The following is a 125,629-nucleotide window of genomic DNA, read 5'->3' as shown; positions in this document are numbered from 1 at the left end:
GTTTTGGAAGAAGAAAAGAGAGTGCTTTATAAACTACAGACTGGTCAACTACACTTCAGTCTACCATATATGGACAGTTGAGTATGCAATCGACTATAGAGACATTAGAGAGACTGCTAGCTGGGCCAGGTCTCTTATTTAAAATAGATATTATTGAGCAAAAGGAGTTCAGGTACCTGTGGTTTTCAATCTCTCTCACTGAAATATGGCTGGATTTGGTTACTGTGTAAAACGGGTGGGCAAACTTTTTGGCCCGAGGGCCACGTTGGGGTTCCAAAACTGTATGGAGGGCTGGTGTAGTGTATTAAATTGCTCCCCGTAGGAATGTGCGACTTACGGTGTACTAATGGGTGCCAGCCCTGGTGCTCCATAAGTAACACATTCCTACGGGGAGCAATTTAATACACTAAACCCACGGATCTCGCAGCTGTGCTGCCCGGCAGGAGCTCGCAGCCCCGCCACCCAGAGTGCTGGCGGCACAGCAAGCTGAGGCTGCGGGAGAGGGGTCAGGGACTAGCCTCCCCGGCCAGGAGCTCAAGGGCCGGGCAGAGCGGTCCCATGGGCCGTAGTTTGCCCACCTCTGGTGTAAAATCATATATATCATTACTGTATACTTCTTTGTTAATTAATATACTAGATCTTATCAGGAATGTGCACAAGACTCAACGGTTGGGCAAAAGAAAACTCTGCAGTCTGGCATCTTTTAAAATAGGAGACTCCAAAATCTAGATGGAATAATTGGTTACATTTCAAGATTAGTTAAATCTGGAATATCCATTTTGAACAGGGGTAATGTGGAAAATATATTTATGTATACAGATATATACCACATTAACTACACCTCCATCCGATATAACACAACCTGTGAGTGCGGGGGACATCCCTTCCCCAACCTCCCCTTACTCATCGGCAGCGGGAAGTGGAGTGCCGTGGCTGGGAGCTGGTGGAGTGGAGCGGGCTGGGGCCACGTTGCTCTGCTTCCCGCTGCTGCCGGTGAGTGCCCGTCAGGGGGCGGGGGTGTGGATAGGGGTTGGGGCAGTCAGGGGACAGGGAGCAGGGGGGTTGGGTAGGGGGTGGGGTCCTGGGGGTGATTAGGGACAGGGGGTCTCTGGAGGGGGCGGTCAGGGGACAAGGAGCAGGTGGGCCAAAGCAAGTTCGATATAACGCAGTTTCACATATAACGCAGTAAGATTTTTTGCTCCCGAGGACCGCGTTATATCGGGATAGAGGTGTATTTTGACCACCAGGCAGCAGGAACTCTCTCTAAACCTATAATCCATCGTATTAAGGGTCTGGCTATTGAGAAACGTAACACCACTTACAACAAACGTGCCATTGCTAACTTGTTTAATCAAACACCAGTAAAAGTTAAACTAATTACAACAAACAGTATAAAGGCAAGGGAAAAACTGGGTTGGTAAAGAAATTATTTCTACTGCTTATGGGAGTTACATGATAACTACTCTAGCCATTTTAGTCCCATTCATAATTTGAGGTCAATGGCACTGCAACCTAACCGAGGGATGTTATTCAAAACAATCTGGTGCAGTTTCATGTACATTTCTTTTACGGTATCGCCATCAACATGGAATCCTGACACAGCAATATTAGATAAATAGGCAGTAACCAAGTTAATAGGTTACCTGGAAGACCCATCTACAAGAAACAACTAGATCTACTTCAACTACTGGTGTATCACACAACAATGCTAGCCTGAAGAGCACTGCACACTGCTTGTTATGCCAGGGATTTTTTTCACATGGCTACTCCAGTGGTCACAATGGTTCAGTCCAGTTCTATGTGATGGAGAGGGTAACCTCTCCTGTCTACTGCCTGGTGAAGCTTACCAGATGGTGACAACTAGCAGTAAGGGTCACCTATAATATGAATGGACAATAGCGTAGTAACTAATTACACAAAATTTAGATATGAAGGCCTCACTTGTAATGTCAGTACTCCAAAACTAATAGGAATATGCTGCTTTGTGGGTTACAAGAATAAAAGGGCTAAATTACAACAGCAGACTGGGAAAGAATTAGTTTTGACCATTAATAAAGCTGCAGTAATGGAGAAAATTTAAAAATATATAATGATAGCATTAGCAATATGCATTTATTATTCCAGATATCCTTATAGAATGCATATCATCCTTATATCTATGGGTATTGTTATCTACTATAGCAATTATATACCACTATCTCTATCCTACACACACTGACGCCAGGGCTCAATAGTCAGACTACACCTCTCAACTGAAGTCCTGGACCTAACATTCCCAGGCCCACTATATGGGACAAAGAACAATTGGAAAAAGGAAACTGTTCACAAGTCACTGGTCTGCACATTGCCTCGAATAGATGCATGGGACATGAATGTATGGATATGTAAAGTAAAATGGCCAAGAAACAGTGTTCAGCCCACTGGGTCATTTTCACTTCTGACACTATGCTTTTCCAGGATGAGAGAGACATAAAAAGACAAAGAGGAGGGGAAATGTAGGCCTTGCTGGATCCCCAGGAATGGCTAAGTTCGGCCTTGTCAGACTATCAGCTAACCAAGAAAGCACATTCCTGGCCTGAGAAGACAGTACAGGGACACACAGACCCCTCGTAAAGATCAGGAGGGGATGACAGGATAATGAATGAGGATGTTTTGTTCAAACTAGAGGGTACAAGATATAGGTGGTAGCTAACAATGTCTGGAGTGTGATACGTAACTTGTTTGTATCAATGTATAAAAGGAGAAGCCATTGGAGGGGCTACTTTGTACTGGCCTAGGGGACAACACTACGTCAAGTGAGCCACTATGTTGTCGCGGGCATATATGCGTTCACGTACCTGTAACCATTGAGCCAGGATACTAGGACTTGCCTTGACCATAAACTTGGCCAAGCGACTTTGTCACTGAACCAAACCTATGGTCTCTCTTTCTGATTAATATCCAGGTCTGCTGAATCAGCAGGCTGCACTCTCTGCTAGTGCAGCTAACACCCAAGCTCCAAGACCAGCAGCACTGGAGGTGTTGACCATGCACCTGCTAAGCCAGTCTGCCTGTTGGTTCAGATCTCCTTTCACATGGATCACTCTGAGGGCAAAGAAGAACTGTTCTGCCCTCCTCATTTCCATTGCTTCCACATGTTGCCTGATCTATTATGCATTAATTATATGATTGCTTAAAAATTCCCAGTTAACATTTTGAGATTTGATTGGTTCTCGGCCCAAGATCAGGCCCAGTATTATTAGAATTCCCGTTTAACTGGGAACCCCAATTGCAACACTCACATTTTATTAGCAAAGTAACAAACGCTCCCAGCAAGGGAGGTAGAGACTATAGACTGAGCAGAGCATCCATATAGTCTCACTATCCCTTGCAGAACAACTTGAAGAGTTAGTTTTCTGCCACCTCACTATCATCCCCATCAGCAGTGGTAGTCATCCTGGCATCTCCTAAGGGAGACAGACCTGGATACAGCTCTTACAATGTGTTATACTGATGCAGTATGCCTAATGCATCTTAGGTAGGGGTTTCAGCCCCTTTTCCTTATTTGTAGTTCCTCACCCTACTAATGTTGGGATGCTCTTCTCCGATAGGTTATTAATCCTTTTACCTCAATTTTAACATATACATCATTGGTTACCATGGCATTCTTGTGGTCAGACATCCTCTGATGTCCCTAATTTAAAATACGCCAAGCCGGTACAAACTAGCATTTTGTGGTTACCTGTCAGCAGTTTAGTCATTGCATCATTCTATCTTGTGATATCTTATGATCGAGGATTAGTTTTGGTTAGCTACTTTGCTAAGGCTTTTGGGGCTTTATGCCTTCATCGGTTTAGTTGAACTATTTCTCACAGGCCTTGAGGCCAGTAGGTTCATTGCATTACTGCTGCAACTTATACCTATGCACTTAGACCTACAGGCTACACACATGCAGTGTCAGATTTCTTATTCCTCTTGGTTGTTTAAATAGGCTTCCATAGTCATATTATGTCTGACTGAACCAGGAAGTGGTTCCCCCTTGTGGGGGAGTGGGGCTGGAACCTTCACACAGCTAAGCTGACCACTCTCAGCTGTAGGATTTTTATGAGCCTTTTCCTCCTCGCTCCTGAGGCCCTGAACTGTTTGGGCCCCCAAGAGAGTCCCTCAAACCTCCAGACTGGCGTCAGTTGTGCGGACTGAAGGCTCTTGAAGGCAGCTGGGCATGCCTTTGCAGACATTGTCATAGACTGACCAAATTTGTAAGGACTTGAATAGCTGTGTTGGAACCAGTACTTGACCTTTTCATGCATTTCAGGGAATGGTCCCTCTCCTTCAAAAAGAAGGCGTGAAGCGCTCTGATGTGCCCATGAAGTGATGCCTATGCTTGACACCGGCAGTTGGAGGTATAATGCTATGGCAGGTCTTCTGCGGCTCTGGAGCATGAGGATAAAAAATTCCTGGATTTTCTGAAGCCTAACGCTGGTTAGATCCTTGCTACCAAGGCGTCTATTTCTGCCCCCCAGAGCTAGATTATTCTCATGGACAGAACCAGGGAACTTTTCTTGGCACTGATGATGAAGCCGTGCACCTGGAGGAGACTCAAAGTCCGAAACGGGGTCCTGTACACTGTAAGAGAGCTCTGATCTGAGTGTCACCCACGAAAGGATTCCCTGCAACCTGAGTCTGTTTATTATCACTACCAACATCTTTGTAAAAACGCTGGGGTCTGAGGACAGGCCGAATGAAAGCGAAGGTTACTCAACGTGTGCAGTAACTGAGGTTCTTCGAGATGGTTGTCCCTGTGGGTGCTCCACTCTAGGTGTCTTGACGCCCTGCGTTTGTAATCAGAGATTTGTGGTAGCAGTGCCCAGTTGGGCAGCCCACGCGCCACAGCCATCTCACACTGCGCCGAGTGGCTACCTAGCAGTGTGCAGCCAACTGTCCCCCTGTTCCTTCTCTACTTCAGAGAATTGGCCTGAAACTCTGAAGGGGGGGGGTAGGGGAGCACCCACAGGGAAACCATCTCGAAGAACCTCTGTTACTGCACAAGGTGAGTAACCTTCTCTTCTTCTTTGAGGAATGTCCCTGGGGGTGCTCCACTTTAGATGACTGTTGAGCAGGGCCCCTCGGTGGAGGGCAGGGGCTTCGGAGTTGGTCTATAAATGGTGGATAGCACCGTAAGTCCAAAGTGAGCATCTGATGCTGATTGTTGTTCTAAAGCATAGAGTTTAGTGAAAGTATGGCGTGATGCCCAGGTAGCTGCTCTGCAAATGTTAGTGAAAGGCCACAGATGCTGCCAGTGCTCTGGTGAAGTGTGTGCGAACTGCCGGTGGAAGTTGTAAATCATTGGTTTGGTAGCACAAATGGATACATCCAGATATCCATTTGGATAGTCTGTTTTGAAATGGTTTGACCCATCGAGTGTTCTGTTACGGAAACAAATAGTCCAGGTGATTTTCTAAATGTTTTTGTTCCTTCAGTGTGGAAAGTTAATGCTCTGCAAACATCCAGCGTGCGGAGTGAGGCCTCTCTCCTGACCGCATATGGCTTCAGAAAAAATACAGTTAAGTAAATGAGTTGATTTAAATGAAAGGGGGAGGCGACCTTGGATATGAATTTAGGATGTGGTCACTGGGTTACTTTATATTTAAAGAATGCTGTATAAGGTGTGTGTGCCATTAGGGCACCTAATTCTCCCACTTGTCTTGCAGATGTGATGGCAATGAGGAAAGCCACTTTCATGGATAAGTGCAACAAAGGGCAAGTTGCAAGGGGTTCAAACAGTTTTTTCATGGGTCTGTGTAGAACAAAGTTGAGGTCCCACATGGGTGTAGGGTTTCTTAGTGTAGAATAAGTGTTTTCAATGCCTTTAAGGAATTGTTTAATCGTCGGGTGAACAAACATAGTGACCCCGTCCACCTTGTCGTGGAAGGAGGTAATAGCAGCCAAGCGTACTCTGAAGGAGCTTGTGGTCCTAATAAGTAGTCGAGGATCCTCCGTAGGGACGACGACTGTAGTAAGATCCATTTATCTTGGCACCAGGTGCAGAATCATTTCCACTTCTGGATATATGTCTTTCTTCTGCTTAGTCTCCGACGGTTCAGTAGTATATCTTTTACTGCCTCAGAGACCCAGTTGGCCATGGAGTAACCAGGCCTTTAGGTGGAGTACTGCGAGGTTGGGGTGACGGATGCATCCCGCATCTTGTGATAGAAGGTGAGGCACTAAGGGAAGGGTTCAAGGTGTTTTCACTGCCATCTGACGCAGGTATGGGAACCATGTTTTTCAGGGCCATGTGGGTGCAATGGGAATGACCCGGAACTTGTCCTGCCTGATCTTGTGAATGGCTTGGCTTAGGAGTGGGGTTGGAGGAAATGCATACATCAGTGGCGCCTCACATTTTATGAGGAGAGCGTCGCATAGGGAGTGGTGTCCCAATCCCGCCCTGGAGCAATATTGTGGGCACTTGGCATTCTGAGCTGTTGCAAATAGATCTATGGTAGGCAACCCCCATAGTTTAAATATGGACTTGAGAATTCCGGGATCCATCTCCCATTCGTGGGTTTGTGAAAAATACCTGCTTAGTGGATCCGCTGTTTTATTCTGACATCCCAGCAGATAAGATGCTGATATCTCTCTTGTTGGTGATGCACCAACTCCAAAGACGTATTGTCTCCCTATAGGGAGTATGATTGTGCTCCCCCTGGGCCGTTTATATAAAACATGCATGCTATATTGTCCATGAGGATCTTGATTGTATTGTTCTTGATTAAAGGGAGAAAGTGATCGCATGTATTTTGGACTGCCCTTAGCTCCAGTAAGTTTATGTGCAGGTTGGACTCCGCTGGGGACCAGGGGCCTTGAATCGTATTGTTGAATAGTTGTGCCCCCCAACCTATTAGGGAAGTGTCTGTCGTGATTGTCATGGTTGGAGTTCTTTATTGGAAAGGTACTCCTGAGCAGACATTCTTTGGTTGTGTCCACCATGTTAACAAGTCTTTCACTGTTTGTTGTGAGGCATCTGTTGTTGAGAATGTCTGTGCGGTATATATACACTGTTCGAAGCCAGGCCTGCAAACATCTCATGTGGAGTCTAGCATGTTTCACAACAAATGTTGTCGCTGGCATATGTCCCAAGAATTGTAAGCATATTCTGGTGGATGTTTGTGGGCTGCCCATCACCGTTGAAATTAGGTTGACTAGAGTGAGGAAGCGTTGTTGGGGTAACACTGCTGTTGCTGTGAAACAACTGAGGTAGGCTCCTATGAATTCCAACTTTTGGACAGGAACCAGTGTGGACTTTTGTACATTTATTCGCAATCCTAGGTCTGTGAACAGGATTATCATGCTCTGCATGGTCTTTATTACTTTTTGCTGAACTGGTGCCCTTATAAAGGCAGTCATCTGAGTATGGAAATATCATCACTCCTTGTCTGCAGAGGTGAGCTGCAATGACAGCAAGGACTTTGGAAAAAACCCTTGGGGCAGTGGAAGGGTAGTACTCTGTATTGGAAATGCTGTTTCCCTAGGGTGAATCTCAGAAATCTTCTGTGTGACGGGTGAATGGTAATATGAAAGTAAGCATCCTGAAGGTCGAGGGCCAATAGCCAATCTCCCTTCTCTAACGCCGGAATTATTGTGGTTAGAGTCACCATTTTGAAACGTTGCGTTCTCATGAATTTGAGTTTTCGTAAATCCAGGATGGGTCTCCACCCGCTGGTCTGAGGGATTTCTCCATCATGAGGTGCTTCAGTTAAGAGATCCCTGGGGGCTTTTCTTGTCCTGGCTGTTAGCTTTCTGCAGCGTGGGCACTTCTGAGTAATGTGCGCCTTGCCAAGTTAGTGGACACCTTGAGCGGTGTATGGAGAGTCTGCAAGTCAGGCATTGTTTACAACCAGGTGAGCCGGCCCCGAGAGAGCGTCGGTATCTTAGAGAAAAAACAGAGGTAAACCCTGTTTGAGACTAAGGCTGTACACCTGCCGGAGAGACAGGGGAGGGAAAAATGGAAATTTTTTTTTGATTGAAGAAATGAGAGTACGGCAAAGGGACAGGGAAGCTAACTACAACTAAGCTAATGCTACCACGCTGAATGATCTACCATAAATTTTATCTGAAGTCAGAGAGGACACTGCTGATTGCTCCCACTCAAGCCAACGGCGGCAGACGGTTGGCTGTGCACTGCCATGTAGCCACTCGGTGCCACGTGAGTCAGCTGCTTTGCGTGCACGGCCCAGCCGGGCCCTGCTGCCACAAATCTCTGATTACAAGCACAGGGTGTCAAGACACCTAACGTGCAGCACCCACAGGGATGCTCCTCGAGGAAGTAGTGTTTGGTACCAATATTGGTTCTTGCCATGAGTAACTCTCAGAACTCTGTGGTGGCACAGGCCGCTACGTCTACTGAATTCAAGAAATCCCCATCCTTCTCCCCCTTCCCCTCCTGCTGACCCCTTTCCCCCTGACAGGGATGATGCTAGAGAAGCCAGGGTCTCTATCCGAAACTTAGTTTTCTTCATCCACTTGAGTCTTTTGAGGTAATAAATGACAGACATTCCCCGTGTGTTTCTGCACAATGAAAAAGATGGAATAGAACCCAGAGAACCTTTCTTCTGAGGAAACACTCTCTCTTCCGTATCCAGAAGGTGAGATTTTTGTTCCAGATCAGATTGCACTTTATGGGGTTGCTGGAACTAGATGAGTGGATGAAGAATGGATGGGATGGAGCCCTCAGCTTGAGAGAGTATCCCTGGCTATTTCTGAAAACCATTCCTCTAGGAAATGGGAAATTCTGCCCTTTACCATCAGTTCTAGGCAGAGACCTATGTGATCTTTGTCATTAAGTGGATTTTGGTCCCTCGTGACTTTCCCCCCAGATCTCGATTCCACTGTTTTCCCTTGTAGAATCTGTTGTCACCTCTGTGAGGATGAGGCGCAAAAGGAGCGCCGTTGTCTGAAAGCTGGTCTGTACTCTCTTCTGGGGGCACTTAGTGAGGCAGGAAAAGACGGTCTGGATTTTGCTGCAGCCAGTCATCACCTTCTCCAGCTTTTCTCCAAAAGGAGGGAACCTGTAAACTTGGTCAAGAACAGAATCTGCTCCGTCCTCCTTCCAGGGATGGTTCCATAAGTGGTGCCTGGCTAGTGAGCTGGAAGCCATGGCTTGGCCTGAGAACCTCACTGCATTGCCGGAGGCATCACTTACAAATACTCTTGCTAGGGAGGGCTTTCTTTAAAATGGAACCAAAGTCAGGGTGATCTCTGTCCTTGTGAACTTTGAGAACTTCCAGCCAGGCGAGAGATGCTCTTGCAAAGCAGGTGTCTGTCAGCGATGCTCTGAGGGCAATGGAGGAGGTTTTAAAGTCCTTTTTGTAGGTGGCCTCCATCTTTCTATCCGTGGGGTCCTTAGGATAGAACTTTCCCTCTGAGGGAACAACCATAGCTGGCGAGGGACACTACAGCAGTATCTCAGCAATGGAGCCCTCTGGTTCTTGAATGTTTTAAGAGGCTGAGGTTGCTCTACTTAATGCACTTGCCTTTGTCAGGAGTGTTCCATTCACCCCTAATCACTTCCTTGAAGGAGTATCGGCCCCTCAGGGGAGGAGTGAGCGGAGAAATTTACTCTGAGGCTTACTCTCAGAAGCCTGCTCAGGTTGGATTCAAATCATGGAAACAACCTTGTTCAGCTTGAAATTTCTCAAAGGGGGGAAAGACACCCCACCTTTGCTGCATTACCCCCTCCCTCCCCCCATTACCCCTTGTTTGGCTTCAAAGCCAGAGAGCTCACCTGCCTCAGTGGAGGAGGGGGAGGCAGAGGACTCGTCTCCGAGATATTATGTGCTTTTCTCCCCCACCCCCACCCCTTCTGATTTTTTGTTGTTTTTTTTAAACTTTTTGTGCACTTTGGGAGTGTAGAAGCTCTATGGTGAGGCCTTTTGTGTATTGCCTTCCTAAGGGCCTGGAGCCCTCCAGAGAGGTCTGTCTCTGAAACCTCTCCACTGGGTCTCCTTCCCCCTCCTTGTCAGAGCCCTCCTAGGCAGCTTGGGAAGGAGGAGGGCTGATTAGAAGCCCTGCTTCTTTCCTCAGGGTGCTCAGGTTAAGATTTGAGAGAGGAGAGGATTTGTGGCCCTGCGTGCTTCCCCTCTCTGTTCTGCAGAGGTCTCCTGGGACTTACCCGAGTCGAGTGGTCAGGGTCTTCACTTTCAGAGCCTCTCCCTGCTCTGCACTGTGGTTCCTGGTCCATTTTCCCCAGCTGGAGTTGTGGCTGTGGTGGTGGCTAGGGGATGCCACCTGTCTGACTTGTAACCCTAGGATCTAACAGTGTTCGGGACGGAAGGCTAGGTGCAGGCTGGGCACAATTCATCCACTGCCAAGCCTGGGAAGGCTGCCTCAAAATAGAGCATTGCTTGGACTTAACCCTGTGCTTCCTTGGGTGCTCTTCCATGCTTGCAAGTGACAGAGGAGCTAGCAGGGAGATGCTGCAGTGGAGGCTCAGAAAGGGTTAAACCCCTAAGGGGTTAACCAACTGAGGGAGGAGGAGAACACCCGCTCCTTACTGCCCAAAAGCTGCCCAGAAACAGCTCAAATTGCTAAATAAGGGCAGGAGCAACAGAAACTGCCATGGTCTGCTGCCACAGAGGCAGAGAATCTGGTGGCAAGTTGTAACAGAACGGGCACAGCCAGAGCCTGGGAGCCAAATGATCTGCCTCTGTGAGGCTGCAATGAAATTAGAGCAGCCCACACGGCCAGAATTGTGAGACCCTAGGCTGCAGAAAGAATAACAAGAATGGCCTTACCGGGTCAGACCAATGGTCCATGTCGCCCAATATCCTGTCATCTGACAGTGGCCAATGCCAGGTTCTTCAGAGGGAGTGAGCAGAGAAGGCGATCATTAAGTGCTCCGTCCTCTGTTGTCCATTCCCAGCTTCTGGCAATCAGAGGTGCTAGGGACACCCAGAGCACGGGGTTACCTCCCTGACCATAGATGGACCTATCCTCTATGAACTTATCCAATTTCACTGAGCTTGTGTAACACCGACAGACCCTGGTTGTCGGTGGGCAGGATAAACCGGGGACCTCTGGAGCTTAGTGCATGAGCCTCTACCGCATGAGCGAAAAGCCACCTGGCTGGTAGCTAAGGCTGTAGAGCAAACTCATTAATCTCTCTTGCTCACTAAGTGGTCTCGGTGCCGCTAGATGGGACTCACCACCACACCCAGAAGGTGCGTGGGTTACACTTGCACTCCAGTGCTTCTCAAATGCTAAAGCCTAAACTATGGCAATTCATGCTGCTTTTGAGTTCCTGGATTTTTGGGTCCCTCCCAAGAAATTTTGTCAAAATTAATTTGCCTGTCCTCCTTAAGGTATTGGTAATGGTGCTCTGTCACAGATGTTAAAAATGCTTTAAGAACCTGCAGTTAGAGCTTTGGGCCCAACCATCTTAGCTGTGAGGTGCATTTAATTCAGATGGACACCAACATTCATCTTTCAAGACCCATCACCACATTCAGAGGACCTCTTCAAGCTGTGAACTTCCTCTCAAGTCTCCATCTACAGGGTAATGCTAATAGTGGGCCTTAGAGAGCTCTCTTTAGAGAGAGGTTTTCCCCTGTGGCTCAGAGACCACGGCAATCTTTATTACTAACACATGGTTGTTAGAAACTGAAAAAGTCTCGCTTGTGCAATTTTAAAGAATCCCCATTTCACTGTTACATGAAGTTGCACCCTATCACAGGGCCTAATCACATCAGCCACACTATCAGAGGCTTGTTCACCTGCACATCTACCAATGTGCGGTATGCCATCATGTGCCAGCAATGCCCCTCTGCCATGTACATTGGCCAAACTGGACAGTCTCTACGTAAAAGAATAAATCGATACAAATCAGATGTCAAGAATTATAACATTCAAAAACCAGTCGGAGAACACTTCAATCTCTTTGGTCACTCGATTACAGACCTACAAGTGGCAATTCTTCAACAAAAAAACTTCAAAAACAGACTCTGAGAGACTGCTGAATTGGAATTAATTTGCAAACTGGATACAATTAACTTAGGCTTGAATATAGACTGGGAGTGGATGGGTCATTACACAAAGTAAAACTATTTCCCCATGTTTATTCCCCGCCACCCCGCACTGTTCCTCAGATGTTCTTGTCAACTGCTGGAAATGGCCCACCTTGATTATCACTACAAAAGTTCCCCCCTCCCCCCGCTCCCCTGCTGGTAACAGCTCATCTTAAGTGATCACTCTTGTTACAGTGTGTATGGTAACACCCATTGTTTCATGTTCTCTATGTATATAAATCTCCCCACTGTATTTTCCACTGAATGCATCCGATGAAGTGAGCTGTAGCTCATGAAAGCTTATGCTCAAATAAATGTTAGTCTCTAAGGTGCCACAAGTACTCCCTATCTAAATGCGGTCCAAGGTCAGGGGGCTAATCCTTAGCAGTTTTTTCATTCCCAGAAGGAGGAAAACCTTCAGCTCCCTCTTGATCTGAAGAAACTTGATGAAATTCTAAGAAACACTGCATGGTTTCTTTAGCTACCAATATTAATTCCCTCCCTTTGCAGGAGCGGTTTGGGTCAGTCAAACAGATGGATCTTGGTCATATTTCAAGATGAAGTAATCGCAGGAGACTTTGGGTTACAGGTTTGTGTTGGACAGGGATCACTTCCAATACAAGGTCCTAGTCACTGCAAAGGGCACAGGTACATACATTGTGCTTAATCCCAGACACAGGAGGGCCTGGCCCATGTCCCAACCTGAATTAAACCAGGTCAGCACAAGTAAAGGGAGTTCACCTGTGATGCTTCTCTTACCTTCCTCAATGACACATTCCCTCCTTCTCTGCTAAGCACGGTTCATGTTAGAACAACAGGGGCATCATTTTCTCCTCTTCTTGGATGCATTGTTACAGGAAATCAAACTACCATAGGCTTAGTAGAGACCATAAAAGTGAAATTCCCATAGTAGTGTTGTTACCAAGTAATCTTGCTGTAAGTGTAGCCTACTTCAAGATATTGCGTATGAAAAGGAGTGGGTTTTGGGCTAGAGCAGAAAAATTGCTCACATATATTCCTCTACTTGATTCTGTCGTGAATCCTAAGGAACTTTAACAGTAATTATGCTATCTCCCCATATGTTGCATACCCGGGCTGTGTGTTTGTGTGCATGTGGATTTCAGCACTTGCAAAAGATGTCAGACGGATAGTCCTGGAGATTTAAATACTGTAATTAGCTGTAGCAGAGGCATCAGAGTAAGCTCTCTCCCTCCCACCACATTCCCCCAAAAGTCTGACCAAAATGCTTACATCTTTAACTAAAAAGACCACTGTAATAATTCTCAACATCCCCTTCCAGCAAGACCTGGTTTTGCAACAACCACACCCCATTTCCTTCTGGCCAAATCAGACTCCCTTCTGTCCCTTTCTGGAGCTAGAAACAGAGAGTCCAGCAAAACAATCTTCACACCTGACATAAACCAAGAGCTTCCTGGCCCCTCCTGGTCTCAGTGCTCAGCTCTTCACCCTTCTCCCAGAAAGCTGGCTCTCAGGTTTCTTCCCCTCAGAGTCCACATTTAGCCAACACACAACGAGTACCCACTGCTTCCCACCAGCCACACCCCTCCTGCTTTGAGTCTGCCCTAGCTTAGTTCCAGTCCCCCCAGAGGAGCCAGCCAGACAACCGGCCTCTCTTAGCTCCCTTTGCTGTCTGCTGCTTCTCCTGGGAACTTGACCTGAATCCACTCAAGAAGCACACCCTCCTTATGTGCAATCCACCCAGCTGAGCCTATTAATGAACCCATCTAAAACTGCAGCTGATCAATATCATGGGGCGAAGGGGGAGCTCAGCTGGCCCATGTGTGGCTGGGTTTCACCCCCCTTAAAGGGACAGTCAACCTGTAACAACCACCTAAGAAGAATGAGAGATTTTCTGTGCCTATTCAATCACTGGGTCCTGTACTGAGACTGCTAAAGAAGGTGCCAAGTGTTTAACGTAAGACCATAACCAGCCAACCAGCTGTTGGTAACTTTCACTCAAAGGCAAACTGAGCTGGATTTGAAAAGGGACCTACAGATGAAAAAAAATCTCATTAGCCACCTATTTAACAAAGCTTCTTTTATAGATGTACATCATTTTTGAGACTCTAGCTGGGTCTACACTGGCGGGGGATCAATCTAAGTTACACAACTTCAGCTATGTGACTAACATAGCTGAAATCAACGTACTTAGACCTACTCACCGCGGTGTCTTCACTGCGGTGAGTCGACTGCTGCTGCTCCCCCATTGACTCCACCTGCGCCTCTCGCGGTGGTGGAGTACAGGAGTCGACGGGAGAGCTCTCAGGGGGTCGATTTATCGCATCTAGACTAGACGCAATGAATTGACCGCCGCTGGATTGATCGCTGCCCACTGATCTGGCGGGTAGTAAGTCTCTGAATCAAATGATGGTGACTGAAGGACAGAACACACACAGCCAAATCACCACTAATATGGGGTACTCACCACCAATTACTAATATTGGTTTCTTCCCGTTTCACTTTACTTTTACATTTGGTTTGAATAGGGGTAACATTAACATTGTCATTAGTCTTCAATAAAGCCCGACTCTTACCCCAGTCTGCTCTGGGGTTTTAGTAGATTGGCCCAGAGTAGTTTTATCCTAAGAAATGGTTAGAAAATCAATTGCAGGGCAGAATCTGTATAGTAAACATGTAAACAGTATTTAGAATTCTAGCCAGTAATGGAAATTGCAAACATTTGGCTTCCCTATTAAGAATCTGAATGTTCACATATGAAAATCTTCTGCAGGACGGAGTCAAGTAAATATGTTGCATTCATGGAATTATAAAAGAATGTGTAATCCACTGGGATTTACTGCTTTAAGAGAAAGCAGATTATTAGGCAGCAGATATAATAAACAATAAGAAAAAAAATATTTCAAACAAAATGAACTAGGGACCAAAATCAAGTCTGTAGCAGTGAAAAGGTAAAATGCCGTAAAACTCAATTAGTGATTAAATGGATAACGTTAACAGCAGCTCATCAGGAATATGATATTACACAATTAGTTGTTTAAGGAGGTCTGCAAAATCAGTATCACATTTGATTATTTTTTTAATAACAATCGCAAGTATTTTATGATGTACATCAATTTCACAGAAAAATTAAAGATCTCTGTTTAGTGGTACACAAAAAAGCTTTAGAAACTTCAAGTCTAACAAGAAATGGAAGTGTAATTCAGGAAAGTGCACTTAAAGCTGTATGCCAGCAATTTAAAAATAGCTTGTATGCTGTTTACTATTAGAGGACGCCCTAGTCACACAAACAAACTTGGTACACACACAATTATTTGATTTTCCTTTTGAAAGAAGTACTATAGAAAAATAACTGGGCACCCACCACCTGGCATTTTTCTCATGTCTTCCTGGCATTTTTAATGGCTTATGTTCATATTCTCTTTTCCAGTCACATGAAAATGATTGTGGCTTGCAATGATACTTAAAAAAAAAAAAATCACTAACTCCAAGAGATATGTAATGTGTGAGTGCATGTGTATATTTATATATATAAAAACACACCGTATAGTATAAAAACCTCCAGATAAACTCTATTTGTTATTCTCACAGTAGTCAAAGTATCCATTTATTTTCACAGTGGGTATCTCATCTGACTAGCTGGAACATGTTAAAAGGTATTTCCGTAAGTGTGGGACACACTAAACTAGGTCCAGCTCTTGTATTGTGCAAGCTAGTAAAAAGCAATGCAGATCTCCCAAATCTGATGCTTTGGGGTCTGCAGAGAAGCTAGACTTATTTTCAGTGACTCTTGCCCTTAGCCATGAAGGGCTTGTTAGTACCTTCTGACAAGATGTGCAATCTTAGAAAATCCACTCAACGCTTGTTAAGACGAACAGCTAGCGCATTGCCAGCTGGGGTGTAAATCTACATCATGCTAGCGTGCTGTCCACTGATGGACTGTGTGGACTGCTATCATGGCACTACGTTCCCTAATCTGCTTGGATCTACTGCAGTTTGAAAGTAGTTGATTTGTGAAGATCTCCCCTGCTGCCTTTTATATTCTAGAGCAGGGATCGGCAATCTTTGGCCCGCAGCCCACCAGGGTAAGCCCCCTGGCAGCCCGGGCCAGTTTGTTTACCTGCTGCATCCGCAGGTTCGGCTGATCACAGCTCCCACTGGCCGCAGTTCGCCGCTCCAGGCCAATGGGGGCTGCGGGACACGGCAGCCAGCACATCCCTCGGCCCTCGCCGCTTCCCGCAGCCCCCATTGGCCGGGCACAGCAAACCGCGGCCAGTGGGAGCTGCAATCGGCCGAACCTGCAGACGCGGCAGGTAAACAAACCGGCAAGGGCCGCCAGGGGGCTCACCCTGGCGGGCCGCAAGCCAAAGGTTGCCGATCCCTGTTCCAGAGGGAAGGATCAAACCCTAAAACGATACTCCCTGCTGGGTAACCAAAAAAAAAGTGACAATTCCCTACCTTTCTATCATTGTCTTATACAACATCATGGTACTTATCATAGTATGTTTTTTCCAGTATTTGGTCATAATAATCCTTTTTAAAATATATACATGCATACACACACACACACAGTACAGGCAAAGGTATACTGTTTTCCCCAGTGACATCAGTTACTTTGGTTCCATTAACAGATCTTAATGGAAATTAAACTCAAGGTCAGTATCTCCACAGGCCAAGTCTACTGCACAGCCAACCAGGCAAAGCCAGGTTTGTAAGGCATGCAAATATGGTCTCTCTTAACCACCGCCACCAAAAAATCATTGTCACTACAGAAACATGTTAAAAATAAGTCATTTCTGAAAAGGATCTGCTAAATAAACAGAGTACATAAATCAAGGTATATTAAGGCCATTAGGAAGGAAAGGCCATAATAATGAAAGGCCAGAGAATTTTGGAATAACTTGGTTTTACAGTATTTTTGTTTCCCTTAAATGAGACTTCATTACTGAGTCTCATTTAATCTAACATATACCTTCCTTCTGCTGCGAGAAAAGAAAGATGAAAACATTTAAAACATTCTCCAACTTAAACATGTTTCAGAATAAAAGTCTTAGAAAAGAAATCCAATTGGGATGACAGTAATCTGCCTTCTATGCTCATTTTAATTGATAATCCAGGAAAGAGTTATCTTAGTACATAACCTTTTTGGGGCTCCAATGTTCCCCCCATTGAAGTCAAAGGCAAACTCCCTTTCACTTCAAAGAGCAGAGTCAAGAATCCCTTTGTGCAGACTGTTAAATTCAGAGGTATAATTCCTGTGTGTGAGATAGATCTAAGACTAAAAAATGAATTTTCCAATTTAAGACAAATGTTTTGCAGGTAGTTAAGATCATTCTACACAAATGAAAGCAATGACCAGAGTGTTCTAGACATGATTTACTATAATTTCTGAGTCCACATTACACGATTTACCCCCATGAGTAATCTGATCATCTGTTCACTTTTGGAATTAACATCTTCCAAGAACTAATTAGGTAGGTGCGTAAAATTTCAATAAAAGCAGTTTGGTGGGTTTTTTGTAAATCAGTGTTAATCTGAGAGCCAGAAAAAAACGCAAGCTCGACATTTGCTTCCTGGCACAAGAATAGGAAAGAATAACAGGGATAGAGCCTAAAAGAACTGGAATATTCAGATGCAGATAGATAGAGGTTACCCATTTTTAACTGTCTTTCCCAAAGCTAAACATTTTATCACGAGGACATCCCTAACTCAGCAAGACTCTGTATTTGAATTTCATCTGTTTTGTCAGAATAAAGGAAAAAGAGAGGAAGAGATAAAGACCCATGTATGCAGCTCTTATTTCTCATGCCTAAAACCAGAGACATGAATACTTTAGCTACAGATGGTTTCTAGTCAATCCAAAAAAGCAGTCAAATAAAATGGAATAAAGCTATCAAAGGAGAGCAGCCATTTGTTTTAAGAAGTCCCCTTTTTCTTTTTGTGCGTGAAAAGAGCCAGACTCCTCTGGAAAAAATCTATGGAGGAGTCTGCACCTAATTGTATGTGTCTTATTAATAAGACTTTCAGAAGAAATGTGTTAATCTAGATGTTTAGCTAATCCACAATGTGTGTGTGTGGGGGGGGGCGTGGACAGGTGGGTAGGAAGGGAACACTCACTGCATCTGTATATACAATTCATTTATCCATTGATTTGTCTCAAATAATTTAAAATGGGCTTTTTGTGCAAAATGTCAACATTCAGAGGAAGATATACCATGTTGAAATAAACACAGAAGACCCAATTCCTTCCATCTTGTGTCTAGTCATTTACACCTGTGAAAAATGAGTGTGAAATGGGTGTCAAATACCACCATTCTGATTTCTGTTCACTTTGCAATAGGTGTAAGTGACTAGACACAAGGCACAAGACAGTGGAGATTCAGGCCCATATATAGCTAGTATATTCTTTTGTAACAGAACAGCTAAATCATGTATTCACCAAGTGGATTAGCATCACCAGCCCATCATGACATACTGTGTAGTATACGTTTTTAGCAATCTCATGTGCACCTATTGGCTTAGAGGTACTTTGTAGCAGGAAGTGGGTCCTGTCTGTAAGGCCTTGTGGTGTGAAATGCAGTTTACTGACAGAATAGTAATCAGCATCTACAAGCTACCTGCTGCTTACTGCTGCTCTTCTGAAACTGTGGTTTCACGGTATAGCTTCTTCATAGCTCAGTGCATTTAGCAGAAACTCTTATAAATCAGACTAATTACAATAACAGAGTTGTCAGAACTGAAAAGAATATTATGCGACAATTTCATAGTTGTTGTTTAAAAACAGTTTCTAAGGTATACACAGATTTTGTTTGGAATAAAAATCCACGAGAAAGTAGTGGTATTTGCAGGTGCACACCCTAATTGAATAAAGCCACTCTGTAATCTTTACATGTTTGCACTTGCTGCCCATTGTACTGATGATCTGATATACTCCTGCTGTGCTAGACATGGGACCCAGGTAAATCAGCCCCTCTTGTCAAGTGTACTGTGTAGTCTTCAAAGTGCTGCAAACGCTGGCTGTATCCCTGCTACTTTGTTACCCAGGATTTTATCTAGCAAACCAATATATTCTCTATATCTTTAGTTTTAACTCGAGACTTTCAATTTGCTATTTTACATTAATGGCACTTACTGTAAAAACATTTATGCTCAGGCACACAAAAATTGCCTTTCACCTCTACTTGTGCACCAGTTCTCAAGCCACCACCACACTCCACAATCTTGAGACACACAATCCTTTGAGTAGGTGTCTTGGTTAGGATTAGAAAAGAGCTTTCATTTAGAAGGTGGAGACTGAAAAATTTCCAGCAGATCCTGGATACCAGTAGATACGTATTATCTCAGGTCTCAGAGTCAAAGGTTTGTATCATGGAAGGAGTCCATTCCATCAGACTTGCTGGATGCATCATGGCAGACCTTCTTCCCTGGTTTTTCCCCTGGCACTGCCTATGAGTGGAAAGGCCATGCAAAAGTGCAGAACAGTATATTTCATGGCTACAAAGTCAGTGGCTGAAATAAGAGCTCACGTCTGATTCCTCTGGAAATGTGCTGTCCTATTGAAATGCTTCCTCCTTTTTCTGGGTGTTTTGTATGATACAAAAACACATGATTTTAAATTTTTGGGGAGAGCTGGGCATGCAGTACCGAGGCTGAATAAACTGTACGAAAAATCAGTTTCCTGTCAATTCAACCAGATGGATTATTACACTATTTAAAAACAAAGTTAAATAGTGCGGAGAACGAGAAATAATCTGGTGGAAGCCTTTACTGTTTGGAAGGAAATGGAGCTGCCCCAAATGGATCTAACTCTAATGCCTGTTGCTGCTGGGCCTGCTGTGGTGTTACACTCTGCACAACCAGTTCTGTGAAGGGCACTGCACCGAAGTCATCTGTTTTTAGCCCATCACCACTGTGAACGGCCCCATGCAGGGAGCTCTGTCTAGGTCTACCAGGCACTACTATATTATGGTCCCCACGGTTGTCACCCAGTCCTTGATGTTGTGGGTTCCGCATCAAGTCTGGTGGGTGGAAAGGTTTGGCTCCAAAGGGGTCCAGCAGATTCTCGTCCGCTTGCAAAGGGTTGCCTCGATCTTTGCTGTCAGTCAATGCAACACTTATGTTTTCCTTGGAGTCTGAGATGGTTAGGAATTCGTTGCTGCTTTGGGAGTCCCTGCGGCCAGTTTTTTTGTGCCTGCGGGCTCTCTCTGGGGTGCGGTAGCTGGGTTTCAAAGCCTTCTTGGTGCTGGTTGGGGTGCCATGGTGGCGCTTCCCATTGCTTTTGGGCACCTCCTGTTTCATGCGTCTTTGCCGGGAGGAGAGTTTCTGCAGGTTCCGCTGCTGCTTCACCTTCTGTTGCTGCTGGCTCCCTGTAATCTCCTCAAAGGGGACAAGACCAAAGAGGTCCTCTCTGCTTTCACTGCTCTTTGGGGTGGGAAGAGGCTGGAAAGGGGTGCAGCCAAAAATATCCACACTTCGGGGAGAAGTAGGGGAGGTTTGGGTCTCAGCTCCTACAACCGGGCCATCTGGCTGGGCCACCTTCTTGCTGAATGGGGCTTTGGTGAAGACATCAAAGTCATCCTGCTCTTGCCTCAGGCTGAGAAAAGCAGGCTGAGGGGAGAAATCTGTGTCACTCTCTTCTCTTGGCTGAGGTTGCTGAGTCTGAAGAGCAAAGAAGGGGACAGCCCCAAACACATCAAATTCTTGGCCAGGGCTCACCTTGGCCACAGTACTTGGTAATTCAGGCAAGGAAGAGAGTGCTACATTAGGTTCTTTGTCTTCACGACTGCCACCCACCTCTCTGTATCTACCACAAGGGATCCCTTCCATGGGCTTTCCCTTGGTGTGATCAGAATCGGAATCAGAACTCTGCTTTTCTTCTTCCTCTTCCTCCGCCTCATCTTCAGAGTCCATAAGGAGAGGCCGATGGCCTAAGTTCTCAGGTTCTGTATCATTGTCATCATTAAAGTCTCCATGCTCCCCCTGTAAGACATCTTCATCCTCCTGCTCTTCATCTTCCTCACTGCTCTTGGGAGAAGGAGGATCAGATTCAAAGTCACTCTCTGATTCATCGCTTCCTTTCTGCACTTGTCCCCCTGCCGTTTTTCTTCCTGAATGGTGCTCTCGAGAGGCTTGACTTGATTTTTCAGCCTTGTTTGGGCTCCCTAAATTATTTTCTTGACTGCTGGCTGAATTGTCAATTGCCTTTCCCGGAGAACCTGCAGGGCCAAAGAAAATATAAAACATAACTTTACATTCATTTTTACAACCAACAGCTCTTATTCACATATACCACATAGACATGTAGAAGGGTGCAGGTGCATTCAGATGTGCCTCTTTTGCAGTTATTCACAGAAAAGAGATTGAAGGTCCATATAGAGTGTCAACTTTTGATCTGATGTTAATGAAATAGGTAAACTGTCAGACCTTTGTGCCCTTCGGTTACTTCTAATACACCTGGCCTGTGAGAACAACATTTTCTCTCCTTTGACAGCTCTTGGTATCAATCTTCAAAAGATAATATAAACAAGTACGGCCAGCTGTTCATTGGTGTGCGCAATGCAGCCCCTACCCTGAAAATGATGGGAACTGCTGGGTGCTGAGTGCTTTGAAAATCTTTCCATTTCTTTAAGATGCCGAAGTGGGAGCCGGTGGGGTCCTGATCTTTTGAAAAACTAGTCTGAAAAATCTTATAGCTCAACTAATGGGGGGAAGAAAATCTACCAGCGTGAGCTAGTCACACTGGATCCAATTTGTGCAGTTTCTGTACACCATGTAACAAACTACCAATCACAAATCAGAGAGCAATACAGTTGTATGACAGCATTTGAATTTGAAGACGCTTCTTTATTTTTGGAAGACAAATGTGGACACCACCTTACTTGGCTGTGTGCACTGTACAGCTGAATAGGTACCGGTCTGGGTAGCAATATTGATTTTTTTATATTGACACACTACTGCAGCATCGTACATCAGCGGACAACTTAGCTCTGCTCTGACTGTGAAACCAAATTGCAAAAAAATACAGTGCAAAGAATGGAAAGTGTATCATAGAACAATATATAATGGCAGTAATAATCGTGCTGATTACTGTTGTTGCATGAGCTCTCAAAGGGTGAAATTCACTTTTTCCTGCACATAGTCCGAGTAAGAAGGCTGTGTGTGAAGAAATACACAGGTGAAGAGGAGGTGGGGGAATTCAGCACACCAGCAAGCCACATGGCTGCAATACGGTCCCAGAAGTATTTTTTATACAGCACCACGGGCAGGGTGAACTATTGGTGAATGTGCCAACCTGGCGGTGTCTCTGGATCAGCATATGTATAAGCGTATGCAAATTCCCTATGAAAAAGCCAGCAAAAACAGATGTTTGAGCAGTACCACTTATATCTATAAAAGGACGTAGCTGTTATGAAACACCGGTCTGTTGCTTTATTTTAAAAGGTCACGTCTCTTCCCTCCTCCCTAGGAGCACATTTTAAAAGCTATGTTCTAATTTCTCACCTACAACAATACTTTGGCCCTTGTTCAGCAAAGCACTTAAGTCCCTAATTAATGTTAAGCACATGCTTAAGTGCCTTGCTGAATCAGGGGCTTACACTGCCTACAGGCTGTTCATTTTCTTGGTAAAACACTGATGCACTAGAAAGACTAAAACTACAAATACAAAATCAAGTCTTCTGAAATAGCATAAAGGGGATACGTTAAAGGATCTTTCTTCAGTCTCTATGGAACAGAGATGATGGGTCCTGTTTCAGTGGTGCAGGACTGTAGGTTTGCAGATACAGATCAGAGAATATTCTCCCCACTCCAGAATAAGGTTGTACTTGAGGTAGTAGAGTCTCAAGTCTAATTACTTGGAATACTTTTGTTAATTATGAGGCCAACATAGTGTCTATAGAGCTTGTAAACAAAAGGGGGGGCAGGGAAAATAGAAAAGGCAGCTCATCTTTATTTGGGTTCCATCTGAATAGCACAAAATGACCTCTTTCATTAAATGATTTTTTCTACACTGCAACCCCTGTTTTATGGGTGAGGCAGAGCTGCGTAGTGGATGAAGCACCAGACTGTGATATAACAGAGCTGGGTTCTATTCCTGGTTCTGTCACTGGCCTACTGGGTGGCCTTGGGAAAGTCACTTTACCTCTCTGCCTCAGTTTCACCATCTGTAAAATGGGAATGATATTGATCGGGTGGTCAGTATTTTGTAAAGCCCTTTGAAATCTATGGATGAAATGTGCTATACAAGAGCTAGATATTCAAACTCAAGTTATCTGTTATTAATCTGATGTGCTACTGAGTGTAGTTAACCATGCAGAGCTCTTAATCACCTGCAGGGGTCGAGCAGAGCCCTACTGCTGCAGGGGGTTAGATTTGCTCCAGCAGAACTTCAGAGCTCCCCTGTTGCAGAAATTACGAGTGCCATTGGAGTTTAGCTTCAGCCTTGTGGAGCTTCAGCACCCTTTTCTCCTGACTCAGCCAGCCTATAACTGAGGGAACACGGGTCACCTGAAGCCCTGATTTTACATAGGTATCACGTGTCCCTTGAGACCTTTGTAAAATTCAGAGTTCACTTATACTAATATTTTAATATCTTACAGGTGTCTTAGACGGCACCTTTCATCTTAAAGGACATCAGAAAAGTTTACTCACACACACAGTATGGAGAATATTTATACCTTTGTAGATACATTTCATTTCACCCACAGAAGATTGCTTCATGAATACGGGTCTCATGTTTACAGTATCACACCAAAGTAAATCAATTTATTTACTGAAAATGCTATACTTCCTGACTTCTCAGATCTTCACTCTTACTGAAGCACACCATTGATTGTCTTTAAAGAGTCCCACTTTTTAACTACAAAAAAGGACTGAATCTCTCCTAGCAGCAGCTGTTTTACTACTGGGTTTTGCTGTCCTAAAGGGGAAAATAGAAAGCAAAGCTCTTGTACTGGCCTTTACTTTTGACTTTATTAATTACTTACAGCAGTGCCTAGTATGAGTCAGGTGCTTTCCAAATACTGAAACAGGATAGCCCCTGATCTAAGACCTCAAATCTAAGGACAGACAAGCAAATTGAGACTGAGGAAAGGGAACAACAGGCAGTTTATATACAAGTTAACTAGAGCAGTGCTTCTCAACCAGGGGCCTGGGGCCCGGGAGCTGATTTTAGGGGGTCCACCAAGCAGGACTGGCCTTAGACTCGCTGGCGCCCAGGTCAGAAAGACAAAGCCCCATCGCATGGGGCTGAAGCCGAAGCCTGAGCAACTTAGCTTTGCACATCCCCCCGCGGCGAGGGGCCCAGGGCAACTGCCCCAGGGCAACTGCCCTGATTGCTACTCCCTAATGCTGGCCCTGGCTTTTGTGTGCATAACAACAGTTATTGTGGCACAGGTGGGCTGTGGAGTTTTATAGCCTGTTGGGGGAGGTGGTTAGAAAGAAAAAGGTTGAGACCCCCTGAACTAGAATCATTATACGCAGCATCACACAAATGTGTCTTTCAGAGGGACTTAAATGTGGATGGGGTCAAGTCTTTGCAGATGAGTTCAGAGAGCTCCTATGTAGCATAGAGGTCACATGGAAGACCGCACAGAGAGGTTTGTGCAAAAAGCTAACAAATGAGTGGACAAAGGTAAGAGCATGGGTGGAGTAGAAGGGATGAGGGGCAATGAAAAGCTTGACAAGGAAAGATTAGTAGGGAGGACCAGAATTACAGCGAGCTTTGAAGGTAGTTGATGAGAAGCTTAAGTTGGATGCAATAGTGGGTAGGCAGCCAATGGAAGGATTTGGAAAGAGGGGGATGGTTACATTGATTAAACTGACGGGCAAGGAGGAAGGGATGAGTGTCTCTTCTAACGTGAGCAATAAAGGGAAGTAGGCCACTACTGTATTCCACTCCAGATAGTAAAAAAAAGCAACTGCTAACACCTACCCACAGAGCACCGCTACACTGAAGTGCTTCATAATCAGTAGGAAGGGAGAGGGATGGGTGGCATGGAAGCAAAATTACTCGTCGGCAGAAGAGTTTAAAATACGGAAGGGCCAATTACCTCTTTTCTCTCACCTACACTCCCCCCACATGTAACTCCATTCTTACAGCATTTAACACATTTTAAAATTTAATATAAAAGACTTTAAAAGGCATGTTTATTTTTAAATTGAAATATATTTTGAATGTATAAAAAGACTTCTTACAACTGACATACAGTCACCTATTTCAAAGATGGGACAAATTTGTAATCCCCAGCCCTAGGCACTGTTTTTACAAATACAATTCTAGCATAGTAGGGGGAAAACAGCCTAAAGGCAAAAGATCTGATGCAGCTCTTCAGTTTTGGGAGTGTCAAGGGCACGATTTTGGATCTGAGTTTAACAGTGTTGAGATGAGCATGGTCAGCAGTAGGCACTAGCCAGTAGCAAGGGCTGTATAGTTATATGTCTGCTCCCAGAAGCAGCAATGTGTACTCTACCATATATCCCCTTGCTCCTCCTTCAAAGACACACAGGACAAAATCTCTACTTCTTGTCACTGCATCTGACAAGAAAACATTTAGTTGTGTGTTCCAAAGGCTGTTCATAAAATGAATGAGAGGTATACAAAATACTGAAGAGAATAAACACTTTTGTCAGTAGAAATCTGTAGTTTTGTGGATGAGGGAAACCAGCTACACATTTAAACACTTCTTTCCAATTCCAACAAAATTGGCCCAACCACATTACATCTATGCTCCATGGACTGCTTCCCAGTTCAGTTTTTAATTGATAAGGCCATATGTGGTTTGGGTCCTGTAAAACTTGAACAGCATCCCCTTCCTATGCCTCGTCATCTCAGTTGAAGCTCTTTTGCTGACCGTGCGATGGTGTTTTCGTGTAGGGAGTTGAGGCTGGTTAATTTCAGGAGAGTCCCCTAGCATGGAAGCCACTTCTTCTGGGTGTATCACAAGAGATCACTTTTATCGACCTTCAGAGCATGGAACAAAACATATTTTTGATCAAGCATTTGCTCGACTAACTGATAATTACTAGTTGATTTATGGTCAATTGAAATGGGTTGTGCTGGGGGGAGCTATTTGTACTGTCCACTGGGGGCAGTTTGAAACCGTAAGATTCAGTAATATACCCATATGCAACAGTCATGAATGCATAAAAATAAATGAATAAATCATTACATCACGGTCAACACCCAACTTAAGTTATAGGTAGAACAGCTATGTACTGTTAAAGCAACTAACAACCTCTGTAGTATGCCACTTGACCTGGAAAGTCCTCAGCTAAGCAAAATTTACATATACTTTAATGACAGTTGTGCTTGAGTAAGGACTAAAGGATTGGGCCCTCTCTTCATAAAAAAAATCAGCACTCCTGGAATATAAGCAACTGAAGATTGTTCACAGTATAGGGCAAGTTTGCATGGTTTTTTTGTTCTTTTCTTAAAGGATGAATTGGTTAGTCTGAGTAAAAAGTTTGTCATTCTACTCATTGGTTTCTAACTGGTAAAGCTTCTGCTGTTGGCTTATGATTTATTCCTTTGCCACTCAAGGAGTATGCAACTTTATCACTCCAAGCAAGGTCAATATTATCTTTTGATGGTTAATGGTCTATTTCTGGCAGGAAGTAGAAGCTTACTGGACTATCTTGTTGTATTCTATGAAAAAAAGTATAACAATAGTTTTTGGTAACCATTTTTTCACCTCTAAAACATGCCCAGAGTCATAATAAAGAATTTAGAAGTAATGTATGTTTTTTATATGGATTTAAGAACAAAATGACCAGAAACATCAGGTGATTATAGCTTTGGACTGTTTGTTTGCTTCTGGTGTTAAATTGCGTCTTATCTGTTCTTAGTTTAAATAGTACACATTTGGTTTACTGTTAAATTAAAATCTGGATTATTTGACTGGATACTTTAGATTTCCCAAAGGTATAGCCTTCATGTTGGACTTGATAACCCCATGTCTTCCAAATCCTGACATTTCCAATATTTGTTGAGACTCTGTAATTGTTAACATGAATGTGATTAGTTTGCAAAATGAAAATAACCTAAATCTATCTGATTTAGGGTAGACATTAGCAACATTAGGTTCAAGAAAGACAAACTTGTTTTTAAAATATTAGTACCAATGTAAGTGTATATTCTGCTTTTTTGTATATACCTACACAACTATTTCTGTATGAAGAGAGTTGAACACCTGTAACCGGTAAATGGTTCCATTTCTGTCTGATGAACTGAAAATTTGGTACACTGAAAATATCTAAATATCACATATTAGTCTTTAGTCTCATATTCATGCTCTCAACCTGATGATACTAGGAGACGAACCATCCCCAAACTGCATTAGCAAGACAAAGAGAAACTGTGAGGGCTGTGTTTGACCCCCTGGAGCATACACAGTGACTCCTCACTTGAAGTCATCCTACGTTGCTGATCAATTAGAGAACATGCTCGTTCAAAGTTGCGTAATGTTGCCTTATAACATTGTTTGGCAGCCGCCTGTTTGTCCATGGTTTGCAGAAAGAGAAGCCCGTAGGAGCTAGCTGGTCGGGGCTTGGAACCAGGGTAGACCGACAGCCCCCTATTTATTCCCACTCCCCTAAGTTCCCTGTGCGGTAGCCACCGAACAGGCTATCAATTGCGGGGCAGTTCAGCTGTCCCTCCCCCCACTGCCATGTGCTGCTCCTGCCCTCTGCCTTGGAGCTGCTCCCGGGAGCCTGCTGCTTGCTGTGCAGAGGGGAGGAGAGGGAGAAGAGAGGTGCTAATGTCAGGGTGTCCCCCTCACTCCTTTACCCCATCTCCACAGAGCAGGACAGAGGGAGCTTGCTGGCAGCAGCGGCTGTCTCAACTTGCTGACCTAATTTCCCCCCCCCCCCATATTAATTCTTATGGGGAAACTGGATTTGCTTAACATTGTTTCATTTAACGTAGCATTTTTCAGGAACAGAACTACAACGTTAAGTGAGGAGTTACTGTACTGCGGCAAGATTTAACCCATATAATGGTGCGTGTTTACTTTTTAAATGGGAAACGTTGCCATGACAGAACACATGTAATAAAAGACTTGGGGCTTGAGCCTGTGCACATTATAATCAGTGTCCTGAATCTGCGCTATACAGTTTAAGCGTCCTAGCACACTAAGTCAACTTCACTTTTGTTGACCTACATGAACATCCGAAAGCCTAGTTTTCCAATATATGGATAACAACTCCTGTAGAGGAAGGGGCTTGAGAATGGAGGAACGGGAGAAGAAATCAGTTGGGAAATAATTTTTTAATTTGAGCTTGCTTGCTATGTCTACTGCAAAGAGGTCTTATTTTAATTATACATTAAGTGGTTAGGTGGGTTTTTTGTTTGTTTGTTTACTGGGATGAACATTTGCTGTTTTTGGGTCTGATCACCCGAGCACCTCTTACTATCACCATAGCCTTTATCAATGTTTTTCTTTCAGCCATAATAAAGCCAAGAGAGCTTTGAGAGATTTGGGAACAGCTTAATAGCTGACATAAAATAATATTTAGTTTTCATATTTAGAGCACTCTGCAAACAGTCAGTATATGACTAACTGTTCCATTGCCAATCAGCTTTGGTGCCTCCATTCCTTGTAATGGCATAGGAACAGGCAGTCCTATTGAGGCTGATGGGACTAGTCACATGAGTAGCAGTACTCACAGGCATGTTTCCACGATCAGGTCAATAAAGGGGTTGTGTTTGTCTGGGATTGTTCAATGGAGTCCTTACACATTGTTAGCATCCATATGTCACTAATCGTAATACTGAAGAAATAGATCTAAAGATCTGCACAGAGATGCAATAAGGATAGGGGCAGAGCATGGAACAGGAAGAATAAATTGCTAGGACTAGTATTATCTGAGTGCTTTCTTATTTATTCTAAGTGTCTGATGAATTAGGATTGAAGTCTTTCACTGTTCCCACCTATCAATCGATTGAACAGAGATCATATACATATGACAGGCTATTTCAGAATAAAGATTAAGCCAGGGATCTCAAACTCAAATCACCACGAGGGCCACGTGAGGACTAGTACATTGACCTGAGGGCCGCATCACTGACACCCCTCCCCCCCGCTGCTCCGCCCCCGCCCCCACCCCTTCCATGAGGCTTCGCCCCTGCCTCGCCTCTTCCCACCCCTTCTCTGCCCCCATTCCAACCTCTTCCCCAAAGTCCCCACCCCAACTCCGCCCCCCTCCCTGCCCCTATTCCAACCCCTTCCCCAAATCCCCACTCCTCCTCTGAGTGCACAGGTCCCTGCTCCTCCCCCCCCTCCTGGAAAGCGCTAAGCTGTTTGGCAGCGGGAAGCACCTGGAGGTAGGCAGAGGAGCGGGGACACAGCATGCTGGGGGGGAGGGGAGCTTGGCGGACGCAGGAAATAACTTGGGAGCGGGGGCGCGGGGAGCTTGGCAGGCTGCAGCAAATAACTCCATGGGCTGTGTGTTTGAGACTCCTGGATTATGCTATATCAGCACTGAAGTAGGTAGATTACACAAAAATAATAATGACCTATACATTTCTAAGAGTCCATAGTTTTTCATTGTGTCCCTTACTTGTATATAGTAGAAAGTATAGCAGTTTTAACCAACTGGACCATCCCCTATCCAAGGTTTTCGAGAACATGAACCGAACTTTAAAGTCCTAAATCCATATGCAGGTACCTAAACAAGTGGCTTGGTTCTTGAAAGTGCTGAGCACTGACGAGCTCCCACGACTTCCGTGGGAGCTACTGAGCACGCAGAATTGTTGAAAATTAGGCCACTTAAATGTCTAAACAAACTTACTCTCGATACCCATTTTTGTACATTGTTTCAAAGTACAGAACAGAGTAACTGCACTCCCCAGAGCATATCATGCACAGAAATAACATCCTTTAAACTTGAACTTCCTACTACTTTGGCTCGTGACTGCAACGCAGTTACAAAAGCATCATATCTGTTGCTATGGGGTTGAAAAAAAGAGCAGCACAGTTTCTGAACAAGTGGTATCCACACTACTTATAACTCACCCAGTAGAAAAATAATTCAAAATATATTATTTCTGTGGTTACCGGCTTACTTTGAAGACAGTTGCAGGATTTTCATTTTCTGATGACTGCCAAGTCATTTTCTAGTTTGATGGTTCCTACCCTACATACTATACAGGAGTGCCCACTTAAACTCTGAAACCACAACCGTGTAAGTGTGGGGATTAGAATCAAAGCTCTGTCTCCTGAGCTCGTACTACAGCTCAAAGAGCTTTCACACAGAAGTGCACTTGAAAGACCCTTGTTCATCCCTTGTTCCCCTTTCCACCTCTCATATAAAAAGATTTTAACGAAGCAGCCGCCATGCCGACTCATTCTTAGTTCTCTCTCTGCCATGGTTTAATGTGAACCGCTGCAGGTTAAAATCGGTGACCAAAACACCCCTAAATATAGGGGACAACCCAAGAATAGAGAACAAGAAACTATGTGGGGGATTTGTTTCTTTAAACTTGCAAGATCTTTTCTAACCACAGCTCTGTGTCAGCGTTCTGTTACCATTTATTGACAGTAACTAACAGTGAGATCAAGTTTGGGTGTCTTGGATGTAAATCTGAAGCTTACAAGACATAGCTTGCAAAGAAGTGTGGGTGAGAGATACGTTCTGTTAATTCTCATCCCTAACAAAACCACCCTCAATATTACCCACTCCATCTGGAATTTTAGAATAATCAGATTTACAAAATATTTTCCCCCAGGACAGTTAATTATTTCATAGCTTTAGGATTGGGTTGTCCTTGCTCCTTATCAAGATGTGACTATTATCAATTAAAAAATTATCTCTGGTTACTATTAGACTTAGAATAACTTCAAACTTTCATTTAAGTAACACTTCTGTCCTAAACTGCTTACTTCTCATACTTTGTTTACAAGCCACAGAAGTAGGTTTTCCTTGTTTGTATACACAGGTGATTTTTGTTTAGATCTAGAAATAAGTTGCCTCCCTGCACCCTCCCCAGGGTACTTGTAAGTGCATACAACCAATGCCAGTTTATGGGGGTTAATTTGGAATATTTGTTTAATGACTCAGCAATAAGAGGCCAAAAGTCATTCCACTTCTATTAATAGCAAATCTCGATTTCTTTTTTGTTATCTGCAGGTAAAACTGTGAAAAATTATTTCCTAGAGGAAGAAGAACAGTGTTTTATTCAAAACTTGAGATTAATTTCCTGACATAGTCCCTACTGAAACTGTCAAATACTTATTAGAATCATACAAAAGCAAACCCAGGAACCCTCTTTCTCCCCCCCTAATTTCATTGACGAGATTCACATTTTGCTTCATATGATTTTCCTCAGCTTTGCTGAAGAAAATCTGATATATTATGGATGTATTAAACTTCTGCAACTTCTAAATCATATGCTGAGAAAATATAGTTATAGAGATAGTAAGCCTGGTTTTCCTCTCACTTACACTGGTTTTACAATGGGGTCTCCATTGACTTCAGTGGAATTACTCCAGATTTAAACCAGTTTAAGAAAGGGGAGAATCAGGCCCTTTTGGGGGTAAACGGAAGAGAAAGCCCATCAGAAGGTTACATCAGTTTCTGCAGAAATAAGAGTTTTCTTTACTTTTTATATACACCAAAAATACACAATGAAACATGTCCAAGAGAAAATCCTTTTTAAGCAACCATTGATTTTGAGATCAAGAGAAAATCCTTTTTAAGCAATCACTGATTTTGAGATCACCTCAAGGAATTCCCTTACATACTGAATACATTCTTGATCACTTTGAAACGTATTATTTGGACCCAGAGGACCAATAAAAATGAATTGTCCAAGGCAGTCTTTCAAACAACGTACGTTACTTCTGAACAGGAAAAGCCAAAACTCCTACGGTTCTCTCCTCGCCTCCTCACCCAAAATTCCCCCGGGGTTCTCTCCTCTGTTTCTCTTCACCCTCCACCCATGTCCCCAACAATATGCAGGAACATTGCTGATTTCTTCATGTGGAGAGAAGAACTGAATTACGAGATTTTTGTTATGAAACCAAAAAAACCCTGAATAAAAACAAAAACATTTAAAAAGATGGGCTAGGCATAATGGATAAGCTAATTAAAATCTTCAGTAAGTGGGAGCAAAAGTTGTAAGAAAAACTTGCTATTGATAACCCCTCTATGATTAGAATTCAAAGGGGCCTCAAAACAGGAAAACAGTGAATGTCAGATGTTCCTGACTGCAGATGTTTCTCCCTCTTCTCCGTTCTGTGATGAATGCATGGCTAATGTATATTATATAGTTGGGACATCACTGGTCATATGTCCTTGCATTTTAGAAAAGAGCGAGGATCTTACCCTACTTATTTGTTTACAGTACAAAGTCACAGCACAAAAAAAGTATGATTAACAGTCTTTGCTGAAAAAAAGCTCAAGTCCAGAATATACTAGGCGTATATTACAGTGCTATACTTCGCTGGATTCATCATTGCTTGAAGAAGCTTCCACTACGTACCTGCACACATTATGATTATGCACAGCTCAAACATGCTTTTAGGGAATGAGCATACTCCCACTTGAAATCAACAACATTCTTGGTGACTTTGGTCAGCGTCACAGTTGGTTAAATTAATGAGCACTACATTCAACCTTAAACAAGTAAAAATAAATATCCAAATACAAAGCCCCGGTACTGTTAAGAATTCACATAAGTTTAAACATTATAGAAATTTTCCTCCATCAATAACGGTAAAACTATTTTCAACCCCAAAAGTAGAAGCTGTCAAACTATACTTCATTTACCAAAATTTGTAAATGTATCAGAATAAATGCCCAAAGGGGAAAAAAAGAGTTTTGTTAATTTAATGCCGTTTTAATGTTGTCAGAATGCACTTTAAAATAAACATAGCAGAAGATTTCATTTTTTTTTTAAGTAATCTTCTCAAACTGTAAACTACTGCAATGAAATTTTCAAATATATATTTATAAAAGCTGGAGAAATATTCAGTAACATCTGTTTGCAATGTACTGCTCAGATTGCTACACTTCTAATCAGCTTTGCATCTTGTAGGAGACAATTGTTCTTCACTCAAACGCAAGATAGGTGGAACATCTTTAATCATATAAGAAGATCCTAATAATCTTCAAGGAAATTTTCTGTTCTGATGTTCTTTTTCTAGACATCCGATTATAAGAGGATGAATGGCTTGTAACAACTGCAATAATTACATTCCTGCTGCTGGTTCATCATTTTGGGGGTTGGGGGAGGGGGGCGGAAGAGTGGGGCATAAGGGCCTTACGCTTTCTTTGAATTGGTAACATACTGCCGCCATCATTTCACAGCAATTTGCCACATGTCAGGCCCCAGGATTACTGGGACATTTCAACTAAATCTGCACTATTTCTTTGACGACAGGCAGAGCAGCAGCTGCTGAATATTGTAATAGATGTATGCTGCTTGCTGCTCTTGTTTTCAAGACAAGAACTGGAAATTAAAACATGTATTTCTTAGAATGTGTTTTTTCCCCTTCAAAACACATCTGTGAATAACTTTACACTTGTTAGGACGTCTTTGATGGTTTTTAGTGGGACCCCTCTTGTATCATGAAACATGAGTGGACTTACATAATGCATGATCCTGATGTACTGATCTATTTTAATTTTAGGAGTAGAAAACCTACTTCATTATTTACTATTAAAGGGTGCCTAGTTATGCAGCCTCCAAAGGATCTCTGTTCATCCCCGAAAAGGAAAGGACTGAAAATGACCACACAACAAAATGAGTGACAGGAGTATACTTGAGTCATTTCAAGAGCAAAGCAATCAGTATTGTCCTGGACCATCAACTTGTCACAGATCATGAATTCCCACTGTAGTAGGAAACTGACAGCCATAGTTTAATAAAGACAGACTACTGCAATATAAGCTATGCTATTTTTTTGGTCAAAGTCCACAATATTAAGTGCGAGGTTTTAAAAAAAAAAGTTTCCCCCCCAAAGTGAATTACTCCATGAACTCACTGATATTCTTACTGTGAAGTGGACCACTGCTTAGTAGATGATCATTTAGCCAGAGATACTGGCATGAATTAGCTGCATCATCTTCCAGGCAACTCAAAAATACCAAAATAAGTATGTTTTGCATGCAGCTGGAGAACTGTGCAGTCTTATTTGATATTTATATAGGGAATCAGATGTTTTATGCAAATTTGCCTCATTGATTCAACTATATTCCATATTTCTTCTGCCTAAATGTAAGTGAATTGTGCCTCACATTTACAAATCAAAATCTATAGTAATCTGTGTGTTATAGTAAAAATATGATGGGGAGAAACTTATCACATGAGTTGCCATGGTCTAAAATCATGCCTACAGATTTAAAATCATGCATCATTCATTATTCTTGATTACCACCGTCTGATGACTGGGACACTACCACTATAGTTTACCTGTTCAAAATTAAATTTTCAGGGAAAGCTAGATGATATTTCTGGTAAAAATATAAATTAGTTTCATTAGAGATGCTTTGCAGTAGTAAAGAAATGAAAACTCTACTTTTTAAAAAAAATTTTTACCAAAAGCTACAAAATACAACTCGATTCAGAGAATAATTCCAGCCCTTGGGAGCCTGAAAAAAACAATATATATTTTAAAGTCTTCAAATTCTTGGGAATTGTATGGATCCCATTTAGTTATTCTTAAAAGACTGAGACCAAAATGTCCTATGCAAGGAGTAGAGTACAAGGCCATTAACTATCTATCTATAACATTATCGTTGAGTACCATTCCAAATAGCAGAAATTTATTTATGGGAATGTTCATTTTTTTTTTTTTAAACTAAAACTCTACCAGAAGTTAACCTACAAAGGACCAATTCGTTTGTAGAATTCAGAACTCTTTCATATGTTGTACCAAATTGTGCCAGCCATCACAAGACATTATACACTGCTTTGAGATTTGACAGACTGTGGTATAGTAGATATGCTAGCAAGTATTTAGGGAAAAAATAACTGTCACCTTGTAACGAAAGGACGTATTTTCAGGCTTCTGTATTTGCTAAATAGCACTGATCTTGCTGTATCATGTCCAATATCTCAACAAGTGGTCCTTGTTGAAGAAATCAACCTAATAAAGCCATTTTTGAAAGCTGTGTTTATAGTACCCACAAGAGGTTTAGTGGGGAGGGTCCCCCCAGGATAACATAACACCACTAAAACTATTTAAAAAGCTAAATTTTATTTTAAGGGACGAAGCTGAAGCTATGGACACAGAGAGGTTCCGACCCGCACCAAGCAGCAGTGACAGGAACTGGAGAGGCGGTCAGTCTGCCCTGCCCTTTATCCCCTCAGTCAGAGGCCAAGGTGAGCCAGGGAGCACATGCGGATCAGTGGACACTACTTTCAAATTCTCTGGCTTCAGACGCATTGTGTGAGTGTGTAATCCGCAGTGGAATACAATAGGGGCCATCACTTGAAGAAGAACATTGACATTTGTTGCAGTTTTTTCAGTAAAAGACCTCAACATAGGCCATGCCTCCCAGACTGCTGTAGTGTAAGAATTTTTACAATCAACAGCTAGAGAAGATCTTTTATAAGTCTCCTCTTACTTTTCAGCCTCAACTGATCCAGGATTGTAAATATTTTATTTTTTGTAAGTTTTACAAATGGCAAAAGAGTCAATAGTGAGGGTATATAGTTTCTCACTCTACATCTCCCCAGCTCTTCCATTTCCTGGACTCAAGATTATCCTAAATATGTAAATGGAAAAAAGTGGGGGGGTTTCATTATATGATTTAGTAAATTCAATGTAATTATCTTAAGGTTATAGGCACAGCAGGCTGAGAAGCAGTAGCAGAGTAAAAACATCAAAAAGTTGTGTCAGAAGTTAAGGGACTATAAAAAGTTTCCAGACCTAAAAATATCTCAGTGCAGGATACCTTGGCTTGCTGAGTGCGTATCAAGATCAGGAAAGTAAAACAGTGACACTAAGTTGGATGGCCATCACTCAAAGGGACCATTTCTTTCCTTATTTCACATTAATTCAGCCTTGCCTATAAGGCAAAGAAGAGTCTTTGCAGATTCTGCATAATGCAAATCCTGCGGAGTCTAGTTCTATGGAAAACACACAGTACTTAGGACAGGCTTAAGAGACCTGAGAAATGCTAGAACTCTTTAGAGCAGGGTGATTGAAGGTGGTAATTTAGTGCTTGCTGAGCAGATATAACAGACGAAAACTCAGAGAATGTAGTAATGTGAGCAGAATCAGTTTAAGCAGTTTAACCAGTTTTAACCAGTTTAAGGCAGCCTGACAAGGAAAAAGTTGACAGAGAATGAGAGCAGAACTAACAGCCTACCTCTTAATGAGTATCACAGTAGAGAACAGAATGCCAAATATTATTCTGTTCACACCTGGTAATGCATGGTCAGAAAGGGCCTAAGTGTTAGATCACATAAGGAGAGTCACAGAAATGCAAAGTGAAAGTAAAAAGGGAATGTGGCTGCAAAAAAAAAAAAAGAGTACACAAGACTGAAGACAAAGTGAAATCAGAGCATATTAGAGGAACCATTTCTGTGAATATGGACAGTCAGAAAAATCACATGAAGAGGGCATTTTTAACTCAACATACCCACAACTTTGAGCATCTTTGAGTTACACCTTATTTTACTCATTGCTGGCTTCACAGTAGTACAAAGTAACAAAAACTTTTTGTAATGTTACAGAGGAGTGCCCTAGATTCTATTTTACCTCATGCATTAAAATTGTCAATGAAGTTCTTGTTGCCGAATTTTTAATAACTGGCAAGTTAGTAAGCGATAGAGCACAACTTGTTTTTTAGATCCCAGAGTTCACAGTACAGTCAGAAAATTTGTCTCTATAAAGAAAGTTATACAGAGTCTCAGTGTCATAAGTGTGACTGTAACCAGACATAAAGCTAAGCTCTTTATCCCTCTGCTGTTGCACCTGCAGATTCTAATAAAATAGAGGAGCCAACAACAAAAATAAAAGACAGAAAGGCTGGTGGCTGAAAACAATAAAGGAAAATAGCAATACTTGTGTGTGACCTAAATGACTAATTTCCTTAACAGGAGACTTTTTTTTTTTTTTAAACTGACACAGGTTGTATTAAATTCAATATATCATGTATATGCAATTTTTGAAATGTAAATGTATCAATGCATTTGGGTGCTAGATTAGATTTAAACTCCAAGACACTCACGATAACGTTCGAAAAATTGTCCTCTATTCAATCTTCAACCACAAGGCTGATGATTCCAATTTGCACTGGTTTGGTCATATAACTGAACAAGCTTCCTTTGAGAGAGAGATATTTAAATAAGAGGTAGTGATGTTACATATGTAACTTGCCTGGGTGAGAAATGAAAGGTACAGAACCAAAGGGATCTTCAGAAGGATGGTTCTGTGGAGCAGAATGTAGCTCCACATTCTTATCTGAGGATGCTCTCCTCTCCACGAGCCTGTCTGTAAAAATAAATGAAACAGAACAAAAAATAAAATAAAATAAAAATGGCAGTTCTTATGCCAAATTAATGATACGTTTAATAGATTTGTGTTTGTTTCGGAAGGATAACATCCTCTCCTTGTACCCTGACAGCTATCCCATTTTTGAACGCCTTCATCTGCAAGAGTTCATTCTTGCTTTACTTCTCTGCTCCCACCCCGAAGTAAACTGTGGCAGATGATGAAAAAGTATTAAAACCAAAAACCAATAAAGTCAAGCAGCACTTGTAAGAGAAACTAATTTTCGTTCTGTTCCGTTTAGGTTCTAACATCACAAACACCATGGTATCCAAGGACCTAAGTCAGACACCTTGTGTTACATTTTAATTTTTTATGTCTAAAATCAGTTTAAAAAAAATTCACTAACTTCCCTAAAGGTAAAGATTTTCTGCTAGAACCACAATGAAGGACATAAATTTGTAATCCCGCCAGAATCCCTTTTAAATTATGGAATTGTACTAATGATTGCAATACCAGTTTTTGAGTTTCACCAAATCCAAACAAGTATAGTTATGTTTTATATGCTCTTTATTCTCTAGTGTTCTGGTCCATACAATGTGTTTTAGAAAGGGATACATACAGTAATCAACATTACAAGAATAATGCAACACAAAACTGTGAATGTAGTCTCCTCATTTATTGTAGCCTAGTGTTCCAAGGGTCATCAGTGATAAGACAAGAAGGTAACCCATAACTGTAATTCTGTCAGCAGATCTATCTTGGTGCACTATTGCTCAAGCGTCCTGGAACCATTTCAAAGCAGTTACCCAACAGTACACAAACTGATAGTCATAGTTGAACATTCTGTGAATATAAAAAGCCCACATCCTCAATTGCCCACGGTGCCTCTCCATCTGGCTAAACTCTAATTTTTGATTCAAAAGGAAGAAGGGATGGAGGGCAGGTGAGCAAGGATCTACAGAAACTATACATTCAGCTAAAGAAAGAAAAATTACCAGTAACCAGAGTTAATATAATTACCCTTGTGGTATTCCATCGTAGATTAACAAGTAGTTGCAATTCCCAGGTGGATGACTAATGAGTGTTTAATTGGACAGATATTGGATAAACGATTTGACAGAGTGAGCATATTGTCTAGCTCCAGCATTCTGAGAGAATATTACTGAGCCAGATACAGATACAAACTGAAAGCATTGTAAATCTGATGGAGGCAAGATAAAGAGGTGACCACAGCTCTTCTAAAATGGGTCATAAGCCCTTCTGGCAAATACACACAAGAGAGTTGCAGAACATGGTGGTTCAACTATGTTGATTACAGGTGTGTCACTTATAGCAGTACCCAAGTCTCAAGACTTCATATGGATCTCTGTGTAGGGGAAGATGATGGTGGCAACATCACTGTGTCAGACCTGAGCAGGTTCTTGAGTCATATGTGCACTCAACTTGCTCTCAGTTGCACCAGCTCATCTGTGCACTAGGTGCCAGTTTATGTGTGTGTGTTCATCTATCAGATTGTTGTATGAAAAGCCTGTCAATTTCTGCTCTGTTACAGCAAATCCTGAATGTCTGAGTCATGGAAGACTTCAAGTAGCTCCTGGTCAGTTTAAGTTTCAAAAATGGCATTCTGCAGAGGCCATAGTAATAAGCACGGTCATATTAAAGCATAGTATAGGACAGGTGTATGGGTAGGCTTTAAAAAACATTGTTTCCTCCCACCATCACACCCCTATGCATAGGGCCAGTCTGAGGAATTTGATTAGTTGTTCTTTTGCATATACTCTACTTATACGGCCTAACATTAACTGTTTAACTCTTACATTTTGCCTCCCTGCCCATGATGAGCAGACAACCTCCAATTTTTTCCATTTCTCCCACAGCCATCTTCACATTTGTTCCTACATGACCCTTTTACAGGTAACATCTTCTCTGATCTGGTCTGTATTGACCTTTCTTACTTCCAAGTGCCAATTAAATGAACTGACTATTCACGGAGAATCTGAGGACCAGCTGGAGATAGCTGATAGAGAAAAAAAAAAAGTATTATTTTCCTCCACCCTTTGTTTGCTGCTTGTTTTTTAAGTTGTGAGGTCATCAGGACAAGGACTGCCTCTTACTGCATATCTGGACAGAGCCTGCTGCATTGTGGCCACTACCGTAATACAAGTTTATGTAAAATGTGCATGTGGGAGGCTTTAGGTACCATCATCCCTAGTCTCCTGCTATAGGCGAAATGGAGACCAGCTGTTTTTCCCCTCTATTTTTCACAGAAAAGACCTCAGAATATGGATGGGAAGGAGGCAGATTGATGGGTAGAAGGTTTTCAGACAGCTAGATTCCAAATAAAGAGTTGGGATTCTTAGCTCTCTGGGAACATCAGCTGATTCAGAAGACGAAGCTAATGGGATCCAGGAAAAGTTTCACTGACTTGGCACTCCTTGCATTCCACACCCTGAGACTACCGCTATTGAATTGTTTTTGCTAAGGCTGGTTTTCAGTCTGTGTACCATTACAGTTATACTGCTGCTAGTAGCAAAAATGAGTAAGCCTTCCTTCTCAATTGAGCTAACCTTTAGTGTTAATGTCACAGTGACATGCTTCCCTTTGATTTGTAAATTTACTGGTAACAACAAGGAGCCCAAGGACGGAAGGGTGAGGAAGATGATTAAATCTTGCTGTGATTTAAGAGTTTGTCCAATTTCCTGATTAAGGCCAGGGCAGAAGCAGGCTGACTCCATGGTTTCTTGATGCTCAAAAGGACCCTCAACATGTGAAGCAAGCAAAGTTACTTTCATGTGATATCCTGGAACTGAGGGATAAAAAGCTTGCATGAGCTTTCCTTGAGTGTCAATGATTAAGGCAATTAAGACTGTTAGCACACTGATATGAAGACTTATTTGTCCTTCAGCATAGATGATTAGGCTTTAGAGGAAAATTATCAGTTTCTTTAATGCCAATTGATAATGCAATATATTCCACACAAGTGCCACAATCCAAACAAGACTTGCATCCTGTCATAAGATGCACACCTCTTTAATAACCAGCTCTCTCTAGTTTTTGCTTTGAACCAACAAGAAAGCATAAAACAGAATAAAATTGGAAAAATGACTATACAAAAAAATTTTCAAAAAATGGTTAATTTGCTTAAGACATGGACTGGATGGCTCCTCAACACAGCTGGAGTTAAACTATACTGAGCATCCCATGCCCATGGGTCTTCTATACATTTCTCTAGAATGCTGGCAACCATAGGCCCCATATGGGGGGATGGATAGCTCAGTGGTTTGAGCATTGGCCTGCTAAACCCAGGGTTGTGAGTTCAATCCTTGAGGGAGCCATTTAGGGATGTGGGGCAAAAATTGGGGATTGGTCCTGCTTTGAGCAGGGGGTTGGACTAGATCTCCTGAGGTCCCTTCCAACCCTGATATTCTATGATTCTACGATATGCACACTTGTTTGAAGTGATTTTGGATCTCAAAAATAATATGATGCAGAATGGATCTGAAGAGGAATTCTATTTAGGAGAATGGGCAGTTTTCAATCCCAAAACCATAGGTTCCAGTTTAAGAGTACTGGAGCTTAAAAAGCAATAACTCAGCAATAGTAAAATTTTCCAATTTGGGAAAGTATGTTTTATTTATTTATTTACACTAGGAACAAAATCTTCAGCAAAGACTTCAGGAGCCAAGATAACAGAAAATCATAGTGAGCAGAGATGACCGTTCAACTACTGTTACCCATATTCCAGTGAGTATTTTACTTTGGCTCCAAAGTGTAGTACCGCAGCTGAGTGTTTAGTCAGTAAAGAAACCATTTAGTCGTAATGCAATTTTATAATTTTCAGAAACCCATTACAATCACTCATGTTTGGCTTTTGCAGCTTCATTGGCATCTTTAAAACCATGACCACGGAAAAGGAAACCATGCAGAAAAAAAGCCAGTAGCTAATGGAATAGCTAATTTTGAAAAAAAAAAAAAAATGTTTTTACACAAAAGAGTTCTCACTTAGCTTCATCTACTGGTTAATTGTCAAGTGACTTTGTCTCTGTGAAAGTAAGATCTTTTCCACAGCATAATATTCTTTTATATATGATATAAAATATTCAGTTTATTCATTTCTCCTGCAGTGAACATGGAGAACAAAAAGCTTAACCATCATAGCATCAAGAACTTTAGTTCTCTGTGCATACTCTACTATGTACGCAGATAATAGTTTAACCAGTTTATATGAGAGATTGTATAGTAGAACGTGCCCACATTAAGATGAAGATGCTGATAGCTGCAGATAAATCATATACCCTAAAAACGTTGACTTTTGAGACCCAAAAGGGAGAACCTAGGAAACTTGTTTAATGAATGGTGAACAAAACTTTACATATTTTTAATGTATATGTAAACTGTGACATGACATAACAAATTAGGCTTTTAGAAAATAAAAACAAGGATCAACATTTTGTGATATGCCAGCCCAGTGAAACTGAAAGCAAACGGAAAAGTTTATTTCAAAAGACTATATGACAGCTTATAACGTGTCAATTATCGGACTAAGTAGTACAGCAATGAAAATTTTCTTCTCTGGGTTTTCATTCTTCCGTCCTTATTCCCTCAGATCAAAAAAAGCAAAAATAAACCTAGAAAATTTACACATTCTGTGATAAACAGTGGCTGTCTCTTGTAAAAACTGAGGTCTTCTCCTGTTGAAAGGAATCTGGTGATTTTATGAAAAGAGAAGTGATATATATTTAAACACATCTGCACGATGTCAAAAACATTTTAGCAAGTATAATCTTGTTAATGTACAATGAAATAACTAAAACCAGAATTATGTAAATTATCTCTGTAGAGGAGTATGCCTGTACATTTACCACTTTTGCCATTTTAACTGTATAGAGGTAAACATTTGTGCTCTGATTTTAAAAGATTACTATAGATATTACAGAACATACATTTAGAACAAGACTGCTAACTGTCTCAACATCAAAATCCATAGGCTAAAACGTAATGGAAGTATTTTATCTACTTTGTCTACTATTGCCTTAATATCAGGGATCTCTTTTGTGACAGGACGTCAATAACTGCAATGAGAAATTCATTAAGAAAATCCTCATTGTCGGAGTGAAGATTGTGGAAATCTGTGATGTGTAGTACGGCTTGCCACTGAGGCTTTTAAACTGGACTCAAGCCAAAGGTGAGGAATAAAAACTATTGCACCTCCTGCAGTATACTAAACCAGCCTGCCACCTAGTGTATTATTTGTCAAACCACAGCAAGTTATGTCTCAACATTTTCCTAGGCAGCGCAGTCTTGTGGTTATATAAAAAAAAAAAAAAAAAAAAAGTCAGGAAACCTGAGTTTCTAGTCTTGGTTCTAACAACTCATTGAAGGACCTAGGGCACATCACTTAACCCTATCCATAAATGGAGTTATTCCCTAGTTCAGAAATGAAATGTGATATTAGTTGATGTTTGAAAAGTTGTTGTTTTTTTTTTTAAATATACAGTGCTACGTACAAGCTAAGTACTAAATACTGAATAAATGGAACAGTGCTCAGGCACTTAATTTTACAATGTGAAGTGCTAGTGGCTTATTATCATGAGCCTCTTGTACAATAGTAAAGCCACTTTACAGACTAGGGTAGGGGAAAAGCAAGATACACCAGCACCAGCATCCATTGTTTGTTTAGTCAGTTATACTAGCAGGGTATAATACAAACACTGAACAATGGAAGTAATCAGTAACTGTTAAAGGAGAATCAGCAGAAAAGATACAAGGGATTGTAGAGTACAAGACATCATTAGTTTATTTTCTTCATATAATTCTCTTGTAGAAGCTCAGTATACTTGAGGAAATAAGGAATAACTCAAACAAATGTTGGCATTAAGGTAACATGAAGTCTAATGTCTACTATGCTCTAACTTTTACTACGTATTCCGCCCGACTTAACAGTAAAGAGCAAAAGAGGAGAGAAAATTGTGTGGTTTCAAGCACTCCCGTTTTTACAAGGACTGCGTTCCAAGAAACATCATATTAAGGCTACTACACAAATTCAATGGCAGGCATTATATATCATGAACGCTATATTAACAGGAGCCACCAGCCATGTAGAAGTTGTTCTAATTCTTGTCATGTTACAATAATTCTTCCTTTTTCTGCCATCACTTTACAGTCCCATCTCGCTCACTGTGATGTTGGAATAAAGCAACTGTTGGCCATGACTACACTAGTAAGCTTATAGTGGCACAGTTGTACCGATGCAGCTGTGCCGCTGTAAGATCGCTCGTGCAGCTGCTCTATGCTGACAGGAGAGAGCTCTCCCGTCAACATAATTAAACTACCTCCAATGAGCGGCGGTCGCTGTGTCGACGGGAGCACATCTGTGTACTTATGTCGGTGTACTTATGTAAATCTGGGGTGTGTTTTTTTCAGACCCCGGAGTGACATAAGCTATAAAACGACAAAAGTGCTAGTGTAGACGTAGCTCTAGCCTACAGACTGTATAATAATCTTAATCAACTATTCTTCTTTGTATTCTCCTTAATCTTGCACTGAGAATACCACCAGTCATCTCACTACAAAGCGTCATAAGCTCTCTATCAGGTGTGTATAAAGGCATTACATAACTTCAGGGCCTCTGAGACAATGGTGTTAGAATTTCCTGATGAGATAACCTTATGCAAAGTTCACTAGCATTTACAGGCAGAAATCAACCTCCTAGAACCTTCAAAGAAAGTGACTTTGTGTGAAAATAGCATTACTTTAGGATTTCTATTTTGCTGGAATTTTAGAATATGATCACACTGTATGAAGAAAAAAATTAAAATCTTAAATCTCTGACAATCTTATTTTCCCTTCTTAGAATCTGTTTAAGTTGTCAATTTTTCTACATCTTTCACCAGACTGAACATAACTTTGAGTATGCTCAGTATAGCTGGCCATTCTCAGTAAGTACATTTGCTAGATGGCAGCTAGTACATTAGTCATGAAGCCACTTAAAATATTTTTCTGGTCAGTATATTTTGTTTTCCTTACATCTATTGGAAACACGGAATAATCAGTGAAGCCAGACACAGGACATACTCCGGACATTTAGCATAATTATGGTCAGCAAAGTGGTTAGGAATCATGAGAATGGGCAGCGCTATGCTGACCTTTCACTTTTAAACAAACATTCTCCTGTTGAGTATTATTTTGATTTCCAAATCTTCCAAGGCTCCTTTTGAAGGAAGTATGCTTAAGATTTTAAACACAATTACTGGAAAGACAATAGTTTCAAGTTCAATTTTTTAAAGAATGGTTATTTTCAACTAGGACAATCTTCATTTCCCAAACATTAACAAGAACAAGTTTTTTGTTCTACTGGAAATAATTCATTTTTGCAATGCTACTTTGACATCTCTTAGAAAAATGGTACAAATAAACCACATTCGTGCAACACTACGGTAAGCTTTCGGTTCTGCCCTATTTATTTTAGGATGATTTCTTGAATTTAAATGGTAGAAAAACGATTTCATGTATGGTCTTTAATATTCTTATGTTCACTTTGCTTGTTGGCATTCCATATTCTCACAGCAAGCTTACAAAAAAAAAAGTCACTTGGAAAAATTAAGCCACCAGAAATGTGAAAGAAGCCAGCTCTGTTAAAATTATAGTTTCTTTTTCCATTAATTCCCCCCTAGCTATTTTGTTGCATTTTTACAAGTGAGAAATCTGATCCTATCTGTCAAATTATTATACCTGTAACTCTGAAGTCAATGTCATGTTTTGTTACATGCTACAGGTCTTTTTAAAAACAGCTCTAGTCTTCCTTAACAAAATTACATTTGAAAATAGTATCGGGATGAATACCAACAAGTTGACTAAAGAAAGTGATTTCAAGTAAAAACATTGAGATATCTGACTTAAAGAGGAAAAAAGTTTATTCAACTATTGCCATGTCAGAACAATAAAGCAGCCCTTACATGTAGCCACTCATCAAAGGACATTACAAAACATTAACATAATGTAATAGACCAATTTTTCTTTCAGGCATTTTCAAAGGGCATTTCAGACCAACAGACCATTCTGTTCTGGTGTGCAAGAAAACAGAGCTGCAAATGGAATAATGCAAGCAGCTAAATTGTCTCATTTATCTGAACACCATACTACTGATACTTAGAATTCTTGACAATCAAGGAGATGTGAGAAATATTGAAGAGTTAAAGATTATATCAATAGCTGCTAATGCTAAACAGTGAATTTCCCCCGCACACAACATTTTCCAAATGGAAAGAAAAGTGAGAAAGCGGACCTAGTTCTGCCCTCAAATGCTCAGAAAGAATTTTGTGTACAACAGACTGCATGGCCCTTCAAAAGGACAGTCTTTGGCACTGTTGAGTGTACCTACACAGAGCCCTTATTTACTGTGAAGCGAAATAAGCCTTCAAGCGTCCCTTACTTGATCTCAGAAGGTCAAATTCCCTGTCCAGTAGCTCCTCCTCTGTTAGCTTGGAGAAATTGTCCTCTCCAAATGGGTTCCAGCCTGACATATCCGGTGGGTTACTGATGTTCTGCTTTGGGTAACTGGAAACGGCCTCTGTATCAGGAACGGCTGACCTGTGAAGTCAATTTGGGGAAGCAGATAAAGAAACATTACAGCCTACTGATGTAAAATTAAGCATATCAGAATTTCGTCATTTCAGAGGTCTTTAAATATTTGTTCTTACACACAATGTGACAACTTCCCAGTGAGATAGTTTAGAGTTTTGTTCCACCTTATTTTATACTGTTGTATGTAATTCACTTCAACTTGTGTTTTACTTTGAGTTTTTTTCTCCATTCAGTCTAAGCATGGCCAAACTGCAAATACCTTCTAATGTAAACATGACCTGAAATAGTCAAGGCAGTGTATCTATTTGTTTCTGTATTATATTTTAAAATAGCCAGTATGTTTATTTCTGCTTTTTTAGGAGGGTAGCAGGGGAGGAATATTGGGAATGTCAACATTTGTTTCCCCTGTTTTGTTGCTGGGATTTTCTTTTTCTTTTTTTTTTTTTGGGGGGGGGGAGGGAAACGGGGAGAAGAAAACGTATCTGTAGATTGGGACCTGCTGGTTCTTAATTGAAGGGCTGGGGCTATTGACTAAAAGGTTCTCCTCCTCCAATTATTTATAGAGTTAATGAAGTTAAATAAGTGTTAACAAGAAAAAGATAAATTTTAAACAAAATAAAGTCACTTTCTCTTTAATCAAGTTTTTCCTTTCTTGGAATCTTAATACTACCTGTTCTTTGGTTTTCATTAAAAATAAGGGAAGACAGGAGGGCTATATAACATGTCAACTTCTAATGAATGTGGTTTTTAAAACTTTTCAGGCCTTTATATAGCGCAGCAGCAAAAAAAAAAGAAAAAGAGGCATAAACCCATTTCCTTCGGAGATCACTTTCAAGGAACAAAGACGACTAAGTAGTATGTGAATGTCTAAGTGAACGTTTACACTAGAAACACTACAGTGGCACACCTACAGTGCTGCAGCTGCACCACTATAGTTTTGTACCATAGACAGACACTACCACGATGGAAGAGGTTCTTAAACCCAGCTCTCTGGGAGGCCATAGCTATGTCGAGAGTGTCTACACTGGGGCTTAGGTTGGTTTAACTACATCACACAAGGCATGAAATTTTTCAGTTAAAGCACACATAACTTTACAGTGTAGACCAGACCTAAATAGATATGTAAATATACTTTCATTTTTTCCATTTCTTATTAACTGGAAACGTACAACATTGTGCCCTAGCCTCTTGGTTTCATCTCCAAACCCCTTCTACGTTGCTCCCCCTCACCCCCTTTGCAGTTTGTATAAAAACCATGATCCCACATCCCATGCAGGCTGAAAAAATTCAACTCAAATTTAAAAATTAAAAAGCTAAGAGAAAAAATGGTGACAACCCAATTCTCTTTGGGGTTGGGAATATCACCGGCAAAAGTAGCTCTAGACAAGGCTTTAAGGTTGTTTGTGGGCTGAACTGCAGTGTTGAGATTAACTGGATAGGATGGAAAAATCTTTCCTTGGGTAGACAGGCTCTTGGTATTGTGGAGTCTAAAGCGGCCCTTATAAAGTCTATTCTTTGTTCCAGAATTAGTATGGATTTCCTATGATGGCTCAGAGATTACAATAAGGTTAATGCCTTGCCCACTGATGACTGGATCTTCTCAGGTGACCCGCCTTAGAGCAGCCAGTCATCCAAGTACAGGAATATCGAGCTGACAGAGAAGCTGCTACTGCTGAGAGGATTTTTGTCAACAGCCTTTGAGCCATGGAGAGTCTGAAAAGGACAACTCAATATTGGTAGTGATCTGTTCCTATTCTGAAGTGTAAGCTGTACTTGTGGGATGGGTGGATGGCTACATGAACGCAGACATCCTGTAAGTTGAGGGCAACAAACCAGCCTCCCGGATCTAGGGATGGAATAATGGTAGTGAGTGTCGTCATTCTGAAGTGCTGTGCTAGGACATAATTCAAGTTCCTGAGTTTCACCCTCTCTCTCTCTGGAAGTAGAAAGAGATTGGAATACAAGCCTCTTCCGATAAACTCTGGTGGAACTGGCTCTATTGCTCACAGGAGGAGGAGGGGGGATTGAACCTCTTGTCTTATGAGTTCCTCGTGAGAAGGGTCCCTGAAGAGGGATGGGTAAGGTGGAGTGAGAAGGAAGGGAGTGAAAGTGGATGGAATAACCAACTCTGATGACCTCCAGTATCCACTTGGCTGAGGTAAGGTAAGTAGTGGGACAGACAGTCACCAAAAGGGACACGAGGGAGTAATTGCACAAGAGAGGATCCAGCAGAATGGGATGCTCAATGCTCTAAGAGCTCAGTCGAGAGCAGACTGAGTAGAAGTGTGTGGGGGAGTGGAAGGGGTCCTCATTTTTGCTGTTTGTATCTTCCAAAGAAGAGTTCCTCAGGCTTAGAGAAGGCGTGCTGATGATACTGGAATGGACTGGATCTTTGAGCAGTTTGAGATCTACTAAACAAACACTAAATCCCCAGTGACCGCAAAACAGCCCTGGAATCCTTGAGTATGCAAGACGAGGAGTCCATATTCTCACTGAAGAGATTGGGTCCTTCTAAAGGGAGAGACTCCCCATAGTGTTTTGCACCTCTCTCAGAAGATCTGAGGCCTGGAGCCAGGATGCTCTTCTCATGACCACAGCAATGGCTCTGGACCTGGAGCCGTGGCATCTCAGGTAGCCTGCACAGAGGCTTTTGCGACTAATTAGCCTTCCAAGATGGACTGAAATTGATCTCTCTGGTCTTGTGGCAGGTGTCCAGTAAAATGTGTAAATTTTGAGTATGTGGCAAAGTCTTATTTTGCCATGAAGGCCTGATAATTGACAATATGAAATTGAAGAGCAGAAGACTAGTAGCTCTTCCTGCCCTGCAAGTCCAGCCACTTGATCCCTTGTCCACTGGAGAAGGTCTAGAGTGAGCTTGATGGCTCCTTTCGTTGGCTGCATCCACCACTAGGAATTAGGACTGGAATGGGAAAAGAAGTGTTCTACTCCACTTGATGAGATATAATATATCTTATCTGCCCTCTTACAGGTGGATGGAATTGTGGCAGGTGTTTGCCACAGGGTGCATGTAAGAGATAGAGAAATGAATAGGTAAGGCAAACTTTCCTTGGGGATTGATATTCCAAATATCCAATGATGCGACTCTTGGACTTCCTCTAGCAGGATTTGGAGAGAGCCCACCAGCCACTGCCTGAAGTCCCGGAAGGTCTTGATGTCACCAGCACAGGAAGGCAGTGATGGTATTACCACCTGGTCTAGAAATGAAGAGGACCTGACGGAAGGAAGAGAGATCCCCTCAGCCTGAGTTTCTTGTTCCTCCTATGTATCATCCAATACCGAAGTAGCGAGGGAATTGTCCGCTGGTACCCATGGACAGTAAGGTTACTGATCCTTTATCCCCAAGAAAAAAGTAGGAGTTCTCAATGATAATCAGACTCTCTAGGCCTACAATGTCTGCCAGGTTCCCCCAAAGTCTCTCCATTAGAGGGACTCATAGGAGTGTAGTGGTACAGTACATGGAAGAATTCCTGTACCAAGATCTCGGAGTCTGACCAATCCTCTCTTGAGCTACAAATGGAACCTCAAGGTAACATAGCCAGTTCTAAAGGCTAGCAACTTAGGTAAGTCTCAACTTGTGACTGTCTGAATGTTACCAGGGAGGGAGCTCTGACAGATCTCAACAGTGGAGACTCCAGCTCATGAGAAATTATAAAGTCCTCCCCAAAAAAAAAAAAAAAAATCTAGGTGCTGGAGGCCTCTGATAGCCTATAATAAAGACTTGGGCTGTTACCAGAGGCGGAAATGCCTCCTGGTGAGTGTTGCAGTACTGAGGAAGCTGCAGGGTCTTCAACCGTCTGCGGAACTGCGGTAACAGACCAGAGTCGAGATATGCAGGACAGCCCTGTGTATACAGCAGTGTCATGAAGGATCAGGTGGTGCCACTGGGCTTGTTTATATAGGGCTTCTTATGGTACAAAAACCTTGGTCCTGGACTCAGCCAGAGATTCAGCCATACCCTCTGAGGGATGTACAGTCTCCTGAAAGTGGGTCATATGGGAAGACCTACCTCTTTTCTTCGTCCACCTGGCTGGGGAGGCGTGCTTCTTTTCCTTTGAAACCATCATTTCTGGAGCTGCAGACAAAGCTCCAACAGTGGCCAAAGCAGCCAGCAATGTTGAGGCCAACATGGAGGAGGAGGGAGCAGACCCCTCTGGAACTAGAGTACGTTTCATTAGGCAGGAGTTCTAGTCTCGTTTCCCTGTCTTTTTGGACCGGTCTTTGAATACCAGACACACTTTACGTTTTGAGGGGAGGCAAGAAACCCCCAAACACCACAGGCAACTCAAGTGTCTGTCACTGCAGGGACAAGTCCTGCGGCAGGTCTGGTAGGGGTTAAGCCCTTAAGTGTAACAGGTTGTGCTCCAGCGCAAATGAAAGGTCCAAGAAGAGGAAGGGGGAACAGCTCCTCGCTCCCAGGAGCGCAAACATGCTAACCAAAAATAGAAAAGGGGATAATTAAGTAAAAACAGATAAAATAAATAATGGAAAAAATGGCAGAAACCTGAAGACAGCAGAACGCTCCATTCTGAGCTGTAGGCAATGAAGAGGAAGCTGAGTGGCAGCAGGCTCATGCCTCCGTTTATCCTCTTGTTTGATGCGTGAGGTACAGCTCTGAGCAGAAACAGCCCTGTGGACACTAATTTGCAATCTCCACTCGAGAGCGCATGCACATCTTAAGGCGGAGCATCCATAGGCATGAACTTAAACTGAAACATTTATTTATAGGTAGAAGTGAAATATACTAGGACAATGAAAACAAGTCAGTCAGTCAGTCAAGGCCTTTAAAAAAAAAATACAAAATAATGAGAAAATCCACTCTTGAAGTCTTTCAAACATGATTAACTTGTACCAGTATCTATCTGACACAACATATAAAAACCGAAAAAACTCAAAGGATTGGCAGCTTTTCGTCAATGATCTTGTATTTTGTTGTCTGTATTTTACTTTTGATTTTATTTTCTGTTGTAAGCTGCAGAGATTTAGGGGCTGTGAAGCTGTGACCAAGCGAACTCTCACATGGGGAAGAAAAAAGGACCCAAGAAGCTGACTCCAATTAACTACTTTTTTCAGAGTCTGCTGGAGTGGGAGGAGGCTGGGGTTTATACAAGCCAGACCCAGCTTATTCCAGAGAGGAGGAAGAGCAACACCAGCAGCACCCAAGAAGACTAAGCTGAAGGAGTGCCAAGAAGAAAAACTGCCTTGGAAGGGGCTGGAGGAGAGGCAGCCACCTTGGGGAAAAAGGTATTGAGGTTGGGGAAGGTGGGGCACCACCTGGGACCTGCATTGCTAAGAAACTGTGAACTTGCCTGACAGGTAAGAGAAATATGTAGACTCTGGTTGTAGATGATAAACTAAATACTGACACACCTCTTTAATAAGGTCTCCTACATCCTCACTGGTGTCCGTTTTCTTCCCCCATCCTGTCTGTGGTGGTCAGGTCATCTTGGCCCATCAGACAATACCTTGGTGATATTTGGAGCTGTGGGATTTGGGACTTATCTGGAGGGCCACAACACCTTAGTGATCTCCTGCTGAATTCCCTGGGGCTTCTGAGAAGCACCTGGTTCACAGAAGCCTATCAAACCTCAGGCCATGGTTAATCCTGAGTTCTAACAGCATACCCTAGCTGTCCTGGATGCAGACTATGCCTGTTTATCTGATATGGTCTCTGTGGATTCCTGCTACTGGCCAGGAGGAAAATTCTGCCTGTCGTCTGAATGTTGCCTCCAGCTACCGAGTCTCAAGTGTGATCTTACATCTGTGGAGAGGGCTCCCATATGGTGTCAAATTCAGCCTAATTTTTTAACACAACCCCCACCCACATCTGACCATAACAGCTCTCTCCTTTACCCTTCAATCCATGCCTGTTTGGTTCAGAAAACTGATTTAACAAAATCACGGCTTTGTAAGTAAGCTGAAAATATTTTAGCTGCAGCCTCATTCGTATTTCCATCATAACAAATGAAGCTGATCTTTTCCTTCCAATGCATAGTGAATAAAGTAGAAAAGTTTTTACACCGCGTGCAGCTAAAGTTGAGGCCTGAAAACTGAAAGAAACTTCAGCCATAGCTTGTGTTGTGGGGTGTACAAGTAACAGTCAACAGCAAATCACAACATACTCGTACCTTGAAGCAGCATATGAAAAGGTTTTAATCCTGCCTAGGGATAGCAGAATGGTAAATGGCAGCAGGGTGTCAAGTTCAATACCTGAGCAACTTAGCCCATGACCAACCAAGGCAGGAAGTGAGGTTAGTCCAGAAGCAAGCAGCTATGAGTGGTGTGTTCTGTCAGCAGCAGAACCTGAACTGGATTTGTCAGTCAGAGTAGCCAGAGAAGTACCCCACCCCACCCCAATATAAACAGCATCAAGTTGAATGCAGATTGTAGGACACATTTTAAATACATTTCAGAATAGTGAAGGAAGCATAAGCTCTTTGAGAAAGGACCAGGCAAGTATCTGTACAGTGCCCATCACAACGGGATTGAGTCAACTAGGGCCTCCGGCACTACTGTCTCAACATGCCTACTTGCCTATTGGCAGTATAAGGAGAATCCATCACTGCTCCAACATGAGCTGGAAGCGATGCAGAGTAGGAAATTAAGGCTGGTGAGAACTCTTGAGGAGAGGTAAGATACTCAGGAGACTGTGGCTGTTGCTGTTGATGTTGCTGTGCAAGGATCCGCTGATGTAAGAGAGCTTGCTGGTATTGTTGCACCTGAGGAAGAGACTCACCATTATAAAGTAACCAGAATTCATGTGGCCATTCAACAGGCCACTTTCCTTTTGCTTCTTGTACAGTATTTGGACTTGCAATATGACTATCATCGTAGTTTCCAATGTTGTTGTAGCTGTATTGGTCCCAAGATATAAGACATGAAGTGGGTGAGGTAGTATCTTTTATTGGACCAACGTATGTTGGTGGACAGGACAAGATTTCGAACTTCACAGTGTTCTTCACCTTCTCCAGACCTGAGGAAGAGCTCTGTGAAGCTTGAAAGCTTATCCCCTCCACCAACAGAAGCTGGTTCAACAAAGATACTACCTCACCCATCTTGTCTGAAATTAATATATGAGGAGGAAGACAAAAAACATCAGGCTATGGCAAAGCCAAAGTTACATATTTCTGCTGAAACTGCAGGAAATCAGTATTAGAGCATTTATACTACTAATAAAATTGCTTGTTTAATAAATCACTCATTGAAACATATGAGTTGGAGAGGGAAAAAAGATCAAAGTAAATATATAACTGCTACCTTTTTTTTTTAAAATTACACACATTCAATATATTGAGGGCACTGTATGGCAGCACAGAGGAGTCCTTACAATGCTGTACTGTATGCACCGTGAACAAGTTATGTTTTACTATATCCACTAAAGGTTGAAATGCTGAGTAATGTTCATTTTAGTAATCTTGGTGTAAATTATCCTTGCAAAAATTATAGTTGCCCACATACCCAGATAAATCTATTTTGATGGGGGAGTAAAATCTCTAATTATGTTAGAGATAAGAGAGTGTACTAATTAGATTGGGCTAATTATTTTTCCATGTCCTTTTTTCTACATTGCAAAGGTGGAGTAAACTGACAATATTATATCTATTAATAAAAATAGAAAAATTTAAAATAAGTTTAACAGTAAGTCTAATGAAATAAAACCACCTTTGCAGTCAGGTTCTAAGTCCAGAGGGACTGCATACCGCAAAACAATAGGAAATTATTCCATCTTGCTAAGAAAAGACCAGACCACCTACAAAAGATCTCTCTAAAGCAGGAAAATTCTGAGCTTAAAGTTTCCACCGTGATGTACCTACATACTGCAGCACACGTACTATGTAAGAACATTTACTCTTTACGGAAATCATGATACATCAAATGGTAAATAAAGGAAAGGTTTAACTTAACTGATATTTTTTGATGTTTGTTAACTCAAGACTTTAGATATATTTTAAAAGCTGCATTCAAGAATATTTCATATAAACAAACTTCAGTCAATGTAACATATACTTGATTTCAAATGCTTTATCACTTAATGCAAATGAAAAATTCTCTCTCTGCTCTGGTGCCCATCCTATATTTTATGGCATATTCAGAATATTTATTTATGAACAAATATAAAAAGTAAAAACAGGAAAATGAGATGTTGCATAATAGTATGCATGGAGTAGCCAAGTTAACATTACTCTGAGAAAGTTAAGGTTCTAATAGTAATGTTAACTCAGCCACGTTTGTGCATACAACTGTCACCATTAAAATATTTACTGGCAAAGGCAAGCAAAATTAATGTACGTTATGCTATACTTCAGTATCTACTTGCAAAAGCAAAATTATAAATATTTTAAATGGTGTCTACTGTAGTGCTTTATTTTCTATTTTTGTCTTTAAGGACCAGACTTCCATAATTGTGTTCAAAATGAGTGTTCAGTTAATATGACTGCATGCAACTGCAGAAGCTACATGTACTGTTAGCCAATTGTGATAAGTACCAGTATAATGGAGCCTGAAAGGGAGCTGCTGGATATTCAGGCCACTTAAGAACCCTATTTTAAGCAACCACTTTTGAAAAAGTCTTGGCCTGAGAAGTTTATTTCAAATATTGGATTTTATAGAGCTTTAATTTTCTACCAACCTTTAGACGTTGAACATCTGCCTACGTTCTTGTAACAACCAAATATCTCTCAGGCTAGTGAATAACTACTCAGCAGTGTTTCAGGCAACATGTGTTAACTGTACCCAAATCTACACATTCTTTAAAATGTGCTCATTATAAAATCAGCTAACAGATATGAACAGAGAAACATGCTAGCACTGAAAGCTGTAGCATGTTGGGAAACAAATTAGATGATTCACTGCCCAATATTTAAGATGTCTATTGCAGCTCAGATACCTATTAAGACTACTATACATTGTAATTAATCTGTATAGCACACCAACTAATCAAAGAAAGAATAGCAGCATCTACAGGCAACATACCATGGCAGGATACTGGGAGGGGGAAGGTTGTTGTTGGTACATAGATTGCATCATAAGTTGTTGTTGGACCATTTGCTGGTGCATTGTTTGTTGATACTACATTTAGAAAGAAAGAGATATTTCTGAAAAAATTAACCGAAACAACTCAATGAGTAATGATTTTAAACAGCTTGTTTAAAAAATGCATCTATATGCATCAGCAGCATTTTCAATAAAGGAGAGCAATGGTTAAATAAGTGTAAAACACACTATAAACAACTGGTGCATTTTAAAACACGTTGTTCTGATAGTACAAGATATAAAAACTGGGCCAGTATTTAGTGTATTTTGCAAGTGAACACTTCAATGAAAACTCAATGGTCTACCTTAAAAAGCAGAGAGTCCTGTGGGGGAAAAAATTATGTATTATGGACCCACTGGATCTGTCAAACCTGGTTGCTCTTTTAGATTCCCTCTCAGATGGTTATTTATTGTATCACTCACCCTCAAATGTGTTTTAGGCACCACACAGTACAAGTAAAATGATCTGATCCTCAGGAAATTTAGGAAGCCATACTTAAACGTGTGTTCTGTTGAGTAAGTCTTTTAAGGATACACAGTGTCAACAGAAGAGCTGGAGCAATGCAGAATCACAATCACCAAAAGGGAGCACCTTTGCTGACCATGGTCAAAAAAGGGACCATAATGTTTGCGAAGTAGTATTTACAGGGGGATCCAACAAGAAGGGGGATCTGTCTTCTGCTCTCACCGCTGCTACCCTCCAGGGTCAAAAAAACCTCAACAGCTATGGGAATTTTACACTGACTAGGCAAAACCACAGAACGAGAGTCCTACACGGATGGCTCTTCAGAGAACAAACTATTGCTGACCGTCATTGCCAGCATCAGGTTGCTTTTCTAGATTGTTGGAATGAAAGGGTGTCTCGCACAACACATCACTTACACCTAGTGCTAAATCAAAATCCAGCTAGGATCTGAGTTCAAGCAGCCGGAAGAAACAGCAACTGGTTAGCACGTAGAACGTAACTATAAAAAGTGTGTTATACAACAGATGTAGGACAAAGGGGAAATAAGACAGCCCACTTTGCTCTCTGCCTGAAAAAGGCAGAACCCCCCCACAAGTAGTAGAAAAGTTTAAATTTCCATGTGTAATTGAAATATAGAATTTAAAAAGAGGGCTTACTCACATTTAATTATTTTTAAACATGGCATTTTCCTTTAGTAAAATAACCCTGTACCTGTTGCACGTAAGCATCCTGAAGCAATTGTTGCTGTTGCTGGCGATGCAAGTGGTGCAGTTGCTGTAATCTCCAGTCCCCCTGTTGCAGTTGCTGCAGCACTCTATTTTGTTGTGGAGTGTGCTGATTGGTCCCTTGGGACAAGATCTCTTGTCCATTTCCTGGTCGTAGGGTTCCTATAACGGTTTTAAAGAATTTTATTTACTCATGTATTGCTGAAGTTTATTGGCAGAATTGTCAGTAACTGTCACATTTTTATTTTAACACTCTTACTGCAAACAAACTGTTTTCTAAGTCCAAGTATACAGTTACTACGGTATTACTACATCATTCAGGGGTGTGAAAAATCCAGATTATATGGACCCTAGCCCCCCACGTAGACAGCACTATGTTGGCCAGAAGGCTTCTCCTGCCGACACAGCTCTTGCCTCTCCTGTCAGTTTACAGCATCTTCACCAGAAGTCTTTACAAATTCAAGTTTGTTGCATAGACCTGCCCTAAGAGTTTCCTTGACCAGTTTGGGAAATTGAAATCTTAAGAGAAGGTAGAATTGCAAGGTAAATTTTATATCTCTGAAGATATCTTGCAGAATTCTCACTCTAAGAGTTCATGCCTCCAGCCTGAGTCATGTGGGAAACTCCCTTTGCTCTTATAATTTGACTCTATGGCCTTTGTCAGCTGGTTCGAGGGCTCTTCTTTACTGAGAATGCTCAGAGGTCCCAAAACATTCCAGTTAGTGGGAACTTGATACTGAAATAGACAGTTCCCTTTATTCCATTTGTATCCTTCTGACTCTTTAATGTAATGAATGTACCTAGATGCATAACTCATCCATTTAGGAAAATATATATTTGCTTGTTGTGGATCACTCCACACGCTGGCAAGTTAGGCACATGAAGTCTTCATGCATCAAGGTAAATCTAACTCCTCACAAATTATAGTTGTTTAAGATTTTAAAAAAATAGCTAAGGAAAAAATGTTTTTGTATATTCAGAGATCTAGAGCATATTGACACAAACATTTGCAATATACTGAACACACACACACACTGGGCCAGATTCTCCAGTCCACAGAGTCCTCTTTGTGCAGCCTTTATTAGGTAAGTAGTTACTAATGTACTACACACTGCTGTCTAAGTAAGATGAAGTCAGGTAGTTCATGTATCATGTACCTCATGTGTAACATTCTAGGCCAGTGGTATAAAACTTGTGCCCTGGGGCCACTTGTGACCAAAGCTTTAAGCAGTGGTCCTTGAGAGCAACTAGGTTAAGAAAATAATTACAAATTATTCTCATAAGCATCCTGCCACTTTTCAAATTAAGCATCTGAATCAGTCTTATCACTGTATGGGTGCACAGCCAACATCTGTTGCAGCTGCTCACGAGTTCCCCTACTGGCCATTTTCTGCTTTGCAGGGGAAAAAGGAAATCTGACCTACCTATCTACAGGACAGGAGCCCTCTGGAGAGTCAGATAGGAGTTTGACTGCCTTTGCCTGCGCCTGGGAGAGTGTAGCCAAGAATGGTTCCCCTCCCTCACACAGCTATGTGGGAGAGTCCAGGATACAGGAAAAAGGAGAAGTTGAGAACCAGCCACCTATTATTACATGTCCCTGATTCTTTGCACCAGTTAGAGCAATCTGAAGGTTGCTTTCACTTGTGCCACATAATTGCTCTCCAGCCACTCCCTGCAACACGCCCTCTGCATCATGGTCTGTAGAGAGGGTGGTGAAGGAGCAATATATGCTGGCTCTACACCTACTGGCAATTCCCACATTGGGGTACTTTCAGGTAATTTCTGTTCCCTTTACCGCAGGGATCAGAACAACAAAAACCACGGTGGTGTAAGGAGAGGTTTGAATGCAGGCTCCACAAGCCTTAGGAAGATTAAACTGAAGTCCCAGGCAGTAGGAGGTTCTCTGACCAGTGGGAGTGTGTGTGTGTAATATTCTTTTGGGGGTGACAAGACTAAGCAATACTGTACAGGCAGATGGCAAGCTTGGCTTGCTGCTAGGTGGGTCTCAGAGATGAATAAAAGGCCAGACTATTTTAAATGCATTAAGTAGTTGAGGACCTTCAGTACAGAGACCTGGACAAGGTCCAGACCATGCTGGGCTGCTTGCAACAAGAACATCTCCCATTTAAATGAATATGTTTTTCTGGTAGATGCTTTCCTGCTCTGTGTCAGGATTTTCTGGATCTGAAGGAAGCAGTCTCTGTCCAAGGTACTCAACCAGCTAATAGCTATGCTGTCTTTGGGAGGCTGCAGTGACTTCTGGATTGGGAAGTGTATCTGGTTGTGAGGCTGTAGCTCAGCTTCAAGCAGTCTGGGAGCTGCTGGATCAAAGGCTGGATGGACATTTGTAATCAATCTTTAAGCCAGAACTGCTTCAGCCAGTACAGAGCTACAAATAATTCTTCATTTGTCCCTTTTAATCTTGGAAATCATGCTGGGGGATCTGGGGAATTGGAAAGGCACATAAGAGACCTTGGTACCACTGCAGAAGGAAGATGCCCAATAAGCCTAGACTCGTGCTCCTTCTGGAACAAAAGTTCTGGCACTTGGCGTTGACATCAGTGGCGAACAAATCTATCACCAGGGTCCCCATGTCTCATCTCTATGATGGATCTAGGTAAAAAATCACTGATGAGTGGTAACCAACTGTCTGCTCAGGACGTCTGCCATGTTGTTTCTGCCATCTCAGTTATCTGGTGTTGATGACATCTAGAGTTTGACAGCTTCCAATCCAGGCAGAGGAGAGATGAACTTGTGCTTTCTTGATTTATGTAGGGGAGCCGCTATGTGTCAGGATCCGCACTGTGGAGTTTTGAAAAATAGGTAGGATGGCCGTTAGGGCTATCCAGATGGTTCAGAGCTCCAGGACACTGATCACAACAGCTACCTCTGGGTTCAAAGTGACTGTCACAGACTTTGGATTTCTATCTTTAAAAACAATGGAAAAATAGAACAAACCTTCTCCACCACCACCCTTTTGGGGGTGGGGGTGGGGGGAAGGAAGGGTGTTAATATTTAAGTCCTTCAGCTTGAGTGAATTACCTTTTTGCACACAGTTACCGAATTCACCAGGAACCGATACTTTTACTGGTGTTGCTGAGCTCTGGATAGTTAGCACATTAGAAGTGGCAGTGCTTGAATTGCCCTTTGGTCTTTGTCGTGGTGCAATTGAGGTTTCTGTTGGTCCAACAGCATCTGTTATTCTACAATGAAAAATTTTCCAGAGAAGACATTTCAATGTATATGACTGTTCTTCAGCTTTATTCAAGATACCCTTAAGCCCATCTTCTTTTTGCATACCTTTAAATTTTATGTTAATATTTCTAAGTTTTGATTTCTAAAAATATTGAAGACATTGAAAAGCCCCTGACATTACTTTTGGAGAACAAGCCTAAAGACCTGCCTACTAACTCAGATAAACTCTCAAATGTCTATAGATACCACAAGAGGGGGCCCATGCAACAACATTTCCAAGGAGACCAAGGTGACTGAACATCATTAACATTCATTCTTCCTAAGTGCAAGTGTTCTGTTTTTCCTGGAGACATATATTGATCATAACTTAATGACAGAATGCAACTGTTTCAGAGTTTGAGCAAAGTACTGTGATTGCACCATGACGATCATTCATGGAATATTCCAGAAACTCAACACTGTGATATAGAAAAAGTAGGAGACGATAAAATATTTTTTTAAAAGCAAGAATCCGTTCTTCTCTCTTCATGGTGGTCAAAAATCTACAGACTCTAGAGCTTCAGTCATTTCCAGTTCTGTTTCGCTATTTGGGAATTTTATAGCAATGCAATATTCTGCCAGAACATGAGTAAAATTTTCCAAAAGTGCCAAACTGACTTAGGAGCAAGCCTTAACCTCATTTCAAAAGGTACTTAGGCACAAAGAAAAGGAGTACTTGTGGCACCTTAGAGACTAACCAATTTATTTGAGCATAAGCTTTCATGAGCTACAGCTCACTTCATCGGATGCATAAAGTGGAAAGTACAGTGAGGAGATTTTATATACACACAGACCAAGAAAAAATATACATTGTATGGAGAGTGATCACTTAAGATAAGCTATTACCAGCAGGAGAGTGGGGTGGGGGGAGAGAAAACCTTTTGAAGTGATAATCAAGGTGGGCCATTTCCAGGAGTTAACAAGAACGTCTGAGGAAAGAGGGGGAGAAAATAAACAAGGGGAAATAGTTTCACTTAGTATAATGACTCAACCACTCCCAGTCTCTATTCAAGCCTAAGTCAATTGTATCCAATTTGCAAATTAATTCCAATTCAGCAGTCTCTCGTTGGAGTCTGTTTTCGAAGTTTTTTTGTTGAAGGATAGTCACTTTGAGGTCAGAAATCGAGTGACCAGAGAGATTGAAGTGTTCTCCGACTGGTTTATGAATGTTATAATTCTTGACATCTGATTTGTGTCCATTTATTCTTTTACGTAGAGACTGTCCAGTTTGCCCAATGTACATGGCAGAGGGGCATTGCTGGCACATGATGGCATACAGCACATTGGTAGATGTGTAGCTGAATGAGCCTCTGATTGTGTGGCTGATGTGATTAGGCCCTATGATGGTATCCCCTGAATAGATATGTGGGCACAGTTGGCAACGGGCTTTGTTGCCCTGGTCTGTGTAGAAATAAAATCTCCTCACTGAACTTTCCACTTTATGCATCCGATGAAGTGAACTGTAGCTCACGAAAGCTTATGCTCAAATAAATTGGTTAGTCTCTAAGGTGCCACAAGTACTCCTTTTCTTTTTGCGAATACAGACTAACACGGCTGTTACTCTGAAACCTGTCATTATGCAAGGCACTGCATTTAGCCGTATGGAGTGGAAATCTATCAACTTCATGAAAAAACTTGTACAGATACAGACAGACATCATCTTCCTTTCCAATTGCAAACAGATGGACATTATATCAAAAGGACTGAAGGCAAAAAATCCATTACAATCTACATACCACACAGACTGTGCTGACAGCTTGTGTCACACGCTCTCAAAGAAACTGCGGCACCACCTGATCAACATCCTCTGCAGCAAACAGGGAAAGATTAAGAATGAGCTCTCAAAACTGAATACTCTCATAAAAACCCAACCTTCCACACAAACTTCCTCGTGGCTGGACTTTACTAAAACTAGACAAGCCATTTACAACACACACTTTGCTTCTCTACAAAAGAAAAAGGACACTAAATTATCTAAACTACTACATGCCACAAGCAGCCACAGCAATGGTTCCCTTAACCCACCCAGCAATATTGTTAATCTATCCAACTATACTGTTAACCCAGCCGAAGAATCTGCCCAATCTCGGGGCCTCTCCTTCTGCCCAATCTCAGGGCCTCTCCTTCTGCCCCTCTACCCCCACGAACATGATACAGTTCTGTGGTGACCTAGAATCTATTTTCGACGTCTCCGACTCAAGGAATATTTCCAACAGACCTCTGAACAACATACTAATCCACAGAGACCTTCCTACCAAGACTACAAAAAGAAGGATTCTAGGTGGACTCCTCCTGAAGGTTGAAACAGCAGACTGGACTTCTACATAGAGTGCTTCCGCCGACATGCACGGGCTGAAATAGTGGAAAAGCAGCATCACTCGCCCCATAACCTCAGCCGTGCAGAACACAATGCCATCCACAGCCTCAGAAAAAACTCTGACATCATAATCAAAAAGGCTGACAAAGGAGGTGCTGTTGTCATCATGAATAGGTCGGAATATGAACAAGAGGCTGCTCAGCAGCTCTCCAACCACCACTTTCTGCAAGCCATTACCCTCTGATCCCACTGAGGGTTACCAAAAGAAACTACAGCATTTGCTCAAGAAACTCCCTGAAAAAACACAAGAACAAATCCGCACACACACACCCCTGGAACCCCAACCTGGGATATTCTATCTGCTACCCAAGATTCATAAACCTGGAAATCCTGGACGCCCCATCATCTCAGGCATTGGCACCCTGACAGCAGGATTGTCTGGCTATGTAGACTCCCTCCTCAGGCCCTACGCTACCAGCACTCCCAGCTATCTTCGAGACACCATTGACTTCCTGAGGAAACTACAATCCATCGGTGATCTTCCTGAAAACACCATCCTGGCCACTATGGATGTAGAAGACCTCTATACCAACATTCCACACAAAGATGGACTACAAGCCATCAGGAACACTATCCCCGATAATGTCACGGCAAACCTGGTGGCTGAACTTTGTGCCTTTGTCCTCACCCATAACTATTTCACATCTGGGGACAATATATACCTTCAAATCAGCAGCACTGCTATGGGTACCCGCATGGCCCCACAGTATGCCAACATTTTTATGGCTGACTTGGAACGCCGCTTCCTCAGCTCTCGTCCCCTAATGCCCCTACTCTACTTGAGCTACATCGATGACATCTTCATCATCTGGACTCCTGGAAAAGAAGCCCTTGAGGTATTCCACCATGATTTCAACAATTTCCATCCCACCATCAACCTCAGCCTGGACCAGTCCACACAAGAGATCCACTTCCTGGACACTACAGTGCTAATAAGCGATGGTCACATAAACACCACCCTATACCGGAAACCTATGGATCGCTATTCCTACCTACATGCCTCCAGCTCTCACCCAGACCACACCACACGATCCATTGTCTACACCAAGCTCTACGATACAACCGCATTTGCTCCAACCCCTCAGACAAACACCTACAAGATCTCTATCAAGCATTCTTACAACTACAATACCCACCTGCTGAAGTGAAGAAACAGATTGACAGAGCCAGAAGAGTACCCAGAAGTCACCTACTACAGGACAGGCCCAACAAAGAAAATAACAGAACGCCACTAGCCGTCACCTTCAGCCCCCAACTAAAACCTCTCCAACGCATTATCAAGGATCTACAACCTATCCTGAAGGACGACCCATCACTCTCACAAATCTTGGGAGACAGGCCAGTCCTTGCCTACAGACAGCCCCCCAACCTGAAGCAAATACTCACCAGCAACCACACACCACACAACAGAACCACTAACCCAGGAACCTATCCTTGCAACAAAGCCCGTTGCCAACTGTGCCAACATATCTATTCAGGGGACACCATCATAGGGCCTAATCACATCAGCCACACAATCAGAGGCTCATTCAGCTACACATCTACCAATGTGATATATGCCATCATGTGCCAGCAATGCCCCTCTGCCATGTACATTGGGCAAACTGGACAGTCTCTACGTAAAAGAATAAATGGACACAAATCAGATGTCAAGAATTATAACATTCATAAACCAGTCGGAGAACACTTCAATCTCTCTGGTCACTCGATTTCTGACCTCAAAGTGACTATCCTTCAACAAAAAAACTTCGAAAACAGACTCCAACGAGAGACTGCTGAATTGGAATTAATTTGCAAATTGGATACAATTGACTTAGGCTTGAATAGAGACTGGGAGTGGTTGAGTCGTCATACTAAGTGAAACTATTTCCCCTTGTTTATTTTCTCCCCCCCTTTCCTCAGACGTTCTTGTTAACTCCTGGAAATGGCCCACCTTGATTATCACTTCAAAAGGTTTTCTCTCCCCCCACCCCACTCTCCTGCTGGTAATAGCTCATCTTAAGTGATCACTCTCCATACAATGTATATTTTTAATGGTCTGAGTGTATATAAAATCTCCTCACTGTACTTTCCACTTTATGCATCCGATGAAGTGAGCTGTAGCTCACAAAAGCTTATGCTCAAATAAATTGGTTAGTCTCTAAGGTGCCACAAGTCCTCCTTTTCTTTTTGCGAATACAGACTAACACGGCTGCTACTCTGAAACCTGTCATTAGGCACACAGGAGGCTAAGTCAAGTCAACTAGGAGCTTTTGAAAAGTTATCCTATCAAAATGTGCCCCTATCACTAATCTGTCAAAAAAAACCAAATGCTAAAGAGACATTTTTTCATAATAAAATATTCTTATCTATTAAAATTACCATCTCAGACTGCTAAAAATATTGACCTTTTAAAAAAATTCATATACACACAAGTCCTGGGTATCAGGAGGAGTTTTAGCATATTAACCAAACATATAAGAAAACTTCAGGTGCATAAAATTGCTATAAAGATATCTACATCAGAATCCACAAAGTTCTACATTATTTTACTCACCTGGCTTTTATTTGGCTTTTTCTAGCAGCTGCCTCACTAGCTGTCATGGGTTCAGGAAGAGTTGAAGGGACAGGAGAATTCTTCAGAAAAAACATATGTGAATTAAAATATAAAATCCTGAAAGTTGTTTCAAATTGAAGAGGAATACTGTGGCTTCTTGGGGGATCTTAATTCATAAACAAAGTATCAGACAGTGCTTTGGCTCAATATTGTGGTTAAACACACATTGTCAGGTTAAATGTATTAAAAATGTTTTCTTACCTCTGTTACAAAGATTGTGACACTGCACCGCATGTTCTTCACAGTGATGTTATGATAGCTTTATGGCATAATTATGATACATTTTGTACATTAGGCATGTGAAGTGTCATTGGAAAAGTTATGATTTGATTATTATTATCCTATCTATATGCATGTATCATCTTTTTATCTGAAGTTATGAATATTGACTATATCTGTATTTCAAATGTAGTTACACCTGGCTAATGCCCACTAGACAAAATAGTGGGTGAAGAAGGGCCTATTCAGGGCAATGGGCCATTATGAAAAAACAATAGGCTTTCGGAGAAGCTTATCTTCCACCTGGTGAGCCTTCCTGTGAATGCTCCAAACAGCCTGTAAGTACTGGCTGCTATGACTCTACAAGGACATGTGATCAGACCACATGATGCTGGACTCCATCCTGGGATGTCAGTATTTTTCCACAGACTGGTCTGGGAACCAAGCTTTGAAACAAAGTGTTCCCACCATATGCAAAAGCTATATAAGGCAGGGAGTGACATCATCTGTGGTTCTTCACTCCCCACACAAGACAACTCCTGGAAACACCTGGGGAACAAAGACTGAACTGGGGGAAATGCTAGACCCAGGCTAAAGGGATTTCTAGCCTGTGAATGAAACACCTGGGGATTCCAAGCTGTAAAGCAAGTGCACTTGCCCCTTAAGAATCTGCAACCTTCTTGTACCATCTCTTAGGGTGAGAATCTGCTAATTCATATCCAGTCTATTAGTATATTAAGCTTAGTTTGGTTTTTTTTTTTTATTTGCTAGGTAATCTGCTTTGATCTGTTTGCTGTTCCTTATAATCACTTAAAATCGATCTTTTGTACTTAATAAATTGTTTTTGCTTTATCTTAACCAGTGAATTGCAGAGAAGGGTTTGGGAATCATAGCTCATAGGCTGTTGGGTATTCCTCTCCACATTGAAGGTGGGGGGAAACTTTGAGCTTATGCTGTCGAGTTCCCTGTGCAACACAAGACGGTACAATTTTGGGTATATACGCCAGAGGCGGGGCATGCCTGGGGAGCTGGGCGTTGCCTTGGCTGTAGCCTTCCTATGCAGGGGCTGGTCAGAGAGCCTGCATGTAACTGCAGCTGGGTGTGTCCCTACTGTATGAATGCTGGTGAAAGTGCAGACTGATGGGCTTTGCAGCTTGTCACAGCAGTACCGTGTGAGAGGGAGCACAGGCTGGTGGGTCAGGGGGCTCAGTGTTACCCCAGTTCCAGGTGGAACCCCATGGAGAAACCATCACAGAGATTATTAATTGCAATTTTTTTAAAAAAAATTCACCATGATATAGACTGCTTTTAGCTTTCTCATCTTGAATAGAAGTCAGCTAAGTCAGTTTAACTTTCAGCACAACGCTGTTACGTTTGGGCTGCACAGAGTGCAGAGAATATTTGTTTTAAAATGTTTCCTTCGGAGTTTTCAAACACATTCATGGAAACATTTATTTTCACCATACGCATTATAAAAGATTTTTTTTTAAAACACAAAACCTACATTTGGATAGAATTTGACACTATTCCTTCAGAAAGGAAGAGAGGTATCCCCCCCCAAATGGTGGTTCAGACCCCCCTCATGAGCAGAAAAGAGGGCACTTCTTGTTCTTCTGAAGAGATCCACCTTCAGCAGACCCCATCTTAGGAATATGTTTTGGAGGACTTGAAAGTCTAGTTCCTATTCACAGTTCTGTGCCATGTGTCCGCTGAAAACATTGGCTGTGGTGTTCTGAATGCCCAAGAGGTAGACCACCAACATTTAGATCTGATGAGCTATGCACCATTTCCATAGTATGTTGACATAGAACACGCAGGACACACTGTCCATCATGACCCGACTGATTTGCCTCTGGGAGGCAGGAAATGGAAGCAGACATTCCTGACAGTCCTGAACTCGAACAGATTGATGTGGAGATTGGTTTACTGAGTTGTCCATCTGCTCTGAGTCATGAGAGCATTAAGGTGAGCTCCCTATCCCAACAATATTGCCTCTGTTAAAGTTAGTGATGGAGTTGGGAAACAGAAGGGAATGCCCATTAAAATGTTGAGTTGATCTTTCCACCAATCCAGGAAGCTCCTCAGTTGTAGAGGAACCATCACCTGTTTGTCCAAGGTGCGGCTGCCTAGAAAACAGGTCATTCTGAGCCAGCCTGGAAAGAAGAGGAGACGTAGCCATGCGTGTTCGGTCACAAAATCGCAAGCTGTCATGTGTCCTTATAGTAGTCCAAGGACTTCCCTGAATTGTCTGTACCAAACTTGATATGGTTATGAACTTGTCTAATGGAAGGCAGGCCCTGGCTGTCAACGAGTTCAATGAAGCCCCTATAAACTGTATCTTCTTTATGAAGGTTAAGGTGAATTTCCTTACTTTCAGCTGAAGACCCAACTTTTGGAACAGAGCAAGGGCTCTCTGGGTGGAAGATAGCACAGCTTCATAATAATGGCCCTCGAGTAGCCAGTCATCCAGGTACTATTACTATTACTAACAGCTAACTATACTAACCAATCTTATCAAGCAACTCTAAGAAGAATACACAATAGCCACGGCACGCTCCAGGCAGGCACACTAGAGCTCCCTCTCCGGCCAAGGCGGTAGAATAGGAACTAAGGGTGGTTCACTCAAGCATCCCTATATAGCCTTGACATCTGGCATGAGGAGGTATAGGGCACATACACAGGTCAAACAGGCACAGGTAGTGGAAAAACCTCTGATCAAAGGGCTCAAGAGGCATATGCACAACTGAAGCAGAGCAGCCATATGGACACTACTTCAAGAAGAATGCTTGGTTTTGAAATAATTATTCCATCCTTATAACATTACTAGTTATGTCCTCTCAACCTTAACTCCATCTTAAATGTAGTTTGTGTCTGGGAATTAGAGATTTTATATCTTTCCCCCAAATGCTAGAGAAATATAGAAATAAGGTGAAGGGGGCTGAGGAGAAAATCTCAGGCTATTCCATTTTCCCTTGTAGGTAGGTAAGAGCCTGCCAAGGCTGGAAATGGCTAAGGATGGTTAATAATATTAAGTTAACTCAAAGCTCTGTTCAAAATTATCAGTTCCTTTTGTCCTCATTACCTCATGTAGTAACTCTCAAATTTGAACTTGCTGAGAGAAAAATCAACATAGCAGGAACAATTTAAAATGTATTTTATATTTACCCAGAGACCTAGCCAAATAAAAAGTGTGGAAAGTACAGTTCACTGAAAGTACCATTACATTCTGATATAGTTTATCAGGATGTGTCAGAAGCGATTTTCCATTCCATCTTTATTTATTAGGGCTATCCAGAAGATTCTAAGGCAGTTTTCCTTTTTGCTTTAGTTTAACGAGCTAAGAATTCTGTCAACACAGCATCTATTTGAAATTTATCATATCCAGAAATTTCAGCACAGGGACAGACTTTTATAAAGAAAAAAGTTAACATTAGACATGTTTCCACTTGATTTGATCTAGAAGTAATAACTCCTTTTGACAATATTGAGGGACACTTACTAAATCTATCAAAAAAGACGTGAAAAACAGAAGACTACTTACATTAATATTGGACAATGGACATTCCTTTCTGGCAAGTTTAAAGGCAAAATAAGATACTTGAAAGATATCGGGTCTCCGTTCTTGATCTGGTTCAAGCATGTACCCTGTAAAAGTGGATTGATTAAAATTTCTCTAATAGCAATTAAAGAAAATTTGCCTATGACATAGTACAAATGAAGAGTAAATGAGAATTAAACTACTTTACTAACTGATTTAGAATTTACTCATTTCAAAAAGTGGTTTTTACTTCTTTCAGACAAGTACTGAGTTAGAATGGTGTCTGTTGCCAAGAATATGTGGTTTATACTGTATGTTTTATTACTCTTTTGCTTGAATGAAAGAGTAGAAAATTTGCATTACCAGTCCTGACGCTCAGCTGAATCAGTTGAACAGCAGACTTGTAAGGACTGCTAGGGATGCTATAAAACAAATTGCAAAGTGCTACACTAATAAGTTAAAAAAAAAAGTAGTTCGTATTTTAGGAAAACTGAGTCTCTCCACCAGCTAGATCAGAGTTATGTCTTCAAAACCTTCTTCTCCATTACTAGAATGAAAACAACTCGGGAATACCAGCCTTCTTGAAAAGCATTTTCTGAGATACAGAAATGTAAAACAGTGAGCCAACTAAAGGCAACACAGGTGGGCTGATGTGTAAATGTCACTGCATTTGGAACCGGCAACTTTTTTTTTTTTTTTTAATTAGAGGACCCATGCAAAAAACCACACACACACACACACACACACACACACTCAAAACATAACCAAGTTCCATCTCTGAACACAATTTATGTTTTCTGAACTGACACAGCCAGCCATTTCATGAGAACATTATTCTACATGAATGTTAAAATTAGATGCAGACTAATTAAAAAGAGTGGATTTTAGACCAGCACCAATCCATGCGTCCGTTACAGAAACAGCATTATTAAAAACAAACTTACTGTTAATAAGTAATTCTGAAGTACACTCATTTTAATCCAGTGATTCTCAAACTGTGGGTCATGAACCCATTTTAATGGGGTCGCCAGGGCTGGCATTAGACTTACTGGGGTTTGGGGCCCAAGACTGAGCCCCACCGCCCGGGACCAAAAAAAGGGCAGCATAACAGCTTCACTAGCTCTGCCTGAGCTTAAGGGCACACTAAGCAAAATACCACTCTCCTCTCCCATGCAGGGCAGGCCAGGAGAAGTTGAGCAACACCACCCTGTTACAGTTCCCCAATTCTTTGCCCTGGGAAATGCCTCAACTTATGTCTGCTGGCTGTGGTCCCCAAGGGACAATATGCCAACTGGGCACAGCCCAAGTGTTCATTCCAACTCAAGTGTCCACCCCAACCACTCGATGCTCCCTTTTCAGGAGCTATGCCTCCCTCTATGCAGGAGGTAGAGCAGGTGTAGAGCTAGAAGACTTCCCTATATCGTGGTAAATCCTGAAGGTGCAGAGAGAGAACAGTGCAGAGAATCAGCCCCAAAATATTGATTGTAGACTCCTGACCATTCTGAAATACACTTGGCCCTCAGGATTGGACACTACTGTAGTAAAACATTAGCAAATTTCACCCTAAAAATGAGATCTAGCCTCATTTCACATATTCGCAATAGTCCAAGAGTTTAGTCAAAAAGGCTGGGGAAATACCATTTAAAAAAGATGACAAGAACAGCGTAAGATAGGATGGAAAAGTTGCAGTGGCACCACCACATGATCCTAGCCTGGTGCAAAACTGCTGGAAATGATGGCATCAGAAGCACCTGAGAAAGAAGTTTCAGACATTGCAAGTAGTGTGTGTGGGGGGGTGTCGGGGCACAATTAGGACCTCAATTCTATTAAGTTCCCCTAGCTAACAGAAGTAATATACGGCAGCTGGGAGAAACTGTGTGCAGCCCTCCTCTGAAAGAGGTATGTCACAACAAAGCTCTTGACAAACTCAAGGTTAAAAAGATAGATGCCTAGGGCTCAGAAGGATTTAGAGGCATATTTGGACTCATCCTGGATTTTAGTGTCCTGCTAAATACATGACAAAATCACCTGTAGTCTCGTGTGAACCAAGACTACACGATAAGTTACAGCCTATTAAAGTACACGTTGGTCAGAAATTTGCCAGTGAAGTCAGCATACTGAGCTCATCATTTAATAACCTGTCAAATACAGAAACAATTATAAAAATAGAAAAATCTTTCTTAGATTCTGAACAAGAAGTTTATAGCAAGAACATGTCAGGAAACTTTAAAAGTATAATTTGCATCAGCCCAGGCTTTATCAAACAGTTTTGGGGTAATAGCCTTCCTGGCAACCTGGGAAATCAACTGAAATATGACAACATTCATTCTAGGAATCAAGAAAGGTCATAAGAATAAAGAACTAAACAGATCTGATTTGAAAGAGTGATTGTCTCAAATTAAATGTAAGTTTCAAGCGAGAGATTCTTCCTCATCTCTGGTGTGCACAGCCAGGTATCTGGAGTTAATTCTGATGAGAGTTCTGTTCCTACTTTTTGTTACTTTTCTCCAGGTAGAAAGCAAACCAAACAGAAATGTAAGACTGGTCTAGATGGACAACATTTTCTAGAACACATCTTGCTTTATCGACAAAGAAGGCAACACTGTTTTTATTCTTTAAAAAAGTGAGTGTGTAGAGGTACATTTCAAGTACTTAAATAATAATTACTTAAAGTTATGAGGTCTACGATTTAAACACGATTTTTCCCCAGAATTTTAAAATTTTGTTTGTTTTTCTGTCTATGGTAGCTTCTTCATTAAATTGATTAGAGCAATATAGGGCTATATTTGGGAGCATTGCAAGGGCTATATTTGGGAGCATTGCAAGGAAGTGCAGGGGAAATTCTGTGCTATATCTCAGCATGGTTTTATGGATATCACTCTTTTTAAAAAGAAATGCATTTCTTGCTCCTTGCTGCAAAAGTATCCTTGCAAATACTGCATAAGCATCCTTTCAAAACATGTTTTTTCCATCCTAGCTGCGATTCTGTCTTTTTAAGTTAGCTCAGGAGTAAATTCAACATTCCTCACAAAGCGGGGGTAGCTCAAAACTGATTATTTAAAAAAAGATTGGCACAGGTAACTAGTTTTACTGAAGACACTATATATTACTTAGATTCTTATACAATAACCAATGTTGAAAATTTTACAGATATAGCTGGTTGTCCTATCAAAAAGTTTTTTGGGGGGGCTGTCCTCAATGTAAGTTTTCAGCAAGGAGGAGAAGAGACGCTGTAAACAATGGGGAGATCTGTAGGGAAGATCTTGAGGAAGGTGAAAGATCTCAGACAGGGATACCTTTTTATAGAAAAATTTTAATATTTTATATTACCTAATGGAGCATGGATTGCTCACTGGCATAGGCTTCTTACACCGCTCACATGGCTTAAAGCCCAGGGACCAGGGCATGCCCTGTCCCTAGACCAAGTCTCTCCAGAGACTATCTATACTACACTTAACCACTAAGAAGTCCTAGAAACTACTAAAACTACTACTATTTACAGGTATATACACAAGAAAAAACTAGAACCACCACTGGTCAGTATAGCTTGCTAAGGCAAGAGGAGCGTTCCAGCACCATCACTGGTGGTAAGTAGGAACTGAAGGGGGGAGAGGGTGTCCCTTCTACGGGCACATATGCATGTGACTCCAGAGGGCACCAGAGCCAGCCCCTATGGATACCACGGGGGAGGGAGGGGATTCCAACACCGGTGCAGGTGGTGAGCACACACCCCTACATGGAATGGACATGAGCAAGCACTTGAAGAACTACTAAAAGGAAACTGTTTTGTTTTTTTTTTCTTCATCAGAGCAGACAATTTTCCTTTTCAAAAGATTTCCTCAATGCAATGATCCCCCTTTCTTCCCCAGCAAAACCACAGATTTACTTTGATTTCTCAGACAGTGGAGATAAGGACTCTTCTGAACTTAGAACAAAGGTCTAAAAGTGGTGTCAGGGCAAGGTTAGATTATGTTTAAGCAAACCTTCAAATTCACTGATTTAAAGGACATTAACTATAAGTGCATACTGTAGGTAGGGAAGGTTACTAGTAGTAAGGTCTAATAAATTCACACAAAACAATTTTAAGTGCTGCCCAGCTACTTACTTATCAAACAATGTACATTATGGGTATATCGGGAATTGTCTGGAATGGTAAAATTTCCGTCACAAATAGCAACCTGACTCTCCCCGAAGGGAAGTGTGAAGAAACAAAGTTTATACAGCAAGCAGCCAAGTGCCTATAAAGTAAAATTAAAAAAAAAAAAAAGAGAAGAAAGAAAAAAGTATTGTCATTGCAAAGTCTAAATGGCAATAAATCAGTGTAAAAAGTGAAGCTAGATTTAATAAATAACTTAAATGCTGGTCACTACTAATGCCTGCATAGACATTGAACACGGTAGCATTTTGAGTTAACACTCCATTGACATAACTTGGGATGTAAGCAATGACGTGATCTGAAGCAATTCTACAAGTGCTTTTTGTCCCTCCAACTGGATGCCAGACAGCAACTAAGCTGTTAACGTAAAGAAATTCAGAGAGGAAACTTACGTCTGTTTTTGAATTTTTAAAAAATCTATTTTTTTAATTCAGATGAATATTCCAATATGTGTTTATACAGCGAAATTGCACGTGTAGAACCACCATCTAAACTGACAAGTAAGAGTCCTTGAGCTCATGTTATTTTCCCATAAACTTTTTGATGGAATCTACTCAAGATGCACCTGTCTGGCATGTAGAAAAAAAGTAATCATGGAGTTGTTCTCCCATTTCAGTGATCTGAAAAAGTTCTTAAGTCCTCATTAGGTATTACAGATGTTGACAATGAAAGTGTTATATTTCATATAGTAATCAGATTTACCCTCGCTTCATTTCCTCAGTGGTTTTAGTAATTAAAAGTGTTGTTGTAGCAGTGTTGGTCCCAGGATTGTGGAAACACAAGGTGGGTGAGGTAATATCTTTTACTGGATCACTTCTGTTGGTGAAAGAGACAAGCTTTCAAACTACACAGAGCTTTTCTTCCAGTCTGGGAAAGATACTCACAGCATCACAGCGAAATACAAGGTGGAAACAATTGTTTAGCATAAGCAGTTAACACATATTGTAAGAGACTATTCAAGGTAAAGTGACCTGTGAACACCTCTGCAGTCATAGGACAAAAAAAATAGCAGGCTAGAGGGTTACCAATTGTTGTAATCAGCCTTAAATCCAGCGTCTTTATTGAGACCATGATTTCTGTGTCTAGCAAGGTTAGGAATTTAAGCTCCCAGGCTCATCTTTCGAAAGCATTATGCAGGTTCTCTTTGAGAACGAGCACTGAGGGGTAAGATATGGAATGATTGTTTTGTGAAAAGTGTTGGCCCATTAATGTTGTTTTTGTCTTATCACTTTTCTGTGAGAGTTCATTTGAGAGAGTAATGACTGGTTTCATTCACACAGTTGTTACTAGGGTATTTAGTGACTGAATGAAGTACACCTCGTTGCCTTAGGCATGTGTAGGACACGTGGATCTTAAAAGGTATGTTATGGTGGGTAATGGTCATTATAGGAGCAGAGTTGACTCTGCAGGGTTTACATCTGTTATGGCAGGGCCAGTACCAGTTTGAGTTGATGTGTCCTGGTCTGTGGGGAGCTTGCCTCTATTCATGAGATTGGTGAGTCTGGGGGGTTGTTTTAAGCCCAGAAAAGAGGGTTCAGAAAAGATTTTTCAGGCTGTGGTCCCCATCAAGTATGGATTGTAATTGTTTAATGATACCCTATATGGGTATCATCATGTGTGGGTGAAACTAGACCATCGCTATGCTCTCAAATGAACTCTCACAGACCTATGACTGAAGAGGTGTTAACGTGTCCACTTCTCCTTGAATGGTCTCTTAGGCCTGGTCTACACTACAGAGTTAGGTCAAGGTAAGCTACCTTATCTAATAAGGATCTACCCTAAAATTTAGCTCCCACGGATATAAGGCACCCACTACATCAACTTAACTCCACTTCTGTGAGAGGCATAGTGCTTAGTTTGACATAGTTAGGGCAACACAGCATCCATGTAGACGCTACATTATTTACATAATAATGTAAATATTGGGCTGTGCGTCCCTGGGTAGAGTGGGCCTGCAGCTGCGAGCCCCGCATTGCCGACAGCTCAGGCTGTCAGCCCCAAAGCCCCAGATGTCAGTACCCCACAATGCCCCACACAGTTAAGTCGGTGGAAGCACTCCTAGTGAGGACACACCACCGACAGAGGGCACAGTATGGACATGAAAAGCCCCATTAATTACTGTGGTTGCTATATGTCGACCTAACTTAGGTTGACTTAATTTTGTAGTGTAGATTTGCCCTTAGAATGCACATTAGCTACTCATGTTAAACAAATTCTTTTCCACCTTGTATTTAGCTGCAAAACTCTGGATACACACTACGATAAAGAACTCGTGGCACCAAATCTCAAAGCCAGATCTCCCCCCTCACAGGATCTCAAGGCCCAGATTCCAGCCTGAGCTCAAATATCTACACTGCAAATTTCATAACCCCACAGCCCAGCTCAGTTGACCTAGGCTAGCTGTGGCCTCTGCATATCTTTCCCAGACCTGAAGAGCTCTCCATAGCTCATAAGCTTGTCTCTTTCACCAATAGAGGTTAGTACAATAAAAGAGAGTGGCTCATCCACCTTGTTTCTTTAGCAACTAAAAGATGTTTAACGAACAGTACCAGCCACTCATTACAAATATTTATTTTTGTATTACATACCTTATTTTCTCATTGTTACTTTTCTCCTTACACTCAAATTATGTCCAGCTGGTTATTACTGAACTTTGCATTCTGATTATATATAGTGTAATAATCAGCAAATATAGCACTCTTCATCTTTAATGCACTCTGCAAATATTCACTATACACCATTAGTGATAATAAAATCTTATTTTTCACACTGAACTAAACATCGCTGATAGGGCTGAATGCACAGGAGCTGGTCACCTATTCAGTCTGTCTTATTTAAATCATACTTAAACAGGTTTCTGTTGAAGCCATTGTTAACAACTGAGTCAGAGCGAGGGAAAATACTGATGTTACCTACATTTTGCACTAGTAGGCTAAAGAAAAAAAATACTAATCTAAATAATAATTCCCCTTTTACAGTACATCACGTATGCCAATAATTTTCTGTAGGAAAAGGCAAAGCCATTATCTACAGCTATTTCTCTTTATCACCATTTCCCACACACTACTTCTGCTGCAAGAAGCCACACCTTATTCTCTCACTGCAAAGCCTTTATTTTGTATTTTCTGAGACGTTAACTTCCCTTTTATCAATTTTTTACTCTTAATAAAGCAGAACAACTCTACAAGAATTAGACCACCTTTTATATTACTTACCCAAATATCTGCCTTGGTAGTAACTGGTTTTCCTCCATAAAGATTAATCATTTCAGGAGCTCTGTATGACAGTGTTGTATACCTAGCAGAAAATAAGTAAAGTGGAACTGAGATGAAATGGAAGATTTGCAGTATACCTTTATTAGCCACCATTCATAAGCTAATATACACTAATCATTTTTAATATGGGTAATTGCCCACTACAGATTACTTATACACTATGTAAAATAGGTTTCAGAGTAGTAGCCATGTTAGTCTGTATTCGCAAAAAGAAAAGGATTACTTGTGGCACCTTAGAGACTATCAAATTTATTTGAGCATAAGCTTTCGTGAGCTACAGCTCACTTCATCGGATGCATTCAGTGGAAAATACAGTGGGGAGATTTATATACATAGAGAACATGAAACAATGGGTGTTACCATACACACTGTAATGAGAGTGATCACTTAAGGTGAGCTATTACCCGGGGGGGGGGGGGGGGGGTGGGAGTAAACAAGGGGAAATAGTTTTACTTTGTGTAATGAACCATCCACTCCCAGTCTCTATTCAAGCCTAAGTTAATTGTATCCAGTTTGCAAATTAATTCCAATTCAGCAGTCTCTCGTTGGAATCTGTTTTTGAAGTTTTTTTGTTGAAGAATTGCAACTTTTAGGTCTATAATCAAGTGACCGAAGAGACTGAAGTGTTCTCCGACTGATTTTTGAATGTTATGACTGGGAGTGGATGGGTCATTACACAAAGTAAAACTATTTCCCCTTGTTTATTACCCACCCCCACCCCCTCCCACCGTTGGTAATCGCTCACCTTAAGTGATCACTCTCAGTACGATGTGTATGGTAACACCCATTGTTTCATGTTCTCTATGTATATAAATCTCCCCACTGTATTTTCCACTGAATGCATCCAATGAAGTGAGCTGTAGCTCACGAAAGCTTATGCTCAAATAAATTTGTTAGTCTCTAAGGTGCCACAAGTACTCCTTTTCTTCTTACTATGTAAAATAGTAAGTCATTACAGCATTCCTGTAAGCAACAAATGATGCTGTGTGGATTGATCATTGACCATCTATGCGGACATGGCAGTAGATATGCTGCTCATAGCTCAGCAAAAGTTTTTTGTTTTATGGAAAGAACCTTTTGCTGTTTTTCTATACTCTTAGAAGAATTACAACAAGTTATAACTATTGCAAATCAAATACACCAAGTTTATGAACACAAAAAAGTTTGTCTAAAGGTATCAAACTTGAACACCTGATTTTAATAAAATCAGGGAAATGATAAATATTTAATTCTTGTTATAGATTATCTTCAAAAGCAGCTACGAAAAAACTATTTCCAAATTACACCTTAGATTGTGGCATTTTAACGTCTCTTATTTTTTGATATTTTGCTCACACTACTCTAAAGGTATACACATTAACAGACCAGTCTCCTATTGAAGTTCTAAGCAACATGAAGCTAATGCTGGAAATATGGAGCATGAAAAAAGAAAGATGGAGCTAGAAAAGCCAAGAGTGATTTTTTTCATAGCAGTATGTCTACTATTTTTTGGTAACTTTTCTTGAAAAATTTTGCAGTCAAAGCCAAACCCAGATGCTGAAGTTACATCTTTGAACTGGTTTCAGAGTAACAGCCGTGTTAGTCTGTATTCGCAAAAAGAAAAGGAGTACTTGTGGCACCTTAGAGACTAACCAATTTATTTGAGCATAAGCTTTCGTGAGCTACAGCTCACTTCACTGAACTGATTCTTGCTAGTTAAAAACTAAGCATATTCCAGGGATATTGAGTCTCATATTAGCAAATAACAGTGTGTTTATAAAATGTAACATATCATTCCCAAATGTATGTATCTTAAGTAGTAGTTTCAAAAAGGTGTACATTTATTTTCCATTTAAGTTCTGAATAATACATAGTTACTCTTCAGCACCAACCATCTTTAGCAGGCAAACAAACAAACAAATTTTAAACTTGAACACATGCACAATTTCTCTGATTAAACAGAGTGGAAATGACGTGGATCTTACTAGATCCATCATTAGGACAGATCTAGACCTTAGTAAGTTAGTATGAAGCCTTTTTCCAGTGTCAGCAATCATGCAGGCTGATTGAGCCTGTTCTTATTAGTTGTCTTTCAATAGCACCCAGATGTCTCAACAATGTGCTAACAAACTTGCACATCAAATAACTTTGAATCTAAGGTCTCACAATTCTGTAATTAACAACATGTTGGTACAATAGTTCACGTGTATGCTGTAAACTGCAGGTCAGGGGCCTAAACAGGAATGAAGCAAGGCTTAGAACACTGCAGGTTCTTAGGGGGAAAGAGCCAAGAGAGTACAAGTATCACAAGATTGCATATATTCTAAGTTTAATGTATTACCTGGAGGCATCAAACTTTTTGTAATTAACACTCTACTGTTAGTGTATTCACTTTAAATTTTGCAGGAATTGCCTGTAGGTTAACGGAAATAGCATCAACATTACCAGGTATTCCTACTATCTTGCTATGCCTATTTTAGGTATTTGCATAGCCCTGATCACTACTAAGGAAGTGGTTAACAACAGGAACGTATCTTCAGGAGTTGTGCACTTAAATCAACCACCCTGAACACTAATTTGTTCCTAGTTAGTCCCTTACGTTTCCATTAATGTACATAACATATAATAAGTTCTGTGCTGCTAAGAGAATTAATTAGTGCTTACAAATAGCTGTTTAAGTGAACTTACTTTTTAATTTCTTCTTCAACTACATTAACACCATCTTTCTGAGGATTAAGGAATTTGTTAGTGGCACTGCCAAAGTCACAAAGGACATAGTTTCCATTGTCATTCAACAAAATATTCTCTACCTTAAAAGGAAAAATGAAACAATCAGGTAAATTGACAAACTGAAAGACAAAAAACAGTGTAGTGTCCAATTTTATAGAAAGCAGCTAAGTCTTCCCTCTAATTTTCAGTTAGTGTTAACAAACCTGTCATGTATTAATATTCTGAACATTCTAAAGAAATTTAGCATTAATAGTAAAACAATAACTTCATCATTACCTCATTAGGTCACCAGTAGTGCCAAAATCTATTCTACAAGAATGTGATGCCTAACCTACCTAACGTTTTTCATTTAATCTTCTGGGTACGGTTCTGCAGACAGACTTTGTGCTTCTCCCCATATATAAGTGGGCAGCTTTTGCACACTATGAGATGTCCTCCACATTACAAGTCATCTTTTGTCAGCTGCTCAATAGCAGCAAACATTTCAGCTCATTACCTTTTAGTGGAACTCTTACCTTCAGGTCCCGGTGAACTATTGGGGTTTTGCAGTGATGCAACCTGGCAACAGCTTCACAGGTGTCACAAAATATCCTCAGCACTTCTGGCTCAGTAAAGCCTGTCTGAAGTCTCTGATTCATCTGATTTACGACTTGCCCCGCTACAGCAGAAACATAACTTTGTAAAAGTAACAACTCTTTTTAACGATCTTTCAAAATGTTGTGTGGCCTTGAATCTAACAAAGTGTGTTTCTATTTAAAACCTTATCTATATGCACTCAAAATGTTTCAACCTCTTGTCAAAAAATTAAACAAGTTTTTAATCAACCACTCTTGCTGTTTTTCAAACAGGGCTAATACACCCCCATCCCCCGTACATCTACAGAACAGACAAAGTTAATTACCCTTAATTTTATTGATTCCTAATAAGAATCCACTGCTCCAAACAGAAGGTAATTCAGTGTCCAATCCCACTCAATGGTGGCAAAAGGATTTTTGGGAACTGAAATCTGAAACCTCCCCACACGAACACACTTGCTGACCTTCGCCAAATCCAAAGCTGAGAAGACCCAAAAACTACAAAAGTTGTTATAATTTCAAAGTATAGAAAATAAACCACTATTATGCAGATGCCACTATTGCAATATTTGACATCTGACACCGCTTCTTCACCTGCCTAAACAAAAACTAGTTGATAAATATAAGAAAAGTATGTCCTCAGAATTATAGTCATATTAGGGAGGCAAGTCAGAAATCTGTTTTTTTCCCTCCTCTCTTGGATTCACTGTCCTAGACAGGAGTCCTAATTCATGAGAAGTAACAAACATTCATTATCACTCAACCACCATATAGGGAAAGTAATAAAAGTACCAGCGCAAAGAGTATCACAATGACAGAAACGGTTGTAGAGGGGGAGGGATAGCTCAGTGGTTTGAGCATTGGCCTGCTAAACCCAGAGTTGTGAGTTCAATCCTTGAGGGGGCGATTTAGGGATCTAGGGCAAAAATTGGGGACTGGTCCTGCTTTGAGCAGTGGGTTGGATTAGATGACCTCCTGAGGTCCCTTCCAACCCTGATATTCTATGATACTATGACACATTCTAGCTAGGCTTAAAGGTATGGGGCTGCATGCAGGAATCAATAGGTGAAAATTCTTTGGTCTGGTTTTTTATACAGAAGGTCAGACTAGATGATCATAATGCTTCCTTCTGTCCTTAACATCTATAACTCAGGAGAAAAAAGCAACCACTGAGTAACTGCCAGAAATTTGAATTAATCACATTAGAGAGATGCAATGGAGACTATTCAATAGTCTTTGAACTCAAGATTTCCACATGCAGAAGGAATAATTTTCTTGAACACAAAATTTTATTTTTTAAAATGTACATCTTTATCCTGAAAAGCATTGACAGCTGACAGATCTGTTGCCCAAGAACTGCTATCTGAAGAAACCAATTCACCTTTTCTATTTCAGAAAGAATAGATTGAAAAAAAATCCTGTAACACTGTGATTTGGTCAGAGAGGACTGATGGTTCTCCCTCCACTATGTTACATATCTCTGGCAGAATAAGCACCAAATTCTCAGAGGAAATTCTTGGATTATTGGTAATCTCTGGTGATCATGGAGTCATTTTTAGCATTATATTCCGTTAAAGTGGGAAAAATAAAGGAAAAACTGGTTTCCCAGAGGCAACTCCCTTGTAAAAGGATCTCACGGAGAGCGAAAGAGAAAACATCTATTATCTTCAGTGCAGGCAGACATACTGGAAGGAAGGTGCAGTTAACTCAGCAAGTGTGCCAGCAGGGAGAAGTTCAGAAGGAAAAGACTGTCTCCATTAGGTCGATTCCGACACCAATACCTATTAATTATGACTTCAAAGCAGTGGATCAAATGAGAAATACATTTATGCTCTCCATTAATTAGTAGCTTAATTTTCTACTCCATCTACACTGCAATCAAGTTAAACTTACATTTAGAAACAGCAGTTTTTGAATTGTTCACCATATTATTCTCATGCTATACTTAGAGCCCTTCATTTTCAGTTATTTTATTTTATTTTTCCCAGGAATTTATCTGTGTTTATTAATACAATGACAAAAACAGATGAAAACTGGAGGAAAAAACTATTAAATTTTATGGACAAATACCGGTATTTATTTTGGTGGACACAAGGACGGGGCAAAAGTATTGAGTAGATTAATGCTTTGATTAATAGAATTCAATGTGGTTTGCTACAGAACTAAAACAACTCAAAGCACAATGCCAACTGTGAGTTTAAGAAAACAATATACCTCTAATCCCAAACTAAAACTTTTAATTTGAATAAACAGTTTACTGTTATAGACTTAAAACTATTAGCCTATAAATATTTACTTTAGTAACTGGGCCACAGCATTTGCACTGTATACACTCAACTTCATTGGTTTTCCTTGTTGTTTTTTAAAATTTTAAAGTTTTTTAAACTTTTCTTATGTTCTGAAATGTATTCTGATACAGATTTTCCCGTCTTTAGTGTGTCAGAGCTTTAAACCGTTATCTGCTAACAGCCTGAAATGTGTACATGGTGGGCATGAGATACATTCAGATGCATACGCACTTCAGGAGCTTGAACGTGTGCCTGTTCGTTTATTGTGTGCATCTTCTAGACTAATACATAACCTTACTTCAACAGGCACCTTTGCATATACACAAACAGACTAATGTATTATCGTAATACATATCTCATGCAATGTATTGTATTTTCCTAATAAAACAAGTTATATTTTATATATAGATATGAATGATCCAAACGTAGGGTGAAAATCAGAAAAAAAACCCGAATACTTATTGTAAAACCTAGGAGTTTTTTTTTATTTGTAAAAATCAGTTTAAACCGAAAATGAAGGGGCTTAGTTATACTACACATAGAATACTATCTTTTATGAGATTATGAGCCTTACTTTCAGACGCTAGGAAGCATAGCTCCCATTAGTTACAAAACCACATTTCTTAGAACATAAGAATGTCCCTACTGGGTCAGACCAAAGGTCAATCTAGCCCAGTACCCTGTCTTCTGACAGTGGCCAGTGCCAGGTGCCCCAGAGGGAATGAACAGAACAAGTAATCATCAAGCAATCCATCCCCTGTTGCTCATTCCCAGCTTCTGGCAAACAGAAAAAAAAAATAAAGTAATATCAGTTTAGTTAACTTATATTAATATCAGCAAGTGGACAAGCCATAAATTTTTAAGATTTTACTTACTGAAATTTAGATGTTTAAATCTCAGAAGTGTGCAAAATCAAAACACGACTCAAAATTTGAGCTGAATTGAGTCAATTTTTACATGAACAGCTGCAATCTATACTTATACTATATAAACATATGTTTAAAAGACACTATCAAAACTGTTTGCAGTGTTGTTGTAGTTGTGTTGGTCCAAGAATATTAGAGAAACAACGTGGATGATCTGTGTGGAGCTCGAAAGCTTGTCTCTTTCACCAACAGAAGTTGGTCCTAGAAAAGATATTACTTCACCCACTATTAAAACTGCGAAGTCAAGCATTCAAAAGTCCTACTTATGCACTGAATGAGGCAGAGGCAAGGGCCTGAGCAAGGGAAGTATGTGATCATGTAATTAAAGGCTGTCTCCCCCTTGATGCATTTTGACAAACAGAAGCTGCACAAACAGCAACTTGAATTCTACTGTTTTTGTAATCTGAGTGCTCAACTTCACAAACTTAATATCCTTTTAACAGTTTTTTTCATGTAATTTCCTCAGTTTTCATTTTTTAAAAATCACCTAACATCATCACGTGCAACTGTATCAAGCTCCTGCATGGATTTTCAACAGGGTTTGAACCCAGAAGCTTCAAGTCCATGTCACAAATCTCGTCCATCTCAACTGAAATTAATGGAGTTACATCTCACTCGTTTTCTGTACCAACCTAGGTAAAATTCTGAGGCAGTGTAGCTAAGTGAATGAGACCTGGTCTGCCTTACTGGAGAAGTGACCTTGTGCAAACCCTGTAAGACCTTTTTATAAGATGGGAGAAGTGATTAAACCCTACCTTAAGAAGGGGGAAGGTATCAGGTCTTGTTCATTAAGCAATATGAAAAGAATTAGTATTAGTGGAAAAGCATGGTCTTCTGGCTCTCAGATCAGTGCCCCTTTTCCCTATCGAAAAGCATCTTTAGTTTAGGAGAACAAGAGCAATATTTAGTTTTAGTTCTGTACGCCTGCTTCAGAACAATGCAGGCGCTTTCTTAGTCTACATGATCAGCACAGAGATAAAACCATCGCCAAAACCACGTACATGATGGTGCAGAAAAGTCAAAGAACTATAGTTATCTATCTAAATTAAGTACAACAAGAGAAAAGGTAGCTGGAAATCTGAGGGTTACAGCAGACATTCCCTTTACCCTCAGCCAATAGGAGATGAAGTAAATTCAGGCTGTAAATGTTGAGCACAATGAAAGCATCACTCACGTGGCTCCCAATGAGCATAGCTTTCTAGAAGGTTGCAGAAGCACACAATAGTGCACCTCACAGCAACAGCGAGAATACACACAAGCTACAATGACACAGAATCGGATTTGTCTTTCAAAACAGAGATCCAAGGATATCACATCAGGCAGTTCACAGAAGGCCAACTGACCAGCACTGGCTGAGTGCAGACAAAGGCCAAATACCCTCAAAGGGAAGGCACCTGAAGCATTTTAAGCACCTAATGCGCAGGCTTATGCAGAACATTTTATTTTCACATGAAGCAGACACAGTTACTTTGAAATCCAAGCATTTCTCCAGATTCACCGTAACTGGATCCTAACACTTCTCTACATTTGAGCTAAACTACTGGAATACATTTCTATACAAAAAAGGGGGAAAAACCCAAACTATACACCTCTACCCCGATATAACGTGGTCCTTGGGAACCAAAAAATCTTACCATCTTATAGGTGAGACCGCGTTATATCGGGGCAGGGAGAGGAACCACTCCCCGCCCCAGCTCACCTCCGCTCCGCCTCTTCCCCTGAGTGCGCTGCCGCTGCTCCGCTTCTCCCCCGCTCCCTCCCTTCCTTCCAGGCTTGCCGCGCCAATCAGCTGTTTCATGAATTTGGATATAACGAGGTAAAGCAGCCCCGGTCCCCGGAGCACTGCTTTACCGCGTTATATCCAAATTCACGTTATATCGGACCGCATTATATCGGGGTAGAGGTGTACTTGTAAATTAAAGAAACTAAATATTTGAAAAAGAGGAAATGATTCTGAAGCCACTTGTATTGCCTAAAACAAAAAGAACTGTTATAGACCAGGACATGAGATACCATTATTTGGACCTCCATGGCCTCCACCCTCCACCGAATAAACTGATTTAAAACAATTTAAGGGATCAGGATGATGAGACAGCATGTAGCCTTTACAGTTCATTATCTGGAGCAGCAGTTTCATGAGTGAAAAGATATTCAGTTTTGCAAAGTCTTCATTCCCAAATCAATATACAAATATATTCTGAAATTTGTTAGAGGGAACAAGGACACTTTACATATTTATGTAAACATTTAATTTCCCCCCCTCTTTTCTGGTCAGACCTTCATATAAAGCAGTGTAGGATGAGCTTTTCAATATTCCCAGATTCATTCTTTCTGGCACTTAAGAACAAAATCAAATGTGACAGTGTTTTCAGTGGTCTTGACCTTAATTAGGAAGATAATAAATGTGGTCTTTACCAAAATACATGTCACATTTTAGGAGATAACCCTGGACTCTAACTTTAAGAATGCTTTACTTATGCTCATAAAAAATAAGAACTCCAACAGTAGTTTACTTACCTCGACAATATTCCATTAAAATGAGCACCTCCCACACATTGTCACTAACAGAATTAACAGCACAGTCCAAATAGCCTACAATATTCTTGTGCCCAGAGAGTTCTTTCTGAAACCGGAAAAAAAAAAAAAACATCACATTTTGAATAACGAACGTTTAAATAAACTCTAGAAAGTATAAAGATACATCTATATAGAAGACTGGAGGATTCTTGGGATATGGAGTCTTTCATCTCTACACCATGCTTGAAACGTCCTAGGTAACTGTTGAAAAAACATTCTAATAGCTACTTAGGAGCTTATGTCAAGTGAGTAGGTGCCCACTACAATTCCCAGAGGACAGGTGCCCACTTCAAAGAAAATATTAGCAGTCAACCCCATCTTAGACTCAGCTAAGCACCAAGGATCAAATAGAGCATAAACATAATTCCTCCAAAAGAAGACTTAGATACCATGGGCAGGACAGCGTGAACATGCTTGGATTGCCACTATTTATGCTGCACCCGTGTAGGTAGTAAGGTTTAATTTACAGTGCTGTCAGTTTGGAAACTTTATAAACACTAAGCTCATGTCAAAAGAAAAATGTTCTCTGTTAATTTCATCATTAAGACAAACTCAAAAATGTTAAGATTTTGCAGCTATAATCATAATACACTGCAAACATTCATGGACTGTGTGTTACATTAAAAAGGACTAACGGACAATAAGCCAAAATTCAGGCAACTTGATCCATGCCTGACAGTTTCCACAGCTGTCACAGTCCTTGCTTCTAAGAGGACTAGTGGAAAGTTATGAGAGCTTTCCCTCACAAAAGGATGTGAGAGATACACCATATGAGCCTTCACTTGGTGCAGGAGCTTCTTTTTATAATTAGCGGCAAAGAGCTCCACCTCTAATGTACCCCACTAGAGAAAGACCTGATCAAGCAACTATTTATTAGGGTCCAAAACCAGCTCTTACTATGACAACATTCTCTTTTCCAGCTAGTTAAGTATCCAAAAGCAGTATATACTGGACATTTCCCAGTCCTACCTTCATAGATTCCAAGGCCAACTGGGTCTATTGCAGTCATCTAAGGTGACCTCCCATATAACATACGCTGTATAACTTCCCCCAAATAATTCCTGGAGCATATGTTTTAGAAAAAGATCCGATCTTGATTTTAAAATGGTCAGTGAGAAAGAATCCACTACAACCCTCAATAAATTAATTATTCACTATTAAAAATGTATGCCTAATTCTCAGTATTAATTTGTCTAGCTTCAACTTCCAACCATTGGATCATGCTATATCTTTGTCCGCTAGATTGAAGAGCCCATTATTAAGTATTTATTCCCCATGTAGGTACTTATAGACATAAACATATTACTCCTTAACCTTCTTTGTTAAACTAAATAGATTGAGCTCCTTGAGTCTATCACTCTAAGGCAGATTTTCTCATCCTGTAATCATTCTCATTGCTCTCTTCTGAACCCTCTCCAATTTTTCAATACTCTTCTTGAATTGTGGACACCAGAATTGGACACAGCATTCCTGCAGCGGTCACACCAGTGGCAAGTACAGAGGTAAAATTATCTCTCTATTCCTACCCTAGATTACCCAGTTTATGCATCTATGGATCACATTAGGCCTTTTGACCACAGCATCGCAGTGGGAGCCCATGTTCAGCTGATTATCCACCATGACCCTCAAATATTTTTCAGTCCCTGCTTCCCAGGATAGAGTTCCCCATTTTGTAAGCACGGCCTACATGCTTTGTTCCTAGATGTGTGCATTTAGTTATATTAAACCACACATTGTCTGTGCATGCTCATTTTACCAAGCAATCCAGACCACTCTGTATCAGTGACCTGTCCTCTTCATTATTTAATCGCTCCCTCAATTGTGGGTCATCTGAAAACTTTATCAGTAATGATTTTGTTTTCTTCCAGGTTATTGATAAATATATGCTAAATAGCGTAGAGCTAAGAACCGATCCCTGAAGGACCCCTCTAGATGCTTGATGACGATTCCCCATTTACAGTTACATTTTGAGACCTATCAGTTAGCCAACTTTAAATCTATTTAATGGGTGCTATGTTAATTTTTCATCTTTCTCGTTGTTTAATCAAAATATCATGCCGTACCCAGACAAATGCCTTACCAAAGGCAAAGTATATCACATCAACACTATTCCCTTTATTACTCAAGCGTCTAATCTCATTAAAAAAAGATATCAAGTTACTTTGACAGGATCTATTTTCCATAAACCTATGTTGATTGGCATTAATTATATTACCCTCCTTTGATTCTTTATTAATCAAGTTCCATACCAGGTGCTCCATTATCTTGCCTGGGATCAATGTCAGACTGGCAGGTCTATAATTACGCTTGTCATCTCGTTTACCCATTTTAAGTATTGACATAACATTAGCTTTCTGCCACTCTTCTGGAACTTCACCAGCGTTCCAAGACTTATAGAAAATCAACATTACCAGTCCAGTTCCAGTAAGCTCCTCAGTTAGCTCTTAAAACTCTAGGATGCAAGTTATCTGGGCCTGCTGATTTAAAAATCTTTAACAGTGGTTATTCAATATGCTCCCGAGATACCAGTGAAATGGAAAGAGTATTTTCATATGAGACATCATCATCTGTTTTTTCTCAAATGCAGAACAGAAATATGTATTGAACACTTTTTCCTTTTCTGCACTATTAATAATTCTACCATTGTCCTCTAATAATGGACTAAAGCCATTGTCAGGATTATTTTTGTAACTAATATACTTTTTTTAAAATTCATTGTCCATAACTCTGCAAGTGATAGATTTCTCCTGGTGTTCCTTTGTTCCCTGATAAATTTTCTACGAATTCTAGCTTTCGGTTTATATTGATTGCTATCAACGTCTCCTTTCTTCCATCTATTTTTTTTAATTATTATTTATAGCTGTCACTTCCCTTCTAAATTGGGTCAGTTTTCTAACCAATACTGCCTTCTTCCTTGATTGTGGCTTTTGGAACATCTAGTAAAGCGTTCTTAAACAACTTCCAATTATCATTCATAGGGATAGTTTTCCTATATAAAAGAATTAAGACCCTTGTCTTCCCATAGATTTATGGAGAACATGGTGGCATTGTCAGAATCAAGAGAACTTTTTGAAATACTGGTCTTTAATAATCCCTTTGATTAGGATCACTTGTCATGCTCTAAGGCAGAGGTGGGCAAACTATGGCCTGCGGGACCATCCTACCCGGCCCTTGAGCTCCTGGCGGCTAGCCCCCAGCCTCTCCCCCGCTATTCCCCCTCCCCCGCAGCCTCAGCTCACTGCTCTGCCGGCGCCATGCTTTGGGCAGCGGGGCTGTGAGCTCCTGGGGCAGCACAGCTGCAGAGCCCGGCCTGACCCGGTGCTCCATGCTGGGCTGCTGCCTGTCCTGGTGCAGCCACGCCGCCAGCCACCGGTGCTCCAGGCAGTGCAGTAAGGAGGCAGGGAGCGGAGGGGTTGGTAGAGGGCAGGGGAGTTCAGGGGTGGTCGTCAGGGGGTAGGGATAGGTGTGGATAGAGATCAGGGCGTGGATAGGGATCAGGGCACTCTGAGGGAGGGAAACAGGGTGGTTGAATGGGGGCGGGAGTCCCGGGGGGGCAGTCCAGAAGGAGGGGGAGGTTGGATGGGATGGCGGGGGGCAGCCAGGGGCAGGGGTTCTGAGGGCAGTCAGGGGACAGGGAGAAGGGGTGGTTGGATGTGGCAGGGGTCCGGGGGGGGCAGTCAGGAAGGAGAGCGGGGAGTTGGATGGGGCAGGGAGGGGTAGTTAGGGGCGGGGAGGTCCAGGGGCGGACAGGGGACAGAGAGCAGGGGGTGGATGGGGCAAGGGTTCTGGGGGCAGTCAGGGGACAGGGAGAAGGGGTGGTTGGATGTGGCAGGGGTTCCCGGGGGGAGAGAGGGGGGCTGGATGGGGTAGCAGGGGGCAGTGAGTCCGGGGCAGTCAAGGAGAAGGGGTGGTTGGATGGGGCAGGGGTCCCAGGGGGCATTCAGGAAGGAGAGGGGGGAGTTGGATGGGGAGGCGGGGGGCAGTTAGGGGCAGGGGGTCTGGGGGCGGTCAGGGGACAGAGAGCGGGGAGTGGATGGGGCAGAGGTCCCTGGGGGGCCATCAGGGAACAGGGGGATTGCATGGGGCAGAAGTCCCAAGAGGGAGAGGGGGGCAGACTGTCGGGGGTGAGAAGCAGAGGCCATGCCTGACTGTTTGGGGACACACAGCCTCCCCTAACCGGCCTGCCATACAATTTTAGAAACCCGATGCAGCCCTCAGGCCAAAAAGTTTGCCCGCCCCTGCTCTAAGGATCTTTAAAAGAGTTGTACAGTACATTTGAAAGATCTGTTGCTCACCAGGAAGAAACATCAGATCAAAGCCATGGACCCGTGAATATGCAGCCATATACAATATGCTTCATGTATTAGATGCTGTTCAGAATGGACTTGATACAATTATAGTAAGGGTAGTACATGTGGGTGTTGTGCGCCTTTCACAGAAATTCTGCCCTGGTTATTGTAGCCTAGTACAGGACTGTTATGGGTTCTAAAGGATTTTCTGACCTACTTAAAAAAAAAAAAAAAAACAACTTCTGCATCCTGCATGTTTGCTTCACATCTACCTTTGTTATTTCTTTAGTTTAAATTCAACTATGAGCCAGCTAACGTGGGATGGATGTGGATCATGGGGAGGGGACAGGTAGAGTGCGGGGGCCCCAGGTTGTGTGGAGGTCACATGCGCCCCCCACCCTTTGTGCCCCTCCCATGAGGGCAGCGTACCCGAAAGAAATGATTTCTACTTGCACCACTGATACTAAGTGAGGGCACATAACCAAGCAGCTACACCCTTCATATTATTTCTATATTGTGTCTAGAGTGTGGGTTGGCGTAAAAAAATGTACCATCTTACTTAAGATATCTACTCATTGCATATAGTTTAAAATATAAAGTTCTTACTGCTTTCTTCTCATGTAGAAACTTCAAAACTAAAATTAAACCAGGTTGGGGTTGGAGGGTTTTTTGCACATCAGAATGGTTTACCGGGTTCCAATCAGTTACACCTGTAGAACCAGACTGCAGACTAGATTGCTACAAGCTGAAAGTTAGAAAAGGCATTTGCATGGCACTGTTGTAGCCGGCATCGCAAGATATTTAAGTGCCAGATGCGCTAAAGATTCATATGTCCCTTCATCTTCAACCACCGTTCCATAGGACATGCATCCTTCCTGATGATGGGTTCTGTTTGATAACAATCCAAAGCAGAGCAAACCGATGCATGTTCATTTTCATCATCTGAGTCAGATGCCACCAGCAGAAGGTTGATTTTCTTTTTTGGTGGTTCGGGTTCTGTAGTTTCCGCATCTGAGTGTTGCTCTTTTAAGACTTTTGAACGCATGCTTCATACCTTGTCCCTCCCAGATTTTGGAAGGCACTTTTGATTCTTAAACCCTGGATCCAGTGCTGTAGCTATTTTTAGAAATCTCACATTGGTATCTTCTTTGCATTTTGTCAAATCTGCTGTGAAAGTGTTCTTAAAACAAACATGCTGGGTCACCATCCGAGACTGCTATGATATGAAATATCTGGCAGAATGCGGGTAAAACAGAGCCAAAGACATACAGTTCTCACCCAAGGAGTTCACTAACAAATTTAATTAATGCATTATTTTTTAACAAGCATCATTAGCATGGAAGCATATCCTCTGGAATGGTGGCCAAATCATGAAGGGGCATACAAATGTTGAGCATATCTGGCACATAAATATCTTGCAACGCCAGCTACAAAACTGCCATGCTAACGCCTGTTCTCACTTTCTGGTGACATCATAAACAAGAAGCGGTCAGCATTATCTCCTGCAAATTGTAACCAAGTTTGTTTGTCTGAGCGATTGGCTGAAGTAGGACCGAGTGGACTTGTAGGCTCTCAAGTTTTACATTGTTTTATTTTTCAATGCAGTTATTTTTTGTACATAATTCTACATTTGAAAGTTCAACTTTCATGATAAACAGATTGCACTACAGTACTTGTATGAGGTGAATTGAAAAACACTATTTCTTTTGTTTTTTACAGTGCAAATATTAGTAATAAAAAAATATATCAAGTGAGCACTATATACTTTGTATTCTGTGTTGTAATTGAAATCAATATATTTGAAAATGTAGAAAACATCCAAAAATATTTAAATAAATGGTATACCACTCCTGTTTAATTGCACGATTAATTTTTTTAGATCGCTTGACAACCCCATTACAAGCATCATTTAGCCAGCAGAACCTTGATGGTCACATACAGTACTTTCAGAGCTTACAGTTAGAGTTCACAGATCTGGCAGAAAATTTTTTTTAGTTGTAAACAGAACACATCTGACACAGAAACAGACTAACTGTGGAAACCTACATTGCTATTTTTACCATCACTGTTACAGAATTATATTTTAGAACAGTTTTAATGTTACTTGTTACATGTAACACTTCAATTGTACGGGGAATTGTGATTTTGAGGTTTGGAAAGGAGGCGGTCAATGAGAGGATCTCTTTCACATGATTCACAAGGTAAAAAATTTAGAAGGATAAGGGATATGCTGTCTTACTGTTACTCTCTCTTTTTTTTTTTTTTTGGGTAGTGTGCATATTCTCTTTTATACATGGAAGAGAGTTTGTCTTATAAGACTAGAGCAGTACATTTGCATGTTCTCAAACCTTTTAACTAGGAGTCAGAAGGTTGAAGAGCATGAACACATTAGCAATAGCTTTCAGGAAACAATAGCGTTCAGTGAAGAAATTCTAACATAGGCTATTGAGTACAAATAGAGATACTAATACTGAGATTGCTAAAAAATGAGTTTTAATACTGCAAGGTTGGGCCCTAAAGCATTTGCACATTGCCCCCGTGGCTTGTTGCATTAACACCAGCAAAGGTGCCTGCACTTGACCTTCACAAATCAGTCACTCCAGATATAATCCTGAATCAGAGATAAAGACTTTTACCCACCTCTTCATTCAGTATTATGTGTTTATATTTGCTGCATTTGTGGCTGCTGCTGAGATGCACTGAAATCATCTTTGAGAGAGAAGGGGTTCACAAGAGTTTCTCTCCAATTCTACTCCTTGACCAGCTAAGAGTAACTAAAGCACAATTCACACTCCATCTTCCAAAAGTAGAGGATATCTATATTCCTAATCTCACCCCTCTAGAAAAATAAAGCTGCAAAATTTCCATTCAAATCCATGCCTGCTGCATACCATCAAATAGTTGCTTTACTTACCATAATTGTTATTTCTCTTTTGCAAATGTTGAGGTCAGGCACGTTATTAACATACATTCGTTTCAATGCACAGCGTACTCCACCATGGGTACGCACCAGGAACACAGTGGAAAAGCCACCTGAGGAAAAAAATTACACAAAAGTTAGACCACTAGAATTTCCATTATTCCTTTAAAAATGTATCAAACCACGATAAAACATGATTTTTTAGAACACTTTTTTAATCAAGTAGGAAATCACTGACACTTTGGTCCTCTTGTAATTGTACTTAATTGTTGGTTAACAATTTAAGGCAACTACAATATGTTATGCAGTGCTATTGCCTGAAAAATGTTTATTTCACATTAATGTTAGTTTGTCAACTCCTGCAGCTTGTAACTGTTGCCATTTGCAGATGACAATGAAACTTTTCTGAGAGGTTTAATCCAGGATGAACAGTGCCATGTTTTATATTTTTAGTTCTATACTTACAATTTTTAAGCTTGATATGGCAAATTCACCCCATCTTTCATCAAGTACACAACCTAAACTCAAGTTTAGGAAATTCTTTTGGCACCCTAGAAAGCTAGGGGGTAGGCAAAGTAGCTTGAGAACCGTAAAGATAAAGCCTTTAAAAAGGTCACAAACTTGAAAAAGATACTTGCTAATTGAATTTTGCACATAATGCAAGTGACAATTTAAACTTAATCTGCTTTTACTCTGTTGATCCCCTTGGCAACACATATGTACATATCCGAGAATGAAATTAAACTCTCCCTTCATCAGTCAAATCAGACCCCATCTAAAAGCAACACCATCAATACAAAATGCAAATTTCAGTTTCAAGTGTTACACACACTTGAGTCATCCTGTCAATTTTTGTCTATTTTTGTTTTTAGTTTTTCTCCTCACCTTGCTATGATAAGAACCATACAAATAATAGGTAAAAACAACTGTACAGGGAAAACAGTGAAACTGCATATGTACAAAATGCTTTCAAATACACTAAACCAACAAAAAACCCTTTTCCCTCTCTAATGTTCATTACAGTAATCTTCGGGGCTATTCGTAACAATAGTAGATTTGAAAACTATTCAAAAGTGTGATTTTCAAGTCTGTAGTGTCTTAAAGTCCACATCTTTCCCACACTTCTAGGCAAACTGTCTCAACTCAACAATCAGGGCTCTTCATAATTCACTACAATCTGATCATGAGTCTGAATACTCATCTCGGAATTATGACTCATCAATGCAGAAAATGAAAGGTTATAAAAAAAGGATGTAAATGCACAAATAAAAAATGAAATGCTTAACTACTATGACAACCATTTCTCCTATTCAAAAAGGCATAAAATTTTTAAATTACTGTAATATAATCCAGAAATTAATCCACCATTTAAGAGATATAATGGCTCTCTTGACAATTTGCACTGGAAAAAGGAGAGGGTGATCATATATGAAGACATCCTTAAAAACATTCTGGCAAATAGTTTTTAAAAGTTTTCTAGAAGTGTTAGTATGGGCCTCCCAAAAAACACAAGAGAAGGTATTTTGAGATACTGAAACTGTCATTGCAAATGTACGTCATGTAACATTTATGCTCTCTTTCACTATTTTACCTAAAAAATAGCAAATTAAGGGTGAAGCAATTTAAAATTGTTTAAATTCCTTAGGTGGGTGGTGTTTTGCGTAGGTTTTTTTTGTTTTGTTTTGTTTTTTTTTAAGATAATCATGATTTAAATCCAGTTGAGACTTTGTAAAATGCATTTGAAAATGTGTACTATAATGAAATAACACATGGTGGTTTATTAAAATGCCTGAGAGTCTCTTACTTGATTTTTACAAAACTGTTATAGACAAAAACAAAATACTGAAAGTTAAGACTTTGATCCTGCAAGCACTTAAGCAGAGAGGTAATTTGTCACATAAGCAGTCCCACTGACTTCAATAGGACTACTCAAATGCTTGAAAGCAAAGCATGTGCACATATGCATTTGTAGCCTAGGAGTTGAAAATTTTATTTATTAAGAAATTTTCACTTAGAGGCAAAACATCCATCATTTCAAACCAAATTGCTTCACTGTTAAAAGTTATTTAAGAATGAAAACCATCAACACTGTTTTGCTGGCTAGAGGCTGCCTAGACTTTTGTAGCTATATTAAAAAAAGCATGAAACAGAAAAGCTTCTTAGGATAGTTTGAACAAAGAATCTCCTTTTTACATTTAGAAAAGAGAAGGGGAGAAAGTTACTCTCCTGAAAAACAAGGCATTTGTCCTTTAACGTACAAAGAGAAGTATCTTCAGGAAGTACCTACTTAAGGTGTTTACACTTTTCGGTAGGCCTCTTGAGCAAATCATCTTTGAGCACTACTAAGAAAAGGAGTACTTGTGGCACCTTAGAGACTAACCAATTTATTTGAGCACAAGCTTTCGTGAGCTACAGCTCACATGGTATGCATCCGATGAAGTGAGCTGTAGCTCACGAAAGCTTATGCTCAAATAAATTCGTTAGTCGCTAAGGTGCCACAAGTACTCCTTTTCTTTTTGCGAATACAGACTCACACGGCTGTTACTCTGAAATTTGAGCACTACTATTAGTCTAATTTTGAAGGCAAGTCATAACGAATGTTTAGATTATGGTTGTGAACTGCCAAAATGGCAGCAGTGGGAAAAGACTGTAGCCCCACAAGCCCTTCTGCTTCCCATTACCTATAAACAACAGTGCTGAGAAGAGAGACTGAGGAAGGCTAAGTTTGGGAGCCCACCACCAACCCATCAGACTTGGGCTCGTTGGAATCTTACCTGCTCTTAGGAGCCTCAAATGCTAGGCATGAGCATTAATAGGTTACTTTTGACATTTTTGGTGGCAGTGATAGCCCTGACCAGACTGTTTTAGTGAAAGCCTATTTTAGCTTTGCAGGGAGCCTGCAATAGCAGCTTTGAGATGTGTGAACATTGATCTCAGTTGGGAGTTAGCTCAGATGCCCAGTAATTTAAATGTCAACTTCGTTAACTACCTTTCTGCTGATCAAAGCATGTTAGAAAAAAAAAAGGAGGAATCACGTCTACAAGTGTTAATTTTGTAGATTGCCTGCAAGGAGTGGGAGAAGGGGAAGGGGAGCCTCAAAATCCCATACCTCCAAGGGGCTCCTTTTTCCCTCTGCATCTATGAGAAAGGCAACACAGCTTCTTCCCACTTCACTGGGACCCGATCTGCAGTAGGAACTCAAAGGTCCCCTCACTGCCAGTACAGTTTACAGCAGCTGCACTACTCACAGCCTCTCTATTACCACGTTCTCTAACCCCAGTCCCTCCAGCCCTGAAGATGCATGGAGTTGGCAAGATTCTCAGAGCTGAACTGTTCTGAGGAATGCCTCTGAAGCATACACACGTACTTCAAGAGTGTCCCTCAGTTATAGCCAACCCTATCATTCTCCTGAAACTTATCTCAAACACAGAGACCCAAAGGAGATAGGATGCCCTGTTTGTAGTCTTCCATCTGAAATGCCAAGGACTCAGAGCTTCTGAGTCCTCTGTTGTTACGTGGATTAGACTATGTATTGTGAAAGCATACAAGACATCAGAGATTCTGATTCCAGAAGGAATCAGGGTACATTATACATGATCCCTGGTGACCTTATGGGCAGAAAGAGCTAGTGCATCCATAGCAGAAATTTGTAAGATAGCCTCCTGGTCAAATGCTACCACTTTCATCAAGCACCACAAGGTGGACTTCCTGTCCTCTGCAGAGGCATCCTTTGGCAGGAAGGTGCTGCAGGTTGTGACTTGGAAATGATTTTTCCTTTGAGTAAGTATTATTGTGACCGGGGTCCCAGCTGAGGTCACTCAATTAGGGTGAACTGCAAAGAATGGGGCAGGTAATCCCCAAAGCTGGTGGATATTTTCAATACTTAGATTTACCAAGCCAGCATAAAACAGATTCTTTGTTACCTCACTGGTTGCCCAGAAGTCAACACCACAGTTCCCTTGAAAAAAGAAAAGGAGGACTTGTGGCACCTTAGAGACTAACCAATTTATTAGAGCATAAGCTTTCGTGAGCTACAGCTCACTTCCTCAGATGCATATCGTGGAAACTGCAGCAGGCTTTATATATACACAGAGAATATGAAACAATACCTATTCCCACCCCACTGTCCTGCTGGTAATAGCTTATCTAAAGTGATCATCAGGTGGGCCATTTCCAGCACAAATCCAGGTTTTCTCACCCTCCACCCCCCCACACAAATTCACTCTCCTGCTGGTGATAGCCCATCCAAAGTGACAACTCTTTACACAATGTGCATGACAATCAAGCTGGGCTATTTCCTGCACAAATCCACGTTTTGAAGTAACCCAGCCTCAGGCCTCCATCCAGATACCCAAGTCAAATATGATGAAGATTTCTGAAAATCTTATTTCATCATATAAAAGACAAGGTTCTACCAATCCCAAAGGATCGGACACATTACCTCCCAGGTTAATGAATATTTCAGATCTTACCCAAATACATGCATACAGCCAATTCTTAACAACTGAACTAAAATTTATTTAAAAAGGAAAGAGTATGGCTAAAAGATCAACATACATACAGACAATTCTTAAGGTTCAGATACATAGCAGAGACAGTAAGCTTTATAGTTGCAAAGAGTTCCTTTAGAATTTAGTTAATAGGATGTAGTCCAATGTCCAATATCACCTTCAGGGAGTACCAGCATAACTGGGATCTCAATCTGACAACTCAAACTTCCCCTGTTGAAACTTAAGCGGACCTGAGATAAACAGGATTGGGGCCCAAGGATCTTCCATACAATTTCAGGCCTTCTTTGATAAATTGGAGTCCCTCAGGGAACAATAGGCCCTCATTTCCTAAGCATCCTTGTTAATTATTCACACAGATTAACATAAGGCCAATGGCCTGTTTCTCCACCATTTACAGATGATTTGCTGTACATTTCAAAGAGATGAATACAGAGATATCCTGTGTTTTCAATTCATTTAAATGCTAGGATGTTCTTTTGATCTTTGAATTAACAGAATACAGCATAGACAGGGACTGTTGATTACACTTTTGACCTCTACCCATATACAAAACACAAACATTATCTCACCATCTGTCTTTAAAAGTTGAATTTTAGTAATTTATTCTGCAGGATGTCAGGTTTCAGAGTAACAGCCGTGTTAGTCTGTATTCGCAAAAAAGAAAAGGAGTACTTGTGGCACCTTAGAGACTAACCAATTTATTTGACCATGAGCTTTCGTGAGCTACAGCTCACTTCATCAGATGCATGCCGTGGAAACTGCATGCATCTGATGAAGTGAGCTGTAGCTCACGAAAGCTCATGCTCAAATAAATTGGTTAGTCTCTAAGGTGCCACAAGTACTCCTTTTCTTTTCTGCAGGATGTTTAACTCTTTCTGGCCACGCATCACAATCAAGCACAACAAGGTGAACTTCCTGTCCTCTGCAGCGGCATCCATTGGCAGGAATGTGTTGCAGGTTGTGACTTGGAAATGATTTTACCCCTTGAGTAAATATTATAGACGGGGAGGGATACCATTTTCTTTTTTTGACGTTTTCCTATAATTCTCAGAGCCCCTCTGACACATACAGTTGTGGCACTTCTCTTCAGTGGGATACTGTGGCCTTAGACAGATTGAAGGTAGAACCACTTCTTTGGAAGCAATGAAAGAAGAGTTCACCTTCATGACAAACGATTCTGCAGTTCTGAGCACCACCTCATCCTCGTGGGGTCCTTAGGCTAGAATTCCCCTTCTGAGGGGATAACCATATTTTTAGCCAGGGACGCTATGGCAGCAACAATCTTCAATATCTCTGTAATTGCAATTTTTGGTTCCTGGATCTTACAGAACTTAAGATCATGTTTAATATGTCCTTCTCTGACTTATCCCATTCATCTCTTATTACTTCCTCGAAAGAGGAGTGTAGAAGAATTGCAACCACAGGGGAAGATGGTGTGGGGGGGGGGAGGGGAGGGGAGGTGTTCAAAGGCTTACTCTTGGGATTTTGTTCAGACTGAATCTGAATCACAGATTCAACCTTGTTAAACATGGCCTCAAATTTCTCAAGTGGAAAAAACCTTTGCTGAGTCTTTCCCCAATCCTGATCGGAGTCACAGCCCAGCAATTCACCATCCTCTGTGGAAGAGGGCAAGGAAGGAGAAGTCAAAGGACTCATAACTCCTAGATCTTTTACACTTTCTTCCCCTATTTTACTTGGATTTTTTAGCTTCTTTAGCTCGCTTACAGATCATACAAGCTCTCTAGTGGCTTTGATAAGGCCTATTGGAGCTAGCCATACTGAGAGCCTTAAGTGCTTTTGTGAGATCTCCGAGTCCTTGTCTACTGGGACCCATCCAAAAGATACTTTTATGAAGCTTTGAGAATCCAGATATTACAAGTTTTCATTCACGTGCTATATATTTCCACATCTTTTAGTCCAGGGATTATCAAATATATTTCTAAATTACAATTTGTTTGATTAGATTAAGTTACATTTTCCTCCTCTCCACAAGAACACATGCAAAGTAAAATTCCATGAAAGTCTGAAGTAGACCTTTCACCTGCTAAGGCTTAAAACTTTTTTTTTCGTCTTAAATGGGCCAGCCACCAGTAGCAATTTAAATACAAATACGCAAGTAACTGTAGTAGGTAACACAAATATGCAAGTAACTGTAGTAGGTAATTTAAACATAAGAACAACCATACTGAGTCCGACCAAAGGTCCATCTAGCCCAGTATCCTATCTTCCCACAGTGGCCAATGCCAGGTGCCCCAGAGGAAATTAACAGAACAGGTAATCATCAAGTGATCCATCTCCTGTCACCCATTCCCAGCTTCTAGCAAATAGAGGCTGCCCATCCTGGCTAATAGCCACTGATTGACCTATCCTCCATGAATTTATCTAGGTTTGGTTTTTTTTAAACCCTCTTATAGTCTTGGCCTTCACAACATCCTCTTGCAAGGAGTTCCACATGTTGACTGTGCATTGTTTGTTTTAAACCTGTAGCCTATTCATTTGGTGGCCCCTAGTTAAAGCCTATGAGATAAATAATACCAGTACCACCAATGGGCCAGAGCCAAAACATTCTACATTGGCATGATCTATTTATCAGTGCTGTTAAATACAAAATAAGTTCCATGGTACAACATGTTCTCTACCTGGATAGAATAGTACACCTAGGCACTGGAGGGGGAAGAGATTTTTCTACAGACAGCTTTTAGTATGGCCAACAAGAGCTGTGTAATTTGAATATATTCACAGGAAGCTAAACTACTACTGAAAATAAAGTAATGTTTGGTACACCTACTCCTGCTTGGGAAAATCCATTTTTAAGAAGTCTCAAATTCAGAAAAAAAATACATTAGCCATGCTACTTGTGACAGACCCTTTACTATGCACCTTCACCCATATGCAACAGACTCAGGAAGTAACAGTTATGAACTAAGGGTAAAATTCTCAAAAGCATTTAATTCACTTAGTGCCCATTAGGCACTTGTGAAAATTTTACCCAAAGTCTTTGATTGGGCTTACATCCACGGTGACAGGATGAATTTTCAAAGCAATTACAGTCACATTCATGAATCTTATATATAAGAATATTAAGAAATATAATATTTTTCAGATAAATTAATTCCTGCATTTTATTCCACTTTATTTATTGTTTTATGAAACTAGTATTTAAAACCTTCCTTCTTCTCTGACCCAACACACCAATATTTTCAAATCTGTACCCATTTGTTGGACATTAACATTTCACAAATTTATCTCTGGCTCTTTTTTTTTTAGACGAATACCCACTCATTTCCATTTGCTATCTCCCCTTATCTATTTGTTTCAAGCTTATTAAAAATACCTCTGTTTCTATGAGCTAGGAATACATGACAAGATTTTCAAAAATTTAGGTGCCCAACCTGACAACTTAAGGAGACCCTGATTTTCAAAAAGTGCTGCACACCAACTCCTGAAAATCAAGCACTTTTTAAATTGTCTCCTGTTAAGTATAATAAAAAGTTGAAGTATCCCAAATTACCATTCACTTTAAGGTAGAGCTTGGCTAGACCAATTAAAGCACGCTCTTCTAAAGCACATTTGACATCATAACCAAACCTGCAGCATTGTGTCATGTAAATTCAAAGTGTGTATCACACAGACCTATGCCACTGTACGCTACCAAAATGTTTCAGTGACATTTAGTGAGGCAAATCAGCACCAGTATTTTGCTCCTTCCTTATGGATTACATATAAGAAACTTCTGTACTTCTATTTTTGATTTGCCTACCCATGACCAGCAGCAACATATCAATATAAGCTTACATGCACAGTACCCCAAGAAAGTGAGAAAAGGTTAAATCCAAGTAAGTATGCAATGATGCTTACAATTGATACACATCCATGAATTTTTATAATGTCCCACAATTGTACAGTTCAAGAATTTAACTATCAAGCTTCATCAGGATTTTTCCACATGATATCAAGAACTACCCTGAACAGTAGAAAGTTCAGTCATTTTATATCGATTTTAAATTTAATTAAAGTTACAAGAATTGCAAACCTTTGAAAAGACTATATTGTTAATTCAGCATCTACCATTCCAAAGAAAAGATTAAAAATAGAATTTTGCATCCTTCTCAACTAGGATAAATTAAGGGCCTCTAAGAGACATAATCAACACGTTTTTATAAACTTTCCCAAACAATTCATTTCTGAAGCAGAATGTCTAAAAGTATGAATACTGGAACCAAAAATAAAAGTTTGGACTGAGGTCTATCAACCTTAACTATAGCACTGCTTTCACTAGCTGCCTTTTTTCTATTAATTAAAAGCAAGATCCAAATTTCTCTAACATTACAAATAATTCATGGACTCCATTGTTTAAGGCACTAAAATACTTTGGTTCTTTTAACAAGGAAGTGTGGTAATGAAGTACCATAATTAGTAATGCAAGGTTAACAGATTGCTTTCACTGCCAGTAATATCCCAGCTGAGTATGCAGATTCAAATGATAACCCATTTTCACCTATACATTTTATCCAAGAGAGACTTGTCACTACAAGAATTAATCTGAACAGTCTTAGAAATGAGTTAATATAAAAGTCAATCAAGTTTATGCTTGGTCATAAATCACAATCATTTTGGCTTCAACTTTTTTTTTTTATAATAAAGAGTCAGCTTTTAAGCTCTTTATAACTGGGTGCTATGAAACTGAATTCATAAGAAGATATCAAGATTTATTTGTAATTAAACATAATATCAATTATGCATTTTGGGGCTGGAAGTACTGTAGTGTTCTGCAACACATCTGCAGCCATCCTCTCACAAAGGGGAAACATACTGATTGAAAGCAGGGCTTAATCTTGAATTTTAGAGACATTAATCTGGCCTGCCCCCAATCTGGTTAGAGACAGAGTAGTCACTTCAATATTACATGGACGCCCTGGAGAAAGCAACCTTTCAAATCTAGACCAACATATTGTACAAAACATCCTTAAACATTTTGCTCCTGACATGTCTGTTACAAAAACACAAACTGCTCTTAAAATGCTGGAACCTGAATCCCTGCATTAAATCTTCCCAAAATGGGAACACCAGACTACATCTCCAAATTATGCAAAAGAAAGACTTGATGTGGGTTTACATTAAGGATGAGTAGTTTGATCACCTGTCTGAATATTTTATACATCTCATCCCTTACTACACCAATGCACTTCAATCTGCAGTGTTTCCTTTATATTCCAACATGATGTTGATTTAAAGATGCAGTCAAATAAAATGCAACAGCGCCTTCTTTGATGTTGAACTTAACGTTATATTCATACACAACAATGAGAAAATTTAAAGTTATGGTTAGTAGTCATATACAAAAATTTTGAAATGTAGATTTGGAATATACAAAAAGAAACTTCTCAATTAATTCTTTATAAAAAAAGGACTCACTCAAACAAGACTTCCTATAACTGAATTTCTTATCCAACAAATACAAAGGTCATGTGTACAGGACAGGAAAAATTCATGTTTCAGTTTAATCTCATTTACACTAACTGTTGGTGTTACTTGTGATGCCATTAGATAAATTCGAACATGATTAAACTGACTAAGAGGGAAAGCTAGAAGTGCCTCCACTAATTTCCAATGAGAGGTCTTCAAATAAAAATCCATCATTGCTTACCAACGTCATAACTACACACTATGAACTGGATGTCAAAAGAAACTGCATAAGCCATCTAATTCAAAAGCTTCTCATCACACTCTACCTCGTTATTTTTAGGTAAAACGTACAGCAATTTTGTAGTAACCCAATTTCCAAAGATCTGCAGACAATGAAAGCGTAAGGAAATTATGCAAGACCTATCAGGATATCTCAGACACTAATGTTTTCAAAATGAGGGTAACTGATCAGTGGGGTGGGAATAGGTATTGTTTCATATTCTCTGTGTATATATAAAGCCTGCTGCAGTTTCCACGATATGCATCTGAGGAAGTGAGCTGTAGCTCACGAAAGCTTATGCTCTAATAAATTGGTTAGTCTCTAAGGTGCCACAAGTCCTCCTTTTCTTTTTGCGAATACAGACTAACACGGCTCTTACTCTGAAACCTGATCCTTCTCTCAGTCTCTTATTCACAGAAACTGTCTTAACAGCTTTTTCATTTCCTTTTATTTTAAAAAGATTATGCTATTACTGATCGGTTAGAAGGATGAATATTCCCCCCCCCCATGTGCAATTAAGCACATCTTTTAGTCAACAGATAAAGTCGTGCAAGTGCAAGCTCACCCCTCAGATTCCCTCCACTCAGTTAAGTGCAACAATCACCAACTTCTAATTGCATCATTTAATAGTGCTGTGTTATTAGAATATCTGACCGGCCTAAGCTAGTTCTTCTGTAAAAAACCAAAGAGCTCTTAAGTAAGTTCAAGAAACATTCAGTTTCAGATGCCAGCAAACATGTGATAGTTACAGAAGAGTTTAAAAACAAATTAAGGTTTTTCTCCAAAGATACAAACATTAGTCATTGACATGTCCCATTCTAAGGAATATACTTCTAGTTCTGCCTTGTGAATTTCTATTTGCTGTTTTATTAACTGTAGAGATGTCTTTTCTATTAAAGATTATATTTTTAAACAAAGATTTTATCTAGTCCAGAAGAGTTAGTGATAGAAACAAGAATTTATTCTGACTTTAACTAGTCTAATGTCAAGTCTCATACATATTCAGGGCTCAAACCTTGGAATGGATCTAACTATAACGCAACCATAACTTGTGCAGAGAAGCAGTAGCATACTGGATCACCTTGAGGCTTTGGCCACCTATACTGTCTCCCCTCTTTTAAGAGCCTTGCCATTAGGACTGTTCTCTTCTCACAGTATTTGCTGCAAAACCTGGTAGGCTGCTGTAACAGATAATGCAATCCCATGTGATATCTCTGGGGCCCATATTTTATTAAATGTATGTATCACTGTGGTCCAAGGATTGTATGCGAACGCCAGGGAGCAGGGTTGCCACAATTCCTCCAGGAACCAAAAACAGTGGGGGCATGAAGGTAAATCACTTAGGTTTTGAACATCGCTAAGCAGGTACCACCCAGTGGGGAAGCTTGCATACAGTGGTTCAAAGTGGGTTTTCTAGAGACCAACAGACAAAGAAAGGGCGTAAGAAGGCTGTGCTTAAACTGACTCAGAGCAGGTCTACACTTAAAAGCGGCAGTGGCACAACTGCAATGGTGCAGCTCAGCTGCTGTAGCACTTTGATTTTGCACACCCCTGAGCGACACAGTTATACGGATATATAGTGTAGACCTGGCCTTTCTGATCTAGCAAGCAGACAAGATCTTCTGTCCAAGGGGACCCCTGAAGTCCTACAGGAGGGTTGGGAAGTCTTTCAATGGATGACTCTGGGTATATTTAGTGTGCATTTAAATCTGTTTTCTTTGTAATGCTCTTTGCTTGATTAGAAAGAGCTATGCAGTAACTTGAAACCGGTAGCAACATAGCCCTCAGCGAAAGCAAAGCACATGCACAGAACCTTTAGGAAACTGGCTTCCTGGGACTATCACAGTGAAAAGGAGCTGTGAGGTCTTAAAACCCCACTCACAAGATAGAGATACTAGATGAGTTACTTCAGTACTGCTTGGAAGGATTGCATATCTGATGTCAAGTGAGACAGACCAGGGTACAGAAGAGATCGAAAGCAGCTTTGGAGGCCACTGGTGAGACCAGGAGGGAATCTAATACATCTATGTTGATGTGAACTAGATACCTTTTAGTCTGCGCCAGAATCATCCACACAGGGCAGTTAGAGCACAACATTTTGGTGCACTCTGCAATTCACAGTCCCATCGCCTGCACTGCGACAGTGCAGACATAGCCTTAGATTCTCTCCTCTCTGTGGGCTACTATCATGTCAAGCATCATGAACACACTAGGAGTAGTAGCCATATCAAAGAGGCAAAGGAAATGTGCTGGAAGTACTGTTATCCCAAGGTAAAATACAGGTTTCCCCCATGGGATCAATAAATAAGGATTTATAGGAAGTAGCCTTCAGAGCTATAGAAAGTAGGGAAGGCCTCTAAATTTATGGCTGCCGAAGTGTATTTGAGAGTCCCTATGCTGGATTTGAACTTTTCTGGGAACTTACAGAATACACCAAATCAGACACTGCTCTGTAACGAGGAATAGAATAGAAGAGAGGCTCTGACTATCACCCTTCTCCACAGCAGATAATGGATAGCTTCAAGCTTATTGTGATTCTTCCTGAGGCTGAATTATGACAGGATGACTCTACATCCCGGGACCTTTTCTAAGGCATATCCCCTTAAGGGAAGTCTCCCAAAGCTCACTCATCCAATATGGAAACTGAACAATACTCCGCACACTGGGAGAAAAGTCAGATCGCAGACAAGGGGATTTCAGTCCAGATTAAGCCAACACAGAGTCCTGCAGACTTCTTGAAAGACAGGTCTATTTTCCCCTCAAGCAGCTGTTCTCTCCCAGTGTATTTTCCTGATTGAACCCCAAGGGGACTATTTGGACTGGTATAAGGCTTGTATTTTTTCCTATATTGTCTGGCAAGGATAAGTGACTTTCTACCATCTTGTATACCTGCTCCCTAATCATTTACCACCTGAATATCCTGAAGCTGCCATCATGGCATGGAAACAAAGTGTCCAGCTACAGCAAAATGGCAAATTCTGTGGCATCTTGGAAACGTACCACTTTCCACAGCCACAGAAGAGAGAAGCCCACAGGCCCCTTACTGAAATAAATGGGGCAAGTTGATACCTTTCAGAGCTACTGTTTCAGACTGAATGCAGAATAAAGCAGATATCACTACATCTGTTTATCTTTGAAATGATAAAGGCTATCCATAAATTTTTTTAAAGGAAACTCTGAAAAAAATGACTTTCCTTTGGATCGTTCAGGTGCAAGGAACAAAACTGAACACAGTCCCAATCCCATATGTGAGTGCAGTTACATCTGAACCAATTGAGGGAGCTATGTATAGACTGAAACTTGCTTACAACAGCAAAATGGCTGGATCCACCATGTATAGGACAGCAGGTAAAAGCAAAGAAATTGCTGTCTCCTACTATTTAAGCACTGGTGGATAATAATACGTAAATCTGGAAGTTCTGAAAAACTAAAATACCATGAAAAGAATAATGAATTTTAGGATCCTGACTAAGTCAAAGTACTGGCAGAATAGAGTTAAATATAGTTTGGCCATACGTGGGATAAACAAAATTTTAGAAAACACATTAACTAATCTGCTATTAAAACTGTACCTTAGAAGCATTTTATTGTATATTATATAGTTTGCAAATTTCAGCAGGGTTGTGGGTCGTTTGTAATTCATTTTACTTCTAAATTCCATGCTGTGGAGTTTGAAGCTTTTTAACAAAGCTTACCAAACACACATGCCCCAATAGGTAAATCTCAGCTGGAGATAACCAGTAGCTGAATTAACAAGTGAGGTCAAGTCCCCACTTGACTAGAAAGTCTTTGTGTAATTAGAAAATCAGTTCCCATGGAAATGTGATTTGTAGAACAAAGCAGATAAAAAAAAATCAGATTTTAATTTAAATATTTTATTTAAATCAGATTTATTTTAAATTCTTTTTTTTTAAATAAACAAACCTGTTTTAATTTAAATTTGGAATTGTGACAACCTATATTAAGGATTAAACTAATAGTAATCTATCAAATCATTTAAATAAAAGTACTAGTGGCACCTTAGAGACTAACCAATTTATCTGAGCATAAGCTTTCGTGAGCTACAACTCACTTCATCCGAAGTGAGTTGTAGCTCACGAAAGCTTATGCTCAAATAAATTGGTTAGTCTCTAAGGTGCCACTAGTACTCCTTTTCTTTTTGCAAATACAGACTAACACGGCTGCCACTCTGAAACCTACCATTCAAATAAAAAATATTCAAGCAGGACATGCTGGCTACAAAAAAGTTTTAAAGAAAATCAAACCAATGAATGGTAGAAATTTGGAGCCAGAGTTTGCTGAAGTGCTAAACCAGCTTTTGACAGCAACAGCTTCTTCTGCAGATGAAGAAAGATTATTTTCTTCATTTAAATTTATTCAAAGTTAAAGTGGAAGTTGAAAAAGCAGGAAAGCTTGTTTTCCCTTTTCCAATCTATAAATATAAACAAGATCCGAGAGGACGAGAGCTACCTGTTCGAAAGTCTTAAAGTCTTCCTTTTGTTTAATAAAACAGTTTTAATTGCAAAACATGTTTTTATCAAAACTTACATAAGAAAAAAGATCCAGCACATTTACAGTAGTTTTACTTAATAAAAATATTTTAAAAGGCAGCTTGTGTGAATTTTAGCCGAATTCCACTTTCAATCCAAATGCAGCTCAATACAAAACATAAGTAAAAAAATAGTCTAGTAAATAAGAAATGAATCATTCACAACTTTCCAACATAAGTAAAAATTAATCCAAATAAAGCTATGTTTAGCTTTAAAAAAATGTGTAGATATAGCTTATCCTCCTGGTTAGCAAAAAGTAACACACTAAATTTGGTAAGTCTATATTTAGCTGCAAACCAACATGTTTTAATGATTACCAGTAAAAATTACAAATGCAAGATAAGATTAAATTGATGATTTAAATCAAGGTTTCCTGCTTGCCGATTGTAATCATGATTAAAATCATTTTAAATCAATCCACTCTGTACTACAGAATTGACCATTTTGTCCATTACCAGTATGTGTCTTCTGATACCACAAATCCATCAATCCAGAGTCAACATTCAATTAGTCCTTGCTATCAATCTTTCCAGAAGTAGCACAACTAATTTGGAGACACCACAGTGTCCTCACATCTGCAGTAGATGCCAGTGTTTCCCAGGACAACTTCTCAAACTAGATTGCATAAGGTATCCAGCTGAAGTCTCAGAAGGAGTGGTCTCAGCCTTGTAATACTTGTTTCCGCATACATCATGATACAAGGCCAGCTGACCACGTCCTGTGGAATGCAGGCTTCTGCATATCAGGTAGATTTGGAAGGATCACAGTGGCTCAACCTTTTTGTTGAATACTTCTAATAGGAATGTCAAGTTCATAAAACAAATTTCACCACATTACTTTTTTTCAGATAGGATGAGAGACTCTAGATACAAACTGTCTTGTCGAAGGTATCAGAATCTCAAACAGTCATGGTTTTTAGTCCCAAAGGACATTAATCCATCTGGATTAGGGGGGAGAGACCCTGGTCACAGACCTCTGGATGTACAGGAAAAATTTGTTTGGCCAATTTTTGTCCATCCAGTATTATGTGAGTGAAAAAACAGTTATAGATTGGCCAATCTGCAGACTCAAGAAATTACAGAAAACAAATCATGTAAAAGGAATCTTACGGTTGCAAAGTTAAGCACTCAAAAGACAGGAAGTTAAAAAATTAAAGTTTCATGTACAACCTTAACTTAGCCTCACTACACATATACATTACGGTATTCTCTTCAAGTTCTCATTCTATATCAGCACAGTAACTAAGGGCTTGTACTCACTACCACTTATGTCAGTATAATTTACTATGCTCAGAGTTGTGAATAAGCCACCACTCACCAAGTGATATAAGTTACATTGACCTAAGCGCCAGTGTGGACAGTGCAAAAACATGACTATCACTGCTCGCTCCCAAGCAGCTGCACAGTGTAACTTATTACAATCTCTTCCATTCCACCTATATTTCGAAGGTGATTGGTCAGTTTCACCACTGATCCCTGATCTTGTAATCATCACACTGCTGCTCCTAAAAGTTATGAAGAGTAGCGATGTGGGGTGATTGAGACCAAGGGCAGAGGTGGACCAAAAACCAGCATGGCAAAATCTCAGATACTTAACAAGAGACTAATAGGGGACAGTACTGAACCCCCTCAAAAACAAAAAAAAAAACAGCACAGAAGGGGACAGAATGCCCCTCTTCTCTCTCCACCCTGTCCACTTGCTGACAAGGGAGAATGGAGACAAAACCTTACCCATACACAGACCAGACCAGTAACTCAAAGTTTACTTACTCTCAGCATAAGGCAGAGACGAAAGATGGGGTGAACTTTCCCTTTCCAGCAACCAAGAGGACTGGACTGTATATGCCATGTATCAGAGAATTGCCCCTTAAAGCCATTGGGAACTGAATCCTATCCCCAGTCATTTAACCTCTAGTTATTAGCTATATACAAGTATTTCAGGCACTGTTAATAGCCTTTTCAAGCAACTACTAAATTAAGCTGTATTGACATATTGTATACACACAGAGACACAACTGATGCAGAGGAAAAAAACCTGAAGTTTCATAATAGATTTACAGAGGTTCCAGAAATAATTCCTAGTGTGCCATCTGAAACAAACTCACAGTATTTCTTTAGTAGACTGAGGCAGGCAAGTGTCCAAATTGTCAGGGGTTTTTTACACTCTGAATTATAAGACTATAATGACCAGGATGTGCCACCAAGCAACAAATACAAAAGTGACAGTCTAAAGTCCATAAAACTTATTAGAGATAAAGATCTAAGTTAAGGATTTAAAGAAAGCTAATAAAAGTTTTTAACAATGAGGGAAAGACTGAAAAAAGGTTAAAATAAATTAAGAAAAATATATAAACACAACAGCCAGGAGCCCAGTTACAGGACTTAAAATACTGCCCCACCCACTGAATATTATTCTCTTCTGTCAAAAATCAATTTCACTCTCTCTTCAACCCAAGTAATATGCATGTGCTATCTCTCTATCTATATGCCTGAATGACCAAGTAACTCTTAAAAATAATAATAAGGGTACACTTTCCAATTTGACTTTTTGGGTCTGGATGGTTCTCTCCCTACAAGTGAGTCTCCATAATTTAATTTTGGACAAGCTGCTCTTCTCGGTTGTACTCACCAAACTAGGCAAGAGGAAGGATGGTCTTCTGGTTAAGGCACTGATTGAGACTTAGGAGAATTACATTCAGTCCCTTGTGACCTTTGCCAATTGCCTGTTTCAGTTCCTTATCCATAAAATGGTCATACAGTAGAACCTCAGAGTTATGAGCACAAGAGTTACAAACTGACCAGTCAACCACACATCTCATTTGGAATCAAAAGTTCACAATCAGGCAGCATCAGAGACCAAAAAAAAAAAAAAAAAAAAGCAAATACTGTACAGTACTGTGTTAAATGTAAACCACTAAAAAAATAAAGGGAAAGCAGCATATTTATTCTGCATAGTAATGTTTCAAAGCTGCATTAAGTCAATGTTCAGTTGTAAACTTTTGAAAGAACCATAAAATTTTGTTCAGAGTTATGAACAACCTCCATTCCAGACATGTTCATAACTCTGAGGTTCTCCTGTACTACTACTTCCTTACTTCATAGGGTGTTGTAAGGATAAACTGATCAATGCCTAGGAGGAGCTCAGACATGAAATCACCACTACTGATTAGAAAGGAATTAGTCTGAGAAGTTGACTTTTCTTCATTGTTGAACATGTATTGTGTTGTCATATCAAATACTGAGATTCATTCATTCATTCATCAAAAATTAAGGACTTGGCTCAGCAGAGACTTGGTACATGACAAGCCGGGGTGGGAATGTACAGTGCATTAGCTTGCTGCACACTAACTGCATATGTTCCAGCAGCATATCAAAGTGCACTACAGAACTTTTAATGCACAGTAGCAAGGTCCACAAAACAAGTTAGTGTGTCGCAAGCTAGTGTGCTGCAGATTCACACACCAGCTTCGTGCACACTAACTACAATCCATGTCAGTTAAAGTTACTGTTACTCCATTTTAAACAAAAGATATGCAGGGTAAGTTTGTTGAAGGACAAGAGGATACACAGCCAAATAAATCTTCTAACACTGATCTTAATTTGTTTGTGTTTCTATGATACACTAAAAACATAAAATTTTAAGATACTTCTGATTTCATCAAAACTATGCTTTCACTATCTTTTCAATTTATCCTCATCTTCCCACCCACTCCCACCCCATTCTGTTTATTTTGTCCACCTATTGCTTTCTCATGATTAGGGTAAAATTTTCAAAAACACCTAAGTGCGCAAGTCCCTTTTGAAAATTTTAACCCTACGCTAAGCTCTCTGGAGAAAGAACAGTCTTCTTTGTTACTCATCTGTGCACTGCCTAGCACAATGGAACCCTCACCATTGACTAGAGTTTGTAGGTACTACCATAATATAAATTAATAGTAATGTCAAACTGTATTAATGTGAATATCGCCAAAGCAACATTTATGAAATGTAAAACAAAAAGTGTTTGCAAATAGAATCTATCAAGATTTGACTGGTGGGAAAAATTATGAAAAATTTACATCAAGCTAAGCATAAAACATCTCCCAAAGAAAAACTGTTAGTTAACAATAGTCTGATTCTTGAGCACTATTTTACAAAAAAGCTTTCAGAGCTACTAAACTACCACGTACGTGGGTTTCTCCTTCTGCTAATTTAAACCAATATCCAACTACAATTAGGCATACACAGAAAATATATTTAGTTTCTCTTTTAAATCAAACTGAGTTTAGACAATAAAGTGGGAAATGTGAAAATAAATTATAATACACACTAAAATGTGGAAATAATTGTCTAGGGAATGATTGAGCACTAATAATATGAAAAGAGAAGAATTAGACTAAAACTCAGGAATTCCTGAATTTTTATCCTTGATCTGATGCAGACACCCCTCTCCAGCCCTAGGGAATTTTTTTCATCCTCCCTTCCTCAGTTTCCCCATCTATATAATAGAGCTGATTCTAACAGCCCTGTGAAGTAGATGGGTAAAAGTGTTAAAATCTTATTCTAATTTAGGATACATCAAAGTCAGTTAAAATATACTGAGTTAGTAAACAAAATATACTAGTTACTAATTTTATTATTCCACCAAAATTAAACACTTTTCAGTGAAAATGAAATGCTAAGGAGGGAGCCATAACATTTTTTCTTATTTTGTACCCAGTACCACTACACTGAGTTAAAACGAAGCCTTCCTCTACTCAATACACTCTCAGTTATGCATCATTAACATATGGGAAAGACAAATCAAGAATTACACACATCTACCCATAGGCACTTCCTGTTTTTAAAGAAAATGTATTTGAACACAGCTGCATCCTGTAGAAAGCAAAATGTTAATCTCACTTCATATTGCTATTACTAGAGCTAGTCTATCAGAAGTGTTGATGAAGTTAAAACCCTAGAATACCTTTTAGTACTCAACAGCCTATTTTCCTGCCTTACATAACTCCAAGATCAAAAGTTCCTTTAACCCTTCACCTCCTGCCCCCACATGCTATTGACATAAAACTCTCACTGAATTTCATATAGAAACTTAGTTTGTACATGTGGAGTGGCGCTGGGTGCAGAGGAGAGAAGGGGCATGAAAGAACATTTAGGTTGTATAGGTTTCAGAGTAGCAGCCGTGTTAGTCTGTATTCGCAAAAAGAAAAGAAGTACTAGTGGCACCTTAGAGACTAACCAATTTATTTGAGCATAAGCTTTCGTGAGCTACAGATCACGAATGAAATGCATCCGATGAAGTGAGCTGTAGCTCACGAAAGCTTATGCTCAAATCAATTGGTTAGTATCTAAGGTGCCACTAGTACTCCTTTTCTTTTTAGGTTGTATAGTTTCCTCAGTCCTCCATTTGGAATATTTTACTTATTTCAAAGCTGTGACTTCAAATAAAAATAACTAGATCAAATATTTTATGTTCTTTCACAGTCACAATAATGTTTTATTCTATAAACAGACAAGACACAGAAAATTAAAGTTTATATCATCATCACCCTTAAGTCTGAAATGTTTTTAAATCTATTTCCTTTTCACCAATTTTGCTATTTAATTTTTTTGAGGTAACTTAGCTTGGACAAAAGAGAGAAGTCAGTTCCATTTTTTAGCTCTCCTGTATTAGCACAGCATAGTTGTGTTTAGGGGCAGCACCAGTTCTGAGTTGTGTATTTAACCTTTCTCAACAAAGTTTAATTCATATTATGTTTTGCAAAGCCCTTAAACAAACCAGCAGTTTGGAAAGCTAACTGTCTCTCTAAACTTACAAGAAGTCTTGATTTTTTTCTGGACTACTTTTTCCTGAGCAAACAGAATAGTCCATAAGCAATGGCTCCATGTCTAGTTGGCAGCCGGTATCAAGTGGAGTGCCCCAAGGGTCGGTCCTGGGGCCGGTTTTGTTCAATATCTTCATAAATGATCTGGAGGATGGTGTGGATTGCACTCTCAGCAAATTTGCGGATGATACTAAACTGGGAGGAGTGGTAGATACGCTGGAGGGGAGGGATAGGATACAGAAGGACCTAGACAAATTGGAGGATTGGGCCAAAAGAAATCTGATGAGGTTCAATAAGGATAAGTGCAGGGTCCTGCACTTAGGACGGAAGAACCCAATGCACAGCTACAGACTAGGGACCAAATGGCTAGGCAGCAGTTCTGCGGAAAAGGACCTAGGGGTGACAGTGGACGAGAAGCTGGATATGAGTCAGCAGTGTGCCCTTGTTGCCAAGAAGGCCAATGGCATTTTGGGATGTATAAGTAGGGGCATAGCGAGCAGATCGAGGGACGTGATCGTTCCCCTCTATTCGACATTGGTGAGGCCTCATCTGGAGTACTGTGTCCAGTTTTGGGCCCCACACTTCAAGAAGGATGTGGATAAATTGGAGAGAGTCCAGCAAAGGGCAACAAAAATGATTAGGGGACTGGAACACATGAGTTATGAGGAGAGGCTGAGGGAGCTGGGATTGTTTAGTCTGCAGAAGAGAAGAGTGAGGGGGGATTTGATAGCTGCTTTCAACTACCTGAAAGGGGGTTCCAAAGAGGATGGCTCTAGACTGTTCTCAATGGTAGCAGATGACAGAACGAGGAGTAATGGTCTCAAGTTGCAGCGGGGGAAGTTTAGATTGGATATTAGGAAAAACTTTTTCACTAGGAGGGTGGTGAAACACTGGAATGCGTTACCTAGGGAGGTGGTAGAATCTCCTTCCTTAGAGGTTTTTAAGGTCAGGCTTGACAAAGCCCTGGCTGGGATGATTTAACTGGGAATTGGTCCTGCTTCGAGCAGGGGGTTGGACTAGATAACCTTCTGGGGTCCCTTCCAACCCTGATATTCTATGATTCTATGATTTGAATATCTAAAACTTTCTAGACTCCCAACAGAAAGGATTCTTATTTTTATTTGAAGATACAAGGAGCAGCATGATACATGTGACCTAACTGCTGAAGTGCTGAAGAAAGCCTGTGTAACAAAATGTAAGCTTGCAAAGAGTTACTAAGGCATGTCTACCCTACAGACTTAAGTCAACCTATGTTAGGTCAACTTACAGCCCCCTCAGTAATTACTGATGTTCACACTACCCTACTTCTGTCAGAGGTGCACATCCTCACGAGGAGCACTTCCACCATCTGAAGATGGACAGTGTGGAGGGGCTGAGAGCCATAGCTCTCAACTCAGTGCAGCTCCCCACTGTGCGGTGTGGAGGGGGGGGGGGAAGAGGAGCCACCCGGGCTTCTTGCTTCCCTGAGTGGGGAGCCAGGCGGGCACAGCCATATTCCGGAGCACCAGGGGCAGCCAGGCTGTAGCATCCCAGCTTTCTTGTCAAATTTCAAGGCTCCAGCATGGCAGCCAACAGCTTATGTAAGTAACACAGTGTCTACAGAGATACTGCGTTGCCCTAATTACATCGACATAAGCTTTATGACTCTCATGAAGGTGGAGTTATTATGTCGGTGTGGTACGGTACTTACACTGGCAGGACACAGCTGTAGTGTGTACACTGACATAATTAGGTCAACGTAAGCTGCCTTACGTCAACCTAACTGTGTAGTGTAGACCAGGCCATTTAATATAGTTACCTAATTAAGGTGTAAAAATGAAGTAGCAGATGTGAACACATCCTCTGCCTATAGGAACAAGAATGGTCAATACTGAGATTTTGATTCAGACTGAAAGCTAGAGAATACAAAAATTTATCTAAGCATATATGAAAATTTCCTTTCAAGTAACAAAGTCCACAGATTCATCACAATGGACACTTCAGCAGGCTTGCAGGTTGGAGGCAGAACCAGGCCTACCCATCTCTGCCACCATCTCCTGAAGTTCCCTCCAGTTGAGAATTTCCACACTCAGATTAATTCAGCTCTGCTTTTCTAAATCATCTGTTTAGCTTTATGGTGAGCCACAGTTTATTACTCAAAGAAAAAAAACTCAGGAAAGCGCTGGTAGCTTTTCCTGTTCTTCATTGTGCTATGTTGCACAGATCCATTATAATAGGATTTTCACAGCAGTATGCCTCCAGAATGGGAACCAAGACCATCTTTTAAAAATGGACATCCAGAACCACCTACATTATATATTACCTACCCCAAAACTTGGTTAATTCTGAGTTAAGGTTGCCCAGTGGACTACTTATTTAATTTTAAAAATACTGGGTCTCATCACAAAATTTTGTCTGAGTGCAGTTATTAATTATGAGGAGATATATTTTAGTGGAAAGTATAATGATACCTTCTGCAGCAGTTTGAGCCGGGTACTGCTATAAGAATCAGACTGAACTTTTAAGGTAGTGCTCCATGATGTTGGAGGCTAGAAAAAGGGCTGTTGACCAGAGGAAACATTTAACGTTGGTGTTTGAGTAAAACTTCTCTTTCTTGAACACTATAACATTATACGACAGAGAGACTTGACCTTTTTGCTTGGACTCTCTTATACAACCACTTTAAAGTCCTTCTGGAAGAACTCAGAAGTATGTTTCATTCTTTAATACGGTAATTAAACTATGGACTTTGCGCCACTCAGTAGAATAAGTTATTTGACGACTTCTTTTTAGCATTCATGAGAGAAATGATCAGTTAAAGTTACCCGTTTTATACTGTCTGGTCCTAGAAAATTGTTTTTTGCAATAGCAAACCGCCACTGTGAGAGAGAGAGAGGCACTGGAAGGTCCATGCCAGGTTAATCAGTTCTGACAAACATAGCCTCTTCAGCCAGGGAGGGTGGGAACAGTATCACTGCCACCCTCAACTATCCTGGGGCGCAGCGGGAAAGCATAAATGAGAAACATTGCCCAGCACTATGAGAAGTCATTCATCACCTCATATCTTGGGTTCAGACCTATGGAGAAGCCACACAAAACTTTACTGCTGTTTCCAGATACAAAGAAACCAAACAACCCACCATGCTGATTTACGAGTGAAGATATTTCTGGGTGAATGTTCCACTCTGCTTAATCCAATATTTACGACGTATGTCTCAGAATTCCATCTCCACCTAATAGGCAGTGCGCACAGAAATAAGTAATTTTGTTCCACCCGGGACAGAAATTTCTCTCTCTCTCTCTCTCTCTCTCAGGTAAGATTGATCATGTTTTTGCTAATTTATTTATGAAAACTATACCAGACACAAAGTGTCATGACCAGAACATCCCTGAAAAGAACAGTGCTTTTAGATCTCATGAATCATTGTGTTCCAGCAGATGGATGCTGTTCTCTCATTCCGGTACCCATCCCATTCCAAACAAACTTGCAATGCTATGAAGTCTAGCCATTCAAGTCACTGAAAGACTGGCAGTACTCTCCTTGGCATTGTACCTCTTTACAGTGAGGACATGTACATTACAGTGGCAAATCTAGTGAAGATTCATTACTGTATGCTAGCAAGTTATGTATAGGTAAACCTCTAAAATACCAATTTGCCACTTCCAGGGCACCAATCCTCCACTCACATGGAGCCTAACTGAAGTCAAGCTATAGGATCAGGGCCTGCCTTTGTAATAGCCTTCAAACACTCAACCTGAAATATTAAATTTTCAGAGTTTGAAATGTTTATCCAACACATACTTATCCAACAACTAAGCCTATCAGCTGGGGTGAAAATATCTACACGGCCACTCCACACCATTTCAATTGGAAGAATAGACAGCTGTGTATTCAAATTGCAATGAATTCTTAAATAAATTTCTATTTTATTAATTCCAGTTGCCCTAGACTAAAAGCTCTTTGAGGCATAGACCATATACCTTCCAGTGGGTTTATACAGGACCAAACACAATGGTGCCCCTAATCCTGACTAGAGGATTTAACAAAAATAGTAATGTTTGCTGAACAGTATTTGACCCGCTGTAGACCTAGGTGAATTAAAAAAATATTTGCCAAATAAGTCAAACAAACAGATACCAGATCTCCTAATACAATGAGACTACAAACAGGGCTGGGGTCTAATAGGTTGCTGTCAAATAGATAATGCTCAGATAAGCCAGTCCCCACACCTCCAGTTACTGCAACAGGTGAAGGCATTGGGAGTCCCACTAGGATGCTACCCTGGACCCCCCCCAGGACTCCATCTTTCATAGCCTCCAGCTAGTACGGGTCTGATCAATGTGGTACCCTCCACCCCAAACCTCCTCTGCCTGCTGCTCCTCTCAGCCAGCCTTTTCTTCCTGTTCCCCCAACTCCCATACTACAGTCTCCATGGCTCCTGTAGCTACTACTTTAGCTCTCCCCAAATCTCTTTTGAATCCTCTCCATTGACAGCTCCAGTGCTTGACCACTTCCAATGCTCATCCCAAGAGGCACTGACTTTAAATTGGTCTCCCTCTTATCAGTTTCATCGGCATTTAAATTACAGTGAAAACTGACAAGAGTGGCTGAGATGGTATGCCTGCATTCAGAAAGGCAAGAGAACCCTACACTAGGAGTTCTCAGACTTTTGTACTGGTGACCCCTTTCACACAGCAAGCCTCTGAGTGCAAACCCCCCCCCCCCATACATAAAAAACACTTTTTTATATATTTAACACCATTATAAATGCTGGAGGCAAATCGGGGTTCAGGGTGGAAGCTCACAGGTCCCGACCCCCAGTTTGAGAACCCCTGCCCTACACCATATTAGGAACATTTTCTTCACAACTATAAGGACTAGAAACTTGCTTTTTACAGGAAAGAGGATAAACAGAACCTTAGAGTTTGCAGAAGTACATAACACGATGAAAGGTTCCTACGGGCCCTTGCGCAAGTAGATTTTATTTTAGCTCTGCTAATTTTTAATTCCACATTTTCACTTTCATTTCTTTTGGCTTCAGTGGAAGGATTACAGATGCAGATGTCTTCACAATGCCACTAACTATCGTTGCTGAGCACAAACATCGAACATTATCAACTAACTTGAACAGTAAGTTTGACTTGAATGCTTTCTAATGTAATCATAGAACAAAAGTAGATACACACAAAAGGATGAAGTTATAGACAACATTATATTTTATGGCTAATGCGAAGTTACTTGATAACATAGCAGCCAACAAAAGGGACAGGCTACACACGCATTACTTTTCTCCAACCCTTAGGCTGACGTAGTATCCTAACATCATCCACCTTAAATAAGAGTTTATATTTTTCTTAACTGACAATTTACAAATGAGATTACCAGTCCTCTTAAGTATGTAAGCTGAGCAAAGCACTATCCAATTTCCCTGTTTTCTACCACAGGCCTATTTTAAGTCACCTCCTCAACTATTAGAGAATCATACCCCTACACAATCCAAGAAAACTGTATCCTGCAACAAGCCTTGCAAAGGCAGATCCCTATACTGAGCCCCATTGACTTCAATAAGGGTATGTCTACACTACGAAATTAGGTCGATTTTATAGAAGTCAATTTTTAGAAATCCATTTATACAGTCGATTGTGTATGTCCCCACTAAGCACATTAAGTCGGGGGAGTGTGTCCTCAGTACCGTGGCTCGCATCGACTTACAGAGCGGTGCACTGTGAGTAGCTATCCCACAGTTCCCGCTGCCCATTGGAATTCTAGGTTAAGCTCCCATTGCCTGATGGGGCAAAAACATTGTCACAGGTGGTTTTGGGAACATGTCATCAGTCGCACCTCCCTCTCTCCGTGAAAGCAACAGCAGACAATCGTTTTGCACCTTTTTTCCTGGGTTACCCGTGCAGATGCCATACCACGGCAAGCATGGAGCCCGCTCAGCTCACTGCCGCTGTTGTGAGCATTGTAAACACCTTGCGTATTATCCTGGAGTATGTGCAGAACCAGACTAAGAGACGCCAGCATGAGGACGATTGCGATGAGGACGTGGACACAGACATTCCTGAAAGCATGGGCTGTGGCAATTGGGACATCATGGTGGCAGTGGGGCTGGTTGATAAAGTGAAACGCTGATTCTGGGCCTGGCAAACAAGCACAGACTGGTGGGACCACATAGTGTTGCAGGTATGGGATGATTCATAGTGGCTGCGAAACTTTCGCATGCGTAAGCGGACTTTCCTGGAACTTTGTGAGTTGCTTTCCCCCACCCTGAAGCGCAGGAATACCAAGATGAGAGCTGCCCTGACAGTTGAGAAGCGAGTGGCGATATCCCTGTGGAAGCTTGCAACGCCTGACTGTGCTACAGGTCAGTCGGGAATCAATTTGGAGTGGGCAAGTCTACTGTGGGGACTGCTGTGATCCAGGTAGCCAACGCAATCACTGACATTCTGTTATCAAGGGTAGTGACTCTGGGAAATGTGCATGCAGGTCGCACTGGATGGCTTTGTTGCAGTGGGGTACCCTAACTGTGGTGGGGCAATAGACGGAACACATATCCCTATCTTGGCACTGGACAGCCTTGCTAACCAGTATGTAAACCGCAAGGGGTATTTCTCAATGGTGCTGCAAGCACTGGTGGATCACAAGGGATGTTTCACTGACATCAACGTAGGATGGCTGGGAAAGGAGCATGACGCTCGCATTTTTAGGAACTCCGGGCTGTTCGAGCAGTTGCAAGAAGGAACTTACTTCGCAGACCAGAAAATTACCGTTGGGGATGTTGAAATATCAATAGTTATCCTTGGGGACCCAGCCTACCCCTTGCTCCCATGGCTCATGAAGCCATACACAGGCACCCTGGACAGTAGTAAGGAACAGTTCAACTATAGGCTGAGCAAGTGCAGAATGGTGGTAGAACGTGCCTTTGAACGTTTAAAAGCTTGCTGGCACTGTTTGCTGACTAGGTTAGACCTCAGTGCAACCAACATTCCCATTGTTATTGCTGCTTGCTGTATGCTCCATAATATCTGTGAGAGTAAGGGGGAGACGGTTATGTCAGGGTGGGAGGTTGAGGCAAATTGCCTGGCGGCTGATTTTGAGCAGCCAGACACCAGGGCAATTAGAAGAGCACAGCTAGGTATGCTGCGCATCAGAAAGGCTTTGAAAACCAGTTTCATGACTCGCCAGACGTGACAGTTGTGTGTTTCTCCTTGCTGCAAACCCGCCCCCTTTGTGGATTTTAATTCCCTGTAAGCCAACCATCCTCCCGCCTTCAATCACAGCTGGCAAAGGAAATAAAGTAACTATTGTTTTGAAACCATGCATTCTTTCTTTATTAATTAAAAAAAAAGTGAGATAACTGACAAGGTAGCCTGGGTGGGGTGCGGGAGGAGGGAAGGACAAGGCCACATTGCCTATTGTAGCCACACTAAAAATCAAAACTGTGTGAATGACAGCCTTCTGTTGCTTGGGCCATCCTCTGGAGTGGAGTGGCTGGGTGCCCGGAGCCTCCCCCCCATGTTCTTGGGCATCTGGGTGAGGAGGATATGGAACTTGGGGAGGAGGGCAGGCAGTTATACAATGGATACAGCGGGGGTCTGTGCTCTTGTTGGCTTTCCTGAAGCTCCAGCAGACACTTCATCATGTCCGTTTGCTCCCCTATTAGCCTCAGCATCGCCTCCTGCCTCTGCTCTTCGCGCTCACTTAATGCTTTCCTGGCCTCTGCCACTGAATGCCTTCATGCATTAAGCTGTGCCTTATCAGTGCGGGACGACTGCATGAGCTCGGAAAACATGTCACTGCGAGTGCGTTTTTTTCACCCTCTAATCTGCGATAACCTCAGGGATGGAAATGATAGAGGGAGCACAGAAACATTTGCACCTGGGGGGAGATAAAAAGGGAGAGTAAAATTTAAAATGATACATTTCTGAGAACAAAAGGGAGACTCTTCCACAGTGAATCAAGCAATTCACAGCAGACAGCACATGTGCTTTAGGTACAAGGTCGCATTTTGCCTTTTATATTGAGCGCCTGCCGGTATGAAGCAACAGAATTTGGTTTCCAGGCAGCCATGGTAAGCCTTTTGGTACACAGGGTTGGCTTCTTACGCCTTCATAACATGTGGGAATGGTTTCACACTGCAGCGCCATCCTTTCCCATAGCAAGTAATGCCAATTGGGTTTCACATTTAAAAGGAGGGGCTGCGGTTTTTGGGTGGATGTGCAGCACACACCTCCCTCCACCCCACCGCGTGGCTATTCTCTGGGATGATCCCTTCACCCCTCCCCCCGCCATGTGGCTGTTCTCAGGGATGATCCCTTTTAGCCAAGCGCAAACAACCCAGCATGAACGGGGTCCTTTTACTGTTCCCTTACAAAAATTCCCCAATTTCAACTAGGTGACCATGAATGATATCACTCTCCTGAGGCTAACACAAAGATATAGACCGAATGTTGCTTGAATGCGACCAAAACCCAGGACCATTCGTTGCCATGCTTTGTGCTGCAATGACTCCAGACTACTTGCTACTGGCCTGGCATGGTAAAGTGTCCTACCGTGGAGAACGAAATAAGGCAGCCCTCCCCAGAAACCTTCTGCAAAGGCTTTTAGAGTACCTCCAGGAGAGCTTCATGGAGATGTCCCTGGAGGATTGCCACTCCATCCCCAGACACATTAACAGACTTCTCCAGTAGCTGTACTGGCGGCGAATGCATCCCAATTCTTCAGAGCAAAACAAACATTAAACACTATTTCTTTTAAACCCTGTACTGTAGTTACAAATGTGCACTCACCAGAGCCGCCTTCTCTGGCTTCAGGATTGGGGATCCAGCCTTGGGAGGGTATTGGCTCCAGGGTGATGAAAAGGTCCTGGCTGCCAGGGAGAACAGATTCACTGCTTGCCTGCTGAGCATTCTCCTCCCCCTCCACAAAATCCTCCTCCTTGTTGCGTGAAAGTCCCCCCTTGCAGGTGTCCACGGGCAGTGGTGGGGTCCCCCCCTAGAATGCCATGCAGCTGATGATAGAAGCGGCATGTATGGGGCTCTGATCCTGAGCAACTGTTTGCCTCCTTTGTCTTTTGGTAGGCTTGCCTGAGCGCCTTAACTTTCACATGTCACTGCTGCGTGTCCCTGTTGTAGCCTCTCTCCACCATGCCCTGTGCGATTTTGGCACATACTTTAGCATTTCTTCTTTTTGATCAGATTTCGGCCTGCACAGAATCTTCTCCCCATACAGCAATCAGATCAAGTGTCTCCATTTTGGTACATGCTGGAGCTCGTTTGCAATTCTGGGGGCACTGCATGGTCACCTGTGCTGCTGAGCTCGCCACGCGAACCAAACAGGAAATTAAATTCAAAATTTCCTGGGGCTTTTCCTGTGTACCTGGCTAGTACATCGGAGTTCAAAGTGCTGTCCAAAGCGGTCACATTGGAGCACTCTGGGATAGCTCCCGGAGGCCAATACTGCCGAATTGCATCTGCACTACCCCAAATTCGACCCAGCAAGGTTGATTTTAGCACTCCGCCCCTCACAGAGGAGAAGTACAGAAGTCAATTAAAGAGCCCTTTAGGTCGACGGAAAGGGGTTGGTTGTGTAGACGCGTTCATTTTAAGATGGACATAAGGCTAAATTCAACCTAACCCCACAGTGTAGACCAGGGCTAAGGCTCCATAAAAGGGTCCACCTGCATTGCTAGTTGTGGAATTGGTGGCCTAAAACTAATGCATGAGTACTGAGCTCACTTCTAAACTGCAAAAGCAAAACTACCCATCTTCTCAATATTGAACACAAATTCAATTTTAGCTAAAGGGATACTGTCAACTAATACTTCTGTGTGAAAGATTAAAAAAATCCATTACAATAGATAAAGATATTAATTGAAAGGTGAGGTGGGAAAATTCCACTCTACTTTTGGCATCAAGTGCTGCGAAGTGCATGGTCAGTATTCCTTTGTGTGGGTATTTAATAGCTGACTTGAAACCTTTTTAATAGGAAATTATTACAGAAAAATTTGCACAAAAGCTAAAAAAGATGCAGTAACAAACTATTCATTTCATATTTTTAAATCAAAAAGATCTCAAGATGACAGTGTCCCTTTCAGAGGGCACTAAAAGTCAGGGTAGGCATGTTCTTCCTTAGAATTCATATTTTTCAATAGACCTTTCAAGGTTCTAAAGAGGATTCCCAGAATCCCACATATGTTTGAAAAAATGAAAATTCCACAATAACATACTCCCGTTGCAATCATTTTTCAATAGCACGGGATAAACAGTACTCAGATCTACTATCAGTATCTGCAATGCCTTAGCCGTTTACCAATTCTCTCACTTTGAAATAAGGAAATCAATTTAGAACCTATAAACGTTCTTTGTTTGACATTAATAGCAGTTTAATAAATATATGCAAGGGGTAATGAGAACATGCAAACCTACACAATTGCACACAGTACTTGGGTTGAGAGTTATAAATAAACCATGAAAATTGGCCAGCATGCATATGCACATAAGTCTACTCTCTGACAACAGGAGAATGGGTTTGTGGGGGGGGGACGGGAGGGGGACGACACCTGGATTTGTGCTGGAAATGGCCCACCTTGATTATCATACACATTGTAAGGAGAGCGATCACTTTACATAAGCTATTACCAGCAGGAGAGAGGGGTGGGGGGAGAGAAAACCTTTTGTAGTGATAAACACCCATTTTTTCATGGTTTGTGTGCATAAAAACATCTTCTGTATTTTCCACAGTATGCATCCGATGAAGCGAGCTGTAGCTCACGAAAGCTCATGCTCAAATAAACTGGTTAGTCTCTAAGGTGCCACAAGTACTCCTTTTCTTTCTCCGACACACATTAACATAATTTTATTCACTTTACTGTTTTCTAATTTTGCAAGAATACCACACCGCATAGGAGTATTCTAAATACAAAACTGGCCTTATGTCCAACCACCCGAGAAGGGAATTTTACAGTAGTCTTCATAGCGTAGAGTATACATAAAAATTTAGCTAAGGGATAAGAACTATACTGGTTACTCCCACAATAAGAACCCAAAGCGGATACTAGTCAAGATTACCTATGTTATTTAGTTTACTAAAATGCATAGCATAAATGACCAAATATTGCCCATTCAGAGCTTTTGTTGTCCAACATAAGTTCACTGCAATGTCAATTGCCGGTTTAACAATACAAGCAGCATACTAACGATGGAGTAATTAATCAAATACTGTTGCAAGGGGAGAGACAGGAGTCCTACTGCATAAAAAGCTGCAAACACCACACATTCATTGCTGATCCAAGTACAAGTCTGTTGAATTCCAGAAGTTAGGCCTTAATATGAGCTTCATTTAGAATTACTTAGCAAACAGGACAAAAATCTTATACAAGTCCGTTCTCTGGCATTGGTTACTGTACACTACACACACTCTCTGAAACACCATTTGATCTGACCCAATGAATCATCAGATCCAACAGCAGCATGCCACTTGCTAGGCAATTTCATAATGGTTTACTGGTGACAATATGCCAGGAAACTAAGTAAACCCTACAATGAGGCCAATGCAGCAGCCAATCATTTAAAAAACAAAAAACCCTAACCGGCTTATAATGTGTATGCAGCTATTTAGAGTCTGGGAAGGAGAGCCAGTGCCGGGGGGAGGAGAAAAAAGGGGCGATCCAAAGGTCTCCGGCTTCTAGCCCAGAGTGGGGGGCGCAAAGGGAAGACCTCTCTCCTTCTGTCCCCAACTTTTTAGTCGGTCTACGGGAGCCCCCTTCATGGACTCTGCAGGGCTCCTGCCTCCCAGCCCCGATTCCCTCCCGCAAGGGCATGGGCTGGCACTCGTGGCCCTGGGAAAGCGAGCGGGATGGGGGCTGAGCCGCCCTGACCCGCCGATCGCCTCCGGGGCATCTCCACCGAGGCGGCGGGGGCTTTGCCCTGGCACTGCCCACCCCCACGGCCCGGGGCCTGCACCCGTTACCTTCCGCCAGCAGATCCTCCAGGGTGACCTGGTGCCGTCCCACAGCGAGCACCCGGCCCGCGGCGCCCCCGCCGCCCGCGCCGCCGGAGCCAGCGCACGTCGTCCCGCCGCCGCCGCCGCCGCTCCCCTCGGCCTTGGGCATGCGGGAGAACTTCTTCATGGCGAGCGGCGGGCTGGGGACGGGGACGCAGCCGGAGAAGCGCGGGCAGTGCCCGGCCCCGCAGCGAGGGGTGCCCGGGGGTGGGGGAGGGGACGCGCTGCCCGGGGAACCGCTCGCCGCTGGCAGGAGCCGGGCGGCGAGCCTCACATTCCGCCCGCGGGGAGCTGCCCCCGCCCCGCTCACTCGCCCGCCGCCCCGCCGGGCAGCGGCACCGCGGCCGCGGGGTGGGAAGCGCCGGGCCCAGCTGCGCCCCCTTTGCTCCTGCAGGGCCAAGGGGGGGACCCCGCGCTGCCCTGCCCGGCGCGGACTTTGCGCCCAGCCGCAGCAGCAGCGCCGAGGCGAGCACTCAGGGACCTGCAAGGGACCAGCCGCCTCGCCTGGGCGGTGTGCGGTCAGCGGCGCATGCGCACTCCTCCGGTTCCGCCCACTCCCCCCGCCCCGCGGCCGGAAGTGAGGTCGCCGGGCCTGGCCGGCACGTGGGGAGGGAGCCCGCGCTCGCGCCGCCCTTTGAGAGCCTCGGCCGTTGTTTAGAACGTTGGTGGTGGATCCCGCCTGCCGTTAGAGGGGGGAACGACCGTTTCGAACGCTGGAGGAGCAGGGGTTCCAGCCCCCGGGGAGGCTGGCGCGCGCGCGCGGGGATGGCCCTGCCCCTAGGCTAGCGGGAGAGCAGCCCTTCCCCAGCCAATACTTAATTTGTAATGAAAGAGGTACTGGGGCACAGGCATTTTTTTTTTTTTACATTCATAACTGATGGAGCAAGCCCAGCGGGGCTATGAACTGCCAAGCCTAGAGGTGCCAGGGATCTGCCCTGTCAAGCCCTGGCACAAATTAAGCAGTGTCCCCAGCCAAAGCTTAGGACAGGCCCAGCAGGCATAGTTATTCTTGGCAGCAACAGCCCCCTCTTCCTTTCAATCCCAGCTGCTGGCACATCCAAGCGCCTGTGAACAGGACATTTCTGGCTCCTGGGTGGAGCTGGTCAAAAACTGGCATCGTTTTCCATAAT

General features: G+C 41.3%; 1 protein-coding gene across 1 annotated transcript; it reads right to left on the bottom strand.

Annotated features, from left to right (window-relative positions):
* Window positions 1–16,151: 16,151 nt before the first annotated feature.
* On the bottom strand, window positions 16,152–125,026 carry BMP2K (BMP2 inducible kinase). Its single transcript, XM_084626903.1, has 16 exons — window positions 124,467–125,026; window positions 91,958–92,076; window positions 84,695–84,800; window positions 78,904–79,046; window positions 78,347–78,468; window positions 75,620–75,701; window positions 72,354–72,486; window positions 68,252–68,355; window positions 64,432–64,511; window positions 59,327–59,487; window positions 56,271–56,446; window positions 55,034–55,129; window positions 52,595–52,779; window positions 45,891–46,048; window positions 37,346–37,459; window positions 16,152–21,232 (listed from the first exon to the last, which is right to left on the bottom strand). The coding sequence occupies exons 1-16, from the start codon at window positions 124,624–124,626 to the stop codon at window positions 19,782–19,784; spliced, it is 3,390 nt and encodes a 1,129-aa protein (XP_084483029.1). The 5' UTR covers window positions 124,627–125,026; the 3' UTR covers window positions 16,152–19,781.
* Between the last annotated feature and the right edge of the window lie 603 nt (window positions 125,027–125,629).

This window comes from Lepidochelys olivacea, assembly GCF_965140295.1.
Source record: "Lepidochelys olivacea isolate rLepOli2 genome assembly, chromosome: 4".
NCBI classification, from domain to species: Eukaryota; Metazoa; Chordata; order Testudines; family Cheloniidae; genus Lepidochelys; species Lepidochelys olivacea.
The sequence above is the reverse complement of the archived record's forward strand: the minus strand, read 5'-3'. Positions and strand labels throughout refer to the sequence as shown.

Bases quoted from the DNA above. Each gene is read 5' to 3' on its own strand.
- BMP2K (XM_084626903.1), bottom strand. From the start codon at position 124,626: ATGAAGAAGTTCTCCCGCATGCCCAAGGCCGAGGGGAGCGGCGGCGGC. The intron at 59,488-64,431 runs GTGAGTAAAATA...TTTTCATTGTAG, and splicing joins AAAAGCCAAATAAAAGCCAG to AATAACAGATGCTGTTGGAC. The intron at 21,233-37,345 runs GCAAGTTACATA...TTGGCCCTGCAG, and splicing joins ACCTTTCATTTCTCACCCAG to GTTCTCCGGGAAAGGCAATT.